At 43.2% G+C, this 144,179-nt stretch overlaps 1 protein-coding gene and 1 long non-coding RNA gene across 2 annotated transcripts; one reads left to right on the plus strand and one right to left on the minus strand.

The window, feature by feature from the left end:
- Nucleotides 1-7,921: 7,921 nt before the first annotated feature.
- Nucleotides 7,922-90,693, minus strand: FAM78B (family with sequence similarity 78 member B). The gene is made up of 2 exons (XM_077156826.1): nt 90,431-90,693; nt 7,922-10,639 (listed from the first exon to the last, which is right to left on the minus strand). The coding sequence occupies exons 1-2, from the start codon at nt 90,691-90,693 to the stop codon at nt 10,117-10,119; spliced, it is 786 nt and encodes a 261-aa protein (XP_077012941.1). The 3' UTR covers nt 7,922-10,116.
- Nucleotides 22,647-29,219, plus strand: LOC143680328 (uncharacterized). Its single transcript, XR_013174055.1, has 4 exons — nt 22,647-22,700; nt 26,394-26,630; nt 27,781-27,824; nt 28,401-29,219. It is a non-coding gene; the product is annotated as an uncharacterized LOC143680328 (long non-coding RNA).
- Nucleotides 90,694-144,179: the final 53,486 nt, after the last annotated feature.

Raw genomic sequence — 144,179 nt, forward strand, 5'->3', positions numbered from 1 at the left:
GAGGATTGGGAATGAACTTGAGATTGGATGAAGCCGATTTTCCACGTACGAAAAGATACAGCAGGCACAACTCCCACTTCAACAAACTCTCTATGAACCAACCGACAGGCCAGCCAGCCCATGGAGAGTGCCGCATGGCACACGGTAGGGTGAGTAGGAGGCACTGGTCATGGGATGGAAGGATGGTGAGGAGACAGTCAGGATGGCACTACTTTTAATGGGAAATCAGCTGTCCAGGGCTTCAGCTTCTGGAGCCACCAGCCATTGCTCATTTCCTCCTCCTTAGTCTCTGCCATGTGGTTCTGCTTGCGGGGCTTGCCTTGTCCTACTAGGAGACCTGGACACGGACACGGAAATGGAAATAAAATGGGCATTAAAACAGTGATCAAAGCCATGACATTCCTTAAAATCAGATATTCATGATCTGGGCTCCATAAATAGATTTCAGCAGGACAATGACCCTGAAATCTTATATAAAGTTGTGGTATTTATTTACCTATGCAGTTCTCTGTAAATAGATCCTACAGCTTTTATATGTTTCTTCATAAAGGATTAAAAACTAAAATAATATTAAGGGATTCCAGGTCATTTATGTATGTAAACCATTAGCAAGTCATTCCAGATCCCCTGTGGCACTGTTTCTCAGCATCTCCCAGCACAAATTTGTAAGAATTGCTGATTCTGCAGATCTTTATAGCCTACCTGGTATGCCTGTGTGTAAAAGTCATGGTGACTGCTTTACCACCATGGGCTGCTCATTACATAATAAGGGTGTCCGGGTTAGCATGATTTTTGTATAGAAAAGACTTGAGCTGTATGGTTGAGTTTTATATACAACTTTTCCCTCAGGCAAGGTATAAGAAACTATGCACTCATAAGTGTATAAACTGTGAGGAGGGGGTAGGTGGGAAATAGACATCAAGAATGAACCTTCTCCCTATTTCACAGATGGAAAAGTGGAGGCTCCAAAGGTGACCTCCATAAAGCCAATTCAAAATCAGATATATGTGGTCCCACATCTCCTGGTCACTTAGGCCAATAATGGACATCACATTTGCTACAGAGAGCTAGGTCGGGAAATGTCTACTTGACCACAGAGGGAAAGATCATTTTTGGCTGCACAAAATTTGGAATCAAAATGAGTTTAAAGCTGCTTATTCTTTCACAACAAATGCCCTATTTCCCTTGTGATGAATGTGTCCAAAGAAGACATTTCTCTTTGTTTGAATTTTGTGAGTGGCCGTTGGGAGCAGGTGTTTCATAAGACCGATGGAATTCCTTAAGTGAGACAGTAGATGAGTCTTTAATTTCCTGATGCGTGTGTGTGTGTGTGTGTTTGTGTGTGTGTGGTGTGCTGTGTGCCAAGGGAGGGAGGAGATAGGATAGCCTGTCTGTCCCTGTTCATCTGATATGCATATGCAGAGTCCTTCTTTCTTTCCTAATTAATTAGAAGTAATAGCTTTCCCATAGTTTCTGGTACGTGAGGGAGTGAAGTGGGAAATAATTTAATTGGCTGTCTTGCTTTTGAAGCCCAGTTTAATGAAATGGTTCTCAGCCTGAAGTGTATGTATTATCTTTCCTGTTACTTTTCCAATTAACATTTCATTGGATCACGTCTGTGTGGAATATTCTAATTGGTTTGAAGGGTGGGGGTGATGGGACAAGAGCAGATGGAGAGATAACCAGCTGTTCCTTCCATCACCAGTGCCCGTGCATGTACTGATGTGGCTGTAGGTTTGCCTGGTGCCTTTCCTTGGACGAGCTCAAGGTGCCTGGCATGAGCCCTGCCTTTTATCACCTTATCCATCCTCATCGAGCCAAAGGCAACGTCCTCTCCCAGGCAGAGTCTGGCGCGCTGTACAGGAAGAGGACCAAGTGAGCACTTTCTCAGGTTCTGGGGTTCCTTGCAATATGTGACCCTGACGGGGAAGATACAAACTGGTTCCTGAACTTTCCTGTGAGCATCTTCTCCCTGAGGGCAGGGACTCTGTTGAACCTGGCAGGTAAAGAAGGACTCAATATAAATACTTGTTGAATGAATGAGGGATCAGAGGGATCCCGGCATCACTTCCTTTTAGTAGAAGGTGGGCATGAAAAGGGCTGGGACTAGGGTGAGGCAAGTGAGGCTTCCAGGCACAGCATTTAAGGAGACACGTTCTCTCGGTTATGTAAGTGCAGGGTTGGTACCTGCGCACACCTGAAAGTGAGTGCCTCCTTAGAAGTGGCATACTAGGCTTGTCTCACCCTAGTCCTGGCCATGGCATGAAGCAAAACATTCCACTGTCCTCCTTTCCGCTCCCTGTAATGCTGGGCCTCCAGCCAGCATGAGACTAGGCCCAGACTCAGCAGTCTCCTCATTCAAAAAATTGTGGGGCTGGGTCAGGGCTCTGTGGCTAGGCCCTCTCTAATAGTTGGTGTAACTCTGATCTCTATTTTCCCTTTTCCTGGGGGTGTTTCTGACCCAGAACTTAGCTGTTTTGAGGATCAACCTCTGTTTCTGGGTTAGCCAAGGACAAATGTGGGCCTGGAGGCAGAGGAGAGGCTCTCCTGCTTGGCACATGGCCTCCTGGCCAGAGGCCTGCTTCACACTTATCCTGGAGAGAAGAGCTGGTTAGGTTCTCTCAGCGACCATCCTGACGTTGGGCAAAATTGTTCCTCCTCTCAGGAAACCTGAAGTGGGGAGGGGTGGGGACCCAGCTTGGAGCGAGGCATGGCTTGGGGTGCAGGGTGAGGATGGGGAGGGACAGCCCTGAGTCAAGCTTTGTGTCTGGGCCAGGTGGGACCACGTGGCAGGGCCTAGAGAGGGACCATGTAACCAAACACACCTCCTGTGTGGTGAGGCGGCCCTGAAAGGGGTAGGAGTGGGTAGAAAGGAATATTTTCTCATTTCATTGACATCCACAGGACCAAATCTCTAATGTTACCACCAAATTGTGGGGTCCCAGCCAAGACGGACAGCCCAGTGGAGAGCCATAGCAAATTCTGCATGTGTATTTTTTCCCTCTGAATTTGTTGCCTGAGCCCCTGACAAAAAAAAAAAAAAAAAAAAAAAGCAGCTGCTGCTCCTGTTTAGTTTTCCCTGGTCAGCTTAAATTGGGCAACTTGTGTTGAAATTTCAAGTCTGGCCTAGATCTGATGCTCAACCTCCTCTTCTTTCCAAAAGGGTTTTTGGAAGTTCCAGCTAAAATTTCTGCCCAGAGTTGCTTCCTGCAGGGCTATACAGCAGTCTCCTCTCCTTCCTTGACCTCCAGAGTCCAGGCGCCTAAGCATGTGGACTTCTGTGCCCTGTTATGGATTGAACTGTATCCCTCAAAAAGACATACTCAAGTCCTAACCCTTGGCCCTGTAAATTGTGAACTAATTTGTAAATAGGATCTTTGAAGATATTATTAAAGTGAGGCCAAACTGGGTTAGAGTGGACCCTAGTCCAACGTGACTGGTGTTCTTATAAGGAGAGAAAGTTTGGATACAATCAGCAGGGTGACAGGGAGAAGACCATGTGACAGAGGCGAGACTGAGTTATGCCACATGCCAAGGACCATCACAGATTGCTGGCCACCACCAGAACCCAGAAAACTGGAGAGGAAGCATGGCCCTGCAGATACCTTGATTCGGACTCTCTCCTCCAAAAATGTCATTTAAGCCAAGCAGTCTATGGGATTCTAGTGACATGACAATACCTTCCTTATACTGTCTGGTTGAGACATTATATCTTCATGACTGTGATGTTAGCAGGGTTGTGCTAGTATCACAGATAACAGAGGAGGAAACCAAGGCCTATGGCAGTGAAGTGATTTGCTAAGGCCTGCTTGCCTGCTGGACCAAGCTGGGCTCTGGCCCCTACCTCCAGAGCACCCCATGGGGCCTGCCTTCTGCTGTGACACAGGAGAGAAACCACCTGAAGGTACAGAAGTCGGGCTGCCTGGACCCAGACCCCTTAGGAGAGCATCCTCTGTCTTGTCAAAATGCATCTAGGAACCCATTAGGGCAGCCTTGCAAAAACTTCCTTCCTCACCTGCCCTGCCCAAGGCACAGCAGTGGCTGGATGACAAGAGAAGGCTCCTGGCATTTAGCTGGGGAGAGAATGCTCCATGAGAATGGAGTGAAGGTGTGGCATCAGAAGAGTGAAGCTCAAGTCCCTGGGGCCCCCTGAGCGGGACCCTGGCCCCACCCATCGCCTGTCTCCCTTTTCCCTGTCGAATAGGGATATAAAGCTAACCTCGTACGATTGTTGAGGATGAAATGACAAAATACTTATGACTGTGCTGTGTAGACTACAACATACTAATCAAATGGGAATTTTCATTATCAATAATAATAAGGGTTTTCTGTTTGGACAGAAGGATCAGGCCAGTAGTAAAATTTCCATTCTCATTGAGAGATGGTTTTACTCTCTGCAAAGGAAAGTGAAAACCCTTTGTAAACCGTAAAGAACCGTCCACCTCACCGGAATTGCTAGGAAGACTGGGGTTAGTGATAGGATCCCTAGCGGGGGTTGCATGGCTGCCATGGGGACTTTCAGGAGCTCTCAGGGACAACTGCCCTCCATCTGCCCACCTGCGTCTCTGCAAAAGCATTTGGAAATGCCCAAATAACCTTGGCTGTCCTCTGGTCCCTGAGCAGGCAGCATCTCTGTATGCCTTCCATAGGTAGGTGTCCTGCCAGGGAAACTGGAACCAGCTGTACTCAAGATCTCAAAAGAAATTAATGGCAAGAAGACTCGGGGGTAAAAATATCTGCGTGCACTGAGCTTGCTCACTGAGCTCCTTTCTATCTAACGATCATTTGGGCTTAAATATAGAGTTCAGGTGTTCACTGGGTTTTTGATTAATTTTCTTTTCAGCCCGAAGAGCGTGCAAGAGTAGTGAGCCTGTGTGTGAGTGTGTGTGTGTTTACATCTTTCTTTGCAACTCAGGTGGGAGCTGGCTCTGGCAATGTTTAATTGCGCCCTCAGTTCTAACAAGAATGTTCAACGCGCCAAGTGGAGCTCGGAAAGCCATTGTTTCCACTGCCTCCGCCCCATGGGCTGATGGCGGGTGGTGGGGTCTCCCTCAGCCGGGGCCTCAGCTGCGGGACGCATGCTTTCCTCCCACTTTTGTGCTCATGGTGTTTAAAGGGATTCCGAGACCAGGAGAGCAGATTTCCGACTCCACTAATTACAAGCGCTGTGTTAAAGAGCTGCCCAGTGACAGCCAGCTCACCCACACGGCTGCTCCTGACAGGCATTTTTCTGGGCCAGCCTCCCTGGGGATTACAAGGTTCTCTGCGTAAGGAAAGTGTTCATTCTCTCATTTTTAATGCGTCTCCTTAGTCGATTGATAAGAACTACATGACTGTGTAGGTGAAAGTGACTTGCTTTTTCCTTTCCTTCCTTCTCTTTTGTGCCCTCTAAGCAGGGACCAACGGGGAGGCAGCACAATATAGCAGAATGGCCTGGTATTTGGAAATGAAAGCCGCAGAGTCCTGGTTCCTGACATTTTCTGTTTATGTGCCTGTTTGCAAGTCACTTAACCTCTTTGGGTCTCAATCTGTTATCTGTGAAATGGGAATAACAGTATTACACCCTTCAGAAGTGGGATAAATGGAGAAAATGCATATGGAAACCTTTCGTAAAATACTCTATAAATCATAGTTTTTATTCAACTGCTCAGAACTGCTGCTTAGAACATGATTTTGACTATGAGCTATCATTCCTTGCATGAGGACAGAGGGAGCCGTAAAAAGGTGGGTGGAATAGGTGGGGACTAGCCTCCAACCTTCCCAAGTGTAGAGGACCAGATCAATGAGTTGGGAATGCAAAATGGATACAATAAAGAGTCGAGATGAAGGGTTCAATCTCAAAAGAGCTATCGTAGATAAAAGGGAATCTGGGGGTAGGGGTGGGGTGCGAAGGTAGTTCAGTGGTAGAATTCTTGCCTGCCATGCGGGAGACCTGGGTTTGATTCCTGGTCCATGCACTTCCCAAAAAACAAACAAAAATTCAACAAATGGTGCTGCAATAATGGTATACTCACATGGAAAAATAATGAAATGTAAACCGCCATACAGCATACAAAAAACAAAACAGAGAATATGGAACATTTACTTTTTGACATAATAGTAATAAGGATTTTCCCCTATTCTTTAAGGATGGATTTATTTATCTTTAATTTTTAGACTAATTGGTTTGTAGGTGAATGGTTTTGGGGAGGATGACAATGTTTGGGCTAGAAACATGGAGAGGTTTATGACCCCCAGGTAAGTGTGACTGTGCAGTGATATAAGATTTGCGGGACCTGGGGTCTTCTCTTGGCTCTGCTGCTGATTAGGTATGTGGTCCTGAGTAGAAGACCTAATTTATCTGGGCCTCAATTCCTTTGCGATCATGGACTAAAATATCTCAAAGGTGACAATTTAAAAATCTATGACCTTTTAATGTTGCTTGTATGTTACCCCAATTAAAAAAAGAGAGAGACTAAAGATCATGACAATTAAATGTAATACATGTCCCTGGACTATTTCTAATAAGGGGGAAGAAAATGGCCAAAAGGACGTTTTGGGACAATAGAAAATATTGGAATATGGACTGTATAAATATTGGAATATGGACTGTATACTTTATATCAAGGTTAAATTTCTTGAACTTGGTTAAATTTCTTAAGGTGGTTACATAAGTGAGTACCCTTGCTTGGAGAAAATGTACATAGATATTTTAAATGTTAGCGAAGCATGATGTATGCAACCTACTCTCAAATATTTAGAAAACAGATAGATATACAGACAGACAGATACACATATAGAAAGAAAGATAGATGGATATAACAATTGTGGCAAAATGCTAATAGTTGGTAAATCTAGATATCTATGTGGAGGGTACATTACAGTTCCATGTATTGTTTCTATATTTTTTGGCAAGTGACCTGCAAATTTAAAATTATTTCAAAATAAAAAGTAAAGGAAAAAAAGAATCTATGACCTTAGGAAATGCTTTGGAATTCAAAACTCTTGCGATGCCAAGAAACTGTGTGTTTGTATGTGCATGAGTATTTAGAATACAAATATAGTTCTGAGACCACCTAACTAAAGCTTAAGTCAAGGCACTGAATGGCCCCTTTAAAGAGATGGCATCTGCTGTCAAATTCAGGCACTATGAGAGAAGGAAGGCCTCATGGCAGGATAGAGGTGAACCCAACACTGATTTCAAGGTGAATTCTCTCTTGTTAAAGAGCCTTTCATTTGGTTATATCCTGACTAAGCTGAAAGGTAGTGATCCAAGAATCACAGAAACATGTCGTTTCCTTGTAAAACAACTATAACTTTAAAATAATCAGCTGCAGGGCAACTGTGTTCTGCCTGGCTGATTTCAGAATTGAGAGACCCAGCCGTAGAGTTCACAATAGTATCACTGACGATAATCCTCATGTACATTTGCGTGGTGCTTTTAACTTTCATAAGCTTTTCCATCTATTTTTCTCATTTTGTCATTACATAATTTTCCAGACACTGCCTTGGGGTCATTTCTTTTAAAGCTCTGAAAAGCATGAGGGTTTGGGATGGGGTGGGGTGGGGTGGGGTGGGAAGGAGCCCAGCTAAGGATGCTGCAAATTACTTTGTAAAAATACACATATGCCCTTAAAGAAATTATGTTATGTATACATATAATTGTATGGATCGTATCTTATTTTAATAGGCTAGGGGAATTTGAAACCAGAAATCTTATATAGGATTTTTTTGGTGTGTGTGTGTGTGTGTGTGTGTGTGTGTGTGTGTGTGTGTGTGTGTGTGTGTGTGTGTGGTGGTGGTGGTGGTGGTGGTGCATGGTGTGGGAATTGAACCCGGGTCTCCTACATGGATGGTGAGCATTCTATGTTTTTGTAATGTAAACAATCCTTTCACATTAGCCAGTTTGTTAAAATTTTGGATTTTTAAATATCATGTTTTCTTAAAATGGGGCACATAGGATTAGGATTCTTTCATTCTTTAGTATCCCTAAGACATTCCTAAGGAAAGAACATCTCTGTCCCCTGTGAATTAAATTCCAGAATGAGAACCCACTCTCCAGAATCACCTAACTGTGACATCTAATTCAACCAGAAGGAGAGACTAATATTTCTGTTGTCAGTGTGGACGATAAGCCCCTTTATACTTCAGTCATGGAGCTCTTTGGGGCTACCCCTCCAATAAAAAAAACAAGGACGCATGGGACAGGATAGAAGAATCCAAATGTAGCAGCTGAATTATTTCTAAATGGAACGTCTCCAGGTCTTCCGTGAGTCACTGACATGTCATTAGTGTGCTGTTATAAATAGCTCAGCTTGCCACCAATAACTAATCTATTAAGAGAGTAGCTGGTGGTTGGGGGTTGAGGTTAACACTGCATAATTTGGAGAGGAGCTGTTAACCCTCTCATGTAAATAAGAGCCATCTCTTGGGACTAGAATCTGAAAAAAGCTTGGCTAAATTGCAATTTTAATACAAATAATATACATCCTTCTGCTTTTACTTCTCTACCTCCAAATTTTGGTGTCAAGACAGATCTTTGGAGCAAACCATGGGCTGTAATAATTATTACTCTGAATCTGAACTCACTCACCTCAGAAAGTAGGCTCAAAGTATATACTAATAAAATCCACAATAATATTATGAGAGCTTTATGATTAGTATGCATGGAGCGTTTTTGAACAGACAACCCTATATATACTATAACTTGCAATAGTAAGAATAAAGGGAAAACTCTGTTTTTGGGGAGGTCACTTAAGCAAGAAAAGCTAGAAAAGCCTTTTTATAAACACTGGAAACTCTTGAAAAAGTTTTAGTCTGACTTAAGGAAATGTGGTCTCTCCTCTTTATAGGTTAGATTTCAGAAATACAGGCTTGCTTAACATAGGAAGCTCAAGTTTTCATCAAAGAGCTGCGAACTAAAGTTTTGTGAAGCAATTTCTCACAAATGCTCAAACAGTTAAAGTTGAGCTTCTCTGAAGCATAGCCAAGATAAACACATATGGATATACAGTGTGTGTACTGTGTATGCACAAAGGCTACATGTATATATGCAGGCACTGCTGGCAAATCTGCTAGTAATTATGCTATATGCATGCCCGTGTGTGTGTGTGTGTGTGTGTGTGTGTGTGTGTGTATGCATGCGTGCTATGTGTTCAAATCATTCAGAGGCTAGAGAAACAGAGTGAAAATACTTTTCATATCTGTTGAAATGTTCTTGAAACCCTGTGTGGAGTCATGGCTTAAATGCAATTATCTTTTTGCAAACTTAGGGCTGGCAATGGGAACAGAATAAGCAGCTATAAACAAAATCACAATTTGGGTTTCACTTAACAACATGGTAGGGCCAAAATTATCATAGCTGCTGTAGAACACAGGAACTATGCATCCAAATATATAGCTAGTTTTAGTGATTAAAAATACTTTGAATAAATAATTTTTGGAAAGGGATGGGTAGATGGCACCATTGTTTAGTTCACATCAGCACCTCGGACAGTTCCCAAGAGCTCCGCCTCAAGAGCAGAGCAAATACATTTCCCCAGTTTCCTAAGTGTTCCTTTCATTCCAATGAATGTGTTGATGATCTGATGATCAACTAGAAAATTCACAGGTATTAATTTGTATTATCAACTTATTCCTTCCTCTCCCCATCACCCATTCTCTTTACCACCCAACTTTCATTGAAACCCTTTCTAAAGAAAGAAAGTGGGACTGTCTTTCTTACGGACACCTGGTTGTGGATGTTTTCACTTCCACTTGTAATTGGTTGGGAAGCAGCATTTGCCACAGGCACTGTTTAATTTCGTTTCCATCCCCTGCATTTCACAGGAAAGAAATGGTCAATAGTTCTGATAAAAGAATCATCCGGGTCAGCTCCAAAATATGGCTACTTGCATGGTAATCACAGCAAGTCTGTCAAATCAGTGATTTCTTTACTCCTAAAAGGAAGGGATTTTTCCTAAGGATTATGGTTCTACCACCCAAGGAGCAGCCTTACTCTTCACAAGTGGCTGCAAAGGCTGGCAAACCAAGAGGTCTGCTTTGGCTCAGAAACTCAGTTTGGCTCCTGCCACCCCTGGCAACCTTGCTGTGTGTCTCAGTGACATGTGCTCCATACATAGTCAGGCCAGTCTGCTTCTACTTAGGAGGAATCACAACCAGCGGTGGCCCCCGCTTGGGCCTCCACATGAGGACCTGGGCATCATTGGCGTTGGGTTTCACTAGTGCATTGGGGGGGATGGGTTCCATCCGGCTCAGGATACGGGGCTGCTCCTGCTGAGTCCTGCCCACCAGCCGGGCCCGTTGCCCCAAAAGCTGAAGAGGGTCCACCTCAATGTCCACCCTCATCCTCCACTTGATGGTCTGCAGAATGATCTTCTCCTTGGTGGTGGTGTTCATGGCCACCAGCCAGGTAGTGAAACTTTGGTCCCTCTTGATCCTTGTGAGCAGTGGCACATTGCTGTCACTCACTGGCACTGCCCATGTCACACTGGGGTAGAAGTTGTCATTCATGCTGACGGAGAACCTGGAGATCTTGTTGGTGGGGCCAACCAGGGTCACAGTTTCTGTGGTGTTCCCGTACCAAGGGTAGCTCACCCCATCTGAGTCACTGATGGCTTTTACTCTCCCTTCCCTCAAGTCAGGCAGTTCCCAGCTTGACCTGGCAAATCAGAGAGATGCACAAGAAAAGAAGAGGCTGAATGAATTTTTCAAAAGCTGGAGAGGTGCCCACCACTTACTAGCATGCCAACTTGAGCAAAATGGAAAGTTCAGAGCACAATTCATTTAAAAAAGTTCTGTGCTGTTTCAGGATTAAATAAAAACAAAGCAAAAATAAAAAACAATACCAAAGAAAGCTAAATAAAACCATCACTCTCCCAGTTGGAAATAGGAAGGTCAAAGAGGCAGCTATAAGACCCACAAAGAGGTGCCAACTAGCTGGGATAGTGGAATTTTAATAAACCATTAAGAGGTATTCCGTTGCAAGGACCACTTTTGCAAGAATCACTTTTATGAGCTCCATCAGTGTGTGTGTGTAAAATTTGTTTGTTGGGAAAAGATAGTGGCTGAAATTTGTGATACTTGGAAGGAAGTATCAGGTAGAAATAAAAGAAGGCCATGTTAAGGGTTACACCAATTTCCTAGGAAATCACAGTACTAGAATTTCTGCTCAACAAAGAGGGTTTAAATTCCAGGCATCAGCCAATTTATAATATAGAAAACTTTGGCCTAGAAAGATGACAAAATAATGAGATAATGATCACCTTCTGGACCCCACCTCAATGTGAATGTTGTGTTGAAGCAGCTGGCATATATGGGCTCTAATATGCTTTTCTTCCACTGGCTTCAAGACCAGCCTGGAAGCCCACTTGCCTAGTTTGGGAAACTAGACATTCTGGGAAGCAGCCTACTCCTCCTGCCCATTCCTGTCCTCGTACAAAAGGAGGACAGAAGGGGCCGTGTGCTCCATTTAGCCCATGTCTCCTTCCCAGCCCCTCCCCCCGGACTGCTACTTCTGCTAACTGATATTTATTAAGTACTTGTTCTGTTCCAGGCACTAAGTATTTTACCTATGTTATCTCACTTAATCTTCAAAATATCCCACAAGATAAATGAATTTTTGTTTCCATTTTACACATGAGGGGATAGAGGCTTAAAGATGTTAAGGTACGTGCTGAGGGTTTTATGGATTATAACAGGTGGAAATGGGAATTTTCTGACTCCAGTGTCCATGCTTTTGAACACTATACAATATGTCCTTCTGCAGTGGCTTTACATGATGCTGCAGGAAGCCAGAATGGAGGGGACTTAGGCTATTCCAGGAGTTAGCAGCCATGGATGGGGTGGGGTGGACAAGACCCTCAGGGGGCAGACGTTTAGTCAGCAGAGCTTGGACATGCATTTTCTCTACAGTCACTCCTGGGACTAGAAATGATACTCAGTAATAATGCATAAGAATTCAATAATTAAAGAAAGAAATGAGATTGCTTCATTCATCAGTTAAGAGGTGGTGGCCTTGTTTGACATACAGTTCTTCCTCTTACAAAATGACAGAGGGATTCTGCATGACTTTATACAAATGGCCTAAAAAGGATTGCATTGGCAAGTTGGTGCTGATGACATTCCAGCATCCCTTATTTCATGTGGGGCAGGGGGACACGAGCCAGTGCTTCCTGTTGGCCCCCCACAGTGCTTCCTATCAATCAGCCCCAAAATGAAGTGAAGGAGGGCTTGACTGCCTGTGGAGGAGGTGAACCCACAGCTGCAAGATCCTTTTCTCTTGTCTCCATGCCTTTGGTAACTGCTGGAAATAACTGTAGTGTTTCATGGTTGGCAGAAAGTAGTAGGAATTGACCTGACTCAGAAAGTCAGAAAGAACCCATTTCACTACCCATGCTAGTTGTAGTTGTGTCACGGAAGCAGCTCCTAGATAATACTAGAGTTTCTCACTGGATAAAAGGAAGAAAGTGTTCGAGTAGGATGTCATCACACAAGGGTCAGAGGTCAGCAGGAGACCCGATCTGCTTGTTGAGTTTATAAGATGGCTACAGTGGACTGAGCTTGGTGCCTCCAGCCAAAGAGCAGGGACGATTATTCATTCACTAGACATTTATTTTCCATGTTACCTAAACTCTTCTTTATTTTGGTCACAATGACCAGACTCTACTGGCCTTTGGGTTTCTCTGTGGGATTGTTGGGTAAGTATTTCCAGCAGTGCCAGATTATATTTGCCCTGTCCTAAATACTGTGCCCACTGTGGCAGATTGCCTGGGGAATCTGGCTTTGAGTAGCTGTACATTTTATTCTCTTACGACACTATCCTTTTCAGTACTGGCTATCTTGCTGTCCAGTTCAGTTATTCTGTCTATAGATACTTTATTCTTCATATTTTCACCCTCATCTTTCTGCCTGAAATTATGTGAACTGAGAGTTGGGCTCAGAGGGTAGAGAAAATCACAAAACTTAGTTTGGTTGCTGATTTTTCTGAAAGTAGAAATAATACTGTAAAGTTGCATTCTTGTGCCTGTCTTGAAGGATCCTCTGGAATAAAGGAAAAAAACAGGACATTGGGCTGCATGTAGCCACATGTAGGTATGTCTTAATTCCTTCCATACCACTCTTACATCTGAGTGTTCCTTTGAAAATATCTTCTGAGCTTGATGCGCGTTCTCTTCCACAGTCTCAGTGATCCCAAGACTACGTCATTAAGAGAAGGTTTGATTTTGGAAATAGGCAAAAATTCATTATGACATAAGTTCAGTGAATAAGGGAAATTTTCTTTTTAAAAAGTACTGTATCATTTTTATTTCCTTTATGGAAAATGGGTACTAATGTGCATTCCAAGGTAGTGTATTTTTTTTGTCAAAAGGAGTTATGTCTATAAGATGTATGACTGATTTATGTAGATGATAAATTGGCTCTGATCAATGATTTTCAGAGAAGTCCCTGAAAAGTTCTGAGAATGACAGTGTCACTGGAGACATTGTTTGATCTTTTAAGGGGACTACTTTGAATGGGATGCTGGAGGCACTTATAGTTCACATAACCTAAACTGAATTCATTATATTCATCATAAACCAGGTCCTCTTCCCCTATCTCTACTGCAGGGAGCAGTCCACTGATCATCCACTCTCCCAGGTCAGGATCCTGAGAGTCATCTTTGGCTCTTCCCATCCTCTCACTTAGACTGTCACTGCTACTGTATCACCATAGCCTGTGGATCTTGCCCCTTAAGTGATTTTTGAATTCATATCCTTTTCTCCATCCCAAATTTCACTGCTTTCATTTAATCTGAGCCCTCAGCATCTTTTCCCTGGTCTACTCTAATGGTCCATAACTGGTACCTCTGTATCCCACCTTGATCCCTCTTCAAATCCATCTTTTAGGCTGTGCTATTGTCCATATATCTGATAATGCTTTTGCTAGATCTAACACCTTTCAAAGGCTCCTCTACTTGACAGTTAGCACCCACACGGTAACACTGAAGTTCCCTAATAGGACATCCTTAACAGGGCTCTCTATGAGCCATTCCCAGCACACCATGCTGACTCTCTGCCTCTTTGCCCTTGCTGGGCAGAGACGTTCCCAGCACACCATGCTGACTCTCTGCCTCTTTGCCCTTGCTGGGCTCTCTGCCCACATTGCTCTTTTTCCTACTAAAGTTTCGCTGTACCTAACGACTCATCTTTTGAGAATTATTGTACGTATCACTTCCTGCGGGAGGCCTTTTCCTCTGTGTGCCCGTGGCTATATCCAGATATTTACAGGTGCCAGATTATACTATAATAATGTGTTTGTCTTCCCCATTAGATTATGATTTCCTCTAGGCTCAGGATTTATATATTATTAAAATAATTTATTGTAGTAAAATTTATATAACATAAAATTTGGCATTTTAATCATTTTTCAAGTATATGATTCAGTGGTATTAATTACTTTCACAGTGCTGGGCAAACATCACCACTATCTATTTCCAAAACTCCATTGCCCCCAACAGAAATTCTGGACCTATTATGTGACATTTTAGAATCATAGTGTCTAGCAAATTGTTGGCACAAAGTAGATCCTAATACATCTTTGTTGAAAGAATAAATGAATATTTTATCCAAGTAATTTTCATGCCTTTGTAGGTGGAGTTAGTGGAACTTCTATACAACAAAGTGTTTTATTGTAGTTTTAGACTTTATATTTTCATTCCCTTTTAAACAACATCTACTATTCATTTTGAATCTATTATTAGAGTAGCACCATGCCTTATATTGAAATTTATTTGCCCTTTGGTGGTGGTGGGCAAACCACACATAAATAAAACGGAATGAATAAGTGAATATAAGTGTATTTAATGGCTTTTCATGTCATCATTCACCACATACAAATATTAGTAGCACAGTCTCCCAAGTAATTTTAGGAATTCAAAATTGTGGTCATCCATGCAGGCTATAGTTGTAGGGAAAGAATGAGCTGTTTGGATTAAAGAGAGGCACTATAATAAAAAATAAAGAAAGAAAAGCTATTGGGGATAAAGAAGGGAACTTCCATCATGGTCAAAAGCTTGACATCAAGCATGAACATGGAGTGTCTAGGAAATAGTGAAGGGACCCTGAGAGGGAGAGTTTTGGAGGAATGGAAACAAAGCTGGGGGACAGGGTAGAGTCATTTTGTGGAGAGCCTTTAATAATGGGTTTAGGAGTCTGGGCTTCATCTTAGAGATGGGGGGACTTTTGAGCAGGAGAGTGATGTACCCATGAAGAAGAGTAAGAAGGAGGATGTAAGAAGGAGAATTAGAAGGATAAGGGGAGAAAATGAGGACATTTAGGAGCTTTTGAGCATATTGCAACATTCTATGTGAGATCTAATGAGGCCTTCATTTAGTTGGTGGCAGAGAAAATGGAGAGGAGGGACCATATATGAGATAATACAAAGGCAGATTGTCTGAGTAACTGATTGCCTAGCAAAGACAAGTGAGGAGAGAAAATAAAAATCACTCCGAGGAACCAAGTCCAGGTGACTGGGGAGGAGGTAGGGGATCATTCACAGAAATATCAATTTGTGCTCTCCCTGTCGCTGACATTCGCACCCACTGTTGGACAACCTTCCCTCCCCCTGTGGTATTTCAGCATGCAAAGCCCTGACTCCTCTGTCAGAAAGTGAGATTCAGGACAGTGAGGATGGAGTCATGTTTGTCTTTGTCTTCTTTGAACAAAACACAGTGTCTGGTACATGCTACATGCTTACTATTTTTGTTTCTCCCTCTACCTCTTTTGCAGTGTCCTATTCTGGTTCTGCCTCATCTTTCAACTTCACAACTTTGAAGGGCCCCAGGGCTCAGTCTTTGGTCATCTCTTTTCTATCTACTCATACTTCTGTGGTGAGTTCATCCAGTCTCGTGGCTCTAGGTACCATCTGCATTCTGATGACTTCCACATTTAGCTCTCTATATGTAATACTTCCCCGAGCTCCAGATCCATAAACCCAATTGTCCACTTGACATTACCACTTGTATGCTCCAACTTTATCCAAAATTGAACTCTTAATATCTACTTCTTCCCTGTCAAATCTGTTCCTCCTGCACTTTCCCTGTCTTAGCGAATGGGAGTTCCTTCCTTTCTGTTCCAGGCCAAAAACTTTAGAGGCACTCTTGACTACTCTGCATGCTCCACATACTACCAATAGCAAACCTGCTGACATCAACAAATATATTCAGAATTTAACTTCTTCCCACCACCTCCATCACCATCAACCTGGTCCAAACTACAGTTGCTAATGTCTCTTCTCTGCTCCTCCAGTCTATTCCTAACACAGCAGCCACAGTGATCTTGTTAAACATACGTGAGATAATGTCACTTCTATGTTCAAAATGCTTCCATAGCTCCTATCCCACAGAAAAAGCCCAAATCCTTAAAAGGGCTTATGTAGCATTACGTGATCTAGCTGCCCGTTTGCTCTCTGACCTCATCACTTCTTTTTCCCCTCTTGCACACTCTGTCCTATGTGCTATTTCTTGAACATGCCAGATACACTTCCACCTCAGAGCCTTTGCACTTTACCTGGAACATTCTTCCATTGGAATCCAATAGCTTACTTCCTTGCATTCATTATTCAGGGCTCAAATGTCATGTTCTCAGCCTTTCCTGATAGTCATATTCAAAATTGCAATGTCCTGCCCCATCCCCTGTCTCTGCTTTATTTCATTCCATAGCAACATTTAATATGCTATATAATTTATATAAAATTTTATATAATTTATTTACTTTGTTTATGGTCTATCTCCCCCATACTCCCAAAATGTAACCTCCAAGAAAGAAGGGCATTCATATTTTATTCACTGCCATATTGTACCTAGAAGAGTGCCTGGTGCATAAATGGAATTTAAACATATTTGTTGAACAAATGAGTATTGAACTAATCTCAAATTAAAGATGGGAGGAGACCATGAATTTCAATTTTGATACTGCTACTTTTATGGAGTTGACTAGATTTATGGACATTGTGTCTATGTGGTAGTTGCAAAGTTAGGGCTAGATTAGGAGATAGGGACAGAGATATTAATTTGGCAATTGTCTACATGGAGAGGATCAGTTGGGGTGGTTTAGATTTTTGGGGATGAAGAGAGAGAGATCTTAGGACACCTGTTTAGATGGTGAGAAGATAATGAGAAATCTGAAAAGCAGAAGAGCCAGTGAAAGGGGAGAACTAGTTTCCGAAGTTAACAACAGAAGACAAATTCAGGGAGTCAGCAGTCACATAAGCTATATTAAGCAAGGAGAGTAGGGTTAAGAAAAAAAATCAGATTTCGTAATTAGGATGCTGGTGATACATAAACAAGACAACACTTGTAGTTAAGATATTTGAGTGAAGGTTGTTCTGTAAGGGGTTATGGGAGGAATAAAACAGCACAAGAAAACTTTAAGAATTCAGGTAATTCCTTCACAAAGTTGGGCAATGAAGGGGAGAAGGAAGTTGAAGCAGAGAGCTGGCTAACGATAGTGGTAGACATCCATTTCCAGAGCCAGATTGCCTGGGTTTGTAAACCTAGAACTACCACTAACTAGCAGTGTGAGCTTGGGCAAGTCACTTGCCCTTTCTGTACCACTTCCCCATTTACGAAATAGGGACAATAACAGTACCTGCTTGATGCAGTTGGTGTGACAATGAAATGAGATAATGAATGGAAAGTACATGGCACGGTGGGTGGCACAAAGTAAATGACATTTAAGTTTAGGCATTAGTAAGTGACAGAGATGGGTTACCGAAAGAGGGAAACTAACATCTTTTGAACCCTTCCATGTGCACGCTCTTGACAGTAGCCATACGAGGAAGGAATATCTATACTTTGATCATACAAAAGGAAAAGGCTCAGAGTAAACTGTCCAAAGTCATACAGATGGGAAGAGGCAAAGCCAAGATTGGGGGCTGGATCTCTCTGACCAAAGTCCTACCTTCTCCTGCACCACGCTGGCAGGAAGACCCCTTGTGTTCTTCATCTCATCGTTTCTTCTTTGAAGTCTTAGGTGTAGTAAATGGAGGAAGCACCAAAACTGCCCTCAGGAGATTGTGTCACAGATTGACCTTGGGCAAATCACAACTGTTGGCCTCAGGCTCCTCATGTGTAAAATGGGAAGAAAAAGAACTGCAGGCCTCCCTGCATCTCAGAGCGATTACAGGGGTCCAGTGCAGTGCTGATATGTGAGCAAACGCTTTGTAAACCATAACACACTACGTTAGTGTGCTGGTTTGAAAGGATCTATGCCCCCTAGAAAAGCCATGTTTTAAACAAAGTCTCATTTCATAAAGGTAGAATAATCCCTATTCAATACCGTGTGTTTGAAACTATAATCAAATCATCTCCTTGGATGATGTGATTTAGTCAAGAGTGGTTGTTAAACTGGATTAGGTGATGACACGTCTCCACCCATTTGAGTGGGTCTTGATTGGTTTACCAGAGTCCTATAAAAGAGGAAACATTTTGGAGAATGGGAGATTCAGAGAGAGCAGAGAATGCTGTAGCACCATGAGGCAGAGTCCACGAGCTAGTGACCTTTGAGGATGAAGAAGGAAAACACCTCCCGGGGAGCTTCATGAAACAGGAAGCCAGGAGAAGAAACTAGCAAATGACACTGTGTTTGCCATGTGCCCTTCCAGATGAGAGAGGAACCCTGACCATGTTCGCCACATGCCTTTCCAGATGAGAGAATAACCTTGAACTTCATTGGACTTCTTGAACCAAGGTCTCTTTCACTGGATGCCTTTGACTGGACATTTCTATAGACTTGTTTTAATTGCTCATTTTCTCGGCCTTAGAATTGTAAACTAACTACTCATTAAATTCCTCCTTTTAAAAGCCATTCCATTTCTGGTATATTGCATTCTGGCAGCTAGCAAACTAGAACAGTAGGTATTAGTTATTATCTCATCCCCCTCCTCCTATAGCCCTTCTTACCATGATGAACATGATATTTGATATCCCAATCAAATAAGCTCATGGGAAATGGTTTATTAAAGTAAGTGGTCCCCAGGTTCAGGTCCAGGCTCCATCCTGACCTAGCAGTTCCATATGGAGCACAGCATCCACTCTGGGCCCTACTTTTCTCCTCCTGAGTCCCTGCTGTCACTGGGGGTAAGGAAGGCTGGTGGTAGCATTCTTGAAGGCAGGGAGTGGGCAGGTATGCAGAGAAACTACTAATGTTAAAGCCACCAGTGGAGCGTGGGGTGGGAATCAGAGGAAACTGTATCTAGATGTCTGGCAATTTCAAACCTGGAGAGCTCCCAGGTAAGACCTTGAGGCCTGGATGGTTCTATCCCTAGACACCGGTGGGAGAAGTCCCTATCTGGGCCCCCCCCCCCCCCCAATCTTAGAAGCACCCACTCTAGTATCTTCTGGTCATGACTCCACATTGAGCAAGGAGTTGGTGGAGCTAAGAGGATGTGCCTAACTGGAGCCTGTGCCCCTCCTTCCAGACTGCTCTGAGTACCTGGAATCTCAGTATTCCCAGCCCAAATGACCCCAAACATGCCTCCAAGTCTATGCAAGCCTTTTCCCTGGTCTGTCTTTCTAAGGACAGTGCATCCACCTGCATGGAGGGTGTGCATGGAATGCGCACATGCATGTTGGGTGGTCATATACATGTGTGTGATGCCTCTCTCGTTGTGGTACAGTTAGGAGTGGGAAGAGAAGTGGTTGGGGTCAGAGGCTGAGGGCTGCCTGTTCTTAGGCTGTCACATTTTGGGCACAGAACATTGAGGAGTTCAAGAATTTTAAAATCAAATCTGGCCTCCCAAGTTGTTAAAATGTATTTTTGCCAAGGTAGGAGGGTAGAACTTATTTGATTCAGCACTTTGTTGGTCTGACTTATAACTTTTAAATATTTAGAAGTATGGTCTGTGGGCCTTTGTTTGTACCCTCAGCCTGAATGCACCGTGTAAATATTTGGGACAGGTTGAGTGGGAGAGCCAGTCCACAGCTCTAGGATACCGGACAGTTCCAATATGGAGTTATTTTTTGGTGTGCATGTTTCTATTCACATCTGCTTAGTCTTAACATTTACAAAGCACATCCACTAACAGCATTGCATCCACTTCTTATTAGTCCCACACGGTGGGTATATACTTTCTGTTATATAAGAAGGAACTTGCAGTGATGGGCAGAACTGAGTTGAAAACCTGACATTTGATTCTGCATTACATGCTTTTCTCATGGTGCCTTCCTGGTAGGAAACTGATGGTCCCAAGGCTTTCAAAAATAATAACCATGGATGATATTAGCTGACACCCACTGCTATGAACATACCCACTGCTGAAATACTGAAACAGCTTTTTTTTCCATAGGCAGGCACCAGGAATCAAACCCAGGTCCTCTGGCATGGCAGGCAAGCATTCTTGCCTGCTGAGCCACCGTGGCCTGCCCAAATACTGAAACAGTTTTAGAACAATTGGTAGACAGGCCCCCAGGTGACTCCTCCCATCTCTCTGACGTTTAGATTCCTCCCCAGAATCCCCAACCTCTCTCCAGTCTATCAACTAAAGGGTAATGCCAGGTAGAGAAGTGGCCCTACAAGACCCTGCTTCAGTTCTAGGGCTGGGTATCTCTTCTAAGAACATCATCCCTGCTCAGGGTTAACTCAGAACTTCCTGACTCCAGGCACTGCTCTGAGAGCCTGTCATCTAACAACTACATTGAGCCTCCTCTTCAAAGGAACACTGCTTTGCTAACTTTACTGCACTTACAGAGGGGGAAAATGGGTTCCTAACTTCTCTCTTTACCTCCATAGCTCAAACCTCAGGTGCTTCTAGGCATGTGGAAAGCTTAAAGAAAACGCCACATTCTCTGAGAATTCCATTTTCTCCCCAGCACAAAGGAGGGCAAAGCTTCTGCATTCCCATGAGGCTCATGCTCAGCATCATTTCTAACTTTGCAGAGGAAGCACCCTAGCACTTTCCCCATCTCCAAGTCCCTCCCCAAGAGAAGTTGGAAGTAAATAGCCAATGGCAGTGAGGTCAAGAGAGAGATGCATGGAGATAAGGCACGTTTCAAGGAGCAGGTGTGTGCAGAGTCCAAGGCTGGGGAAAGGGAGGTGTGGAAGGCTGCACTGGGAGGCAGGGGGAAGCCAGAGGGGTGCTAAAGCCATGCCCTTTGTCAACTTGGTGAGTCACTAAGCCCAGTGCCTCCAGGCAGCCACTCAGCCTACTCAGACACCAATTCCCAGCTCTGGTGCTGGCATGTATCCCGAGCCTCAGACGGTTTGCTCCATGATTACAGAGTAAGTTTTAAATTTAGGTTTTTCCTCATTCTGCACTGTTTATGTCAGACTCTGGGAAGCCTGTAAATACTACCCTCCCACCTCCCCCGCCATCCCCCTTCCTTTCTGACCACATCCTTTTCTTTTTGGCACATAGGGAGAAATTTTTGTTCCATAGCAGAAGAGATAATTTCCAGTGTTTTTAAAAAGTCATCAGCATTGGGAGAGGCTCCACGTTTAAAGTGACAGGGCTTCTTTCATAACCCACCTTCAATCCTGTTTTACCTGAGTATCTCTAGGCTCTAACCTGCAGGTACTGGAGATTCCTTGTCCTTATGTTTTTTTCCCATGACTACTTGGAGACAGTTGAGATCATGCCCCCTAAATGGCCCTGGCTGGGTTCTCAGAGGCCTCTGCTAGTTGGTTTCTATTTGACAGCCCTGAGGTCTTGCGTTGGTGGCCAGCTTTCTGAGTCATGTCTGAGGATGGTTTACCTCCAACTCCAGTTTTGAGCTTTGGGGAGCAAAGTTCCTTTCCCCACCCAGACAGCCTGTGGTAGCTTTAAACTTGGTGGCACCCTCATGCATCTGTCCAGGGCAGGCTTGCAGAGACTATGTCTGTTCTGCAGTACTGTGTCCCCTGGCCAGACAGCAAGCCCTTTAGATTCACCACCTCACTCTAATGCCAGGCACAGGGAAAAGAAATGCTGCTCGGATCCAGGCTTTGCATGTAACAAGAGGAAACAGAGGTGACTGGGTGCTGAGAGCTTTTACAGGGGAGGCAGAGACTGAGTTCGACCCCAAAGGACGAGTGGGATTCAATGTGGGCCACATTCCAGGTGAAATGCAAGCAAGAGTGTGCAGACCCCTGACTTTCCCTCGCCACTCCACCCATCCTTACCTCGCCTTTCTCTTAGCAGGTTTCCTCACTCTCCCTGTGGATGGAATTTGCCCCTTCCCTCTATCTCCATGGCCACCCTGTCCAAGCTATTTCTTCTCTCTTCAGCATGATGCCACAACCTCCTTCCTTCAACTTGCTTCCTAGCTTGTCCTGGCCGCCCACCACAGGCAATTAATGTTTTTTAGGAAAACATAAATCAGATCATCCCTCATTTCTCTGAGAAATCCTACAGTGGCTTTCCATTGCACTTGTAACACCCATGACTGTACTCTTAGGTCCCCACCTGCTCTCCAGCCTCATCCTCACCCTCTCTCTCCTGGCTCTTTAAACTCCAGCTTGTCTCTGCCTTGAACAACAAGCCCAACTCCTTGTGCCTTTGGACTTGCTGTTCGTGTTGCCCAGAACCCTCTTCCCTTAAATGTCTGGCTCCTATTCATCCTCAGTTTTGCAGCTCAAAGCCACCTCCTCAAGAAGGCCCACCCAACTAATTTTTTTTTTTTTTTTAGGTTCATGATCTGGAAATCAGACCCAGGTCTCCTGCACCGAAGGCGAGCATTCTACCACTGACCACCCATGCACACTACTGTATGTATTTAAATGCGCTGCATTTATGTACTTTGTTTCTACATTTGTCTTCCCCAGCAGACTATGTGCATCTTGAGGATCAGCCTAGAGCAGGGGTTTCCTTTAAGCTGCTGCAATGAAAAGAGTGAGTTTCTAGCAGAGTAGGCTGGTGAGGTTAGTTCTTGAAGGCAGCAGAGGTAATAAGTCTGCGAGAGAGCTGAAGGGATCTGAGGGGATCAGGTGCAGACATAGTGGGCTGAGTGTCCTCAGGGATCCTGGCTTGGTGCTGGGAGCCTCTGTCCGGCACTCAGCATTGCCCACGAGCCCTGCCCTGTGCAGAGCTGGAAGAAGCTGGGCTGGGGGGTGGAGGGGGGCAGGAGGTGGGGGTGCCGCACACATGCAACCCAGTCCATGAAAGTCAGCTGGCCCTCCACTTCTATCTCTTGAAGCCAGACAAATGGTGGGTAAGAGGAGAGAGGAATGGACATACATTTTTTCCACCTTATTTTGGGATCCCGTTGTTTCTAAGGGTAAACCTTGACATTGAGAAAAGGCATTATTGGATGAGTACACCAAAATGTTAAAAATGATTGTCTGTGGTTATGGGATTATGGGCAATATTCCCTTTATTTTATATTTGACCTATTAAAATGAACAAATTTAATTTATTTTGTAATAAAAAGTAATGTCTTACCTCACAGGATTGCATAGCATGATTGGGAAGAATTCGAGGGAAAAATAAAGAGAAACAGGAGTGGAGACATATTCTAATCTGGGCAGAGCAGGCAGTGTGCTGGGAGAGGAGGGTGAGGTGGGCAGCCAAGCTCACTGCCTGCAAATTGGAGACGGCCACCTGCTGACCAGGGGCCTTGGGCAAATGACTAGGCCTCTTTAGGTTCAGCTTCCCATATGAATGGGGATAATAATAAAACCTACTTCATAAATTGTTTTTGGGAATAAATGAGAAAACCTATAAAAGCCATCTGTATAGTGCCTGGCACATGGCAGGTGCTTCATAAATGGGGGCTCTCATGGCTTGTGCTCATCGAAAAGAAGGATGGCTGGCTGGGACCCACGTTTCTTCAAGAGTAGGAACCTCCTGGTGACACAGGACTAGAGAGCTTCGTATTCCGCTCTGTTCTGACAATTTAACAGAGGGGTAGCTGGCTACACTTCAGTGAGATAATGGGGATGTTAAAGGAGAGAGCAAAGGTTCACTCATGACATGTACCAAGCAAGGGGCACATCACATACTCATTTCACAAGGATTTTTGAGAGTCTAATTTGTTCCGAACATTGTGTTAGACTGTGGATAATACAGAGGAGACAGAACACACACAAATATATAAAAGTTTGCATAAAATTTGGTGGGGGCCATTTTCCCAGTTTAAAAACACCTGCTCTGGAAGCTACCATTCTAGCCCGAGAACAAGTTCACCCTAAATTTCTTCATCTGTAGAACGAAGAGGGTGGAATAAACAATAGGATAGGCTACGTCTAGTTCCTACATTCTCTGACCAAAGACCTCCGGCCTTGTGCTGATAGTGAGTGAGATTTTCTGCATCACAAAATTATGGTTTCAGAAGAGAAAGACACAGTGGTTATTCCCCAGGGATGTTTCTGCTCCCCAAATCCAGGACCCCACACAACCCGTCCACCCCGGGCAGCTTCCTTGGGTCTCTGCTGGGCCTGGGTCTCCATTCACTCTGCTCTCCAGGGTTCTGACATCTACCTTATTGAGTCTCTTAAACTACCTGCAGCTGGGGAACCACTGCAGCTCTTCAGCTTTGATGGATGCCTGTGATTTTCTGGTCAGCAGGCTTGTGCCTGAGCGTAATGTGGGGGAAGGAGAAACTGCTCCCTAATTTGACACTGCCAACATCCCAGCCCCAAAGCCAGGACTCCCATGAGCTCCCACCGGAGACCAGCATCTGGCAGCTCCTGTTACTATGGAAAGTCTTCTGACACTGTGAACTCACAAACCCTTTCATTCTTTGCATCTTTTCCCTTTTGTTCTTTCTCGCTGACTGGGAGGAGGGTAGTTCACTTATTTTTTTGTGTATTATTCAAGTGGAATTCCTAGTATGGAATATTCTGGTGGGTTCCTGGAGGAGGAAATCTTGGAGGGCCCCATTTACCCTGTCCTGGTTAGCTTACAATGTCTGCTGCTGAAGGTTCTGCAGCCTCACTGACTGTTTCAGCACAGAACATCTGCAGTTTAAGCCATTATTTATAAAGACACAACTAATTTTCTGATGCTAAAGCTAATGGTCAGGCCCAGCATAGACCCAAGGAAGCTGCCCTGAGTCTTCCATGGCTTTAGAGCCCGGGGTGGACAGGTTGTGTGGGGTCCTGGATTTGGGGAGCAGAAACATCCCTGGGGAATAACCACTGTGTCTTTCTCTTCTGTAACCATGTGCATCTGATGGAGACAGTGAGCCCTGGGGATGGTTGGCCAGAAGCCCTTGAAGCCTAGAGATGTAGGATGGCCATGCTGCCATCCCTTGACTCCTAGACCAAGGGCATTTCTCCCCACCTGATTTTGGGAATCACTAAAGGGAAATATTCTTCAAGGTCAAGGGGATACTGGTAATGACGTAAAGTGCCAAATCTTTCCAAAGAGCTGAATAGGAAATTGGAATATTTCCTATTTGGATGAATCCATATTTCCATTATGGATGAATGAATGAATGAATAAATGCAAGTAGGACTCCAGGTGCAAGTAGCCCAGCAGGAGGGAAGGGTACCACCTGCTCATTGATATCAGCATTCTTGTCTTTTCCTGCCTTACTGGTTCCAGGGGCCTCAGCAACCCAGTGAGAAGTGACCATGGGATTAGCACATGCCTACATAATCCTTGTTTAAACCCTGTATTTTTTTAAGGACAGTTTTATTCATATATTTTTGTTGTTGTACAGTTCTCTTATTCTGAGACTAAAGAAAGTGGTTTAGTTTGCTAATGCCGCCAGAATTCAATATACTAGAAATGGAATGGCTTTTATAAAGGGGATTTGTTAATTTATAATTTTATAGTTCTAAACCCTTAAAAATGTCCAAACTAAGGTATCCAGAGAAAGATACCTTGACTCCAAAGAAAGGTTAATGTCTGTTACATGGGAAGGCACGTGGCTGGTGTCTGCTGGTGCTTGTTCCCGGTTCTGTTTGCTTTCAGTTGCTAATTCCAGTGGCTTCCTCCCTAAGCATCTGTGGGGCCACACTTAGCTTCTCTGGGTTTCATCGCTTAGCTTAGCATCTCCCAGGGCTGGAATTTTCTTCTCTTTGGGTTCTGGCTATTTCTGTGAGTCCTTGCTTAGCACTTGGGCTATTTCTATCTTCAAACATTTCTATCAGCACTCCAAGCATCTCCAAATGTCTGTGGCTATGTTGGCTCTGAAGCAACCGTGCTTTTCCAAAATGTCTCCCTTTTGAAAGGACTCCAATAACTAATCAAGACCCACCTTAAATGTGTGCAGTTACATCTCCATTTAATAAAAAAGATACACCCACAAATGAATGTGTCAGATCACCATGGAAACGATCTAATCAAGGTTTTCACCCTAAACAATAAGTCTGGTCCCACAAGATTGGATTAGGAAAAGAACATGGCTTTTCTGGGGTACATAACAGTTTCAAACTAGCAAATAAAGAATCAATAATTTGGAATGAAATGTTTCAGGTATTATTGAACCTTAAAAATGATCTGTTTTTCTGAAGGTAATGACAAGAACAGACATTTGCACACTGATGTTCATTGTGGTGTTATTCACAATTGGGAAAAGACGGAAACAATCCAAGTGCCCATCAACAGATGAGTGGATAAACAAAATGTGGTACAAATATACTATGGAATGTATGCAGTAGTAAGAAGGAATGACATCCTTACGCATGTGACAGCATGGATAAACCTTGAGGACATAATGCTGAGTGAAATAAGACAGACACAAAGGACAGGTATCATATGATTTCACTAATATGAATCACCTAGAAAATATAAACTCAGAGTCTTAAAATGTAGATTATAGGGGACCTAGAGATGGACAGAAGTTAGAGAAGGAGAGTGGTTACCTAGTATGTTCAGAATTATTAATGAGGTTGAACTTAAATGTTTGGGAATGGAGAGAGGGGATGGTATTTCCTTGCTGGGATTATAAGTAATAGTGCCATATTGAAGTTGAATTTGATTGAAAGAGGTTGTTTAAAGTCATGTATCTCACTGATTAACACTACAAATACAAATAAATTCATGCATGAGCTACTGAAAATGTATGGCACTTGTGCAAAGAGTTACTAATAGAGTGGCATGTGGGGGAAAAATTACCTATCGCATGCTATGAACTATAATGGTAAAGACTTATTAGTACCACAGCAATACTAGGGGTAAATAATTGAAGGGGATAAGGGATACGGGGTGTTTGGGGTTTTATTTTATGTGTGTGTGTCTATATGTCATTGTCTCTTCGGAACAATGAAAATTCTCTAAAATTGAGAATGAAGATGATTGCACAACTGAGTGAGGATACTGTGAGACACTGATTGTATACTTTAGACAAGAATATATGGCATGCTCTTTGCTTGTCTTGATGGTACTGCTGGTACCAGGGGTCTTGATCCTAGTCCGTCAGCCTTTCTACCCGCTCCCCAAATCCAGACTCCAAAGCAAATGCCCTTTGGTGCCGCCTGAGCCCTGCAGACTCTTCCATAGGGCCAGCTGGTGGGTGGGCGGGAGTGGAACAGGGTACGCTTCTTCCACCCCCATCCTGTCAATGCACAGACGAGGCTGGGGACTCCTCGGCCTCAGAGAGCTGGAGGGGATCAACATTTGGAAACCAGGAAATGGAGTCAAAGTCAAAGACCTATTTACTGGAGCAAGAGCAAGGCCAGGGGAACCAAAAAGCAAACAGTTTGACGAGGTTGATATGATCAAGGCAGGCAAAGGGCAGGAATCTTGAGAGAAGAGTTTTATTAACTTTGCTACTACTGATAATAGCAGCTAATATTAAGTGGGGCTTTACCAGGTGGCAAGTGTTCTGCTAAATGCTTTATACAGCAGCCTCAAAGTTAAGTGCTATGTTTCTCTCTTTCTCTCTCTCTTTTGCATAAGGGAACTGAAGTCCAGCCCAAGTCATTTGCCAAAGTCCAAAGCAAGTAAGTGGCAGCCGGGCTGACCCCAACTCCGACTCCTTAGGCTTCACTGTCTAACACCTGTGCCCACTCCTTGTTCGGTACCAAAGGCTGTTGGTAGCCAGTGCGGACTGAAGCCCCTAACTTGATCCGTCCCCCTGCACCACTTTTCCCAAAGCACTGCTTCTCCCCACAGGTGACACTAGAGCTAAGTTGGGACCTCAGCAGAGGCGTGGTGGCAGAGGCGCAGGGCTCTGGCGGGTGCCGCAGTCCAGCTGCTGAGGGTGGTGACCTCTCTCCCTGCTGTGGGCAGGACGAGTGTGGAAGATGGAAACAGCATTGACACACTACGGACGGGCCTCCTTCCCCTCCCCCCCAGTTGCCAAGCACCCCCTTCTTCAGGGAGCTTCCCAGTTCCCACCAAATAATGACCAGGAGGGGGGGAAGGGTAGCAAATATAGCAGGTTCCTGAAAGCCTGAGCAGAGGAAGGAAGCAGATGCAGGGAAAGAGGCTTAGTAAGGGAGTGGAGCCGTCTAGCGCTAGATCTTAAAATCAGAGTTTATTGCTCTCATTAACTTCCCATTTTGTGTTCTCCACAGGCCACATTTCACCGCAGGCTGAGCAGGGCAGCAGAGGTGGGGAGTCGCCGGCAGCAGCTAAGCTGGGGACAGGAGATAGGAGGATGCCAGCAGCTCGGCGTGTGCCTCAGGACAGGCCTGTGAAAGTGTTTTACTGGACGGATTCCTGCCGAGCATACAGAAGGGATGTCTGTCTGCAGTGTCTGGAGATAGGTGTGGACTGGGGGGATTCTCAAGAGCATGCACCAGACCGAAGGTGCAGAGAGGTTCCCAGAAAATTAGTTGTGTCTTTATAAATAATGGCTGAAACTGCAGATGTTCTGGGCTGAAACAGTTAATGAGGCTGCAGAACCTTCAGCAGCAGACATTGTAAGTTAACCAGCACAGGGTAAATGGGGCCCTCCAAGATTTCCTTCTCCAGGAATCCACCAGAATATTCCATACTAGGAATCCCACTTGAATAACACAAAAAGCACAGGCCATGTGCTTCAGCTGGGATGCCCGCTGGCTGGCAAGGATGTAAGTGCTTTACACACCTGCTCTAATTTAGTCCTCACAACAATACAGCCAGGTGGCTACTATTATCACCATCCCCATTTTGCAAATGAGGAAACAGAGACCTCCAGCTATGGCCAAGCCATTTCCACTCTGTGAGTCTCTGTGATGGGCTTCCTGACAGTTCCAGGCCACCTGATTTCTGGAGGGCGGTGTGATTTTCTGGCACAGCACTTGGCTGTCCAAGGGTAGGGACAAAGGAAGTAGAGGTTGGGTTAGTATGGTGTTTGGGCTGGGCTGTGTGGTCCCTCACGCCCGGTTTACAACACTTCAAAACCTTCCCATTATGGGGGATTAAATCCAACCCCCTCACTTCCTCTTACACAGCCCTGCATAATCTGGCTTCTGACTCTTTCCCTGCTCCAGCTCATACCATGCTTCCCCTGGCTCTCAGCACTCTATCCCCATCAGCTTCCCTTATAGTCCACAAAGATACCAGGCTCTTCCCTGCCTCAGGACCTTGACATATGCTGTTTCAAAAGTCCTTCTTTCTACTTCTCACCTGGGTAAACTGCACATAGGTCTAAGGGCAAGTGTCATTTCCTCAGAGAGGTCTTCCCTGATCTGCAACCCACTCCCTTCTTTTCCTTCATAGAACTTACCACCATTTTTAATCATATATGTGTGAGTGTGCTTCTGGTTAAAGATCTGTCTTTTCATGAGGGCAGGGACCATGTTAACTCTGATTGCCACAGACGGAGCAACCACCACTGTGGCTGGCACGTAGTGATATTTCACAAATGCTCTTGGAATGAGTGACAGCCTGCATGAAGGAGGCAATGAGGAGAGGCAAGAGGATGGAGGATATCGGGGAAAGAGTAGGAGCAGTGATGTGCCTGGGAGCTAAGGAGGAGGACCAAGGAGGCAACAAGCATGGAGAAAGCAACTCTAAGAGATGAAAGAATTGGTCTGGTAGAAAGACTTGAGAGACGGCTGTTCAAATTCAAGATTTCAGAGGAGCAGCAGTGAAGATGGTCTGTTCTGATGCTGGTGGTGGGGTCAGGAAGCCTTTCAGAAAGGGGCGGATGTGGCCTTCTGATGGAATCTTGTGCTCAGGGCGTGCAGAGTGCCAGGATGTAGGAGAAGGCTCTGCGGAGGGGCCCAATTTTGCCACATGTCCTCATGTTTTGGGGTGGCCCTCCCTTCCAGGTGTCTGCATGAACTGGAATTCACCAGTATCCCAAGGACCTGGCAGGAGGGAGCAGACTCGGCTCTGTGTAGGGTGGCGGAGCTGTTAACATAACCACCATGGGGGTTAAACAAGCTTCTTTTCCTTGGCTGTCTGGAGCCCAGGGGTCTGCAATGCTGCGGTGACGCTCTGAGGCTCTGCTCACCCAGCCCCTGAGCCGCACTGGGGTGCTGCGCCCTCCTGGTAGCACTGGGGCCCTCTGCTCTCCTGGCAGCGATCACAGCATTGAGCGGCAGAGACAGGGAAGGATCCGAAGCCAGACAGGAAGCTAATAATAGCCTTTTGCAGAAGTAGCTCTTTTAAAATAAAATTGAGATTCCTACCTAGGCCAATTATACAACCACCTCCTGTCCCTCCCAGGTCCCTACAACTCTGCTTTCCAGAGTCCACTTTCTGATGCTGCATGCTTCAAAATGTCAGGAGTAGGTCGAAAGACATTGATGTGAAAAACTAGGAAACAAAAAAGTCCAATCCCATACACACCACATTCAGAGCTCATGTACCGACAACTACGGGTGACAACTCTACTGTTTTCAGCCCTGGACCATCCTAATGGTTTGCTTTCTCACTGATTCTGGACCTGTCCGGTCCCTGAACAGGCAGATGAATGCCCTCCCTGATGAAATAGACATCTTTTCAACAGGAAGGCTGGGCCGAGAGTGCAAAAGTCAGCAGGGGAAACGGGGGCCAGGGGTCAAGGGAGGGGGGCAAAGGAGTAGGAGCCACCTAAGGTCACAGGTCAAGTCCATTCTTCCAGCACTATGACAAGCCCCACTGGAAGGATGGTTGTCCCAATCAAGATCAATAAAGAGTCCACTACAGAGATATGACTCATTTCAAACAAGTTCAGTGAAGACTGAACATATACCACGCGCTCTCCACTGTTTTGGGTATGGGAGACACCAAGCCTAATACTACACGATACACGTCCTCAGGGAGCACTTATATTACTTGGAGGAGCAGAGTTATAGGCAGTTCACTTCAACACAATGTGGGATGTATGTAGTTATGCTGGTTTGAAACTGTTATGTACCCCAGTTCTTTTAATCCTAATCCAGTTTTGTGGGGGCAGCCATGTTCTTTAAATTCTGTTCCAATATTGTAGGGTGGGACCTCTTGATTTGGTTGTTTTCATGGAGATGTTACACACCCAATTGTGGGTATGACCTATTGCTTAGATGGAGCTATAGGTCTTCATTAGTTTTCTGGAGCCCTGTAAAAGGGGAAACATTTGGACGCTGACATTTGGAAATGCTTGGGGAAATGACTTAGACACAGATGTTTGGAGATGCAGAGGAAAATGCCAGAAGGACCCATGGGATCTGTGAGAGTTGTTTGAAACCAGAAGCCAGGAGAGGAGCCCAGCAGACATTGCCATGTGCCTTCCCATGAGATGCTAAACAAGGACCACGGTACTGAAAAGACAGAACCTACAGAGAGCCAAGGGAAGGTAAGAGAAGAAATTCAGCACTTTCCCCAGAGAAGCTAAGAAAGGACCAGCAGACACTGGCCATGTGCCTTCCCAATGGACAGAGGAAACCCAGATGCCATTCGGTCCTTTCTTTGGAGTCAAGGTATCTTTCTCTTAATGTCTTAAGTATGGACATTTTTAAGGCCACAGGACTGTAAACTTGTAACTTAATAATCCCCTCTTATAAAAATGGATCCATTTCTGGTATATTGCATTCCAGCACCATTAACAAACTAAAACATGTAGACAGACATATATCCCACATCACGGGGGAACAGCAGAAGGACCCAGGCCAGCTGGGGAGAGGAGGACAGTGGTGATGGCAGTAACAGCTAACACCTACTGAGGCCATATTCTGTCCAGGCGTTGCTCATGGCCCTTTACACGCATTAACGGGTTGGTGTTCATAACCATCCAATGCCGTGGGCTCTGTTCTCGCAATGACCCAGTGTTGAGTGGTCAGTCCTCACAACAGCCCAATGCCATGTGGTAGGTCCTCAAATAGCCCAATGCTGAGTGGTCAGTCCTCACAATGACCCAATGCAGTTGGTACTAGATTTATCCTGCATTTAGACTGGAGAAAATTGAGGTCTGGAGGAGTGAAGAATGGGCAGCCAAGGGTTACATATTATTTGAACACAGGGTGACTGGTTCCTGAAGAGAAACTTGGATAAAGAATAAGCAGCAAAAGAGCAACCAGCTTGAGCTGTGGCCCCAAGGTATGGCCTGGGCAGAAAAATTCAGAAGAAATAGTTTTTGTATTACTTGAACATAAAGTTGGGCCAAGAGTTAGGGAAGATGAGGCTGAAGGGGAGGCAATGGCCTTGATAACTCCCTCAGAGCTGTCAGGCTGGGGGGCACAAGGAGACGGTGTCTCAGCAGAATTCTCTGTGTGTCCCATATCTCCTACTTGCATGGAGATGCTTGTGCTGGTTTGCATCTGTCCTGTACCCCAGAAAAGGGAATGCTCTTTAAATCCATTCTTGTGGGTGCAGACCTATTGTGGGTGGGACCTTTTTGTTAGGCTATTTCAACTGAGATGTGACCCAGCCCATTCAAGGTGGGTCTCAGTCCTTTACTGGCATGCTTTGTGAAGAGAATAAAAGCCCAGAGATGCTGAGAGAGAAACACCCAGGGACATTTAGTGACAGCCACAGAACCAGGTGAGAAGGACCAGTAGACTTTGCCATGCCCCTTCTCATTGACAGAGGGACCTCAGATGACATCGGCCTTTCTTCAGAGAAGGTGTCATCCTGTTGATACCTTAATTCGGACATTTTTAGGGCCTTAGAACTGTAAATTTTTAGCCTAATAGGTCCCCATTGAAAAAGTCAACCCATTTCTGGTATATTGCATTCTGGCAGCTTTAGCAAACCAAAACAATGCTCCACAAATATTTGGTGACTGAATGAATGGAAAAATAACCATAACTAAGGATTGGATGAGCACTTTACATTTCACAAAATGCTCTTCATATGAAATTATCTCAATTAATCCTCACAGAAATTCTATAGGGCAGATATTATTTCCTTTACTTTATAGATGAGGAAACCAAGGCTCAGAAAGGTTGAATGATTTTCTCAAGGTCCAACAGTTAATAAGTGATGGAGGCAGGCTGGAACCTTCACCCACATCCTGTACGTTTTTTACCACACTCCCCCAGCTTCTCACTGAGGCAGGATAACAGGAGAGACTGGAAACTCTGGTTAACATGGCTAAGCTGTCATTTTTCTGAACAACAAAAAGGTTGGTGGGGCGGGGGGGGGGGGGGAGGGGGCTTATGAAAAGTGCCAATTTTTCTGAAGAATTTCCAGAATTTAGCTCTCAGGGAGATCTGTCCAAACTCCCTGTAATACACTTGGTAAACACGAGCCAGAAATAATTAGCTAATGAACTACCATCAATGCTAATTAGCTATACCAATGGAGGCAAGCACTGATGGGGAGAATAAAAAGCCATGGAAGATTGTCCCTTGCAGCAAGGGATCCAGGCTGGCCTGCCCTAGTGCTCTTAACTGACCCCTGTCCACCAGGGTCTTTTTCAAAGGTGGTCAGTATCTTCAGCCCCCCTTTTCCCCTCTTCCCTGTTAGTCTTCTCCTGCCTCTTTGCTCCTGCAGACATTCACTTTGGAATTAGAGTTGGTTCTCAGTTCATCCACTCTCTGCCTGGTGATCTCCAAGCTTCCTTAAGCCTGTTCGTGCCCAGGATGCAGACCTTGGTTTCCTTTTGTCCCTGCCCCTTAGGTGCAAGCCAGCCTTGCCCACCCAGAACTCCAGTCTTGACCCTAGCGGCAGGAGCCCCCTGAAGTGAAGCTTATGTATGCAGCACAGCTTCTACTTTAGGTCAAACCACCCTAAGTCTAGTCTCTTGCATTTATCTAGTCATTTTTGTGTAATAAGGTGAGAGTGAAAAAGGACCTCAGAAATTTCACTCTAATACAGTTTTTTTGATGAATGAAGGAATAAGTAATTTGCTTAATTCTCTCAATAACACTGTTTAGGTAGATATGATCACCTTCCCCGTTGCACCAACAAATACACTGGATCTCAGAGACTTTCCAACTTGCTACTAAGTGTTTGAGCTGGAATTAAATCTGTGTCTCTGTGAGTTCAAACCTAGACTCTTTCAAAATCACCTGTAGGGTGGGCCACGGTGGCTCAGCAGGCAAGAATGCTCACCTGCCATGCCAGAGGACCAGGGTTTGATTCCAGGTGCCTGCCCTTGTAAAAAAAAAAAATCACTTGTAACTTCAGAACTAGTAAAGGATTGGTAAAGAAACAATGAAATATACTAGGACGGCTACTCCTTTAAGGGGCCATGCAGAGAAAAATACTGGAACAGGAAAAAATCTTTCTATAACACATAAACAAGACCTTCTTAATTTTTTGTTTTATAAGTTTTTAAAAATATATACAGTTTTTAAAAGTGGGCCATGGCAGTTCGTGAGAAATGATCCAGAATGGGTATATGGCAGACAAGTGGTAGGAAAAATACAGCAAAGTCATGTTTCAATTCTAGGTGCAAAAATGGTCAGAGAAAAAATAAGGAAAAATAAGGAGATGAGCTTAATTTCTAATTTTCAAGCAGCTGTTGCAAGTTCCTGTCCTTCCCACAGCTTCCACCAAAGAAACGAAGGGGCCTGATGGGGCATTTGCATCCTTTTATTTCCTTTCCTCGAGGGCCAAAGGCAGAAGTGGAAGGAAAAGAAACATAATCTTTATGGCCCTGCCAAGTCCAGCAGGACAGGACCTAGAACTCAGAGACCCCATTTAAAGCCGGGGGGTTACCTCCTTTTACACAGACTATCCTTCTGACCCTTTGCAGATGTAGAGGCTCTAAGAGATTGAACTTGTGCCGAATTAATGGAGAACTAACTCACAAAAGTGTGTCAGAGTGATTCCGTGCAGAATAAAAGAATCTTGATCAGTAGAAGCCTCCAGGGCCTGTCAATGGCAGGCAAGTGGGTTGATGGAAAGAACCCTTCATTACGTTTTTAAAGAAAGCAACAGAATGTAGCTTAGGCACTGAAAGTTAAGGGAGGAGTTGAGTTTTAGGAAAGATCTGAATTGTTACTCAGTGTGTCCTGATTGGCTGGGATGATACGAGCGCAGGGGGGAGAAATCCCCGGGAACAGCCACCGTACAAGGGATGACTTGCTGTGTTGGGGGGAACGGGGATGGGGGCTCGGAGTGTGCAGGGGAGCAGGCACATGTGTGTGTGTGCACTACTCCCATGTGCATGTGTGCACATGAACGCGTGTCATCAGGAGTCCATGCTGCCTAAAGTCAGGCTTGGTGGTAAGGAAGCAGGAGGAAGGGATGCAGAGCTGATCTCAGACATGAGCAGCTGACTGCAGCCCGGCAGTAGAAGCCACCTGAGTAGGACCAGGTCCAGGAAAAGTGCCCGTTTCCGCTGCTGAGACAGAAATGGTGGCAAACGAGCAGCGGGAACTTGGGTGGCAACGATGATGAGAGGTCAGTGGACCCGATGGAACAAACGTTGTGTGAGGAGGTGAGGGACAGCAGCAGGAGGCCTCTGCCCTGGCATGGGGGCAGAGACGAAGAGAAGGCTGTTCTATGCCCTTGTCAGAATCGATTTCTACACCTCCCCATCGGCCACTGTGCTGACCTCTGCCCTCCCATGGAACACACGGAACCCCGCAGGGACACTGTCTTGTCAAGGTGGACTCAAACCTGCCCTTGGCCCTGCTGAATTGGGACGGAATCGAGTCAGGCTCTGTCAGCACAGAGTTCCCTCTGCTTCACCCTTGACTGCACTTTCCTTAGAAGACATACATGGAGGACTAAATGTGCCTTAGTTTACCCTGTCCCATCAATCAAGATGGTCACATGTTCTGGAGGGAGCCCTGAGAGGGACAAGAGGACAGTCGGTGGCCAACCGAGGCCAAGAGTGTACCGGGGCAGGATGGAACCTCCTCAGCAGCAGCTGCCACAGTTCAAGTCACCGCTGTTTCCACGTCTATGACATACCAGAAGGTGGGGAGCATTTCACTTACATTTCTTCATTTAATTGTCAGAACCACCCTTCTGTACAGTGCATATTAGTAGACCTATTTTACGTAAGAGGAAACAATTTCAGGGAGCTTATGCAAATTGTCCAAAGCAGCCAAGCCAGCCAGCAGGTCTCTCAGACCTGTGGGATGCCCCTGGCCATCCCCATTAGGTGCAGTGAACTCCATCTCCACCTACCCTCACGGGGCCCTGCAGCCCCCTGATACACACCCTGCATTCCCACCTGTACTCCAAGGGCTCTCCCAGGGCCTGTGAGGGGCTTCCCTGGGAGGGCACCTTCCCTTCCATAGAGCACGGCAAACTCAACACACCATCAAACTGGACCTTCCTGTTGTCCCAGCCCCTCTGGTGCAGCAGAGCAGTCTGCCATTCCAGGAGGATGTGGGCAGAGGAAGGCGGCCAGCTGTCTTAGGTCAGACCAGGGGTATAGTGAGGAGACTGGACTGGCAGAAAAAGATGGAAGGACAGGTAGAGGCAGAGGTCATGGCGGCCACTGGTAAGAAACAAAGACAGCCTGGCAGGAGAGCTGATGGAGATTGAGCTATCAACCTCAGCACAAATCCTGAGGCAGGCTTGGGACTGTGCTGATGTTTGGGCTCATCTGAGGCATGTACACTCTTCATAGCTTCCCAGTTCTGTGACATGGGCTGTCCTAAGTCTCCAGGGGAGGGTGGATTAGGGGCTGCATGGAGAGGAGAGACACCACATCCATTTCCATGGAAACACGACTGGCACCTCCTTGGAGATTGTCAAGGGCTGCCTAGTAAAGAATGCTTGTTGGAACACCCAGACCTCCTCAGTTTCTGCTCCTCCCCTTACTAAGAAGAGGGCAGAGGAAAATAGGTGGAAAACAGCTCAGCCCAGGTGGTAGATATAGCAAGTGATGCACAGATCCTGCCTAGGAGATTTCTCTGGGGCCAGAGTCGATAGAACAGATCAGGAATTATTTTGAGGGTTGACACTCTGTTGGTAGAGATAAGGTGCTGACTCCTGAGGACCAGTGACAGTTAGATAATCAGATATTAAATGCAGGGATCTGCAGAGAAAAACATAATTCCCTAGCTGGAAAGTACAACACCTAAAAATACTGAGCTGTGGTTCTCACAGGAATGCTCAGTGGCCCACATTCAATATAGAATGGCTTCTGGATTATGGGTTAGAGTAAATAAAGAAGATAATCTAAGCAACATAACTATAGGTTTTTAGCTTAAAATGACATCTGGTACCAACATATTGTCTGTCTCTAAGATACTCAAATTGCCAGTCGTCCCAGGAGCCTCTGCTGTTCTCAGCAAGTTTTTATCCTAAGTTATTCTAACTGGTGGAAAGAACACAAGTTTGGGTTTCCAGCTTTGTTTTGTACCTTCGAGTCTCTCTCATTACCCCTGGCTAACTGCTGGGGATGGGCTGGCCAGCATGTGGGCTAGGAGACTCCGACATGGGGCAGTGAGCTCAGTCTCAAACAGCCTCACTCATAGATCATTGTACATACATCTCCACTCCAAGAAACACAACTTTAATGGCACAACTTCCTGATGGTTGGACAGTGGCAGCATTTTCTTTGGAAAAAAGGAAAACTAATTCCTGGTTCTATGTTGTACCAGTTACATGACAAGTTATGTAGCTGCTTTATGCTTTAGGTTCTCTTAGTGTCAAGCCAGAGAGGCCTGCTTCAATGTTTTCATCTTCCTCTTTGAGTCTCTTCCACCTCCTCTCCTCACACAGTTGGCCTTCCTCCCATTAACATCCTTTATGGAGATATGCCTGCAACTGTCCTCCCCACCCCACCCCAACCCACCCCTTGAAGGTTTTTAGCTTAGTTACTCAGGAAGTCAGCCTAGTTACCAGGGAAACCAGCCTGGAGTTCTAGGATCAAGAGAAGATGAGGAGCTGTCTTCAAAAGAGAAAGAGCAGGAATGTATCATTGGCCTTGACCCTGCCGTTCCCTGGGTACCATGAAATCCCAACTTCACATCCTCCCTCTGCCCAGCTGGGTATCTTTGAAGACTTAGGCAATAGGGACTGTAACTGCTGTCTTACTTCTGCCATTTTGGATATTATGCATTGTCCACCCCCCCACCCCCCCCCTCCACTGTGGCTGAGGCCCATGCAAGAGGTGAGCAATCACTGGTTTTTTCTCCCATGTGATGCTGCCCCCAAACCAGCTAATAGCTAATGTCACTTCTTTCTTACTTGACAGTTGTTGAAGCAGTGACTATATCACCTGTGCAACCTGATGAGTGAGCAGGGATCACTTCTAATGTCACAAAGCTTTGAACTGAGTCACAAAGAGAGACCTGAAGACCTTAGTTCTTAAGAGTAGAGCTTGTGTCCACTCATAATATCTGTAATTACAAATTGTAAGTGGGAGCATACTGGCACTGTATAGTAAAGTATTGGAAGATCCTGTGCCCTATAAATGTATATAAGAAATGGCAGCAAAACATGAAAGCTTCCTGCTGGGTCAATATGAAGAAAGATCTGGGAGTTTTGATAAACAAAGTGACTAATTATCTGCCAAATATGAGGCCTAACTTGGAGAGTAGAAAGTATATAACCTCTGTAGATAGGAGTCTCTTGACCATTCTAGAAACTTTGGTCCTTCTTTTGTATATCTCACCTGGGTCAAGCAACTGTGGAATCTAGGTGTCCAGGACCTATCCAAGGAGTGCACTCTTCAGTGCATGTTTTCTGCATCAAGGAGACCTCGCATGTGTGGCATTTGTTAGAAACGGGAAGTGTCTCCAGCATTGATGGTCAGGGATTGGAAGGGTAGGGTCACAGTGGGTTTCATATTTGCTCTCTACACTCCAATAAATGGGCCTCTGATTTCAGAACTTGGTTGTCAAGTCAAGAAGTTTGACATGTCTGAACTCCCCAAGTGTAGAGAGCAGGTTGGAAGTCTCAGACATGTACAGGGCTCCCTGTTGCAAAGGCTGGACCAATTGCTATGCAGCAAGAACTAATTGATGGTGGTTAATGGGCAGTGTCCCTATCGTACTTGGAGTTTGTTGTGGAAAAGCAGTAAATCTCTTGCTTGAGCTATAAGTAACTGGGAATATCACTTCTTTTGGCCAACTGAAGAGGGGAAAAATTTAGCCCACATGGTCCAAGAATATGTCTTCAGAATAGAAAACTGTTAAGTGGTTATTGGACCAATATGCTTTCTGCTTAAGGCTTTTGAGAGGGTTAAATGAATTATGGTCTTTTGGTTTCTTTGTACCTAAGACTTCAGTTCTCAGCTTATCCCTTTCCTCTAGCATTTTACCATAAGCTGCAAGGAGTAAACAGGCTTCATTTTCCACATTTAGTTTGAAAATTTCCTCGCTAAGTATCCCAGGTCATTGCCTTCAAATCCTGCCTTCCATCTGACACAAGGACACTATTTTGCAAAATTCTCTCCCATTTTAAAACAAGGGTTGCCTTTCTTCCACTTTTCAATGACACATTCATCAGTTCTGTCTAAAACCTCATCGGAATCACCTTTAGCGTTGTACCAGCAGTCTCTTCAAGGTATTCTAGGCCTTCTCTATCAAGCTAATCACAATTCTTCCAGAACCTTCCCCTTATCCATTTAAAAAGCTGTTTCAACATGTTTAGTATTTGTAAACTGCAGCACCTCCCTTTGGTAAGAAAATCTATTTTAGTTTGCTAATGCTGCTAGAATTCAACATACCAGAAATGGATCAGCTTTTATAAAGGGGATTTATGCATTTATAAGTTTATAGTGCTAAGGCCGTAGAAAAGTCTAAACTAAGGAATCAAGAGAAAGATACTTCGACTCCAAAGAAAGGCTGATGTCTGTCACATGGAAAGGCACGTGGTTGGTGTCTGCTGGTCCTTATTCCTGGTTCCATTGCTTCTAGCTTCTGATTCCAGTGGCTTCTTCTCTAAGCATCTGTGGGGCCACTCTTAGCTGCTCTGGGTTTCATCTCTTAGCTGAGCATCTCCCAGGGCTGGAGGTTTCTTCTCTTTAGGTTCTGGCTATTTCTGTGAGTCCTTGCTTAGCACCTGGGCCATTTCTGTTTTGATTTCCAAACATCTCTGTCAGCACTCCAAACATCTCCAAAAATGTCACTTCTGAGCTTTTCTCCAAAATGTTCACCCTTTTAAAGGACTCCAGTAAACTAATCAAGACCTACCTTGAATGGGTGGGGTCACATCACCATCTAGTCAAGAGGTCACACCCACAATTGGGTGTGTCACATCCCCATGGGAGCAATCTAATCAAGAGGTCACACCCACAATTGGGTGTGCCACATCTCCATGGAAACAACCTAATTAAAAGGTTTCACCTTACAATATTGAATCAGGATTATAGAAAATGGCTGCCCTCACAAGTTTGAATCATGACTGATAGGACATGGCTTTTCTGGGGTACACAATAGTTTCAAATTACAACATACAGTCATCAAAGTTCCCAACACAATTCCTCAAACACAGTCAACACTCGGTAAATGTTCACTATTTTCTAATTTTCCATTATATTTAAAATATAACCAGCCATGGAGCAGAGCTCCTGACTTTCAAGAGGCTAGTTTGTCCCCTGCTGCTTTCTATTTCTTTCTCGCTCTCTGATTAAATTTCTACCTGGGTCAGAGGGATTTTGCCTAAGGAAATATAAACTGAATTCAGCAAGTTGCATGATCTAGGCTCTCAAAGACTTTATTAACATCAGGAGACACTACTCAGAACTGTGGCCTTCCCCAGCTGGAATTTTGTCTCCAGAAGCAGCTGAACTTCGCTAGCATCACCACCCCATTTAAATTCTTGGGGTCTCTCACTCTGCTGGCTCTGCAAGTCTCTCCCACCTTCGTGAGTCCCATTTTCCAAGTAGATTTATCAGGGATTACCTCTCTTATTCATTTATCCCTTTCTATTATATTTGTACTCACAAGCAGGTCCATGGATAGATGGACACAGAACAGAACAAAGGACGAGGGAAAATAAAGGTGTGAGCCCAAAGCAGGGCTCCATGAAGCCCAACCTACTTCTCTTCTAATCTTTACCTCACTTCACCCCATTGACAAAAAAAAAAAAAAAAGAAAAAGAAAAAAGAAAAAATCAGGGTTTTTTTAGGTCAACTGTCTGAATTAGCCTAGGGAGAAACCTCTGGGGTCTGAAAGGGCCCTTTGCTTTAGAATCCACCTCTACATTCTTGTCAGACAAATCTGTATTGCTTCAGATAAGACACCTAAGAAATGATCTTGAGGGAAGAGTGTAATCTGGATTTCACTGATGAAGAACAGCAAGGACACACTATCTCCTAACTCCTGCACTTTTTTCTGCCAATGCCCCACTCTTCAGGGAATGGCTAGGCTACTCGAGTGTTCCATCATCCTGGGGACAGGTGCTGTCCACACTCAAGTCCTCAGGCAGGGCCGGGGCTGGGACCCCCAGAACAGGTGGGGCTCAGGTAGCAGGCCCTGGACCACCTATGATTCTGTGAGCACTTCCTATGTGCCAGGTCCTGTGCTAAGCACTTTATATAGACACTTTATGTCCTCTTCACAAGCATCCTCTGAGGTATACAGTAAGGCAACCTGCATTTTATAGATGTGCAAATTGAGGCCCAGAGAGGTTATGTAATTTACCCAAAAGGCGTATCACTAATAAGTGCAGAGCTAAGATCTGAACCCATGCCATTAGACTTTAGAGCCTGTGTTCTTGGGAAATCCAATTAAAGTGCATTTAAGAAATGGCTAAGGTAGTGCAGAGCTGAGATATGAACCCATGCCATTGGACTGTAGAATCTGCATTATTGAAAAGATCACTTAAAGTGCGTTTTTAAAATGGCTAAAAGAAGGATGAGAGATTTTAAAACAATTCTGTTTTCTAATTAAAAAAATAAAAATAGGGAAACATTGTCAAGAAGCCAAAGTGAACCAAGCTCAGTTGTATCCCTCACTGGGTCCTTCAGCCCAAGAGATTGTCAACCCGACTCTGCACCCCCAGTTCTAACCAAGGTGGGTGGATGGCTATGGGGAGGTGGGCAGCAGGTGAACAAACTGGCTCTCACAATGGGCATTTCTGGACCAGTTTTGCAGTCTTCAGCTATGAGTTCCCTTTGCTAGGCTCTGGGTTCCTAGCCCTTCTTGAATCGGGATCCTGCTCCCTCTAAACCACCTGGGAGACAACATAGCTTAGTGAAAAGGGACAAACTTTGCAGGGTGCCGAAGCTGGGTGTGAAATCTCATCTCTCTTACTTGCAGCTCTATATTCAGATTACTTCACTGCTCCAGCTTCAGTTTCCTCATCTGTAAAACAGAGTTAATAGCTACATCTCAGAGCTGTGAAGGTTAAATTAAATGCATGGCAACAGAACACATGTAGATTTGTAAACATTAGCAATTAGTATGTAACTGAATTAAACTTCATCAGCGTGTGCATGACCATCAGGATTACTCCTCTAAGACTGCACTGCATTTTAAAAGAGGAATTTGATAAAACAAATGAAGATCAGATTAGTGGAATGAAGATGTCCTGCCCCTTCTTCCAATTGGCCAGAAGGACTGGAGCAGCTGTTCAGCATCCCTTCTGAGAGTCTCTTGCCCTGCTGTGCTGTTCTAGCTGGCCTTCCTTCACTTGCACTTGAACACCAAATGAACTTGTGTTTCCTGGCACAGAATGGCTGCTGAACGGGGGATAAAGAGATGGATGGTTGGGGAAGAGCAAGGCTGGGTGGGGAGGGGGGGATGACACCTCCAGGAGCAGCAGGATCTAAGCTGGTATAAATCAATGAAGGTCAAACACAGGCTGAAAGTAGGCAGCCTGTCAGAACCTGCCAACCACACTGGGATCCACTAACCTCTTGGCACCTGTGGGCATGCAAATTTTGTAATAAGACCCAGGAGAGTAAAGAAATCAAATAGACATCATGTATCATTTCAGTATTTGGCCAGAGGTTTCCTTTGTACACATTCTATGCTATGCACTATTGGGGGATATGAAAAAAGATAATAAAAATATTTATCTTCTGTGCTTTACAGTTTTTCCAGGTAGTTACACATGCATGACCTAAATGAGTTCTTGAAACTAACCTGTGCAGAACATAGTCTAATGCCCACTTAGAGGTTGGGAAACTGAGGCTTGGGGACATAGGGTACCCTAGGTCATAGTTAATGGCAGAGCTTGAATTAAAGATCATTGGTTAATTCATTCATTCATTCCTTTAATCATAAATTGGACTTTTTAAGAATTGATTTTGATACAGTTTGATGATGTACATCTTTTTTTGGAAAAGATTGGCTGTTGAGGCCAGAGGATCCAGGGGCCTGGAAGAGGCCTTTCTTGGAGATAGTCTCCATAGGATAGTGGTTGCTCTTTTGGACACAGAGGGAGATGCAGAAGATAGAAAAATGAACTTTTGCCTCCTTCAAACCATGCCTCTCCTTTTGGCTCTGCTCCTAGTTTTCTAGAAACTGACCACACTGGGGAAGTGGAAGCAGCCCCGCGATCATCACACTGGCAATGAGCTGCCACCTTGCCCTCTCATTTAATCTCCCCAACATCTCCATAAAGCAGGGATTCCCACCCCACCTTATACGTGAGGAAGATTGGGAAAGGTATAGGACGCTGCAGCTTGCTGAGTCCTCCCCACTGGTCTGCCCATTGCTGGGAGCACTGACCTACTGCAGGGACTGCCCACAGCCTTGCCTTTGCACTACCGCAACAGTTTCATTAAACACACACACACACACACACACACACACACACACATATATATATATACAGTGAGTTTGCTACCATGTTCCAGGCGCTGTTGCTGGCTGTTGGGATATAATGGGAAGAAGACATAGTTTCTGCCATCCTCGTGAGGAACACCAGTGAGAGAGCAGGCAACCGCAGCATGCAGGCTGAGCCCAGGTGCTGTACGAGCACACTACAGAAGGAGCTGCCCAGCGGGGCGAGGTGCAGGACGTGATGTTCATGAGGCCTGGGACTTGAGCCAACTTAACCAACTTCCTAACAACCCCTTCTTGCGGGCACTTTTGAAAATGAAAACCCAGTCAAGCTACTCCTCTGCTTGAAAACCCTCCACTGGCTCCCTGACACCAAGAGAACAGAAGGGCAGGCTTCTTGGTGTGGCCCACTGTGGCCCCCACGCTGTGATCTCATCTCCTACTATCTCCTAATATACACGTCAGTCTCTTCTGGACTGTAGGCACCTTGAGGGCAGGGCCTAAGTCCAGTTTAGTGTCCATCTCCAGGGCCCAGCCCAGGGCCTGCTATATAATAGGTGCATGATATATTTCTTAAAAGAATGAATACATCCTGAAGTTTGAGTCATCATCCCTGGGGAGAAGGTCAATTCTGCTTTCCCTTGAGTTTCACGGTTGGAATGGCCCAGCCTCTGTAATTTTGGGCGTTGAAGTGAGAAGAGTGACTGTTGGGGGATGTGGGGACAGGACAGCTCTGGCAAGCCCTAATTCCAGAGCCCAGCCCTGCAGAGAGCTCTTCCTACGTCCTGACAGAGAGGACGCTGGGTTAGTTCATAGGTTCTGTGAGTGCCGGGTCTAAGGGCATTTCCTTTGCAAGCCTGTTCCTTCCCTATTCTTTGTACTCTTGCTAAGAGTTCAAGCCCTCAGCCACACATATCAGGCATCTAGAAAGTTCGGTGTGAATGCTGAACACTCTAAGCTACCCTCTAGGATGGAATTTACAAAGGAGACAAATTCCCCCAGATCAATTTTCAAGGAGAAAAGAAAAAGTGCACTTGAAACAAGAAAATTGGGTGTCTAGGAACTTTCCAGCCAGACTTCCAGCAGAACTTGAAAGAACTTAAGCCCATCCTGCATTACAACTAGGAAGTTTGTGGGGGATGGGGGAGGGTGGCCTTTACTCAGCCCTTCCCCAGGGCTGTGCTCGTTACCTTGGAGGACACAGAAGAAGAAGAAATGGAGGCTGCCTAGCAGAGTATAACAAGGTGGACTCTCTAACTTATTTTGAAACGGACAACAGTACATTTTAATTCTGTTTTTTTTTTCCCACCCAAACTTGGAAACTAAGGCTACCATGGCCAAAATCTCCACGGAATTCGACTGAACATATCTGTACAAAGAGCCCCGAATCCCAGAGAAGAATCTGGTCTTGCATAAATAGTAGCCCCTATCCTTCCCCAACTGATAGCACAGCAATGGCCAATTCTCACATTTCTTGGGGAAAAGAATGAGAAGTGAGGCTTCAGCAGGGGCAGGTAAAACTACTGTCCTCTCAAGATGTAACAGAAAGTAGCTCTCCACTGACATGAGAAATAGTAAGGCTTATTCATTCATTTGACAAATATTTATGGCATGGCAGAGACTATTCCAGGTACCGGGGGCACTGCAGTGAACAAAACAAAGCTCCTGCTCTCAAGAAGCTTACATTCTGGTGGGGGAAACAGACAATGAACAAATATAAAGGAGACAAGTAATAAGGAGGGATGGGGCTGAGTTGCAGAGAAGGCCTCTTTGCGAATGTGACAATTAAGCAAACTTGAATGAACTGAAGGAGAGAACCACGTGGCTATCCGGAGGCAGAGTGTTCCAAGCAGAGGAGACAGAAAGGGCAAAGGCTCTGAGATAGGAAAGCACTTTGTGTGGGGGTCAGCTCTGGGGAAAGTGGGGAGTGATGAGGTCAAAGCATAGTGGGGTGGCAGTGGTGCAGAGCCTATGGGACCTTGAAAGCCATATTTAAAGGGACTCTGGGTAGTTTTTGTGCATCTTTTATGTGCGAGGTATTTCCTAGGAGCTGGGGACACAAAGGTGAATGAGTCACGGCTCCGGCCTCCATGGAACTTATGATCTAATTAGGAATGGCAGACAGACAGACATGAGTCCAGGATCTGTGCAAAGTCCTGAGTGGGCATTTTGGATGGGCAGAGGGCTTCAGGAAGGCCTTCCAGAGGGAATGAACTTAGAGCCGGCAAGCACGCTTGTGCAATGATCCAGAAGTTGGTTGTGTTCTGGACTCAGTTTTGTCTGCATGCTGTCTTTGTAAAACATGCAGTAAGTCCCTTGATCTCTTTGGGCCTCAATTTTATACATAAAATAGGAACAGTCATACCCATTCTCTAAACAGAAAACATGGTTATATGTGTGAAGGTGCTTTGGAAACTGTAAAGCCCCAGACAGATGTAAAATAATACTACTAGCTCCTCACATGGTTTTCTCAGGCTACTCTATATGAGTGCACACAGGTGGGCGCACAGTATCCCAGCATCTCTTCACTGACCCCTGAAGCCCACCACTGTTACCTCAGTCTGTAAAGATCTAGAGCCAAACTTTTTGGTCCAAAGGCCTGGTTGCCTCCTATGACACATACTATGGCTGTCAACGAGGCTGCTGGAGCAATCTTTGTTATGACATTGGCTCCAGTGGTGAACAGAAATTGCTCAAACATGCATTCAAACTCCCATTTGCTTCTGGGCTTCTCGTCCTCTCCAACCAGAGCCAGAAATGGGGCCCTACCTCTGCTCGCCAGGCCCCAGAAAAGGGGGAACCACCGAGCTCCAAATGCTTGGTTACACTGCACTGCCATTTGGCTGCATCTGGGAGGGAAATGGTATTCCCACATGAATCAGCTTCTCCGCATTTCTCCATAGCAAGAGGCATTCAGCCAGAGGAAGAGAAGACTCTGCCCTCTTTATAAAGAAGGAACATTTGCAGAATAAATTTCATTAACAGATTGGCAAGGTCATAATTTAAAAACCAAAGAATCCCCCACAATGAAGTTGGAATGAAGTGCATCCTGGGGCTGAAAAGCTCTTTTTCTCTAGGTCCCTTCAGGAAGAAGACAGTAGTCTCCTTTTATTAACCACAGTGCTTTATGAATTTTATCTTCTAGTGTTTGCTCTGATCAGAGCTGTACTCCGATCAGAGCAAGGTCACCCTCAGCTAAGAAGGCCACTCTCAACTCCTGTGATAACATGAATGGAACTGAAGCACTGGCTTTGAGGCACCCACAGGCCTCAAGGATTCCTCATTTCTAGTGGCAGCACCTGTCTCCTGTCCTGGCTGAATGGTCACCAAGTTTCTTCATTCCTACCTTGGCATTTGCCCTTCTATGGTCTCCAGTTTAAGGGAAGAGTCCTGGGGTAGGATACTTGTTTCATTTTACATTTGATGGCACATGTAGTTTGCTACTGGTGCTCAATAAATACAACAGCAAAATAACAGACCCCAAATAGCACATTCTCCTTTCTTATTGATGATCAGCCATTACAGTCTTGGCACCCCAGATATATTTCCAGTTCAGCATAAACTGCTGATTTCCAATAGGCTAATAACAGTAAGTATCCATTTATTCCCATCTGAGAAGTGCTGCTCCTAGGGCCTCCATTTCATTCCTGCCATAATGGCACTTATTTTTCTAGGGATGAATGTTCTCATTAGCATAGATTTGAGAAGGCAGTTAGTTGGATTCAAAGCAGGGATGGCTGAACTGCGGACGACGGATCTAAACTCCAGGCCATATAGGTAAGCTGAAGGCATGTGAGGGCTGATGGGTCTGAAAAAGGCACTTTGCATAGGTACGTACCTAAAGAATTATCAGGTACTCTAAATCTTCCTGGATGAATGGGTACTCTGGACATACGCAGAGTGCCTGGAGGTCTAGGAAAAATGCGAGGGTTGACCTAAGGAGTCAGGAAGGCAGAGTCAGGAATGAAGCTGGAATGGAAAGGCAGGCACATAACCTGCAGTAGTGCTTACCCTAAAAGGCTGGGCAAAGGTGAGCAAACCTGATATGAAGTAATTTCAGGGCGGGGTGGGCAGTTTGGTCCCTGAGATAGCAGACCAGAGCAAACAGGCTTGGATTTGAGAGGGAAGGAGGCAGAGCAGGCAGGAGTGGTCCCTGGAGGGGATTATATAGGGGAAATGCAGCTCCATCTGGGGCAGGGAGTTGCGGGGAGGGGGGAAGGAGGGTAGGAAGAAAAGGCAGAAAGAAGGAGCAGGCAAAAGTAGGATCGTGGTGGGATGGGGTGGGGTGGGGTGGGGGGGGAGGTGACAAGGAAGCAGTTTCTTCCTCCACATAAGAAAGAACTTGCTGCCAGCTGGAGGAGTTGGATGGCGCGGGCTCTATCCTGAGAGGATGAGCTCTTTGCAGAATATGGATAACCAGGAATTAGGAAATTATAGAGAGGCTTCCATCATGGAGATGGGAAGGCATGGGTCTGTATGGTCCCTAAGATCCCTTGGACCTCTTAAGAGTCTGAGATGTGATGAGACTTTTTGAAAGTAGATAACTAGATAGCTGTTTAATGTGCAACTTCAATTAATCACATAGCAAATAAAAGAACCCATAATTTCACATTCTAATAGGTTACCTCCGAAGAGAAAACATAAATTTGTCATTAGAAAGAACTTGATCTAGGGATTGGCAAACTAGGGCCCACTGCCTGTTTTTGGTACATAAAGTTTTATTGGAACACAGCCATATTCATTCATTTACATATTGCCTGTGGCTATTTTTGTTCTACAGTGGCCGAGTTGAGTCTCAGCAACAGAGACCAGATGGCCCACAAAGTCTAAAGTATTTACTATCTGGCTCTTTAGAGGAAAAAGTTTGCCAATTCTTGATCTAATTCAATGCCCCATTTTATAGGTAAGAAAATTGAGGCCAACAAAGTAAAGTGACTTCCTTTAGGTGAGCTGGTTGGTGACCCACTCAGAATCAGGACCATGACATCTGACGCCCAGGCCCATGTTTCTCTGTTTTAGCTCCAAGCCCCCATCCCTCACTGCTCTGTTTCGAGACCTCTTTCTATCATTTGTGTTCTCATTTTATTGGCACATGGTCTGATGAGCAGAGGTGAGCAGACTGGCCCTGGGTCACTCCACCTGCTGGTCACAGCACGGCCTCCCACTTTCCAGTTCTGACCCTGCAGAGCAAGTGCCCAGCTGCCACTTCAAGGAGGCCGAGGCCTTGGAAGGCAGAGACTGCTTCCAAGAGCTGCAAAGACAAGAACTCTTCTCGCTCCCAGGATCCCTCTCAACATTAGCATTCACCTTCTGTTATCTAACAAAAGGACACATTTACAACTGTCTTGAGTTCAACTTGAAAACCCTTTTCACAGGTTTCCGGGGAAATTACTTCAAGCAGCCCTGATCGGTTAAAATGATTTTAACACACCCAGTTGCCTTCAATTCCTTCAGTGGCATCTGCTACAAACAGTAAAATATATGAGTACCTGATATTTACCTTCCTTTGAAATCAGGGATTCCAAAGGAGACAATGCAAAGAGGAGAAAAAACAACAAGCAAAAAAATCCAACCCAATCCCATCTACCCACAATCATATTTAAAGGAACAAAGAGCAGATCTGAAGCCCAGGTCAGGCCTCTGCTTTCTGTGTGGCTGATTTTCCAGAGCAACGAGAATCAGTCAAATGATTAGAATGATACACATTTGTCCAGGAGAGTATAAATTGAAAGCCGACCCCCTCACCTTAACCGGTCTCACAGCTGCCTCCCTAAGAGGGCTGTTTTTCTCCTCCTTACCATTTAGAAGCCTTTAAATTTTCAGCATTTATATTTCTATTACACATCTCTCTTGGACAGATAGGAATGAATATTCACGCAAGAGATTAAAGTGCCTCAGCAATCCTAACACAAGTGGTCAAGAGAATAAAGGAACGTGTTGTAAGTGGCCGCATGAGATTCCTCAAGCCTGGCTGGTGCCATCCATTTAAGACCTATGCACAGCTCCCTTGGCCCCTGGAGCTTCTGCCCAGCTCAGACACAAGCTTGAATGGCAAGGGTGACATTTTCCAGTCAAGGGAGGAAAGCTAAGGGTGAAAGAGAAGATAAGTCAACAAACGTAGCTGTGCTTGGGGTTCAGCCAGCGGATCTACTGTTACTTGAGCCTCTGAATCCAGCCCACCCCTCCCAACAGCTTAAAGAAGACAAGAACCAACATGTGTTGTGTCAGGCACTGGGTGAAGTGCCTGGAATCAAAGACAAATGAGGTCCTTGTCCACATTTATTAAGAATCTAACTCCACTAGATGTTGTGCTAGGGACCCTCACATAGCCATAGGTCAGTATTATTACCCTCATTTTTATACATGTAACACCTATAGCTCAGAGAAGTTATGTAACTTGCCCAAAGAAACACAGCTAGTAAGTGGTGGAGCAGGGTTTTGAGCTCATATGGGTATGTGTGCACTTTACATCACACCACACCACCTCTAAAGCCTGGGGACTTTCTTTCACCATGAGTACTGGCCAACTGTGCCTTGCCCACTTGTGGGGTACCTGGAAGCTGCAGGGACATGGGTGCAGGCAACAGATTCTGCACATTGTGTTAAAATGAGAGCATAATGAAACACTCAAGGTCACTCAGAAAGGGAGGCAGAGGAGAGAGATGACAGAACAAACTCAATTTGCATGGAAATACAATTGTTTATGTTGGCATGAATTTTTTGGATTGATTTTGGCTGGTGAGAATGTCAGATAGACAGACAACTGTACTCACTTAGATGCTAGATGTTCCCTAAAAAGGGCTCACTGAGGGCCAACGCAAGGAATGCCTAACAAAACAAAAACTCCGAGGAAAAACATAGGATTTACGCTGAATTGGATGTGAGGTGGGTGAATGAAAACAGGAGTAGCTAAGGGCTGTTTCCTAGAAAAGGAGTGGGTGGTGGGCAGCGGATGTCCACCATGGCCTCTCAGGTAGCCAGGGAGAATGGATGGCCACTCTCAGCAGGAGGGGTCAGCCCGACTCCAGAGTCCTTGACCTTATCTGCATTCACCATCCATCTTGTTCTTTACACCTACGTTTCCCACAGCTCTATCCTATATCTACCTGGCCAAAGTCAGCAGAGGGAGGAAATGAGAATACACGTCGATAAGGTTACTTCCATGAGCTGGTCCCCAGAGCCTGCTTCACCTCAAAGCAGCTTTTCTTGATCTCATTCTCCACCACAAGGCTTATCATCACTAGTTCCACCCTTAAAATGTGCAGGGTCTGGGGCAAGGATAAAAAAAGCCCGCATACCCTATGACTAAACATTTAAAGGCTATAAATCAAGCCTACAGATTGCTACAAAGAAAATATGTTCTATTCTCCTACCTCGATAATTATACCTTTATATCTGGGAGACCAGATACAAATTTAGAATTCTCCGACTTCACAGAGTTCCTTGCTGGGCCATGGCGGTGATGGGTGGCACACAGCAGGGGCTGGACAGCATCGTGGTCCACCAGCTCGGACACTCAGGGCACAGACACCGGGGCCCACGATGGGCTGCACACTCGCGATGTGGACACTGCGGCCCCCGAGGGGCTGCACATCATGGTCCGTCCACACTCCACCTCCAGTCACCCTCTGGACCTCAGAGGTGGCCCAGGGCAGTAGAATTCACCCGGGGGGTCAGACCTGGGGAAAGGCTCACGTGGACCCTGGAGGTGGGCTTGAGGCTCGAGGCTGTTTAGGCAGGGAATCCCAGTATCCCTGGGACTGCCAGGCACAGGGTCACTAAAGGATTCCACATGAGACAGCAAGTTAAAGCTTCATAGTTTATTGAGACAGAGAGAAACAGATTGAGAGCAGAGGGAGACCATACTTAAGCGGAATAAAATTGCATTTGCTTAATGGAAATATTTATTATTTAATTTCTTCTATGGTTTTTGTAATATTTTTAAATTATGAGGAACTTTAAAACGTACATTGACTATTAAGTTTTGGGAAATAATACTGAGCTCACTGAAAATTTGTCCCAAGTTTAAATTTAGGAAAACTTTTTAGTTGGTTGTACAGACAGAAAGATACTAGGCTTAGAGCGTGTGAAGAACTTTCTCATTAATTTGCTGTGACTATCCAGAGGTAGGAGGCTATACATTGAAAATGCGTACAGACATAAATAGGAAATTTATTATTTGAAAAGAAAAACAGAAACACAGAAATATTTTTGAGAGGGATAAATAAAGGCTTGAATATGCCGTCTTATCCCATCTTCGTTTTTTGTAAAAATGGTATGAAATAACACACTTAAGTTTTCACTTGTAGTAGTATTTTCATTTAAATTATAGTAAGATTAGACTATGTTATAGAAACAAAACTTTTTATAGACTCATAACCAAAATATTTTTAAGTTTTAATACAGCCTGAATTAAAAATTTCGTAAAAAATTACTAAAAAAAATTTTTGTAATTAGTAACCAGTTTTAGTGACCCCGTGCCTAACAGGAACCTGCAGCGTGGTCTAGAATGAAGGGTATGGGCTGCGGGTGGGTATGTCCTCTAGGCCGTGTGGAAGTCCCTACCTTGTGGAGAGGCCACAGCAGGGCCCTGAAATGCAAGGGTCCCAGGATGTGTCTAACAGTGGGATCAAACTTTGTTGACAACTCACTGAACACCATGCACTATGAATTATCCTACGGATTTTACATGCATCAACTCACTTAATTTTCACCAGTCTGTGCAGTAGGTACTATAATTATTTGAGAGACCCGAGACACAGAGAGGCTAAGCAACCTGCCCAAGGTTACACAGCTAAAAAGTGATAAAGCCAGGTAGCTTCAAATCCTTTGCTCCTAATGAATATCCCATACCCCCTTCCACACCTTCTGGGTACATATGGCTCATATGGCAGCCTCCTTGAGGGACACACTGACTGTATACATCCAATTCTGAAGGCAACCTCTAATGAGGCACTATGGAGCACTTACTGCATACCGCGGGCCTACATTCATAAATATTTGGAACAACTCCCTGCCACATCCCTGTGTCGCTGATTCTGCTTTGCTGAATCATGGGCTCGTTCCCAGGTCTGTGCATGGGATTTGCTGAAGCATCATTTTGAAAGGTTAGAAGTGATTCAGGTGATGGATATTTTGCTCCTTACCTTCCACATCTCTGCCACAGTCAGGATAAGGAATGGAATCACCCCAGGGGAGGGAATGAACATATTTTGAGGGCATTTGTGTTTAGTGCCTGTGGTAGTTAGATTCAGTTGTCAACTTGGCCAGGTGAAGGCACCTAGTTCTGTTGCTGCGGCCATGAGCCAATGGTACGTGAACCTCATCTGTTGCTGATTACATCTGCAGTCGGCTAGGAGGCGTGCCTGCTGCAATGAATGACATTTGACTTAACAGGCTGGTGCTTAAATGAAAGTGCAACACAGTACAGCCAAAGCAGCTCTGCATACCTCATCTCAGCACTCACAGATCAGCCCAGGCCTTTGGAGATGCAGAAAGGAATCACCCTGGGGAAAGTTGTTGGAACCCAGAGGCCTGGAGAGAAAGCCAGCAGAGATTACCCTGAGCCTTCCGACGTAAGAAAGAAACTCAGATGAAAGTTAGCTGCCTTTCCTCTGAAGAACTAACAAAATAAATCCTCTTTTATTAAAAGCCAATCCGTCTCTGGTGTGTTGCATTTTGGCAGCTAGCAAACTAGAACAGTGCCACAGCTGACCATCCAGAGAAGGCTGCTCTGCCCAGGTCTCAGATCTGCCCGAAGCATGAGAGATGGAAAACACCCCGGCTAGCCTCCAAATGGGGAAGGTACAAGCCAGAGGATAAAGAACCACTGCGTCTCATCTTCATTTTCTTAAAAGCCCAACCCACTACTATCTAAACCACATAACAAATGCTAAGGAAAACACCATCAGCTGGATATTTGCACAGATTTGTAAAGTTTATCATTCAGCCATCCAGCATTATATAAGAAAACTCACATCTTACACAGTAATAGACCTTGGAATAAAGATTTGCTGCAACCTACTCATTTATGGTTAATCTGTCTGAAGAGGGGAGGGACGACATTGTGAGAATCACAGGGATCTGGGTTCAAATCCCGGGTCTCCCAGGCAGCCGATGGTGGCAGTGACAGGGTTCTCGCCCGCCATGCGGGAGACCCGCCCATGCAAACAAACAAAAATCCCTGCTCTCTCTTTTAGGACCTGTGCAATGTTGTGCATTTCATTTTCTTTCTCTGAATTTTGGCCTTCTCATCTGTAAAATGGGCAAGAAAAGACTCTATCTTATAGGATTATTGTGAAAATGAAATGAAATACTAAGTGAATTTTTAAAATGTTATTATGCCCTCCCAGACCCACGAGCCCTCTCCTACCTTTCGGCTGTTTCTGCCTTTACCACCTCCCTCCCCAGGAGCCTCATTTATCTTTAGGATCTTGTACAGTTTGAAGCCATTGGAGAGCCTCTTTGGAGTGGAGGAAATGTGGGCAGGCTGTCATGCTCTCCACACATGAGAGCCTGGGAGGGAGCCGAAGGCAGGCCTGCTTGCAAACAGGGGCCTCCCTAAGGAAGGCAAGAAACTGACAAATACTTTTATAAGAAATTCCTCAGCAGCAGGAACAGCACAGTGGCGGCAGCCAGACCCCGACACAGCCAGGTGGCACTGTGGCATGCAGAGAGGCTCTGGCTGAGAGGCAGGGAACAGACGTCTCTCACTGCCCCTACCGGCTGTCCCCTTTAAGGCCTTGACCTTCAGAGCCAGGCCAGGTTCCCCACACATCCGGCTCCCTGCAACTGGCCGGGGGCCCGTTCCCATTAGCAGAAGGCCTCTGCCTTGTTGAGTCTGTCCTATGTCCCATGGGAACAAAGCTGACGGGGAGTCCCGGCTCCACCTGCCCTTGGCCGTCTCAGGTAAGGGCTTCGGTGCTTCTGAGCGCAGCCTCTCATTTCTATCCCTGCTTCAGTTACCTGGGGCCAGGCCCTCGCCACTTCTCTCCTAGACAGCGACGTCAGCCCTTACGGGTGTCCCCTTCTCCAGCCCTTCTTTAATTCATCCTCCACGGCGCTGTCAGGGTGATGCCTCAAAAATGCACAATTGGCCCTGGCGCTCCCCGATTTAGCACCCTTCAATAGCTCCTCGCTGCCGAGAGGATGAGATGCAAGCTCCTTAGCATGGCCTATTAGTCAGGCCTTTTTCATCTGCAAATGTCAGGAACCAACTTGAAGTTTAGATTATTTTTAAAAAAGGTCTGCTGGAAAGACACTGGGAAAGTTTGCAAAACAGAAGGAAGAACTGCAGGAACCTGGACAGTTCTTGGGATCTCATGGGCCAGGACTGGGGACCCCTCTAAGGGATGGAGAAGAGGCTATCCAACACCCCGGCCCACACATCCCAGCGGTGCATCAGGGACCAGCCCGGGCCACAGGCCCATCCTCGAGAATTCTTGTGCTCAGCCAAATGGGGCTGAGGACGTGCTTGGTACAGCCTGGGTCCCAAGCCCAGGCCTAACTCAAAGTGGGGTGAGGAGTGGGATCTGTGTTAAACAGAGTCAGGGAAGGGTGCCGAGCTGACATAGACAAAAGTACCCATGATCTGACCCTGCTATAGTCTCTCTCCACTGGGCCCTGCCAGGAACCTTCTATAATAGCAACATAAGCCTCCTTGCAATTTCTAGCAAATGCTGTTTTTGTTTTAAACCCCATGTCTTGCTCATGGTTTTCAACACCCTTTTCCTGGAATATCATCTGCACCTTCCTTTCTTGGCTAATGTCTAGTCATCCTTTGAAATTCAGTTCACTGGCACCTCTTCCAGGAATCCTTCCCAGAACTCTTAGACTAGATTAAGTGTCTCTTTTTTTTGGGGGGGGGGGGGCTCCTAGCACACCCACATGTCTTCATTGTATTTACTACAGAATTACACTAGACAATAACGATTATAATGATATTAACAGCAAGCACATATAGAGACTTACTATTTGCCAGGCACCCTTCCAGGCTCTCGATATACTTGAATTCATTTAATCCTCACAACAACCTTTTAAAGTAGATAACTATGATTAGCCTCCATTTTATAAAGCAAGGAAACTGAGGCACAGATGGTTTATATAACTCACCACACCAAAGAATTATCCAGAATTATCCAAATGTCAATAGTGCTGCTGTGGAGAAACACTGTGCTATTAAAAAATAGGCATTATACTATACGTCGAAAACCCGGAAAAATCCACAACAAAACTACTAGAGCTAATAAATGAGTACAGCAAAGTAGCAGGTTACAAGATCAACATTCAAAAATCTGTAGCATTTCTATACACTAGTAATGAACAAGCTGAGGGGGAAATCAAGAAACGAATCCCATTTACAATCGCAACTAAAAGAATAAAATACCTAGGAATAAATTTAACTAAAGAGACAAAAAACCTATATAAAGAAAACTACAAAGAACTGCTAAAAGAAATCACAGAAGACCTAAATAGATGGAAGGGCATACCGTGTTCATGGATTGGAAGACTAAATATAGTTAAGATGTCAATCCTACCTAAACTGATCTACAGATTCAATGCAATACCAATCAAAATCCCAACAACTTATTTTTCAGAATTAGAAAAACCAATAAGCAAATTTATCTGGAAGGGCAGGGTGCCCCGAATTGCTAAAAACATCTTGAGGAAAAAAACCGAAGCTGGAGGTCTCGCGCTGCCGGACTTTAAGGCCTATTATGAAGCCACAGTGGTCAAAACAGCATGGTATTGGTATAAAAGATAGATATATCGACCAATGGAATCGAATAGAGTACTCAGAAATAGACCCTCTCATCTATGGACATTTGATTTTTGATAAGGCAGTCAAGCCAACTCACCTGGGACGGAACAGTCTCTTCAATAAATGGTGCCTAGAGAACTGGATATCCATATGCAAAAGAATGAAAGAAGACCCGTATCTCACACCTTATACAAAAGTTAACTCAAAATGGATCAAAGATCTAAACATTAGGTCTAAGACCATAAAACAGTTAGAGGAAAATGTAGGGAGATATCTTATGAAACTTACAATTGGAGGCGGTTTTATGGACCTTAAACCTAAAGCAAGAGCACTGAAGAAGGAAATAAATAAATGGGAACTCCTCAAAATTAAACACTTTTGTGCATCAAAGAACTTCATCAAGAAAGTAGAAAGACAGCCTACACAATGGGAGATAATATTTGGAAATGACATATCAGATAAAGGTCTAGTATCCAGAATTTATAAAGAGATTGTTCAACTCAACAACAAAAGGACAGCCAACCCAATTACAAAATGGGAAAAAGACTTGAACAGACACCTACCAGAAGAGGAAATACGGATGACCAAGAGGCACATGAAGAGATGCTCAATGTCCCTGGCCATTAGAGAAATGCAAATCAAAACCACAATGAGATATCATCTCACACCCACCAGAATGGCCATTATCAACAAAACAGAAAATGACAAGTGCTGGAGAGGATGCGGAGAAAGAGGCACACTTATCCACTGTTGGTGGGAATGTCAAAGGGTGCAACCACTGTGGAAGGCAGTTTGGCGGTTCCTCAAAAAGCTGAATATAGAATTGCCATACGACCCAGCAATACCATTGCTGGGAATCTACTCAAAGGACTTAAGGGCAAAGACACAAACAGACATTTGCACACCAATGTTTATAGCAGCGTTATTTACAATTGCAAAGAGATGGAAACAGCCAAAATGTCCATCAACAGAAGAATGGCTAAACAAACTGTGGTATATACATACGATGGAATATTATGCAGCTTTAAGACAAGATAAACTTATGAAGCATGTAATAACATGGATGGACCTAGAGAACATTATGCTGAGTGAGTCCAGCCAAAAACTAAAGGACAAATACTGTATGGTCCCACTGATGTGAACCGACATTTGAGAATAAACTTGGAATATGTCATTGGTAACAGAGTCCAGCAGGAGTTAGAAACAGGGTAAGATAATGGGTAATTGGAACTGAAGGGATACAGACTGTGCAACAGGATTAGATACAAAAACTCAAAAATGGACAGCACAATAATACCTAAGTGTAAAGTAATCATGTTAAAACACTGAATGAAGCTGCATCTGAGCTAAAAAAAAAAAAAAAAAGGCATTATTATTCCCGTGATCAAGTTGAAGAAACTAAGGTTTTAACAAGTTAAGTGGCTTTCCCAAGACAACACAACTATTTAAGCAGCTGAAATAAGCCCAAACCCAGGCTCCCTGTCTCCCAGCCCTGTGTTCTTTCTCCTAGACCAGGTGTCCATTTGCGTAGTCAGACACCACAGCAGGTGCTCAGAAGCACCAGACCCAACAGAGGATGTTGATATTACTAAGCCTGGGAGAAGGCGAAGCAGTGACAAGACTGTGGATCAGGTAGGCTAACCTGGTCTATTACCCCTGCCCTGATCCAGGGTGCTTTTTCATTGCCCCTTGTGGTAGTTAGATTCAGTTGTCAACTTGGCCAGGTGAAGGCACCTAGTTCTGTTGCTGTGGACATGAGCCAATGGTACGTGAACCTCATCTGTTGCTGATGACATCTGCAGTTGGCTAGGAGGCGTGCCTGCTGCAATGAATGACGCTTGACTTAATTGGCTGGCGCTTAAATGAGAGAGCGCAACGTAGCACAGCCCAAGCAGGTCAGCATATCTCATCTCGGCACTCACAGCTCGGCCCAGGCCTTTGGAGATGTAGAAAGGAATCACCCCAGGGAAAGATGTTGGAACCCAGAGGCCTGGAGAGAAGGCCAGTAGAGATCGCTTTGTGCCTTCCCATGTAAAAAAGAACCTCAGTCGAAAGTTAGTTGCCTTTCCTCTGAAGAACTATACGTTAACTAAATAAATCCCCTTTTATTGAAAGCCAATCCATCCCTGGTGTGTTGCATTCCAGCAGCTAGCAAATTAGAACACCCCTCCAAATTAAACAACACACTGGGAGGCGATGCCAGAAGCAAAGTGCCATCACAGTGGGAGTGGTCAGAGTGTCCCAGGTTTGCAGCAACTCCACAAGCCCATTTGGGAAGGAGGTCAGGGACAAGAGATTACATTCTAACAATGGATAAATGCACCCTCCACAGACTGTGACTTTCCAGTAACAACACAGCATCATGGGTGCTCTTCCTCGCCCTTGGGAAGTGTCCCAAAGAGGACCGATGTCCTTGTGATAGAAATGCCATCCTGGGAAATCCTGCACTAAGTCTTGGTCACTGAACTCCTTGGCTCAGGAGAACAGAGGGGAGGCATACAGGCATTGAGGAAGAGGGGCCTAACAGATAAGAGATGACACTTTTTTCTGAGCATCTGGGCCCATGTGCTGAAACCCACCCTCTGCAGGAGAGTGGTGGGATGGGGAAGGGCTGAGGAAGACTGATGGGGAGAGGAGGAGCTTGGGGGACAAAAATAAATCCTCACGTATCTGCAGAGCAGACATTTGGATCTGTGAGACTTAGCGCAAGTGGCTCTAGTGGGCAGAACTGGGAATCATGGAGAGAATTAGGTTTGGGCCCAACCTGAGGAGGAATGGCACGAACTATCTTAAACAGCGTGAGGTTCCGTGCCATGGGGGTTCCGGTTAAGCTGCATGACCACTAAGAGAAGTTGAAGTTGTTCCTGATGGGATATCTCCAAGGTTCTGATAAGTTTTATGAAAGAAAAGGCCAGGCTATGCTCTGAAGACCCCAGCAGGGGATGCTCTAGCATGGTCTATGTGGCCTGAAAACACCCTGCCCTCACGTGGCAGAAGTCATTCAGCGCAATGCAGTAGACGTACGACTTAAACTGCAATGACAGTTACATACGTGCATTGCTCTCACTCTGATGAAAGCTGTGGGATTCAACTGAGAGAGACTTTTGCTTCAATCTGAGGCCAAACCTTAGGAAGGCCATAAAAGCTCATCTAAGCACATTTTTTCTCTAATTTTTAAAAGTTGTTAGCAGATGTCTCTTCCTACTACATCATTCACTTCCTTTGCCAGGTTCAAGGGAAAGGAAGCTGCGGGGAGTTTCCCTATGATGACAGGGGTTTCTTTACAGTGTTATATTTATCCCTACAATGTTATTTCTCTCCCATCAGGAGGGGGTAATAGTCTACTTTTTTCCTTTTGGAAAATAAGACAAAAGTTCCCTACTCCCCACCCCCAGCCCATTATTCTTTTTTTATGCAGGGATTCTAGCATATAATATTTGTTTTTAGATCCATAGAAACTTATACCCTCTAAGTATTTAATCCAATTCCCCCTCTGTGTAATAAGGAAAATGAGGCAGGCGAGGGGCAGTGAGGCCACTGGGTTACGCAGTTAGATAGTGGCAGAGGCGGGAGGGAAGCCCAGTTTTCCCAGCTCACAGTTAGGCTGTTTGTACAGGCTAGCTTTTCCAAATCACTTCAGAGTTTTGAAGAAGTGGCTATTTGAGAAAATATTAAATATTAAAAAATGAAGTATTTAATTTTTGTTTTTTCAAAAAAAAGAAAAGTGGTTAAACTAGCTTTAAAGGAGTGAAGCATGAGAACTGAAAACCCCACAATCACTTCCTTTAAGCTCTGGTCCTGATCGTAGCACCAAGAGTCATGGGTGACTCGGGGGAACTGTCCAGATGTTAACTTTGAAAATTTAGGAAATGTCCCCTAACGTCCCTTTAATAAACCAATTTATATCTGTCATCCCTGACTTTCTCTAAAAGTTCGCTCCTGGAATCTATTTAACATTTCAGCCCATACTGTTTCTTAGAGTAATGACTGTCACACATTTACTACCTACAGAGTAAAGGAGTGCTTCCTTTTATTTGGCCTAAAACTATCAAGCTCTCTGGCTCCGCTCAGCATGGCAGGATGATAAGCCATTAACATCTTTCACCTGAAGAATTATTTTTAAAGCAGCTAATTAAGTCTACAATGAAAACAGGTATATTACTATGCAAAAACATTAATTAGGCCAATCTTGAGGCACCTATGAGTTCCCTGAAAGAGTTCAGTCCACCCACAGGGGAATACCTTCCCCAAATGACTTCCACAGAACATACTTCAGTAGGCATTTTCTTTAGACACGTCTGTGGACATGATTTATATCTACCCCAGAAGAAAGCTGGAAAAAAGTGAGAGCAAGGGGCAGTGATATATAACTATAACCAGATTATAAATGCAACGACATCTTGAAAACACAGTCTTCTGTTTTCAAGGTCCCAGATTCTGCAAGCAATTCCTCTCTGAACAAAAGGTATGTTGGAAATGGCTGCCCAATGCCAGTACCTAAAGCTGGGTGATGGGAGATCATCTTAATGAAGATTCACGATGCATTACCTGAATCCTTCAGGATCAGGATTTATAATGAAAGCATATACTGCCTGTTGTCTGTTTTACCAGCCATAAGTACTGAGCTACCACTACTTTGCTACTGAGTCTACTGGAATGGCGTTTGTTGGGTGAAGACCTTCTCCTTGAAGCGCATAGAAAGGGAGGATAGATGGCACTTTCTGAGTCTTCTTTTGAGGCCTGGGGAGGAGAGGGACAGAGAAGGAACCAAGCTAGAGAAGAATTCCCAATGGAACAGTGTCCATATTGGTCCCAGGGTTCTGGGCCACCCACACACCCAGCTCAGGCCCCTAACTCAGCACCAGGGCATTGTCACGTGGGCTGGGGAGGTCAGGTCAGTGCCCAAATGTGTTTCTCTCTCCCTTGAACAGTCCCATTCTGTGCGAGTTCTGCAGAGATAGTGCAAAGGTTAAGAATCTGAAGTATTTTAGAATCAGTACACACCGAACCTGGTTTTCAGTTGGCTTTTGATAAGTTAAGAGATCTAGCCTCCTAAGACCCAGGAAGTCCTCAGGGGTTCCTGCATTTACAAGCTGGAGCAGATAAGTAGAAACATGGAAAGCCTCAATGCTAAATTTATTAAATAGACCCTTTCAAGAGGACTTGTCACTCACCAGTATTTCTAGGCTGTCTGACTAAGCACAGTGTTTTAACCAAGCCCTGCCAGTAATTTGCTTGTCTATGCAACCAGCTGGGAACTAGCAAAGGTCAGTGAGGATGTAACAGAACAAGGCTGTAAGATCTCTGATGCATGGAGTGGGGTCAGAGATTTAGAAAGAGTTCAGCATTGTACCAACGCCTGAGTTCACAGCATGACTTTGCCCAAAAAGTGCCAAGTGCTTTAAAGATGATACGTTAATCTTCACAAAGCCTGGGTAATGGAAAGCCTGAGCCTGTAAGGACAGGGTATAAGGGTTGGGGAAGCAGACTCCTAGCTGTGTGCTGGGTCCTCGTGAGCAGATCAATGACGTGGGTAACAGGACCAGCCGTCTCCAGACACTTCATCCTTCTGCCCTCACTGCCACTGCCGTTCCAGCCAAATCTCACTGCCAGCGTCACTACAAACCGGAACACCTTGTATCTCTCTCTTTCAGCAGCATAAATAATGATAAGTAATACCAAAAAGTAGTGAGGCAAAGAGCAGATAAGCAAAGGGGTAACAGAAAGATCTGCACCCCTCTTACCAAGAAAAGCAGTGAGTTGATGGGAAATTAACAGAATGGGAAGACAAATGTGCTTTTGGTCTGAGGCCCTGACCCACCTCATCCCTAGTTGGGTGGTGTGTCTGGTCCAAGCTGATAACAGCTGCAGCGACACAGCCTGCTTTGGATTGTCGGCAGTCTGGGCTGCTACTTGGTCCCCGAAAGAGGTTTGAGATGCCAGGTGGGCTGCTCAGGTGCCTGGCTGGACCAAGAAAGAACAAGGCTCCATCCTTGCATGTTAGCAGTGCCAGGTGCAGACCAGGAGCTCACTGGCTGTCTGCTATGTGCACCTGTACCCCACTGTACAGTTTACAAAACTGCTTGCTCACCTTATCTTCTTCCATTGTAATTACCATGTGAGCCAGGTACTATTAGGCTCTATACAAACACGAGGAAACTAAGCTTGTGAGAGAGAGGGAAGAGGCCTGAACCCAGATGTCCTATCTTCAACCCATTTCTTTTTCTAATCATTTACAGAAAAACGAATGTTCCAGTATGGAATGGAAAGAGCATGATGCTGGAAGTGAAGAGATCAGGTTTACACTCTCAGAATGTTAGACTGGAAAAGAACTTCGAAATCTAGTGTAGGGAAGACAGGCAATTTCATCTCACGTGCTAACTTTCATTTTCCTGGTTCCCAGAAGTGTTGTGCTGAGGACCCTGGGGTTGCATCTGGATCACTGTGACAGTGGGGTCGATTAGCTATGTTTGCTACAGGCATGGAAAGGACTAATGGGACCAAAAATGTCCTGAATTTGCAATTTTTTTTTAGTCCGAACTTTTTATTTTGTAGATGATAAAATTATGAGCCAGAAAAACACTCTGGCATTTCCTAAGGTCACCCAAGCTGGACAGTAGCAGAGCTGAAATTTGAGCCCAGGTGTCCTGACTAGACGTCCAGTGCTCTTCTCACTACTTTAAACTATCCTGGCCTTAATACTATTTATAACCCCATAACAATGGATGAATGAGCTTCCTGTGACACAGTTTGCTCAGTTGCAAATTAGAGGGAATAATTCCTATCTTATCTATTTCATAGAATTGCTGACAATCAAATGAAATGTTGGGATCCTAGAACTTCGAGTTCTCTGGTCCATGGGCTTGCTACTGCACCGTGATGCCCAAGAGATATGAAAACATTGAAGCATAAGCAGCCCTACAAAATGCACGGAGCAGTATGGGAAATGAGGAGTTTGGAGCCCTACGGTCTGCTTTGGTGGCATCTGCTCCACACCTGCAGGCTTTCTTTCCATTGTTCCATGTGCAAGAACTCAGGGGGAACTAGAATGGCAGGGAATCAAGGCTAAAGGCCGAAGGAAACCTCAGACACCCTGGAAGCAGTTGTCGCAGGTGTGTTTTGGACAGAGTGTGTGGCTGGGGGCAGACTCTCCTGACAGGATAGTGCTTCTGTCCTCTCATCTCCCTTTCATGCTCTACTTCCTGGCTCCAGAGTAGAAACTCCAAACCTACTCACTGAGTATGAACTGTGTGATCAAAACTTGCAGTATTGCAACGAGACTCCCGCTCTTCTCAGAAAAGAGCATGTTGGCAGTAGGAGTTTAGAGGGAAGCAAGGCTGGGTTTCCTGGGTCACAAGCTGGTGGTCTCCTCCTCGTCTGCCTCATGCTTCTCGGCTCCCTCCTCACACTCCTCACCAAAGACTCCACCTCCCCCTCTCCTGCTCTCCATCTCTTCCTGCTTTTCCTCCTGTGGTCTCTTTTTCCAGCTTTACTACATTGGTGATTTCAAGGAAAGGCAACCCACCCATGCACATTGTTAAATACTGTTTTTTGGAGGGTACCTTTTCATAAAATCAAGTCCCTCCAACCCCAACTTCTACCTTGTCTGTCCTTTTACAATCAGAGTTGCCGTACAGTAGAGGTCATGTAGTGGTGTTAGGATAAAGCAATAGTGCTCATCTTGATTGTCCTTAGATTCACAAGAGACTGCAGGGCTAGAAAGAACTAACATGGTCATCTAGTCTAACCAGCCATTGGAGACAGACTCCAAGTACTAAAAGTGTTCAAGAACTTTGAACTCAATAGCTCCCAAGTAACCCATTTTGGGGGCCCCAAGAAGCTCCCAGCTATTGGACTGATTTTATGTTAGGATCATCTCTGCTCACTAGAACATAAACTCCACTGGGGCAGAGATTTTTGCTTGTTTGTTTTACTCACTACTGCATCTCTAGTACCTAGAATAGTACCTGACATATGGCAGGTGCTTAATAAATATATTTTGAATGAATTAATAATTAGCCTTGTTTTTAGCCCTTGGGACCTTTCAAAGGAATCTAATCCTTTTCCTCTTCTACATGACAGCCCCTCAAATAATTCAAGACAGCTGTTTTTGTCCCTTGAGTCTTCTCCCTCCCTGACTTAGCATTTATAGCTCTCTGAACACTGTATGAAGAATATTCTGACCCTTTCCCACCTTGGGCTGTTTTGTGAATGAGCTCCAGAATCTCAAAGCAGCAGGGATCCCAGGGAATTTTCTAGTAGGCTCACATTCTCATTTTACAGACAAGAAAATGGAGACCTATAAAGCTATGGCAACTGTGTTAGAAGATGCCTGGGCTCTGGGTTTTATTTAGGAAGATAAGGGGCAACACTAGAAACAGCTAAAATAAGCTCCATGATGAAGAAACTTTGTAGGTAAAGCAAATTTCAGATGCTCAATATATTTCCCACCTTCTTGATACTGTCACTATGAGTAGAATTTCAAAACAGGCATCTGCAAAACCAAACCACTATTAGCTTTACATGCAATCAGACTCCTTATTCATTTAGCAAGCATCAACGAGGGCTACGAAGTTGAAAAAAAATTTTTTTATGCCATAAAACCATAAAGGTTTTATGGAGACACCAAAGCAAATAGTTAAAATTCTACAAAATGGCCATAGTGATACAGGGGTAAAGTCCAGAGGGACCAGAGAAGTAGAAGCAGCTCCTAAGTCACCCTCAGGGAGACAGGGACGGCTTCCTGGAGGGGGAGGAAAACGTCTGAGCACAAACAAGACACTAGCCTGGGTTGAGCTTGCTGCTGGCTTTTGCCTGAACCCTGGGATACATCTGGAGTGCGGGTGGCGTAAGGAGCTGCAGGGTTGGTCTTAACCAGACTGCTGAGTCCCAGGGGCTGCTGTTCTGGTGGCCATCACCAGTCAGCCTAGGGTTGCCCCAAACAAAGTACAATCTTTCAACCAGGGAGTCGAACCTCTTTACGAGGCTCCCACTGTTGGGGCTGCTTCCTCATGGAAGTCTGAGTTGGGCTGCCCTGTTCTGGGGGTGGAGGTAAGAGGCTGGATGCTCCCAGATGTCCAGGAAGGCAGGATTCCTACCAGCACTGCCAGGGTGCCTCTGGGGTGGGATGTGGTGAAGGCAATGGAAATCGAGTCCCGTCAGGCGACGGCTCTAAATGAGCTAGAAAGAGTTGTAGGGACACACGTGTTCCTGACACCCGACATCAACCAGAAGACTGTAGGGTATAAGATAAAGTTTCTGATAATGACTAGAACATTCCAGGAGCGCTGGCACTGCTATCTGTCCCCCAACTGTCAAAGGTGCAGGTCACACATCCACTCCTTCCTCCCAGCACGCCCCGCCGCCCTCCTGCGGCGCCTGAGTGTCACCGCAGTTCTGCAGAAAGAAGGCGGACTTGCTGGGAAACAGAGGAGGCTGCAATCAGATGAGAGACATGGCCCCAGCTTGGCTCCCTCCCGGGAGGACCTGGATCCGGCAGCCAAGGTGCATATGCAAACCAGACTGCGCAGGATTATAAATCTGGGAAACCTTCGGGCCTTCAGGAAATGACAGGGAGACTAAAAAATCTGAAGCTTGACTTTTTAAAAGAACCAGAGGGAAAGGAAAGGCGCTATCATCCCCACCTGAGGCGTCTTTTTCTAGGTTGCTGACTCTCAATAAGTCATCACGGCGTGCCTCAGTTTCCTTTATTGCAAACAGTGGGATAAATGGCTGATGCCTAGGAAATAGTGTGGCTTGCCGAGATTCTATAAGAAATGCTTGATGATAAAACACAAGAAAGATCACTGGTCTCTCACTGGTCTGTGGCACAGAGAGGCAGTCCTTTGAAATTTACTAAATGGTTTCACACAAGTCTGTTCACTCTCAACGCAGCCCTGTGAGGCAGGTATTAGTAACACTTGCTTTGATCAGATGTAGAAACTTCAGCTTAGAGTTTAGCATGCTCAGAGGCAAAATTTCTCAGTTCACAGTCAACCAATAGCAGAGCTGTGGCTGCAATTTGGTCTTCAGACACCAAAGCCTGGGCTACCCTGATGTCTCTGTAAGCTAAAGTTGCAGAAGTAGATGGGCATTAAGACTTTACAAAATCTACCCCCTCTTAACGTGTCAGCAATGCTCCTTTCATTAAAGGCCAGGTCAGGGAGCAGGAAGAACACACATGAGGGGCTTGCCTGCTGTGGTCCGATGAATGCTTGTGAAATGACTAGGGGTGCTCTGTGCTGGTCTAGTCTTGGGATGGACCTGTTAGGACCTGTAGGGTACACAGATGTGGTCTCTAGTGGGAGGTACAGACAGGTCAATGTTCAGTTGCAGTCTAGTGAGATAAACAGTTGACAGGGCAAGCAAGGATGCTGAGCACACTGGCGGTCTGAGGACATGGAAATCAGGATTTATTAGGATTTATTCCAGTGAGTGAGCAAGGTACTCCTCTCCCAGAACATCCTAGCCATGGAGATCTTTCAACATTTGAAGGGAGTGAGTGGAATATCTCTCCCTTTGAATTTTTTATGGTTTTGAAATTTCTCTGTCTAAGGCAGATTTTTTTAAAAGCTGTTGTTATTGAGTATTTACCATGGGCTAGGAGCGGAGTCCATAATAGGTATTGGATGAATATCTGCTAAACAAGTAAATATAAGATCTTCGCAAAAACTCCGCAAGGTAGGTATGTTTATCCCCATTTTACAGAAGAGGAAATTGTGTACCTGCTTGGAGGTGCACATCTAGGTGGGGTCTGGCAAAGGGTGACCGAGTAGGTGAGTGGCAGCCACCACTGGTTGTCCTGGCTCCTACCAGATGCACAGTCCATGACATCTTGCACTGTCTTTTGTGTGCACATAGATGCTAAGTTGTACCGTGGCTGGCACAGACTGCAAATGCCTCAGGATGCTGAAGGAGGGCAGCTGCTGTGAGCTGGATGGTGTGGAGCAGGGAAGGAGGCAGGCTGGGAGGTACTGGTCTAGTCATTCAAAATGGGAGGTGCGTGCACTCTGCATGTCCTGGCAGGGCTTGCCAACAGTAATGGGTCCTGGGTTTCCTTGCCCCAAGCACAGTTCTTCAGTGATCACACTGGCTGGGAGGTAAGGTTGCATAGTGGTGGCCAGGCCTGCTCTGACTCGGAGCATATCTGCATGAAAGGGTTCAGCTACCTTGTAGAGGTGTATAACTAGGTAGGTCACTAGGGGATATATAGTGCAGTGGAAAAATTGTACTTTAAAGGAGGTTTTAGTGTCCCTGAACAATGTGGGTCTATTGCGGCTTGGAACTTTGCTCCAAGAAGTACACGGGAAATTTACATCCAAACTGGAACCCCCCCTGATGTCCGGGTCTTTTAGTGTCTTCTACCACTCAGGCCTGGGAAGACGCTTCACTGAGGCTGGGACATGGGGCAGCAGCAGAAGCCTTAAGTCTGTGCAGAGGCTCAATCGTGCATCAGCACAAGTATTTACTAGTGCTGAACACCGGGATATGGCATTTGGTTCCTCCCTTCAAGGAGTTTGGGGTCTAGCTTGGAAAAGAGGGGGATGAATTTTGCATGAAAAGAGATCATAGAACAAAGAAGCTGGTTTTGTATGTGATATGAAGAATTCTTATTATTGCTCTAGGTTTGGGTATAATCTGTTTTACCTCCTCAAGTAAATAATAAGCTTCCAGAGGGTGGAGGCTTGTTTTCTATGTCTGGCACATAGAAGGCGCTGTGGGCCTATTTCTCATGGAGCGATGTGCAGGAAACTGGTTGCTGTAAGTTGGGTAAGTCTTAAAATCTACTGAGTACCACAGACCAAGGCTGACAGGTTGACAGAAGGACTACTCGAAAAGGAACTGGGCTCCTATACAGGGCTAAACCAGGTGACAGGTTCCAGGATTCAAACTTGACTCATGGTTTCTCAGTTCAAGGAGCTCAGTCTGGAGTGGGCCATGGTTCAGTCAACAGCACTCACAACAGCCTAACAGACCACACAGCCCAGTGGTGATGACTGTGGACTCTGTGGTCACACCATGTGGGTCCTAATCCCAGTTCTTCAGAACTGAGAGACCTTGGATAAGTCACTTAATTTCTCTATGTCTCAATTTCTTCATCTATAGATGGCCATAATACTAACAGTACTTAGCTGACAGGGTTGTTGTGGGGATTAAATGAGCTAAGATGTGAAATATTTGGGAATACAGAAGTATTACCTATTAATATATGGTAGAGGGTGGGATGGTGGAAGGTGAGGGGCACCTTGTCCAGACTGGGGGGAAGGTGCCAGGGAAGGTGCCAGGGAAGGCTCTTTGGGGAGATGCACAAGTGTCTTCTAGGAGAAGGGTGGGTGGTCTGAGCTGAAGAAGAGCACGTGCAAAGGCCTCATGGTATCTTGGCTGGGGAACTACATACGGTTTGGTATAGCACGGGCAGAGGTACAAGGGGGTACCAGCAGATGAGATTGGTAGAGATGTCCCCAGACGGGATGAAAGAGGGTCAGGTCACCAGAGGTTGGGCATGCCTTGCTAAAGAGTTTTAATTTTATCTTAAAGGTGATGAGGGACCTTTGGAGGCTTTTAGGCAGAAGGGGATACCATGATTAGATTTATATTCTGGGGCAATTCCTCTGACTGTGATGCAGAAGATAGGTGATGGAAAGCAGGAACGTGGAGATGGGAGGCAGGGAGGCTAATTAGGAGGCCATGGCGGCAATGCGTTGGAGCAATGGTGAACTTTGCACCAAGGGAGTGGGGATGGAGAGAGAGAACAGATCTGAGAAAGATTAAGAGGAAAATGATGGGACTAACATATACTAAAACACCACCAGCATCAGTAATAATAGTCCGTATTGAGTCCCTAACCAGACGTCAGGCCCTGCACTAACCACTTTGCATGGATCATCTCATTGTCCAAACACTTAGCCCTTACCTAAGCCCTTTGACCTTCATAGGGGTGAGGGGCAGGATTTAGAGGGGATGAATGCCTTTAGGGAGCTTTAGGACAGATGAGACACAATTTGCTACTATATACTTGATGACAATAAGAAAGCAAAGTGATTTTATCATGGAGTGAGTAATGACGAGACAGTCAAAATAGCAGACATAAGGGACCCAAAGAAATCCTGGATCCAAATCAGTGGGCCTAGTAACCAGGGTTCCCAAGGGATAGAGGGATTAGAAGGTGCCCACTTTTTATTAGCTTACTTATTAGCTTAGCTAAACACCTGAACTCCAAAACTGCCTGACAGCCTGCTGTGTGTGTATGCGTGTGTGTGTGTGTGTGTGTGTGTGTGTGTGTGTGTGTAGCGGGTAGAAGGAGGGTGTGCGCGTGTGAGAGCATTTTCGCAGATCCATGCTCAGGCATTTGGACAGGAGGAAAGAGCTGTGAGTACGGGAGGGGTCTGGAATGGGTCTGATCTTCCTTATGAATGATTTTGATGTGGGTGTCAGAGAAATGAAATCAACAGATGGCCATAAATTTGTGGGAAGTAAAAGAGACAGATTTAAACCCAGGATCACAGGAACCCTTAAACTGCTTCTACACATGGGAGGCATATGAGCATTAAATATTTTCTAAAGGATTAGCTCAATTCTGAACTGTCCCATTCCAAAGGAGGGAGGCAGGGGTGGGGAGGAGGAGGCTGGCTATCCTTACGGTGGAGAAGGAAGCTTCAGTGGAGAATGGGGTGGGGGAAGGGGGAGCAGAAGGGTCCACTATTCATCTTCAACCGCACTGGCTCTAGACAGACAGGGAGTGGGTGGCTGTTTTTCTCTCAAAACTAAGCTATTTTCTTCAGTAATAAGGTGTAAACTAACTTTCCTTAGGGCAAAATCTTCAGCAGCAAGGGGAGAAAAGTCAGTCAATGGTATTCAGCCCACAAGGGAGGCAAAGCCTGCCATTTCTTAATGGGAGAACCCCCTTTGCTGGCTCTTCACCATTGCACCTCACCGAGAAGCTTCTCTTGGAACTTATTCATTTTTCCAAATAAAAGGTAACCCTCTTCTCCCAGCCCCTGCCCATGGAAGGGAAACACTTGGTGTGCATCTTTGAAAGGCTTGAGGGCAACACCACATGTTAGGGTTGACTATAATTTTAAAGGTACAAACCAGTCCCCAGTACCTTGAATCTCAAACTATGCCAAAGAAGACAGGTGGGAAGATGGGGTAAACTGCCCTCAAGTTGGGCAGAATCCATTCTAGTCATGGTAAAGGCTGTGACAGCCAGATGTCCCTGGGTCCAAAACGCTGACCCCTGCATCTGAGACAGATGCAGGAAGCCATGGACTACAGAACCACTTCCCTTGCCCCAGAATGCCATTTTGTCAGCCCAGAAGAATATTCTGTACTGAGTATGGTTGCTTCTATGAGGTTCATCTTTGCAGGTCAGAGGTGTGTCCTCAACATGGAAGCAAGGCAAGATTTTACATTCGGGTGTATTTCCACCTGTCTCTCTTCCCTGCTCAACCTGTCTGAACAGCAAAAATTTTCCCAGAGCACACCTGGCATCCTGCCTTCCAGGGCACCCCACAGGTTGGTACCAGATGCTGTCATGGCATCAGCACTTTGCTCGAGCTTTCAAAGGGAAAGAAGGCCTCTCAATGGGCAAAGGGGAGAGTGGAAGGGCCTGCATGGTACAGGACCTTCATCTGCCTCTGGATTGCCTGGAGGAGGCAGAAGAATGAGTCAGATGTTTTCCCAAATTCCCTTCCAGCTGCTTTATGACTCTGAGAGAGGCCACAACACATTATCTTAGCAAAAGTCAGCAAAAAGCCCAGTTTTGGATCTGCACATCATCAAAGACAAGCTCACGTCAGACACATTTTTGGCACCAGATGGGGCCCACCCATCCAAGCTTTCCAAATGAGAGATGACTAATCCTTTTTCTCGGTTGGCTGGACATTAGGTGATGCTTAAATTTAGAACCCAGGAGGCCCAACAGGGTGGCAAAGAGGACAAACAGTGGCTTCCGAGTCAGAAGATAATGTGTTAGTCTTATGTACACTCCTTGGCCTTGGAGAAGTCACACAAACTGAGTTTTTTCATTTGCAAAAGCAGGATGATGCCTTCCCTGCTTTCCTCTAATGCCCATTGTGAAGAGCAAGAGAAATGTTCTCAGCAAGAACACTTTGTAAGGGTCTATTATCAAGATGAAGGATAGTTATTATTAACATGGCTTGGAAGGTTCAGAATCTTCCCTGAGGACAGTTCAGGGGTATGCCTTAGGCCTTTAGTTCAATTGATTTGACGCCTCAGAATTACACCCACCGCCATTTTGCTAAAAAGGCTTTCTACCCTGAGGGCCAATTTCTACCTCTTTCACTTAGGTTTTATGACATATGGGACTACACCACATGATATTTCTTTAGGATGCTGTCTGGGTCAACTTTTATTCTTCTGGATTAAATGTACTGATTTTCACAGATGCCCAGTGCTTAGCACAGTGCTTGATACAATGCCAGCACTTAAAATGTTTGTTAAAATAATGACTGATAAGCTGCGGACTAGCTGGCTGAGGATGGACATCTTGTTTATGTTTACCTGCTTTATGAGAAGATTTCTGTAGCCTTAAACTGAACCGCCAGCATCCCAAGATCAGACCTTGAGTAGGTCAAGAGCACCGATGAAAATTAACTGAGGGGTCTGAGACTGTATATAAAGGGGACCCCTATGATTCTGAAACATGAAGTTGAGAGGGCCCAGTGGCTCAAGAGCAGGTCTTAGGGGACATCTTGGTGAAGCTCACAGCCAGGGTAGAGACAGCTTCCCGAGCATCAGCATCCATTTCATTTGGGCTGGGGCCTCAGAGTTCTCCTGAGTGTACTCTTTCAGAAGCTTTAAAAGGTTCTTTGCCTTCCTCAGAATGCGATGCTCAGGCTCAGTTTACAATTTTGTGGTAATGACCTTCAGGCTCTCTTTGCTGGTCTGATCCCCATGCCATCAGGACCTGCACACACCTCTTATTGTTCCTATAATTTCTGGGCTAACACTCTAAGCCCAAGGCTTTGAGTTCTGGGTCTGGCTCTCACTTGGGCAGGAGGTCAGGAGTGCCCAAATCTAGCAGGTGATGATCAGAAAGAACCCCACCCTGCGAGAGGTGTTCAGGAAAGAACAAAGTGCAGCTCAGGAAGATCAGTAGTGGATCCAGGGAAGGGAAACTTGCCCAAAAGCAGGACAGGAAAGCCCTAAAGTCATTGAGTAACCACAGCTGACTTCTCTTAATGGAATGCTGGGGTTTACGAGATAAAACGCAGGCGCCATTCTGAGATAACAATGCCTAGATGGGAATCAGTGAGCAAGGGCCACCAGGCATTCCTCACGGTTTCTGTCCGGGTTAGACTGGATCTTCTCTGGGAACAGAGCCTCAAGGATTAAGTTAGAACCAAGAAGGACATTTTAGGGAACTAGGACGATCCTGCCTAGAAGAGGCCAGAAGAAAAGGCAAGTTATGGTGGTCTTCAAGCATTCTTTACTGGTCTATCAAATTCCCCCACTTCTGCAAGATGCCAAGCATATGCTCGATAAACACCGCTGGGCAGGCTCAGCTGTACAAAGGGCTTTTATACAACCACGACAAGTTTTTCTTCATTATATGAAAAATTTTCTAGCATAATTCCTAGCACATTAACAGGTATTCAAGATACGTTGGTCCATTTTGTTGTTTGTTCACCCATTTACAAAAGAATTTGATGAAAACATATGGTGTCTACAACATATCAGGCACTGTTTTAAGCACTTAACAAATGTGAACATTCCCAGCAACCTTATGAAGTAGGTACTATTAATAAGCCTGTTTTACAGATGGGGAAGAATAGGTGCAAAGAAGTTAGTTAATCTGCTTAAAGTCACTCAGCTAGTAAGCGATGGAGGCAGGTTTTCAACCTACCAACTAAGGCTCTGGGGCCCATGCTTTTTTAACACTATGCTGCCTTCAAACAGCAGTTAGAAGCAATGAACCTTTGGTGATGGCTGCTTCTGAACTCCATGGATTTTTTTCACCATATACTATTTTTGATCATCTAATCAGCAACTTTAACAACAACAAGGAATCTCCAGCTCTGTGTTCTGTCTACGTAGAAACCATGAACACAAGGTAAGATGTGAGGGGTTTGGAGAGCTGGAAACTACAAAGAACTCAAGTATTTTGATAGTATTTTTAAAAGAGTGCTCTCTTGGCTTACAGATAAATCCGAAAATACCTTTCCACAGACTTGTAGATTGGTTAGCGTGCTTGCAATAGTTTCGTTATCAGATATTCAAATTAGCTGCTATTTCCAGCTTTATCAAGCGCTGTTTGGAATCCGAGGTTCATTTTTTCTCTTTTAGGTAAAGCATGATGGTGGTCTCAAGTGTAGATTAGAAGTTGTTTGAACCCGGTGTTGAATTCTGGTTCTAGCTCTGTGGGTTTGGGCGAGCTGCCTGATCTTTCAGAGACAGAGGTAGTGTGAATTAAATGAGATATAATTTGTATCTCCTGCTCATCTTGTGCCTATTAGGTGAAGAATCAATAGTGTTTACTTGGGTTAGGAAAGAGGCTGCCCAACAGGCGGGTGGGTGGGAAGCAGCTCAGATTTCTGATGGGAACTAAGTGGACAAGAGGGAAGGGACAATCTATCCTACCACTGAAAGCTGGCTGGCATGCCCTTCTCAGGACCCCAGGTAACCGCAGTAAAGGGTCTCAGATCCTTTCCTCCTAAGCACTTGTCTTTTAGGCTGGGTCATTCCTGTGGACGGTCATTTCATTACAGTGTGTGCTTCCCAGAGAAAAGGTAAGCTTGCAAAAAAATTTAAATTCACTGAATTGTTATAAAAATAAACACAGGTATGTTTTACAATAAAGTCTATTCTTTGAGGATCTCAGCTTGTCTGTCACTTAGCTTTCTGTATGACCTTGGGAAATTCCCTTTACCTCTTTCTAGATCTGTTTTCTCTCCTGTAAAATAAGGGAATCAGACTGGGGCTCTCGAAGGACATTTTTGCAGCTTTGAAAGTTCTATAATTTTCCTTTTTCCAGGATCACATACATAAAGGGGGCCATCAATTTCGAATCAGAGAATGAGTTTAGCCACTTCTAAACTGTGTAAATCTGCCAAATCACTTAAGCTCCCTAAGCCTTGGTTTTCTCCCTTGTTACAAAGGGAATAATAAAATCATCTCTAAGAGCATGTGAGGCTCAGCAGAAGTAATATACATGAAAGTGCTTTTGTAAACATCGATGTTTTAGCCTAACCTTTTTTTCAGTGGCTTCTAGTTTTATATGGCTCGAACCACCTTGAAATCTCCATACCCATGCTCAACACAGGGAATCCCCATCCTTAACCCCCACCTCTGGAGAGGGTCAGCCGATGAGTGCCAGGGGATAACGAGGAATGTATGTCTATTGGGGATGGGGGTGGGTGGGAAGGAAAGTCTCTGATTATGCCTTCCAAACGGCAGACAGCTTTGCCCCACATCCCACTCCTGTCCCCTACACACCACCTCTCCCCTCCTTCTCTGAGGCATGTGGAACAGAAGAGTGCAGACAAGTGCATCACCTGCCAGAAGCCAAATACAAAATGAGACTCAGGGGCAAGACCAACGGACCAGGTGCTGGGAAACCTGGAGCCAACTACTGAGTCTGATGCTACAGAGAGACATCGAGGATGGCTGTGCTGGAGATGGGCCCTGAAGCTTCTTGGGAGCTACATCTTCAGCAAGCATTCTGATTTGTCTAGAGCAGGACTCAGGGCACTGGAGTGTTTATGGGTGGGTGACAAGTGCCATAGTCATTCAGCAGAGTAGCTTACAATGCCTCAGAGAAACCTGGCTCTGCCCAGACAGCAGTACGTCTCAGCTGGTGGTGCCCCAGGACACATGGAAATGCTTGCAGGACCTGTTCACCCTTGGCCTTAGACACAAAGTCCTCACAGTACCTTGGTTTCCCTTTCCACACTAACAGCAGAGTGCTAAGAAACCTCAGCCTTTTTTTTTTTTTTTAAATCAAAAGGACCTGTCTAGGAAGGCACCTCACTTTGAAAAACATTCATTCAAACCAGAAAAGGTCTCCACTAAAAGCTTACTTTTGTCTGTGATTGAGGAATAGAATAATCTAGCAAGAAAATCATAATGTGGCAGACTCAATATCTTGAAAAATCTTCCATTACAGATTTCTTCTTGAATGCATGGTTGAGCTTGCAAAATAAATCCCTAAGGGTCAAAAATGAAAACCAAAGAGGTAAAAAGGCTCAGCTTCAAAATACATAAAGCAAAAATTGAAAGAACTGCAAGAAGAGTTATGAACACACGATCATAGTGAGAAATTGTGACAGATCTCAATAGTTGATAGATCAAGCAGATAAAAATTAATAATAGAGAATATTTGCAGAACAAAATTAACAAGTTTGATCTTACAGACATAATAAATAGTGGATACAATTCTTTTAAAGCATACACAGAAGGAAATGAGAAATGTTTAGAAGTTGGATAATATGACTGAGAACTAGAATTTTGAGCTAGTATGGAAGGTGATTTTTGCCAAGGAGTTGTGGGTTGTAGGGGTCCACTCAGTTCTCTCCTGGATCATATATACATATATCAAAATATTTATAAATACACATGGCATCCCAGAAGTTGAACCCTTGAAGCTGGAAACAATTTCATGTAGACTTAGTTGTAGTAGCTGGGGAATGAATTCAATGCTTCCTTGAAAATCTATGCTCTTAAACTCTGGATAAACTCTGGATATACTGATCCAGTTAAGACAACCTGACTATCCCACCCACTTCTTTCTCTCTTGGTTTCTCTGCTTCAGTTTAATCAAGGATATCTCTAAAAGAATATTTTTCAACTGTCTTCACGTTGTTGGGAAGGCATGAAAACATTCCAAGATGCTTCTCCTTTTCTCGCAAAATCAGACATACTAGGGCGTAATTCTAGAGCCCAATTCTAACCAGAAGGTTCAAGAAGCACCAGACACTGAAGGCTGTATTCAAGGAACCTCTCAGCATCAAAATTATGGCTTCCCTGTTAGGATGAATAACTAAGCATTCCTGTGTTCTGATCTAGAACTATCCCTGCTCTTCTTGGCTAAAAAAATGCAGGGGTTCCTGGCCCAGGACTCTTCAACGCTGGGTCTGAAGTGGTTGATATACATTGCAGAAACCATGGCCCTATCTTAGGGGGGAAGAAATCATCTTAAACTCTAGGTGTTTGCAAACAATCTGAAGTAGGTGCTTCAATCCCTACTTGGGATTGTCTGTGAACACTGTTCAATCATTTACATGGCTAAAGAGAACTAGTCGCTTAATGAAAAAATAATAATGCATAGATCCTAAGGTTGAAGGTCAACAGATAGGGTTTCCAGGAAAACTATAATGTAGACAAATACTACTTCCCCCATCCCCAGTCAACTTTGAGGGCCAGGTAGTTCTTCTAGGAGAAAGGGGACCCTTAGGATTAAATCCACACAATGACCCCATTCAGTCAGCCATCCTCCAGGTCTAACTCTCGGCCTGATTAGGTGACAGTTTCATCTCTAAATGTCTTTTCAACTGTGGTTAAGCAACCCCACAGGTACCTGGATAGTCTAGATACTCTCTGGGATTCATGTACTGAAACACCACCTCTCTCGGAGACATTTTTTGAAGACTCCTAGAACCTGGCAATGCCCACTTCAGCCCTAGAGTAGCCAACTTGGTGTTCCCAGCTCCTACTCTCCTTTCCATCTCAGGAACCTCTTAGCTAAGCCTATAACCCAGTCACTGGACTGGAGACTGTTATTACTTCAGGGAGCTTTTCAGCAGAAAAGACTCTGGTGGGTGGTAGTTCCTCAGCTCTGGGATGAGGACAGCAGCTACCACCCATACTTGGTTTTCCAGTTTTCATTCTCGGCAGGATGGGGTTGGACCACAGGTCAAGGGTTTTGCTGGGCCTTGCTGGGCAGGAATGAAGCTGACTGCAGCTTCCCCTTGGCACTGCCCCCACACTGTCAATTGTCTTCTTTCTCACATTCTAGGATCTGCTCTTGATATCCCGGCCTTTCTGATGGTTACCAAGAGATCAAGGGCAGCATATAATATCTCTAAATTTTTTTCATACTCCCTTCTCTTTGTCAGGGACCTACTGTGAGTTGAGCTGCCCTGAATGAATGCTTGTTGAATTAATTCCCCTTATTCCTGCCCTCATCCTGGATTTCAAGCCCTACCTATTCTGGGAAATAGAATTTTTTTTTTATCTTATCTGTGTTTTAGCTTCCTCACAAGCCATTCACAACTAGTTTAGTTGTCTTTTTAAGTTATGAGTAATGGCCCTTATAAAGATCACCCATGATTTTTGAAAACCCATTTGTGAGACTGTAGAGGAAGCCCAGACTAGGCTTGGAATAGATGCCAAGGACAGAGTGGCTCATGGGCTCTCTGGAGAAGGGTGGGTACTTCTGCCCCTAGGGTGAAGGACAGGGTACTCCTTCAGCGATGTCTTCCTCTGCCATTGCCTCCCCAGCCCCAGAGGGAGATGATGAGCCCAAGACAGGGATTCAGTTGAAAGTCCAGAGAATTCAGGAGTAGGAATGCAGGCAGGGCCCTGGGAGTAGGGATCTGGTTAAGACCCAGCAACTTGAAAGAGTCAGAAACCAGGCAGGTAGATGTTTAATGGACAGAAAGATGGATCGGGACAAGGCAGGCAGCAGCCTGGCAAAAAACACCAAAGAATCAGGCAACACAGCCAATCAGATAGATATCAAGAGCTAGGAGGGACACAGGACTTGAAAGGCCATGCTAGGAAGGTGGACAATGATGGGGACAAAGTAGGCTGGGAGACCTAGGGGTGCAGTTTTCTCCAGGGAGGGCAGGAGCTAGGTCCTTCAATGGCCTGGCTCATCAGCTGCCCAGGGAAATTTTTTTGAGAAGAGGACAGGACTATTTAAGGGGAAGGCAGACCACCTGACATTGCCCTGGAATTCCAGATCCTCTTCAAGAGAGGCATTTTGGAGAAGTACAAAGACTATAGTTTGGAGCCAGTCAGATGGGCAGGTGGTAATAGACTGCTTGGGGGCACACGCTTACCCCCCCTTTCCAGTCCTTCCTCAACAACTCCCTTAGAGCCCAACAAGGGCAAAGCAAACTGTGGTGGCCCTGACCTGCTCTCTCCTGCTCCTCCCCACGTACCTCCTTTACGGTAAGCAAACACAGCAAAAGGAGATCATGGCCCTCTGCTAAAATGCCCACATTCATAAAAATAAACGTAAAAAAGGAAGAAATTTGAAAGATACCTAGCTAAAAGCCACAAGAGAAACAGAGTCTCCAGGCTGCTAGGATATCCCTATCAGACTTCCCCCATCTGTTCTGCTCCACAGGGGCCTCTTAGCTGAGCCCTGCTGTCAGGGGAGAGCCCCTGGCCCCCTCACAATCTGTCATCTTTGACACCATTTGGATCTTGTTTCTTCTGGAGCTGCCAGGAGCCATGGAACTAACTGCCTGTTTGTGGGCAGGGGGCCAGGTATGCCATCAGCACCTGGGTGCTGGTGAGGGGTAGAGGAAAGGCTTTCAGGGTTGCTGGGCATCGGGCTGAGTCTCGATTTCTCTATACAACCTTCCTCCTTTGGGCTGCCAAGCCATCCCATTTCCTACCATCTGAGATGGGCATGCGTCTCTGGAGAAGCCCTCTTCTTTTTTGCTTGTAAACCACTGTGTGTGGACACTGGTGTAGGCAGGTCTCTGTTTCTGGTAACTGGGTAGACATCCCTTGGGCTAATTTGAGTTCCTCTTTGTGCTTCCAAGGGAGGGTGTTCTTCCTGCACCCAACTGCATGCGGCCATCTCTGCCCAGAGACCTGGAAGGTCAGCAAACAGTGGGGAGTGGGGGTTGATGAAAAACAGAAGGTGGTAACTGCAGGTTCCTGGTTTGCGTGCCCCTAGTCTTGACCCATGGAGTAAGCCACTTGTTCCCCCTCAGGGCCAGGGTGGGCCAGGGGTGAAGAAATCCATCGGTTATGGAGTTGGACAGATCTAGGTCTGAGTCCTGGTTCTATCACTCACTAGCTGTGTCACTGACCCTCTCTGGGCTTCAGTGACTCCATTTGGAAAATGAGCCATTCGGGCTAGATGATTTCTCACATTGCCTTAACACTTCAGGAGTCAGGGATGATTCTGTTGACTACCATTTGCATTTTTCTGGCTGTTTCTCTGTTCTCTAACCTAGATTCTGCAGTAACTGATAGCGGGTAGAAGCAACTTGTGAAGTACCTGGAGGGTAAAGTGACTTGGACACTGGGATAGTCCCTTGGGTCTGACCCAAAGACCCTGGTATCATTAGCATCATGTCCTGACCAGCTGAGCAAACCAGACAGCAGGAGGTGAGGAGGCTAGCCATTTACAATTCAATTTAAATGCTTCATTTCCAAGGTTTCCTCAAGCAGGACTAAAGCAAGCACTCAGGCAATATGGTAACACTCCATCATTCATTCATTCACTCATTCATTTGTTCACTCTCATTCATTCATTCAACCCTTAATAAGGCAGTATAACATAATAAAGAGTTATTGGAATTAGCTCTATCTGGTTTCTAATCCTGACTCTGTCCCTTATTAGCTAGGTAATGCAGAGCATGTTACACACCTTCTTTAGGTCTAGGTTTCATCATCTCTAATATGGAGAAAATATGGCACATTTTTCACAGTGCATATAAAGCATTCAATAAATGGTTGTCGCTGTTAATAAACCGCTCACAGATTCATGGGAAAACAAAACAATATGCAGATATTTGCCCACCATTCAAAGTGTACATGCATTCTAGCAAAAGATGTGCTCCATGGCTCCTAAGGACGAGAAGATATCTTCAACAGGAGTCTGGGATATAGCTATTTGGTACAGTCTCATCCTCCCTAAAAAAACTTGAAGGTTGTTCATGGAAATTTGAAATGGATTCTCAATTATATGCATCACTTAAAAGAAAATCTGGTCCTTAAAATAGCTAGCATTATCAAACTCCTAAAAGAAATGTAGGGAAGCATGTTCAGAACCTTGTGTTAGGGAATGGTTTCTTAGATTTTATACCCAAAGCACGAGTGAAAAAATAGATAAATGGGACCTCATCAAAATAAAAAACTTTTATTCCTTAAAGATTAGTTCATGAATGTAAAACAACGACCTACACAATGGGAGAAAATATTTGGAAACCACATATCTGATAAAGAATACCTGGTATTCACAAAGAAATTCGACTTAACAACAAAAAGACAAACAACCCAATTAAAATATGGGCAAAACACTTGGAAAAACCATTTCTCCAAAGAAGATATACAAATGGCCAAAAAGCACATGAAAGGTGCTCAACATCATTAGCCATCAGGGAAATGCAAATCAAAACCACAATGACATACCACTTCACACCCATTAGAATGGCCGCTATTAAAAAAACTGCAGAAAATAAGTGTTGAAGAGGATGCAGAGAAATAGGAACATTCATTCCTTGGTGGTAGCAGTGTAAAATAGTGCAACTGCTGTCGGCGGTTCCTCGGAAAGCTAAGTACAGAACAACCATATGATCCAGCAATCCCATTACTCGGTATATACCCCAAAGAATTGGAAGTCACAGCTTGAACAAATATTTGCACACTGAGGTTCATAGTGGCATTATTCACAATTGACAAAGATGGAAGCAACCCAAGTATCCAATGTATGGATAAATAAAATGTATATTTGTACAATGGAATATCATTCAGCGACGAAAAGAAGTCCTGACACGTGACAACACGTACAAACCTTGAAGACATGTTGAGTAGAATAAGGCAGGCACAAAACGACAAATACGTATGATCTCACTGATTTGAAACAATTAGAATAAGCAAACTCATAGCATCAGAATCCAGAATATAGGTTACTAGGGGATAGGGGTGAGAATAGGGAATGGGAAGTTAAGGCTTAAAATGTACAGGGTTCCTATTTGGAATTATGGAAATGTTTTGGTAATTGATGGTGGTGATGGAAGCACAATGCTGTGAATGCAATTAATAGCACCGAAATATATATATTTGAATATGATTAAAAGGGGAGATGTTAGATTGTATATCTGGTAACAGAATAAAAGCTTTTTAGAAACAATTATGGAACTACACTACAAAAACAGTGAACCCTAAGTTAAACCATGAAGTTGAATTAATAGTACAATTTCCAAAATGTGTTATCATCAATTGTAACAAATGTTCCACACCAAAGCAAGGTGTTGGTGATGGGGTGGTATATAGGAATCCTGTATTTTATGCATAATTGTTCTGTAAATCCACAATTTCTCTACTAAAGGGGAAGACATCTGACCTTGAATTGAGTTTCCTAGGCTAAGGTGTGGGAGTAGCCATTTTGGAAGATGGTGGCTCAGCTGCTTGGCTCTCGGGAAGAGGCTAGATCCCTGCTCTCTCAGAATGATTCCGTGAACCCCTTTGAAGCCTCTCCCTCTCCACATATCCCAGCCCCTGACCCCCACAGGCCTAGGGTAAAGCAATGTCAACTCTGCCTGTTCCTGGCAGTTCCCAGCCTTGTCCAAGCTTGTCCTTGCCAGCATTCACACCCCAGAAGCCCTGACCTCCCTGGGCTGCCTGCGCTGCCTGCCCCTTCCAGATGCTGCAGAGCCCGCTGACTGCAGATGCCGATTTACTGCTTCTCATTAGCCAGACCTCTGATAGCCTCGAGCACCCAGCCCACACAGGCCCTTGCACTGGCTCTGAAATGTCAGGCCTCAAGAGAGGGAGCCAGCCTGAGACTTCCCAGGCCAGGCCCGCCACAGTAACCCCACTCATATACCATCAGACAGCACAGGTCTCATTCATTTATTTATTTATTTATTTTTTAATTTTTTTTTTTTTTAATAAGTATGTTTTTTTTTTTTTTACATGGGCAGGCACCAGGAATGGAACCCAGGGTCCTCTGGCATGGTAGGCGAGCACTCTGCCTGCTGAGCCACTGTGGCCCGCCCAGGTCTCATTTATTTTGTTTTAATTTGACAGCCTAAAAATTTTGCCTTGCTTTTAATGAACACAGTTAGATGTCCCTGCATTCCCTTTCTTCCTTCCACCATAAATGATACCCCCAAAGTGTTCGCAGATGACCTTTCCCTTCCCCACCTCCTGTCCCTCGTTGGCTGAATGTGCACTTGGCATGAAGGGACACCGGGGTAGGAGTCAGAGGCCTGGGCAATAGGCCTGATTCTACCAGCGCTTGCCACGGTGACCTTGAGCAAATTACTTAATCTCTTTGGACCTCAGCTTGCTTATCTTAGATGTGAATAACGGCTGCCCTAAATAGGTTTCATGATAACTGTGAAGTTAAATGAGATGAAACTTTGAAAGGGATTTTTTTTAAAGTATATTAAAAACAATTTGAACACAAATTATTACATGAGTAATATGATTCTCTTGAGGATGAACGACACGTCTTATAGACTCCAGCATCTGCCCTCCCTCCAGTCCTGGGCTTGGGCAAACTGGAGGTCCTCATCACAGCATGACTGATACTGTCACCGAAGGAGGGCTCAGGGGTGGGGCAGGCAGTAAAGTGGAGAATGTGGCTGAGTGGCAGGCACTGCGCCCAAGGACAAGAGGCTGCCAGGATCCTGGATGCTGACCAGAGCCCACAGTTCAGAGCACATCTGGGAGGGTAACTTCTGGGTGGGGCAAGGGGTCTCTATGGCCCTCCTCTGAGTACAAGTGGAAAACAATGCTGTCTCCAGACCTACCAGGCGAGTCTTTCCCTTCCCTCTGGCTTCGAGTACAAGGGTGGGGGGTTGTGGCGGGGAGGTTGCTAGTGCACCAGGGACTGGGCTCCAGAGTCTGAACACATCTCTGCCAGGGAAGCCTCCGGACCACACCCACAACCTCCTGTTCCTCGAGGCTGACTCAGAGTCACCCTCCCCCTAATAACAGTCACACTGTTTGGCGAGCACTTTCACATTCTTCATTTTCCTTTATTGTTGACCTCCTATGAAGGAGACAGGACAGATCTGATTTGTGCATTTGCATACAGGCAAACCAGGCCCTCACTGGATAGTTAAGGGGCCTGCCTAAGGTCACAAAGAGGTATCTGAACCCAGGTCCTCTGCCTCGAACCATTATGATGGTGAGCAAATAGCTTTATCTTCTTCTGGTGCAGACAACAGTTCCAACTGGCTCATATATCAGAACCTAATGAGGGCACAGGGTCCATGCAGCTAACGTGGTAGCCTGAAGTCCAAGTATGACCAACCAGTTAGTAGTAAGGCCAGGGATCCTTTCCACTGCAGGACGGAATCTTCTTTATCCTTCTAGTCATCTACTCAAATAATAATTGTCTGGGAAGTGTGAGGGATGAAGAGACCCCATATCCAGCACTTGATTGATCTGGATGACTATCTACTGGGGCCCAGGATTGCCCATTATGGCCAACAGGACGCCAGCAGGGAAGCTCCTGGAGGCATCAGCACAGGGCTGATCCCTGCAGCTCTGATGGTCCAGCTTGGGGTCCCTTAGAGCTGGGGAGGGCATCCCCCAGCTCCCAGGGAGTAACCTCCGTACTGCCAAGGGCTCACTCCCTGCCTTCCTTGTTCCCACCTCCTTGCAGACATTTCCCACTAACATCTAATGCCATTTTCAGGGGGAATTCTAAGAGTTTCCCATACATGATCCAGGGAAAATTTCTCAATTTACAAAGGAGCAAGGAAATATACCGACTGGGGAAAACCAATAAAGCGAGGTCCCTTTTGGAGAGGAACGGAAAACTCTAGAGGAAGAAAGATACTGCAGTGCAGGTTCAGGAAGCCTCCTCGGGAGGTCAGGCAGTTGGTCTACTAGGAAGAGAGTGGCTGGAGGACGTGGGCTTGACTGCTGGCTCCCTCCGCTATTTGCTGGCTGTGACACCCTCCTGAAGCTCACAGCAGGAGCACTTCTCTTCCCGCGGGAGTGGGTTTCAAGGAGGTCATGCGTGGCACACAGGCCATCAATGTGTGTTACTTTATTTCCCTCCATCCTTTTCCTTCCCTCGGCAGATCTCTCGGATGTACAAGGCACCCCGATGCAGGCGGCGCCCCCGACACATGCACGCTCACACGCTTCTTTACGAACATCCACAACAGCAAAGACTCCAAAACCATCCTCAAAGAACAAGATGATCTGGGTCGGCAAGGATGAGTGGCAACTCACCCATGACTCTGGCCATGGGGGGAATGGCCCACACACCATGGGCTTCCCTGCTGCCACGTGTGGCCACCACCCTTTCCGCAGGACCACGCAGGCCCTGCCTCCTTGTGAGTATTCCCCAGAACATCCTGTAACTGCTAATTTCTTGTTATTGCTTTTCTCAAGCGGGTCGGCAATGGTCAACTTATAAATTGCAGCCACATCCTCTTGCTTGGCCAGTGTTAACACAAGTTAAAATAGTGAACTCTCTTATCTGTGACAACTTTTCTTATCCATGGACCAATGCAGCTGAGGGAAGGAGGCTGGTAAAAAGGGAGCTACACAATCACCCAGGAGAAGCTTCGAAGAAGAGAGACAGGCTCATGCCTGCTGCAGCCACAACCACTGGCTTTCTGGTGCTGATATGAATGGAGTGCTGACTTGCCCCCATGACTTTTCCCCAAGTTAGGCTGGGATGAGCTATGGCAGCATACAGGTGTCCAGGACTCAGGATCAGAAGATATGGCAAATAGTCCCAGCTTGGCCACTTGCTGCCCGTTAGATGTATGAACCCTGGGGAAGTCCCCTTACCTCCCTGCACCTCAGTCTTCTTATCAGTAAGATAGACAAATAATAGTACTTAGCTCACAGGGTCCTTGTGAGGGCCAGATGGCCAGATGATATCAAACTGGTATAGAAATGACAAGGAATAGGGATAATTAATTCTGCATTTCCTTAATCAATTGCCAGTATTTTTTCTAGACCTGGAACATGAAACTTCTGTAGACCTGACCCAGAGGCATCATTTGCTTCTGTTGGCATGTGGAAGGTCACTGAAATCCTGGAACCCAACACCGCCCACCCCTCCCCTACCCCAGCTCATCTCCTGCCCCTGCTTTCCCTGTTTCAACCAGAGCCTGTGGAGTGTATTTTAGCATTTGCACTATACAAGCTACATTTGGTTGTTGACTCTTCATTTATTTCTCCCCATCTACCTCTTCCTAATCACGTCTGTCTCCTCCCTGAAACTTCCTCCCCTTCGCAACTCCGGGAGTTGTACTTTATCTCCATTGTGCTTAATGCTGCACTGATAAGACCAACTAATCCTCTGCTGCACCTCCTTCACTGAGACGGAGAAGATTAGAGGCAGATTAGGCCACCTCCCCTTCAAGGGCACTCAGGACTTGAATAAGGGAACTGGATCCTGCTTTCCCATCTGAAGCTCTAGACTGGGGGATCCCTAATGTTTCTCATGAGGATCAGCTCTAGCTACTTTCAGATTATGAGCCCCCTGAGTAGAGGTATGATGGGAATGGGGCATGAGAGAGGTGGGCTGAAGTACTCATTAGGCCCCCCTGGACAGTTAGAAGGCATCTGTGGAGCACGTGGTAGTTGATGGTGACATGTCCTAAGATGGTCAGCAGTGGATGTGGAGAATGGTGGCTCAATGGGAAATATATCCTGGAGACGGAATCAGTAGGATTAGATGATGGTTTGGATTTGTGGTGAATTATCAAGAATGACACATAGACATTTCAGCTTGAACAACTCAGGGATAGGAGGAGAAGGATGGCAAAGGTACAGATTTCAAGGTGGTGGCTGTACTGGATATCGAGAGCTCAGGTTTGGATATACTAAGCTTGAGATATCTTTAAGACAGCCGGATGGAAACTGTATGTAGACCACACACGGCTGGAGGTGTCATAGACTGCACATCACAGAGAGCATCTACTGCCATAGGGATGGATGAAATTGCCCAGGAAGAATACAGAATGTGAAGAACGAATGAACTACATTTTGAGGTAAGGCAGAGATAGAAGAACAACTGTGGAAATATAAGAAAGGACAAAGATGGAAGTGATTCAAGACAAAGGAAGCTGTCAACTATGTGGAATGTTGAAAAGATGAGAATCTCTCAAAAGCGTGGTGCATTTGGCAACACAGAAATCACAGACAAATCTAGCAAGAGCAGTTCTGGAATGGAGAGAAACCAGCTTGAATGGAACTGAACAGTCAACAGAGGTGAGTGAGTAGAGCCAACTCCTTAATAACCTTGGTTCTAAAAAAGTGAAGAGATGGCTAAGAGCTGTCTCCTGAAGAAAAGGATTCCACTACAATTTTACTAAAGTTTCGCCCAGGCCCAAGCTTCTCCGAATTGGCAGTTGAAGTGGCTTCCATACTCTCAGTCCTTTACACATTCCCTAACAGCTCTAGAAGACAATCTGCATGGAGTCAGAGAGTGGGAAGGCACTTTTAGCCATAGCCAGTGTTCCCCCTGATCTCGGCTTTACCTCATTCATCCCTGGCACATGAATACCATTCTTTATTTACGCCTCACTCAGGACACTTCTTGGGTGCTACGCTCCAGTATATATCACGACTTCATCCTAAAGGCCTCATGCCTCCATTGAAAAGTTTCTGCATATCCAAGAGGTAAGAATAAGGTTCGAAGAATCTTCTGACACCCTCTGTCTGGCTACGAAGATTTGATTGCAACCTTCCCTTTTCCACACTGAATCACCTTAAATGCTCCCCATCAGACTCCAACCAACCTTTCAGACCTCATCTCCCACTGTTTTCCTATTTGAGTGCTCCACTCCAGCCTACTTATGCCCCCTTAACACACCTTAGATTTTCCTACTTTCATATACTTGCTGTTTTTTCCCCCTCAAGATTTGGTCCTTCCTCCCTGCCTGGCTGAATCTTATTCCTCCCTCAGAGTTCAGCTTGAGTCCCTCTGCTTCTGCAAACCTGCCTGGTCCTGCACCCATTCTCACTTTCCCCTATACTTCTTGGAAGCACTGTTTTTCTCTACATGCACCCACATCTCCTACACTGTGGAGCAGTGAGGTTGCCTACATATTTTTGTTTTCCTTCCTGGAAGAAGGCACTGGTAAATATTGGTTTATTGACTGGTTGATTGAGAAAAGCCAGTGGCCCTTCCTCCCTGAAGGATGAAGACCTGCAGCAGTCTATTCAGGGCTGCATGAGCAGGACTTGCTGGAGCCTAATGAAAAATAAATAGGCACTGCAAGTGTTTACCAGCCTTGTTTCTCCACAATCATTTGAGGAAGTTCCAAGTCACTTGAGTTCAAGTTCGAATTAAGCTCTGACCATCATGGCAATCAATTATTTGAAATTCACTTTGAGAAACCTAACCCTTTAAAAAATGTTGAAAGCTTGAACCAAAAAAAGTTCCTGTTTCCTTATAACACTGCAAAGGGAAGTTTCTTGCCATTTTAAGTGGTGGGTTTCCTTGGGTTTAATCCCTTTTTAAATGTTGAAAAGGCAGCTTTCTATCGTAAACCCTCACCATATCATGCTTCATCTCCCAGGAACATTGCACAGGAGTAAAAATTCAGCCCGTGGTGTTTTTTCCACTAAAGCAGACATAATAACTAATAGACTGCAGCAACTTTAATGCAATATGAGTTTCTATTAAAAAGTTTACACTGGTAAAGTTTTCAGGGCATGGGCATTTTGTGGAAATCGGTTCAGTCAAATCTGGGCTCCAAAAGTGGCCTTAAACACATAGCAATTATAGCATGCAAGAAGAGACAGGTAGACTGGACACAGCTTTATAATAATATGATATCTTGGAAACTATTTTCGCTCCCCTGCATCAACAACATGAAAGTCAAGAATCTAAAAATACTGAAAGTAGCAATTTAAGAACAAAAGTGCTTTCTAAATTCCAAAGGCAAGAATTCAGTGGGGAAGGGTCAGAGAACATGTGTCCCCCAGAGCCATCACTGATTCACATCCTTTAAAGTTGGTTCCGAAATACCCTCTCATTAACTCAAGGAAGTTCAACCAGCCTGTCTGTTTATATCTCAATTTGGCTTCTCCTGAGGTAGAATATATTTTATCTTTTATGGAAAAGGTTATTTATTTATTTCTGATTTACTGATTAACAGGCGATTTGAGGCAACAGAGAGCCTGGGCTGTATATCTCAGGAAAAGTTACACTGCTTTTGCTCACTCTCTCCTGGCCTCCTCTACAGAGGTCCCAGGCTGCTGGGTAGAGTGGTTTCTTTCCCCAAGCCCCCAGCAAGGCTGCACAGTAACAAGAAAGGGGGTCCTTGCCCTATGGATTTTTCTGATTTAACTGGAAATAACAGGTTTCTAAAAAAACACAGTTTGAAGAGACTGCATGTGTAAAGGTATAATCATTCTCTTGAGGGTGTGTCTGTTTTTAAATGGCATCATCACCAAAATAATACTTCCCCAATTTCTCACATCCGGCTGCCTTCCAGAAAGATGATAATACAGTGCACAGAAGAAACTGGGCTCTCACACTTCACTAGGAATACACTTTCTCCAGCAGTGAGCCTTTATGCTTAGAGAGAAAAGTGCAAATTCTTTTTTTGTGGTGGGGTGGGGGGACAACCTGTCAAAATTCCTTTTAGCACCTATGACTAGTGTTAATTACATGCTCTCAGACAGCACTTAAGAAGCCTGCAAACTGTTGCTAAAAAGGTGGCAAAACCTTTGAAAATGGCAACTCCTCCACCCATATCCATATTAAATAGGTAAACTTTGGGAGCGCCATTGTTTTAGATCGATAAATAAAATGAGGTTGAATTTCCAGAAAAGGGTTTCCCCTATAGAATAAGGTGTTCTAGATCTACATTGCAGCAGCCAGCAGGATGCGGGCTCCAAACCTTTTCACCATTGTACCTGCCAACTATACAGAGCCGAGTTCTGAAAGGAGGCAGGTGGAGAGGAATGAACATTTAATAAATAAAAGAAGTCCTGGATGCGGCTGCCCGCACCCTGAGGTCCCGAGCAGGCTGTCGGCCCCTGGCGGTGGAGGAGCCGCGGCAATCCTGGGTCTCAAGCACAGCCGCCAAGTCCGGCGCGCACCGAACTGAGCTGCTGAAAGAAGTTGGAGAGCTCCCAGCTTGCCGACAGAATTCCGCGGTGGGCGCGGGGCAATCCCTTCCAGCGCCACAATTAGGAAAGTTTTGTAGAGTAAGTAAAGACCCTGGACAGCCATCAGACCCATCTTTTTCTAGAGCATAAGAAACAATCCGAGGTTTGTCAGCTGGAGGCTGAACGCAGGAGGCAATCAGCTCTGCTGTGCCTGGACGCGCCCAGCGCCTTCCGGCTCCCCACCGCCTCAGAACTTGTCCGGAGGGCGCGGAACCACAAGAGGCAGCCCGGCCCTGTGTGTGGTCCCGGAAGGAAAAGCCACTAGGCTCCTTGGTCCCGGGAAGGGGCTCGAATTCAGTAGCGAAGGGGCAAGGACAGAAACACCAGCACCCACTCGGACGCCCCGGACCTCCTCTTCCAAGCCCGCTCCGGTTTCTCCAAAGGACGCGCGGCGCAGCCCACGCTCCCCCAGCACTCCTCTCCACTCTTCTCTCTACGCGTCTCCCCAAACTCTTCCTGAGAGGCCCCCACGAAGCACAGACGGCGCCCTGAAACTCCTGGGGCACTCGCCAAACCACCCCCCTCCCCCTCAGCCTCTCTAACCCTCCTTCTCGCGTTCTTACCGCCCGGCACTGTTTTGCTCGCGTGTATGGGGAATCGGAAGCAAACCACAAGAAAATGCCTTAGCGAGGAGCCTCCCTACACCCGCCCTGTCACTGAAACAAAAGCGCAGAGAGGAGGGAGGGAGGAGAAGAGGTGGGAGGAAGGTTTAGAAAGGGGATGGGGACAGTGACACGAAGGAGCGGGGAGAGGGGGGTTGGGGAAGGGGTAAGGGAGCAGAGACTGAGGCTGGGAACCCGGTTTCGGCTCCTCGCGGCCGCTCGCTTACATGCCCAGGTCGCTGTAGGTGTTGAAGAACTCCATCTGGTTGCACGCCTGGATCCAGCCCACCACCCAGGTCTCGTGGCGGGGGATGGGGGGCATGACCACGCGGGCCGAGGCTTTGAAGTAGGGGGTCTTATAGCGCAGGACGATGGGCGAGGTCTCCTCGATGCGCGTGGGGCACTGGTCGATGGTGGCGCACACATCGTACACCACGATGTTTTCGCGCCGGATCCGCGCCTTGCAGGTGATGCTTTGGATACAGCCCATCCTGCCGCCCGGCGCCGGCGCCGGCGCGGCGCGGGGCAGCGCGGGGGCCCGCGCGGGCAGCCGGGGGCGCCCGTCACGCCGGCATGGCGACGCACCGCTCGCTCCCGGTCCGGCTCAGCTCGGGTCTAGAAGAGGGGAGCGGCCGCCGGGCATCCTCCGGGGAAGCCCCCTCCTCTAGCAGCCGCTCTGGGTTCTCGCTGCCCCGACGCCCTCCCGCCCACGCCCACGCCCGCCCCCTCTCTCCCGCAGGGCGCGCGGAGCGTGCGCTCCTAGGAGGCGGCGGGCGCCCCCGCCAGCTCTAGCGCCCGCGCGGAAGGGCAGGGAGGGGAGCCGCGCTGAGAGGAATGGTGCCCACCCCCGGCCGGAGCCCCCCGCCCCTCTCCGGAGAAGAGGAGGAGGCGGCGGAGGCATGAAGCCGGGGGAGGGCGGCGGCGGCAGCGCCGGGTCTGTCTGCCTCCGCGGCGGCAGCAGTAGCAGCAGCAGCAGCCGCCGCCGCCACCGCCGCCGCCGCCTTCGCTGCATGAACCTCTGCACCACGGCTGCCCCCCGCGTGCAGCGCACCCAGCGGCAGGCGAGCGGGCCGCCCGAGCGCCAGGCGGAGGCGGCGGCGGCGGGGACCCGCGCTCTCGCCGGCCCCGCCCAGTAACCCGGCCAGCTGTCGCTCCACGGCCCTGTAGTCCGAACTGGCGGGCCCCAGAGGGCTGTGGCCCAGGATCGAGTGGTCCACGGGCTGGGGCAGCCTGGGATGTACTCCGCGGAGGAAACTGGCTGTACGCCATGAGTTTTGTCCCTCTCCGGCTGCCGTCCGGGCGTGTGTAGGGGGGAGGGAGTAATAAGTAAGTGTGGGGGTGTTTAAAAGGCCGCTAGCGCCGGGGTGGGGCTCGGCACGTGGGGCGAAGGCTGGGCCGCGGTAGGTGGCGCCCCAAGGAGGGCTGGAACCGGGTGCGGGTGGGGCCGGGGAGGGTACAGCGCTGTCCAGAGTCTGGCTCGGTAAGGGCTGGTGCTGTGAGTGGGGCAGCGGAAGGGATAGAGGAGGCAGTTTATTGAGATTGTTGCATTGTTTATAATGTAGCTTGTTAGGTTTGAGCTCCTCTTGTATCCCTTAGTCTCTGTCTAGGTTTCCAACCCCTTGAAGAAGGCAGAAGTCAGGGCTTCAGCAGTTATACTAAGTGCAGTGTATTTCTTTCTACCACCACACACGCATACACAACCCTCTACATCAAAGAATCCCTCCGTGCCCTACACCAGGTCCCCCAAATGCCAGTTGAAACAGGAGCTCAATTGTTACGCATTTCCCTCCATCCAAATCTCTTCTTAGAAAACGCTCTTTGAACAGAGCACCACACATGGAGAATTAGAGCAGTGGTGGACTTAACCCTGGTTTGAAATTACCGCATTTTGAATGTCGCTGCATCTTGAGACTCGTTGTGCCTAGCATGGCCCTCTATCTGGGTTAGAATGCTCAGCATCCTTCTTGAGGTTAACTAAGGTAGCTGTGGCCTGCTGAGTATATGGGAGCTTCATAATAGTTTTGGAACCGCGTAGGATTTAGATGGGAAATGCTTAGGAAAAGTTGAAGATGCCCATTTGTAATAATCTATTTACCCTCTGTTGCAGGGACCTGCTCTTATCACTGCTTCTCCAGAGCTCTGCCAGTTACTGGCACATAGTGGCTGCCCAGAAGTTGTCTGTGAATGAATGAACAAAAAATAGTCTCACTGAAATTGTCCTGTGGAAACTGCCATCACAGATATTGGATGTTTTGTATACAGTATGACCAATGCTGTGTGTCTGATAGCATGGTCTAATGCACCAAACAAAAGAAAAAATTAGCAAATGATCTTATTAGGCATCTTTTTGCATCTATATTTTCAAAGCCAATGGCTTCTTCTAAAGTATTTCATCCATGATCACTGAACATTTGCTGGAGCTGGTGCCCAACTGTGAAATACTCTCACTTCAACAGGCTGTAGGTTTCTGGCTGAAATTAGTCCAGTTAGGACAGAGGTGATGAGCAATTTAAAAATCAGTTGAGATATAAAAGCACTCCTCATCCTTGTTTTAACTTTTCTGACATCATGATTTTTTTTTCTTTTTTTTGATGCACGGTCTGGGACTTGAACCCTGGTCTCCCACATGAAAGGTGAGCATTCTACCACTGAACCACCCTGCACCCCTGAGTCATTTTATACTTAACAAAAAAAGCAGTTTTTGCCCTTTGATGACAACCCTTTCTCATTTTACCTGTAGCCACAGACCTCAATTGTAGGTCCTTTCATTCAGCAAACATTTACTGACCGACTGCCGGGTGCCCGGCATTGTGCAACATACTAGAGAGTCAAAGATCTTTGGAAAAGATAATCCTTTGACAAGTTGTTGCAGTAAGCTGTGATGCTTTAATAGGAAAGTGTATCCAATATTGTGGAGCTGAGATAGGACAAGCAGTGAGAGATTTGCACATGACCCTTTACACAATCAGTGACATTTTAATTAGATTCTGAATGACTGATAGAAATTTGCCAAGAAGAGATAAGTGAAAGGACAGCATAGGATGGAAGTTTGGCAAATGTGAAACACATCGCGGTATGAAAGAACACAGAAATGTTCAAGAGCATAAACAAGTCACAGTCAGGGTGTTTCTTAAAGTGACACTGTAGAAAATGGACTTCAGAATCACTGACCAGGAACCAGTCATTGTTATGACTCTATCATGATCTTCAGTGGAAGCCAGAGAAGAAAAGATTTGCCTTTTGAGAAAAATTACTCTGTATCAATGTGGAGGATGTAGGAAGGACATTTGGGAGTTAGGGTGTCAGGATGTTGTGATGGCAGACAGAGGTAGGGCAGTGGGCAGTTCCATGCGGCTGGAGAGGCCTGGCAGTGTTTGAGAGTCATTTAGGAGGTAAAATTGATTGTAGTTGATAACTGATTAGATGTGAGGGGGAGAGTCTAGTCTAGACCAACTGTGTGTTTCCTGGCTTCGGTGATTAAGTACTTAGAGCCTTAATAGCCACAGCAAGAAAAGAGAAATGGACACAGGTCATGGTAAGTTCAGGATACTTGGAGGGTATTTTGGAGAGGGGCCAGAATTGGAGTTTTAGTGGCTATTAGGTACTAGGAAATGGAGGAACGATTCAGTTGGGTAATTTAGTTATATTTTGTAGTTTGAGTTATTTTTTAGATTTCAGTTTTATGGATAAACATCTTCCTCTGGCTTCTGGTGGTACATATGAAACTTTCATAAACAGGGAAGGGCGATAATAACCTTCCCCAAATTATAGGGAAAGCATGTGAAGGAGGATGCACCTTAATTTTCAAACTTAGAGTGAGAACTTGTTATATTTAGTACAGTGCCAATAAAATAGAGCTGATTATGCACAGAACTGGACCCTTGACATTCTCAAAGGGTTTATCCCGTGACCTTTCTGAGTCTCTGAACTCATGAATGTCACCATGGCATATAATTTCTACCATAAAATGCAGTAAAGTGTAACTGAAAAATGTAAGGGATCCTTTCAGACCCCTAATGGTTCTATAAATATGGGGCCAAGGCAATGTCTAAAACTATCTAAATAAATTTTGCTATTAAATTCATCTCCTTTCTTCATTATATCCCTACCTTACTGACTTTATATTTCTGTGACTTTACAAAGAAATTTTTTTTTTAATTACTGTATGAGAATTGTGATGAGAAGAGAAAAGCTAAGCTGTGCTGAGTTCTGAATGCCAGGTGTTGAGTGTGGTCCATTCATTAGTGGCGTGGCTGACAAGCACACTCTTGCCTCCTAGTAGGCCATTCACATTTGTGCCTCGGCAGATTACCTCATGACAGGGACCTTTCCGGTTGCTTGCTGGAGGCTCTTTTCATTCATGGAATATTCATTTTGCAAATGCCAATAGATCACTACTACTGTCCAAATGAAGTGCCCCGAAGTAAAACGGTTTCTCTCTGTTGCTCTTCAATGCTTCTTTCCCTCGTGGCAGAGATACCTCCCTTGCCTCTATTAGCATCATGCACCTGCCTCCGTTAGCACCTTTCATGCTGTTTCACAGTTGTTTGCTCACACTTGTCTCCCTCAATAGGCTGTTCCGCTCCTCATGGGAATATGTCATCATATCCTTGTTGCTGAGCCTAGAGCCTGGCACCCAGGAGTCACTTAATAAATGCTAGAATTATTCTGAAAAATCTGATAAAACATTATTTCCCATAAGTATGAGCTCTGTCCCATTAACTACTGCGAGTATTTATTTTTATCTTAATTCTTCCTGCGCTGGACCTCTTTGTCCTCCCACTCTTTTTTTTTTTTTTCTTTCTCCAGTGTGCCTCCTTGATGTGAAGGGATGCCCTTTGTATCTGAGCACTGTGTAAGATCTCAAGCCTCTCACTTTTAGACACCAAGAAATGAAAAAATTGTAGCGATAAGACCTTGAGGACAATCATTCCTTGTGAATAACTGCATTCGAGTTTATTCTCAGGGCACAGCACAAATGCGATTTTGTATTCCATGCTTTTGATGTTCTTGTGCCTGACAGAGCTCCTCAGTTCCTCGAGCTAAGACCCTTCAGCACACTCTCCAGGATCCTGGCCTCTGCTGCCTCCTTTACAATCCACCATCTCTGCTGCAGATGACCCAGCATGCCATTCTTACAGAAGCAGACTGATCTCTGACTTTATTTTTCCTATTAGTTGACTCATGACTTAATTTGTCAAGTGATCTTTTTAGAAACTCTGGGTGACAAGGGCCTATTTTCTGCTTGACCTTGGCAAGGGTTTTTAGAAAATGTAGAACAGACTATCAAAAGTTGTTCAGGAGTTGCTGCTGGGACTGTTGAAAATGTCTAACTTAGGTAGAGGCAGGCAATGGGGTTAAATGAATCCTCAGGGTCCAAGGGCATAGGATTAAATCATCAACCCCATTTTGCTTGCACACCCGCCCTTCCCTGCTTCATATTCAGAGTAACCAATTTCTCTTCCAGACCAGGCTATAAAGCTCAACAGGGAGTGGCTATGGCATTGGGTTCAGGCTGCTTTGTAGAAGTCCTTCAGCCTAAGATATGCTTCAAGTAGCCAATATTTATCAAGCTTTTACCATCAGCCTCACATTACGTCAAAATGTGGAGACTGTGAAGGATAGCCTCGATCTTCAGCTGTCCTGTAGAAAGTCACCTATGCCTGTCTTATTGCCACATTCAAAGTCTTTTTCTCAGTCCTTATCTGTAGGTGTCGACCCTCTGTTCTTCCTTTAATCCCATAATTCTGCAAATCTTGATCCTCCTCTTAGATTCTCTGATCCCTTTTGCCTTCCTCTTCCCCACACAGTAGTATTTCCTAAGGGTCTTTCCTTCCTATTTCTCTCTCTGAATTCCCTGAAGGACTTTTCCCATGTCAATGACTTCAACTGTTATCTTTTGTGGGTACCTCCCAGGTTTGTCACTCCAGCCTCAATATCCCTCCTAAAACCTGCCTGCTAGGTGACCCTCTTTGAATGTACTTCTAGCTCCTCCATGCCAATGAGCTAAATCCTAGTTTACTCTCTACCTGAAAGTCACTGTCTTCTCCCAACTGCTCAATTTCTGGCTGAAGACATGACTGCCATTCCAGTCTGAAACTCTGAAGCATCTTCAGCTACTCCCGGTCCATCACTGCCACACTCCACCAACACAGCAAGTCAGAAGAAACTTTGATCATGTTTCTTCCTTTTGTAGAAACCTTCAGTTGTTGTTGCTGTTGCGCTCAGATGCACCACAGATCCCTCAGGCTGGTATTGAAGAACTCCATCACGTCAACTCAACTTGTCTTTCTAGCCTTGTTTCCCTCTCCTTCCTACAAACCCTGGGCCCCAGGCCAAGCAGATGACTCACTGTCCTCTCAACAGGCTGCCATCCTTTCCACTTCTCAGTCTTGGCTTAAGTCATGTCCTCCAATTGCATGTTCAAATGTCACCCTGCTCCATGGAAATTACAGTAATAACCACTGTGTGGGTCTCACTTGCTCCTCACATAAGTCTATGAAGTAATAGCATCATCTTCTTTTCCAGATAACGGTGCAGTAGCAAAGAGAGTTAGGAATTTCCCACAAGGTCACAGCTAGTATCTACGCTAGGCCAAGATTTAGACTTCTGTCTGACCAGACACTTCTGTGTTCTCAACCGCTATGACTCTAACTCCTGTAAGAACTTCTTTGAGCACTTCAGCTACGAAATGATATTTTCCAGCTCTAAAGACACGCAGTAACTGTCTGACACATGAATGAATAAAAGAACTGGATTTTACAATAGGTTTATAAAAAGAACAAAAGAAAAGGAAGACTCAAGGATAAGTCCAAGATTTCTAGACTAGTAGCCTAAAGATTGTAACTATCATTACCAAAGTGAGTCTCATGAGAAGCATTTGGTGGTTTGGGAACCATAAAGATCTTGATCTTGGGGTATCCAAGTGTTAAGTGAAGATGCACTATGGAGAGGTCACTGATGGACAGACCTCGTTTGAATCGTCATTTTAGAGATTATGCTTAGTTGTAATTCCTTCTCTCCTCCCCTCCCTTCCTTATATATAGTTCACTTTCTTTCAGAAATATTGAGTCCATTCTTGGTGCCTGGCATCATCATTAGTGCTTGAAGATACTGAGGCATATAAGATTATACATTCTGTGCTTAAAACCCAAACTTTTTTTTTTTAAATAGAGCAATTGTAGGTTTATAGAAAAGTCATTCAGGAATTAGGGTTCCAGTTTGCCTTATGCCTTCCTCTCACAAACACGGCTTTCCCTATAATTAACATTTTGCGTTAGTGTAGTATCTTTATTACAATGGATGATATAATAATATTATAATTATGTTATTAACTTTAGCCACTGTTTACATTAGGGTTCAATTCTTTGTGTTTTATAGTTCTATCATTTTGGTGTGGTTGCTTTTTTTTCAAAAAGCAGTTTTATTGAGATATATTCAGATACCATACAGTCCATTCAGCTAAAGTGTACCATCAGTGACTTTTAGTATAATCACACAGTTGTATCTTCATCATTACAATCAATTTTAGAATATTTTCATTACTCCAAAAAGAAAAATCCCATACCCCTTAGCAGTCACTTCTCAATCCCTCTATCCTTCTCCAGCTCTACATAACCATTAATCTAATTCTGTCTCTATAGATTCATTTATATTTGTATTTTATACAAATGAAATCATACCATATGTATTACTTTGTGTATAGTTTTTTTCACTTTATATGTTTTTAAATTATTGCTTTTTTTTTACTTAGAGAAGTTGTAGGGTTACAGAAAAGTCATGTACAGAAATACAGCGTTCCCATATATGCCCCTATTGTTGATACTTTGCATTAGTGTGGTATCTTTGTTTACAATTGATGAAAGAGTATTAAAATATTACTGTTACCTATAGTCCATAGTTTACATTGGTTGTATTTTCCCATATACCACCATAATATTAATACTTTGTAATAGTATTGTGTGTGTTAATATTTGTGAAAGAGCATTCTTATATTTGTACTATTAACCATAGTGATCATTGACACAGTCCATCACTCACTGTGTTATACAGTCCCAGGTTTTATCTGCTAACTTTCCTTCTAGTAACAAACACGACCCAAAATTTCCCTTTTCAATTATTCACACACATAATTCAGCACTGTTAATCACACTCACAGTACTGTGCCACCATCACATCTATTTCTAAACATTTACAATCAACCTAAATAGAAATTCTGCACAAATTAAGCATCAACTCCTCATTCTCTGCCCCCATTCTATCTCCTAGTAACCTATATTCTAGATTCTAATGATATGAGGTTGCTTATTATAAGTGGTTCAATCAGTGAGATCATACAATAATGTCCTTTTGCATGTGGCTTATGTCACTTAGCATAATGTCCTCAGGGTTCATTCATGTTGTTGCATGTATCAGAACTTCATTTCTTCTTACTGCTGAATAATATTCCATTGTATTTATATACCACATTTTGTTTATCCAATCATTGGTTGATGAACACTTAGGTTGCTTCCATCTTTCGGCCAGTGTGAATTATGCTTCTATGAACATCAGTGTATAAATGGCTGTTCGAGCCCCTACTTTCAGTTCTTTTGGGTATACACCTAGTAGCAGGACTGCCAGATCATATGACAATTCTATACTTAGGTTCCTGAGGAACTGCAAAAATGTCTTTCACAGTGGCTGTACCTTTATACATTCCACCAGCAGTGAATGAGTATTTACCCCAACACTTGCAGTTTTCTATTTTTTTAATAGTAGCCGTTCTAGTAGGTGTGAAGAAATATCTTGTGGTTTTGATTTGCAGTTCCATAATAACTAGTGAAGAAAGACTTCATGAGCATTTTAGCCATTTTGTATTTCTTATTTGGAATAATGTCTACTTAATTCTTTTGCCTATTTTTAAATTGGGTGGTTTGCCTTCTTATTGTTGAGTTGTAGGATTTCTTTATATATTCTGGACATTAAACCTTTATCTGATATGTGGTTTCCAATATTTTCTCCAATTAAGTTGGTTGCCTTTACACATTTTTGACAAGGTCCTTTTAAGGACAAAAGTTTTTAATTTTGTGGAGGTCCCATTTATCTTTTTTTCTTTGTTGCTTGTGCTTTGTATGTAAAGTCTAAGAAACCACTGCCTAACACAAGATCCTGAAATATTTTCTTCTAGGAGCTTTATGGTCCTGGCTCTTATATTTAGACTTTTGATCCATTTTGGGTTAATTTTTATATAAGGTATGATATAGGGGTCCTCTTTCTCTCTTTTGAATATGAATATCAGATCTCCCAACACCATTTGGTGAAAAGACTGTTCTGTTCCAATTAAGTGGACTTGGCACTCTCGTCAAATATCCATTGGCCATAGATTTGAGGGTCTCCTTCTGAATTCTCAATTTGATTCCATTGGTCAATATATCTATCTTTAAGCCAGTACCATGTTGTTTGTACCACTGTAGCTTTGTAATATGCTTAAAGTCTAGGAAGTGTGAATCCTCCAACTTCATTCTTCTCTTTCAAGATGTTTTTCGTTGTTTGGAGCCCTTATCCTTCTAAATGAATTTGATGATTGGCTTTTCCATTTTTGTACAGTAGACTGTTGGGATTTTGATTGAGATTGCATTGAATCTGTAAATCAATTTGGGTAGAATTGACATATCAATGATACTTAGTCTTCCAGTCCATGAACATAGAATGCCCTTCTGTATATTTATGTCTTCTTTTATTTCTTTTAGCAATGTTTTGTAGTTTTCCTTGTACAAATCCTTTATATCCTTGGTTAAATTTATTCCTAGTTATTTGATTTTTTTAGTGGCTATCATAAGTAGATTTTTTTCTTGATCTCTTCCTCATACTACTCATTACTAGTATACAGAAACTCTACCGATTTTGTGTGTTGATTTTGTATCCAACACTTGGCTGAACTTATTTCTTATCTCTAGTTTCTTTGTTGTAGATTTTCTGGGACTTCCTATATATAGGATCTTGTCACCTAAAAAGTGAATGTTTTACTTCTTACTTTCTGATTTGGATGCCTTTTATTTCTTTTTCTTGCCTAACTGCTTTAGATAGAACTTCTACCCCAATGTTGAATAACAGTGGTGACAGTGGCCATCCTTATCTTGTTCCAGATCTTAGAAGGAAAACTTTCAGTCTTTAACCATTGAGATGATGTTACCTGAGTATTTTTCATATATGCCCTTTATTATGTTGAGGAAGTTTCCTTCTATTCCTATCTTTCAAAGTCTTTTTATCAAGAAAAGATGTTAGATTTTGTCAAATGCCTTTTCTGCATCAATTTTGATAATCATGTGGTTATATCCCTTTGATTTGTTAATGTGGTGTATTACATTAATTGATTTTGTTGTGTTGAACTACCTTTGCATTAGTTCATGTCAGTGAAGTCACACAGTATGTTTCCTTTTGTTTCTGGTTTATTTTACTCCATATGTCTTCAAGGATCATCCACATTGTCATCTGTATCAGAACTTCATTCCTTTTCATGGCTAAATAATACTGCATTGTATATATATATATACCATATTTTGTTTATCCATTCATTGGTTGATGGACACTTGGGTTGCTTCCATATTTTGGCCATTGTGAATAATGCTGCTGTGAACATCTATGCATTTTGAGTCCCTGCTTTCAATTCTTTTGGGTATATAACTAGAAGTGGGATTGCCAGGTCATATGGTAATTCTACACCTATATTTTTGAAGGATCACCAAACCATCTTCCAAAGTGACTGTACCATTTTACATTCTTACCAACAATGGAAGAGTTTTCCTATTTTTCAACATCTTCTCCAACACTTGTTATTTTCCATTTGTTCAGTAATAACCATTCTAGTGGATATGAGGTGGTATTTTATTGCAGCTTTGATTTTCATTTTTCTAATAGTTAGTAATGTTGAACATCTTTTCATTTGCTTATTGGCCATTTGTTTATCTTCTTCAGAGAAATGTCTTTTCAGGTCTTTTGAAAATTAAAAAAATATTTCTATTTACAAATCTTCATACACATATAGTCCATACATGGTGTCAATCAGTAGCTCACAATATCATCACATAGTTGTATATCCATCACCATGATCATTTTTAGAACATCTGCATCACTCTAGAGAAAGAAATAAGAAAAAAGAAAAAACTCATACATCCCATACCCCTTACCCCTCCCTCTCATTGATCTCTTGTATTTCAATCTACCCAATTTATTTTCCCCTTATCCCCTCTATTATTTATTTATTTATTATCCAAATCTATTTACTCATCTATCTATACCCTGGATAAAAGGAACATCAGATATGAAGTTTTCACAATCACATAGTCACATTGTAAAAGCTATATTGTTATAAAATTGTCTTCAAGGATCAAGTCTACTGGAACACAGCTCAGCAGTTTCAGGTACTTCCCTTCAGCCACTCCAATACACCTTAAACTAAAAAGGGGTATCTATATCCTACATAAGAACAACCTCCAGGATAACCTCTTGACTCAGTTTGAAATCTCTTGGCCACTGAAACTTTTTTTTGTCTCATTTAATTCTCCCCTCTTTTGGTCAAGAAGGCTTTCTCAATCCCATGATGCCAGGTCCTCACTCATTCCAGGAGTTCTGTCCCACATTGCCAGGGAGAATTACACTTCTGGGAGTCATGTCCCATGTAGGGAGTAGGGCAGAGAGTTCACCTGCCAAGTTGACTTGGAGAGAGAGGCCACATCTAAGTAACAAAAGAGGTTCTCAAAGGTGAGTCTCAGGCATAATTATAAGTAGGCTTATCTTCTCCTTTGAAGGAACAAGTTTCATAGGGGTGAACTGCAAGACTGAAAGCTCAGCCTATTGAATTGGTTGTCCCCACTGCTTGTGAGACTATCAGGAATTCCCCAGATGGGGAAGTTGAGTATTTCCTCCCTTCTCCCCACTTCCCCAAGGGAACTTTGCAAATACTTTTTATTCACTACCTGTTCTACTTTGCTAGCTGCTGAAATGCGATATACCAGAAACAGAATGGCTTTTATAAAGGGGAACTTATTAATTTGCAAGTTTACAGTTCTAAGACCATGAAAATGTCCAAATTTAGGCACCAACAGGAGGTTATGTTCACTCAAGAAAGGCCGATGAATTTCAGGGTTTCTCTCTCTACTGAAAAGGCACATGGCAAAGTTTGCTAGCTTTCTTTTCTGACTTCTTGTTTCATGAAGCTCCCCTGGGGGCATTTTCCTTCTTCATCTCCAAAGATCTCTGGCTGCATGAGCACTCATGACTCTAAAGCTTTTTCCAAAATGGTTCCTTCCTAAAGGGCTCCAATAAGCAACTTCACCCTGAATGGGTAGAGACACATCTCCATGGAAGCCATCTAATCAAAAGTTACCACCCACAATTGGGTGGGTCACATCTCCATGGGAACAATGAAAAAGCTCCTGCCCAGCAATATTGAATAAGGGTTAAAAGACATGGCTTTTTTTGGGGTCCACAAAAGATTCAAACTGGCACACTGCCCAAGTTACTTTGGGATATATCGGGGCATCACACTAACCTGTACAAACCACAGGATCTCATGCCCTATTCAAGACATACAAGTTAAATTAGGTAACGGACTACCCAAAATATAAATTTTGCACCAAATAAACATCTCTCCCTTTGGTCTCACACAGAAGTTGAAGTTTTCAAATATGGACCATATCATCCTTTACCCTGTACTCTGATTTACCTTAGTCCTATCCAGATCAGCTCTGTTCATAACTCTAGTCGAAGTCTGATCCCCTTTTCAATTTTTTAAACAGTTCCTGCATGGGATAGGGCTGACTTTCATAGCTTCAGAGCTATGAAACTCTGAGTCTCAGGTGTTACATAAATACCAGAAATTTCTGGGTATTTATAAATTTAGAAATAACAGTTACAACTCCTGAATATATGTGACTGCTATAAGTGCTTACAAACTAAGACCCTTTATAATAGGCCCCAACCTGATAACCCATGCTCTCGAATTCAGCTCACCAAGTTTTTATACTATAGTTCATCCATATGAGTGAGGCATAATAATGTTTGTTTTTACCATTTTTAATTGGATATTTGTCTCATGTTGTTGAGTTGTAGGTGTTCTTTATATATTCTAAATATTAAGCTCTTATTGGATCTGTGGTTCCAAATATTTTTTTCCCATTCTGTTATGTTGTCTTTTTACTTTCATGATAAAGTCCTTTGGTGTTCAAATGTTTTTAATTTTAATGAGGCCCCATTTATCTATTTTTACCTTTGTTGGCTGTGCTTTGAGTGTAAAGTCTAAGAATCCATTGCCAAACATAAGTTCCTGAATATGTTTTCTTTTAAGAGTTTTATAGTTCTGGTTCTTACATTTAGGTCTTTGATCCATTTTGAGTTTATTTTTGTGTATTGTGTGAGGTATGGGTCCTTCTTCTTTTTTTTTTTTTTTTACAAATGGAGATCCATTTTTCCTAGTAACATTTGCTGAGAAGACTATTCTTTTCCAATTGAGTCGAGTTGGATCCTTATAAAAAGTCAAGTGACCGTAGATGTGATGTTTAATTTCTGAACTCTTAATTTGATTCTTTTGATCTTTATGTCTGACCTTGTGCCAGTACAATGCTGTTTTGATTACTGTGGCTTTATAGTTAGTCTTAAGATCAGGAAGTGTGAGTCCTTCAATTTCATTCTGCTTTTCAAGATAATTTTTGTTATTTACAGTCCCTGACTCCTCCATGTGTATTTGATTATTGGCTTCTCCACTTCTGCAAAAAAGACTGTTGGAATTTTTATTGGGATTGCATGGAATCTGTAAATCGCTTTGGGTAGAATTGACATCGTAACAATATTTAGTCTTCCAGTCCATGAACATGGAACATCCATTTATTTAGGTTTTCTTTAATTTTTTTAAACATCATTTTACAGTTTTCCATGTACAGCACCTTTATATTCTTGGTTAAATTCATTCCTAAATATTTGATTCTTTTAGATGCTATTGTAAATGGAATATTTTTCTTGATTTCAAATTGTTCATTACTCATATATAGAAACACTACTTGTTTTTGCATGTTGTGCTTGTACTCTGCCACTTTGGTGAATACATTTATATTTGAGGAAGTGATGGCTCTGCCTTCTGTACAGCACAAGAACTAGGCAGCTGACAGCCCTGCTGATGTGGCCTGCCTATGGATCTACATTGGCCCTCAACTGCTGTCCCAACATAGAGCTGGACAAATTCCACTATCTAACCCACATAGAGGAAACCTGGTAAATGCACCTCATCCATGATTAGTTAACACTTGGCAGGATAAATGAAGGATGAGGCTAATTCTCTACATATGCATAGGATTCTCTATGTATAGGATCGTGTAATCTGAAAATAAGGGGGTTACTTCTAGCCCTCACACTAACTCACACTTTTTAAAATACTACTTATTTACATGTATTTCATGAATATATTGTCATCATCTTGAGTTTACACATTGTGGTTTATTTGACTTTGTGTCCTTAGTTCTAAACTCAGTGCTTAGCATGTTATGAATGCTCAGATAATATTAAGCATAAAGTGTCCAAGTGAGAATTAGGAAAAGAGTATTGCAGGTTAAGACCAGAACTTCTCAAGCTATAATGCACATACAAATCACCTGGGTGTCCTGTTAAAATACAGATTCTGATTCAGTAGGTCTGAGGTGGGGCTTAAGATCTATATTTCTAATGAGTTACTGGGTCCTTCTTACCCAAACCAAGATCTGTAGACCAGCACCATTGGCATTCAAATTTGGGATGCATGAGAGAGAGAGGATGGTGTATTGTGAAACAGCAGGAAGTTTAATATAACTTAGCACAGCACATGGGGGTGGGGGGGGGCAGGTATTGGGAGAGATGAGGCCATGAAGGAGGCTGGGACAAAAGTCTGGGGATCCCCATATCTACATGAGGCTGAGTGATTCTAGTACAATCCTAATGTATTTGGAGTCAGATATACCTGAATTCTCAGCTCAGTTTTTACACAATCATTTGATATGTATCTTTGATGTCCTTAAGCCTCATTTTTCTTGTTTATAAAATGAGAGTAGGGAATACGCAAAGCCTACTTCATGCTGTGAGTATGAATTGAGGTATTATATGTAAGACTCTTGGTGTAATGTTTGGCATGTGGTAGGTATTCAGTAAAGGGTAGTGGTATAGTTACCATTATGTCTGATGGGTGGTATGAAGTCCGGACAGACAGATAAGACCCAGTCCCTGCCATTGGAATTTCCTGGGTGAATCATCAGTTTGAATGAGCGTCCTGGATACCACCCCTTCATCTTCTCTCTGTTACTGGAGGGGATAATAAACTGTACATTTGTTGCACAGCTTGAGCACCAGGTGGGATTACCACGGGCAGGTAGACCCAGGTCAGTAGACACCTTCAGTAAAAGGCAGTTAGCCTCTTGAGATTTGCCTTGACCTAGATTACATTTCTTCCAGATACCTACCCCCATCTTTTCCCATCTAGTCTCACCCTTGATTTATCCTGCCAAGTGCCAAGTGTTCTTGGATGAGGTGTATTTACCAGGTTTCCTCTATGTGGGTCAGAGAGTGGAATGTGTCCAGCTCTGTGTTGGGGCAGCAGTTGAGGGCCAGTGTAAATCCGTAGGCAGGCCTCATCAGCAGGGCGCGCTGCTATCTAGCTCTTGTGTTGTATGGAAAGCAGAGCCATCACTTCCTCACATATGCTGCTCCTCTCCATCTCCTTTGTTACTGCTATGGTTCAGTCATCATCTATGGTTCAGTCGACATCGTCTGAAGCACTCATTTCCATAATGGGCTCTACTGAATCAGAGGAAGAAAACGAAATTTCTATTTTAATTATTTTTCCTATAAAAATCTCTATTTTTATGTGTGTTTTATTAATGAGTAGATCAGTGTTTTTGATACTGATGTATATCATTTATAAACAAACAAGCTAACCTACATGGACAGCCACAGATCTAGACAACTTATTTTGGCTGGACTTTTTGTCTCAATCCTTTCTTTCACATTACACTTAAAATGATCTTTCTAGGACACAATTCTCTTTGTTCACTGACCTGTACAAAGCCCCAAAGCAATTAGTTCATTCATTCACTTCCTGAGCATCTGCCATCTGTCAGGTATTGTATCAGGTGCTGGGAATATGAAGATTCAGTCCTGTTAAGGATAGAATTATGCACCCCACAAATGACATGTTCAAACCTTAATCCACATTTCTGTGGGTGTGAACCCACTTGTAAATAGGATCCTTTGAAGATGTTATTATTAATCAAGGCATGGCCAAACTGAGATAGAGGTGATCTTAATCTGCATGACCAGAGACCTTATAAAGAAAGGAAATTTGGATGCAGTCAATTGGAGAACAGCACAGGAAGCAGTTAGAGAGGAGAGATTGCTGTGTGATGGAGGACTGCCATTGCCAGATTGCTATCAACTCTGGGAGAAAGCATGGCCTTGCCAACATCTTAATTTTGGACGTCCAGCCTTCAAAACCATGAGACAGTAAATGCTTGTTGTTTAAGCCAATGCATTGGATGGCATTTTCCATAGCAGCCTTGGCAAACTAAAGCAGTTTTCGGTACCAGAAAGTGGGGTGCTGCTATGACAAGTACCTAAAACTGTGGAAGTGGCTTTGGAATTGGGTAATGGATAGAGGCTGGAAGAATTTTGAGGTGCTGTAGAGAAAAAGCTTAGATTGCTTTGAGTAAATGTTGGTAGGATATGGATATTAAAGGTGCTCCTGGTGAGGGCTCAAAAGTACCAGAGCTATAGGGAAAGTTTCTGTTTTAGAGAATACGTTGTGAACAGAAGGTTGGTAGAAATGTGGAAGTTAAAGGTACTTCCAGGGAGAATGTAGATGGAAATGATGAATGTATTATAGAAACTAGAGGAAAGGTGATCCTTACTCTAATGTCATAGGGAACTTGGTGAAATTGTGTTCAGACGTCGGAGGGAAAGCAGAACTTGTAAGTGATGAGCTGGGATATTTAGCTGGGGAGATTTCAAAGCTGAGAACGGAAGGCCTGGCCTGGTTTCTCCATGCCACTTATAGTAAAATAAGAGAGGAAAGGGATAAACTGAGGGCTGGACTGTTCATCACAAAGGTACTGGTAATTGGTGATTCAGAAAATTCTCAGCTTATCCATATAGTGTGTTCTGAGACTAAGGCCAGATGCAGCTCTGTCAAGACCCTCCCTGAGCTTCCAGGAGGTGAGCCCCTCCAAAAGGGAGCACTGGTAGGGAAATTAGGCATATAACTCATGGATCTAGCTGGCCATCTCAGAAGAAGTCAGGATTTAACTTTATCTAATAAGGATCTATAGAAGATCCTTTTATCTGATGTCTTGGAGACCTGAAACTGCATGCAAAACTAACATGATTTTTTGGAATTTGTATGAGGAGATGTACCACAAACCTGAGCTGAAAGGGACAGAGATGGGACAAAGCAAAGGAAAACTGATTTAAATCATTTTTGAGTGTGTGTACACCATGTTTAAAGAAGGTGGGACCTATATATGTCCTAGCATTTAGGAAGAGCCTGGCCACCACTCTGCTGTTTGGAGAGGGTGGGGCCTCGTATATGGAGAGGAGGTGGCTCCGAGAGAGTGGGGCCTACTCCTCTGTGTTCAGGGAGAGCATGGCCTGGACATCACTCCAGCAGGCCTGGAGGGCAAGTCATCAATCCACAGATGACTCTCAGACCTTGGAATCTAACGGAGTTGGCTCATTGGGGTTTGGACTTGTTTGTGACCCCTGACCCCTTTTTTTCCTTCCATTTTTCCTCTTCTGCAATGGGGATGCCTACCTATGCCAGTCCCACATTTTGTATTTTGAAATCATATAACTTGTTTTCTAGGTTACACAGGTCCACAATTGGAAAGGAATTTTGTCCCAGTGTGGAACACACTCAAGTAATTTGGATGAGACTTTGTACTTAGACTTGTTACTAAAATGGCTTAAGGTTTTTGGGATATTGGAGTGGGCTGAGCATATCTTATATATGGGAAGAACATGTCCTTTGGGCGTCCAGAAGTTCGACTATTGGGGATTGAACCATGTACCCCACAAATGACATATTCAAATCTTAATCTGCATTCCTACGGGTGTGAGCCCATTTGTATAGCGGATCCATCATAGATGTTATTGTTAGTTAAAGTGTGGCCAAATTGTATCAGGGTACATCTCAACCCATATAACTGGAGGCCTGATAAAGAGGAAATTTGGATGCAGTCAGTCAGAGAGCACCACAGGAAGAAGCCAGAAAGGAGAGAGAGAAGGATCACCATGTGATGGAGGACAGCCATCACCAGCCCTAGGAGAAAGCATCTTAATGAACTTCTCCCCTTCAAAACCACTAGACAATGAATGCTGGTGTTTAAGCCAACCCATTGTGTGATATCTGTCATGGCAGCTCTGGTAAACCAAGTTACTGCCCTTGCCCTTACAGAATCTAGTGAAGTGGGCTTGTGATCCTGTGTTCCTCAGTGTGATAAAAAGAATTTGCAGCCTGGCCCCTCCCTTCCCTGCAGTCTTATCTCTTTCTCTCCCACTCACATTTAGCTACACTGAGGTTCTTAGCATTGCCCAAACATTTTCGACCATGTGTACTTTTCATTTTCACATCCTGCAATCATGTAAGCTCCATGAGGGCAGGGATCTTTGCCTTTTTTTCATTAATGCATCCCAAATGCTTAGTACAGTACCTGGCAAATGCTAGGCACTCAAATGTTGTTTGACTGCAGGAGTGCCCTGCGCATGCTTTTTCCTCTTCTTTAGTGTTTTTCCTTTCTGGGAAATGTCCATCTGCCCTTTAAGAGCCACCTCCTCTGTAAAGCCTTACGGCATTCCTGATCTCTGCATCCCCTGTAAGCACAATGAATTCTTTTCTTCACTGCTTTTTTATATTTCTCCACATTGTCAATTGTCAAGATGGCTTTAACTATTCATGTGTTGCCACTAACATGTGCGCTTCTTTGGGGTCATCACCACACCTTTTTCATTTCTGTATCCCAGTGCCTGGCCTATACTAAATGCTTAATAATTGGTTCGGAAAGGAAAGTGGGGTCTGGAGGAGGCTAAAATCCCACTAAGGCCACTATCCTTATAGATCTTGCTGGACAGAGAGACACTGATCTATGAGGAGAGGGGTCAGACCCTGGAAGCCCCATCCTCCTAACCCTCCTTTACCTCAGCCAAGACCACTGGTCTCAGCCCTAGGTCCAGCATTGCCCCTGCGTGTATGAGCAAGCTTAATCTTGCCAGGGGCCGTCAAGGAGTCCCTGACCCACCTCCTGAACCTAGTGTCAGGGCACCCTGGTTGTGGACTTTGTGCCCTGAAGACCCAGTACTCTCGTTCTGGTCATAGAAGCTCTATTTTTCCCCCCAGGACACTCCTTACCCACTCCTTACCCCACTCCTTATCACATCTCAGAATTGGCTTCTATCTGATTCTCCTGAGACTTGCAACTAGATTTCTCCATATTTACCCTTTTCCCCTGCCCAAACCTGGTTTTACACAACACTTAATGTGATCTTTTAAAAATTCAAATGGGATCGTGTCACTTACTCTCTAAAAACATTTTAATGGCTTCCACTGCTGTTAAGATCCCATTCTTAATCTTACTGCAGCCAGAAGTATGACAAGGAATTCCATGCTCTGTCTCACCTGTGCCATCCGCACACTTTCCTTCTTTCTGTTCAGCGAATGTATCAATCTACTTCCCACCCCAAGGCCTTCACAGGAACTTTTCTCTCTGATGGGATCACTTTTCTTCCTTTATCCCTGTCTGTCTCCAGCTTCTGCCTGCCAGCTTCTACCCTTTCACAACACCAATGCTTCCTTTACAACTCAACTTAAATGCCAGTCTCTCCAGCAATGCTTTAGATTCCCCAGATTCTGCTAGCACTCATTAGTGTGATTCTCAAAGGCCCTGGACCTCTTCCTCACAGCTCTTATCACATTTGTAATTAATTAATCATTTCTGTGATTATTTAATTATGATCTGTTTTTCTTGCTCGATTATAAACTTCATGAAGGTAGGAACTATGCTTGTCTTTTTAATTGCTATTTCTTAACACCCCAAAACAATGACCAATACTTAGTGTTTACAAAATATTTGTTGGATGATCAAATGAGTTTGGGACCTTATAACCTGTCCAGTATCTCAGTCTCTCTAGAGTTATTGCCCTGTCTCACTCTTGACACTTACTTCCCTGGGTGGGAGAAAGAGCCTCAAGCTCTACCTTGGTAACTGGGCCCTCTTTGGCTCCCAGACTTTACTAATGCTGCCAATGTTCTCACTGCCCCAGGATTCATCCACATCCATCACTCCATCTCGGAGACCCTGGCTCTGAGGCCAGGCCTTCTTAACACTGTGTTGTACCTATAGAACTGGACATGTTTCTCTCACTACCTGCTTTTGGATCTCCCTGTTTAGTACCTGCTCCTCTTCATTCCAGGTCCCCTCTCCTGGAATGCCCCATCCGAATTGGATTGGGTACATGTGTCTGGAGATACACCAGGAGGTTTTGAAGAGCTGGTGATGGAATCTTCACCGACTGGTTGAATGGGTCACACTAATGCATGCTGTATTTCTCAGAAAAATCAGCATGGGCCTTGCTCCAGGCTAAATAATCACAACATAAGGGCAGAAATTTCTGTGACCGTTTACCATAGGAAGAAGTAATTATTTTCATTACTGTTGGAAACTATCGATTTATGAATAGAAGGTGAGTGCAAATCACATTATAATAAAGAGAGTGAACAGTATGGGAATAAAACATACAAATGGAAAGGAAAAAAAATCAAGACTCTTAAAATTGGGTATTGTGTTTACTGGACCAGAAACTAATTTTATCTGTATCACTCAATAAGTATCATACACAGTGGAAGCAAAATAACACTAGTGTTTACACTTCTGAGGCAATTGGAGACAACACCCACAATCCTATACAACATGAGACAAGCATGGAGCACGTCACAATATCAATTCACAGAACCCCCAAGGAGCTGAATAGAGAAGGCCGTGATGTTTCTCTAAAACGTTTGAAGTACAATTGATTGTATCTTAAAATAGGCCCAAAATCTGGCCCTGGAATTTTATTGGAAAGTTATATCTCTGAGGCTCTGTGTCTTTCAGTTAACAAAATAACTGGCAGTGATATTGTCCCCTCTGACTTCAGGAGGGTCACGTAAACTCTTAGGAGCCTCAGGTTCCTTGCCTTATTTGTAAAACAAAAAGACTTTCTTCATGATTGTCACTAGATTTCCTTGACAAAGTGCTTGGAGAAGAAGGAGAGAATCTTAGAGCATGGAAAACTTGAGGCCTGATAAAAAGATGCTAGATTGTTTCCACATAGAAATGAGTAAGAGTTTGGGGAATGGGAGAGAATAGAGCAAAGGGGGGAGGGGGGAATGAAAGGAGAGAGTGGATAGTCTTCTAAAATAGGTTGAGAGAGCTACCCTTTAGGATAGGGAGATCTAATATCCAGTTTTAAATTTTTTTGTGCTCCCAAAACTTTATTGCAGTCTTCTTTACACAAAAAAGACCTTATGTGCTTTGGGAGTGTGTGTGTGTGTAAATTAAATAAGACTGAGTTCCATGTGTGGGTCAGCACCAGGGCAAAGACATAGGAGTAGAGAACAAGAGTCGAGAAGAGATATGGAATTGACAGAAATATTGGAAAAGGAAATGGATTTTCTCAAGACATGGAATAAGCATATGAGCCTATCCGACTTTTCCTTCTGAAGAAGGAAGACCCAGATACATCCATATCATATGAAAAATGGAAAAATAATTCCTTCCCTTCGCTATTTACCTCATGTAGTTACTATGGGTTGAAAAGGCCCATCAGATGAATAATGCATTTGAAAAGCTTTACCAATGTCACATGTTATTACTACTCTGACTTAAGGAGGCTTAAAGCCCTCTCTGCTTGTGTCTCCAGACTTTGTGACTTAAATTCCAATCTGGAAAGCATAAAACAAAGATTATTGTTTGTTCTTCTTCATTGCTGGAGATCAAAGGCCTCCCACAGGGAAAACTTCTATCTGACCATGTTACACTAATAGCTCAAATAAATGCAAAGCTGAGAAATTTGACAGAGATATAAAGAGAACGGGCAATTTCCTGTTAGAAGAGGAAGAAATTATGTTATGACATTAAGCAAGTGAAAAAATGAATAATCAGTGGGAGAGAATCCATGCTCCTTTTCTAGATGACAGAGAGTGATAGGACCTGAGAAAGTGGAATCTAATAGAAGTTCTCAAGATAACAAGTGGAGGCAAAGCCTAAAGATATCTTTTCCACATTACCCAAGTTGCACAACTTTCCCAGGGGATGATGAAGGATGGGGAGAATTGTGCAGAATGTGTAAAAGTGAAGATATCTGAGCAGAAATGGTAATGACCAAAGGATAGACCAGGGAAAATATGTGATAAGAAACGTAAGAATAGAGGCACCACTCCTAGGCATATTAGATTGGGTAACAACCCCCAACACCTTCCAAGGTGGAAGACACCATGTCCATGGAACTGTCTGGTTGCCTCTGGGAGGCAGTTTAGATGATTTCTTTGAAATAAATTGGAAAAGATTCATTAGGCCATTTGTCTCTCTGATTGTAGCTAATGAACTTTTATTTAGTTCTAAAATCCCTTATTTTCCATTTTTTTATTAGCATTTTTGGTAGAGTGGAAAAGAGGCAGAATGCTTTGCTGAATAGGAAAACCATGTTAAGGAGGTCTGGGGGTCAGAAGGACAACTAAGGCTACTATACGGCGGGTGGGAGACTTCCAGCACCTTTACCTATTGTGAAAGTCATGCTGAGGGCGGGCAAGTCTGAAATATAGATGGGATATGTACAGTACAACACAGAAGTACTATTAATTTTCACCTCCTTCATGTAAGGATGGGCAATTGTGGTATATACTCAAAGGAGCAGATAGTGGGGTGCCTGAGAGTGTGCCAAGCTGGGACCAATGAGCTTGGATCCCATGTTCTGCCACTATCTCACACCATAATCTTGGGCAAATAATGAATCCTTCCTGACCTTCAGTTTCCTCATCAGAAAATTAGGATTAATCACATATATTTTATTTCCCTCCAACACAATGTTGCATTTACAACTGCATTGACATATAGAGGCTCTGAACATATGTAAGTTATATGATATGATTTTGAGTGAGCAGATCATGTGCTTGTTTTTGGAACACTCCCAGTCCCCTCTGAAGATAATTTCTTCCTTTTGGATTAGATCGCCCAGAACACTCAACTCTATCTCAAGTGACTGTCAATTACTCACTGCTAAAGTGCTCCTTGATTGTTTCTGGTAGGTCTACCACATGCTAGGCACTGTATTAGGTATTGATGATTCAAAAATGAAATTGAACACCATCCTTGCCCTGGTGGAACCCGTAGCATAGGAAGAAAGCAATGATTACAAAACACGGTGCAGTCCTATCATGAAATCCTAATAAGGTGCTGAGGGAGAGATGGGAGAGATAGGGAGGAGCAGCCTGCAGGACAGAGTGATGGTTCCTTAAAGCATGAGGTGACATCTTTCCTAGGATGTAAAGGATGAGTAAAAGCTCCCCACTGAGAGGGCAAGACAAGACAGTACTTGCAGGGGGAAGAGATGAGCAAAGTTTTCAAAATCTGAAGGTACTTCATCTATTTGTAAATGTAGAGAAGGCTGATGCAGGTAAGTCCTGAGCTAAGAGTCAGATGGGGAAAGATGGATGATACAGAATGGGTTGCTGGAAGTAAGATCCATTAAAGGAATTTGGAACATACTGGAAAGTAGTGGAACATGGACATAAAGTAAATTTCCTGGAGTAAACCTGATTTGGTTTTGATTTATTTTCCTCTTTATATATTTTTGGATTGGATTTGCTAACATTTGGTAATGAATTTTTTTTCACTTACGTTGCAATGTCATATCTGACTTTGGTATCAGGATAATGCTGGCTTCATACAATAAGTTGAGAAGTGTTCTCTTTTTATATTAGTTTCTTATTGCTGTTGTAACAAATGATCACAAACTTAGTGGCTGAAAACAACAAAATATATTATCTTGCAGTTATGGAAGTCAGAAATCCAAAATGTGTCTTACTGGGCTAAATTAAGTTGTTGGCAAGGCTGTCCTTCCTCTGGAGGCTCTAAGGGAGAACCTATTTCCTTTATTTTCCTAGCTTCTAGAGGCCTCCTGAATTCCTTGGTTCATGGTCCCTTCTTCCATCTTCAAAGCCGGCAGCATAGTATGTTCAAATCTGACTCTCATCCTGACTTTTCTGCCTCCCTCTCACGTATTAAGGACTCTTGTGGTTACACTGAGTGCATCTGGATAAACCAGGATAATCTCTCTATCCCAAAACCATTAGCTTAATTGCATCTACAACATCTCCTTGGCCATATAAGGTAACAAATTTACAAGTTCCAGGAGTTAGGACTTGGATAGCTATCTTTGGGGGGTTGTTATTCTGTCTCTCACACTCTTCTTTTATTTTCTGGAATGTTTGTGTAGAACTGATGTTATTTCTCCTTTAAATGTTTGGTAGAATGCATCATTGAAGCCATATGGATCTAGAGATTTTTGTGGAGTGCCTTTTAGTAAAAAATACAGTATCTTTAATAGATTTAAGGTAATTCAGGCTACATTTTTTGAGACAACATTGGTAGTTTATGCCTTTAAGAAATTTAAGATACTATTTCATCTAAGTTTTTGAATTTATTGGCATAAAATTGTTCCTAATATTCCCTTATTAGCTTTTAAACTTTATAGGATGTGTAATGATATCCTTTCTCATTTCTGATATTGGTCATTAGTGTTTTCTCTTTCTTCCTTGATCAATTTTTCTGGAGGTTTATGGATTTTATTGATATTCTCAAAGAACCAGCTTTTGGTTTCATTGACTTTTCTATTTCCCTGATTTATACTCATCATTATTTCTTTTCTTCTCCTTACACTAGGTTTCATCTACTCTTTTGTTCTAGTTTCTTAAGTGGAAGCTTAAGTCATTGATTTGAGACAATTCTGCCTTTTAATATAAGTGTTTTAATACTATAAATTTCCCTCTGGGTACTGATTTCACTGCATTTCACAACTTCGATAGGTTGTGTTTTTATTTTATTTCAATTCAAAATACTTTCTAATGTCCCTTGTGATTTCTTCTTTGACACATGCATTATATAGAAGTATGTTTAATTTATAAATATTTAGGAATTTTTCAGATATCATTATGTTATTAATTTTCAATTAGATTCCATTGTGGAATAAAAAATAAAACTCTATATGATTTCAATACTTTAAAATTTTTTAAGACTGGGGTTATGGCCAAGAGTACTGTCTATCTTAGTAAATGTTTCATGAGCAACACTCTTAAAATAATGTGTTTTTACTGTCTTTGGGTAGAGTGTTCTATAAATGTCAATTATGTAAAGTTGGTTGATAATGTTGTTCAAGTCTTGCATAAACTTCCTGATTTTCTCTCCATGTGTTCTATCTGGAATCTACTTTCTCTGATATTAATATTGCTTACTTTTGATTATATTTAACATGGAATATATTTTTCCATCCTTTATTCTTAATGTATTTGTGTCTTTATATTGAAAGTGTGTTTCTTAAGGACAGTACATAGTTGGGTCTTAATTTTTTTGTTTATTTGTTTTTTGTTTTGCACGGGAAGGCACTGGGAATTGAACCCGGGTCCCTGGGATGGCAGATGAGAACTCTGCCACTGAGCCACCATGGACTGGACAGTACATAGTTGAATCTTAATTTTTAATCCAACCTGACACTTTCTGCTTTTCAATTGGAATGTTTAGATCATTTACATTTTTTTTTGTTTTTAACATGGGCAGGCACCGGGAATCGAACCTGGGTCCTCTGGCATCACAGGCAAGCATTCTTGCCACTAAGCCACTGTGGCCTGCTCAGATCATTTACATTTAATGTGATTTTTGAAACAGTTTGGTATAAATTTGCCACTTGCTCTTTGTCTATTTTTCCCACCTTTCTTTGTTCACTGTTTCTTTTTTTGCCTTGTTTTGGATTAATTGAATATTTTTTATGATTCAGTTTTACATCCATATTGACTTATAGTTGCATCTCCTTGTTTTTTTCTCAAAATTGTTGCAGTGAGATTATACTATATATCCTATCTTCCATCACATAATATTGTACCATTTCAAGTATATTGTAAGAACCTTATACACATATCTTTCCATTTCCCCTTTCTCAGTCTTTGTGTTACTTTTTTTCTCTTATCACAGTCTTCTTTTAAGTAATACTTCAGGTAAAGTGCAAGAATCTTATGACTGTATGCTTTCTTTGTGCTACGTTTGCTCTACATTTTACCCTTGAAATACATTGTTATAATTTTTGCTTTAAGTGGTAAATTGCCTTTTAAAGATATTTTAAAAATAAAAAAGCAATTCATTTATATTTACCCACCATTTCTGGTGCTCTTCATTTCTTTGTATAAATTCAGATTTCTTTCTCGTACAATGTTCCTTCTATCTGAACTTTTAAACACTTTTGTTAATGCTGATCTGTTGATGAATTCTTTCAGCTTTTATATGTCTCACCCTTGTTCTTGAAAGATATATTAACTGAATCTAGAGTTCTAAGTTGATGTTTTTTTTTTCTTTCAGTACTTTAAAGATGTTGCTCCACTGTCTTCTGGCTTGCATCATTTCTGACAAGAAGAATTCTGCCATTTTTATGTTTGTTCCTCTGTATGCAATGTTTTATTTATTTGGCTGATTTTAAGATTTTCTCCTCTTTATCAGGGGTTTTAAAAAGCTCAATTATGATATGCTTGGTATGCCTGTTTTTTTTTTTTTTTGAACTTCTTATGTTTAAGTTTGTGGTTTTCATCAATTTTGGAAAAAAATTTGGCCAGTATTTTGTTAAATATTTTTTCTGTAGCCCTTCGCCCTCCTTCTCCTATGTCTTAGGACCTCCGATTACACATAAATTGTCCCACAGCTCATGCATGCTGTTTATTTAAAAAATCTTTTTTTTCTCTGTTTCGTTTTGAATAGTTTTTATTGTTATTTCTCAAGGTTCACTTATTTTTTCTTCTGTAGTGTCTAAACTGCTCTTAATACCTTCCAGTTCATTTTTTTGTCTGAGATGCATTTTTAATCTCTAAAAGTTCAATTTCAGTTTTTTAAATATCTTTAATGTCTCTATTTGCCATACCTAAGATTTCCTGTATCTTCTTGGACATATGAAGTATATCCATAGTAATCATTTTAATGTCCTTGTCTAATAATTCTAACATCTGTGTCATTTCTGAGTCTGCTGCTGTTGATTGATTTTTCTCCTCATGGACCATATTTTCCTGTTTTTTTGTTTATATGCCTGATGATTTTTCACTGGATGCATCAAATGCATTTTATGTTTCTGACTGCTGAACTTTTTGAATTCCTTTAAATGTTTTTGTGCTTTTATTCTGAATGTAGTTAAGAATCAAACAGTTTGATTCTTTTGAGGCTTGCTTTTAAGCATTGTTCGGTAGGATCAGGAGACCTTTTTACATAGGACTAATTTGGCAATATCCTTCTGAATACACTTCCTGATGTCCCACATACTACAAGTTTCTCTGCTCTAATTGTTGGGAACGTGAACTATTCCCGGCCCTGTCTGAACTTTGGAATTGTTTAACCTGCTCTTTCCTGGAGGCTGTTTCTACTGCCTTAGTTAGTTCCTTCATACACATGCACTGATCAATATTCAGCTGAAGACTCCAGAATAATCATCTGCAGATCTCTGTTGCTTTCTTGCAGATCTGTCTTTTTGTATACCTTGCCCTGTGAACTCTAGATGCCTTGGGCTCCCCAAACTCCCAGTTCCATCTCCTTGACTCAGGTAGACCCTTTTACTTCAGATCCCCCTTTCTGTCTTGTGAACAGGAAACTCTTTCTGCATAATAATCTGGGGCAATTTTAGGACAACCTTGTTTGTTTCTCCCATCTCAGGGAGCCCTTTCCTTGACTGTCTGCTGTCCAATGTCTGAAACATTTTGTTTCTTATACTTTGCCCAAATTATTAATGTTGTAAGGAGGGAGGGTAAATTTGGTCATTTTTATTCCATCATGGTTGGAAGCAGAGTGGACACGTAATAGCTTAAGATGAGTTCTCTTAAAGATCTGAATTTTTAAAAGGTGCCTCAGATCCAAAAGAATAATATCATGGTCATGAAACCTAGTGCATGGAAACCTAGAGGGTGTTCGGGAGAAAGAGACTAATCTCAGTAGGCTTAAAATATATATGATTAATTCTACCTTGCCTCATACCAGATGTTCATACCGGGTCCTGCTGAAAGCTTTACTAAAGCAGACATAGAAGCTCCCAATCTTCACGGATTGCCAGGGCATTGATCTTAACCTTAATTCTAGGGAACCCACATACCGCAGTCAGCAGGAAGTTGCTGAAACTGGAGGCAGTATTGGGCCTGGACCCTTGGCCACAGTGGATTTGTATGACTTCTTGTTTCTGTGTTTCCAGGGAAACGGGCCTGAGCCCCACAGGGCTTCCTAACACCTCAACACTAAAATTCAAGGCTGAGAAGTCAAACCAACCTCCCAGGGCTTCACTTCTGACCCTTGGGATCATGGTTAATTCTTATGATAAATGACTTTCTTTCCTTACAGTAATTCAGATTTCCTGGATAGGGAAACTCTGCTGAGATAAGGGAAAAGGGAGTTAGGCAGCATCCTGTGCTGCAGGAGAGCTGGCAGCTTGGATGGTTGAGCAACCCTGATGACCACATTTTGGGAAAAGACAAAATTGAAATAGAGAAATTGAAAAGCTCTTTCCAGGCCTTGAATTTTCATTTTAAAAAGTCTGGCCAAATGGTTTAGAAGAATCTTTTTATCTCCTGAAACTCACTAGCATTTCCCATCTGCTTTATTTTTATTTTTTAAACTTTTTTTATTGTATAGTATGACATATATACAAAGCAAAGAAATAAAAAAGCAATAGTTTTCAAAGCACTCTTCAAAAGGTGGTTACAGGATAGATCCCAGAGTTTGTCATGGGCTACCATACGATCCTCTCATAATTTTCCTTCTAGTGCTCCAGAATATAGGCGGCTAGAGGGCTTAAATCCTTTTTTATCATCACGATCGACATTTTTTTCCTTCTTTTTTTAGTGAACAATAACATATGTACAAAAAAGCTATTTAAATTTCCAAGCACAGCACCATAATTAGTTGTAGAACATATTTCAGATTTTGACATGGGTTACAATTTCACAATTTTAGGTTTTTACTTCTAGCTACTCTAAAATACTGGAGACCAAAAGAGATATCAATTTAATAATTCAGCGTTCATATTCATTTGTTAAGTCTTATCTTCTATGTGTAATTCCACCATCACTTTTGATCTTTCCATATCTCTCTTTGGGGTTGTTTGGGCTATGGCAATTCTAAATTTTTTTGATATTGGAAGGGTCTGTCACTGATATGGGGTAGGGAGATGGAACTATCTGATATTCTGGAGAGGCTGGGTTAGGTTTCAGGAATTATCTGGACTAGGGACCAATCTGGAGGTTGTAGGTTTCTGGCAAGTTATTCTAGTGCCTGGAACCCTTGTGGAATCTTATAAATTGCCCCAGGTGTTCTTTAGGATTGGCTAGAATGGTCCTGGGTAGAGGTTGGCAGGTTATGATAGGTAGCAAGGTCTAACTGAAGCTTGCATAAGAGCAACCTCCAGAGTAACCTCTCGACTCTATTTGAACTCTCTCTACCACTGATACTTTTACACTTCTTTTCCCCCATTTGGTCAGGATGTAATTGTTGATCCCACAGTGCCAGGTCTGAATTCATCCCTGGGAGTCCTCTCACATGTCGCCAGGAAGACTTTCACCCCTGGATGTCATGTCCCATGTAGTGGGGAGGGCAATGATTTCACTTGCAGAGTTGGGCTTAGGGAGACTGAGACCACATCTGAGCAACAGCAGAAGTCCTCCAGAAGTAACTCTTAGGCATGCCTATAGGGAATCTAAGCTTCTGTGCTACCTACATAAGCTTCACAAGAGTAAGCCTCATGATCGAGGGCATGGCCTATTGATTTGGGTGTCCCTCAAGTTTGACACGGTATCAGGGGATTCCCTGATGGTAAGGTTTAATAGTTCCATAGTCTTTCTCAACTCCCTCAGGGGACTTTGCCAATACTTCTTGATTATCTGGTTAATGTACTCTAGAATGTTTCCAGTCATTAGAATAATCTGTACAGGATTAAAGGACCTCTTTCTCATTCTTTGCTCTCTATGCTTCAGTTGTTCAAATGAGCTATACAGATAGGTTGAATTGGATTATGCACTACAGAAAATTTCAGTTCCAGATCAAATAGACATTCCTTCGATTGGTTTCAAAGATATGTGTGGTTTAAAATATAGACAGTCTTCTTTACCCTTATGGTCTAAATTACTTTAACCCCAACCTGTTTGGCTTCATTCTTATCTCTAAGTATCAGGTTATATATATAAAACAGCCTCTCAGAATCCAGAAATAATAATCACTACTCTGGACTTAATATGTCTGCTCTAAAAGCTTACAATTTAGGCCCCTGTTTTCTTATAAGCATTTTCCAAAGGTGGCCATACTATTGTTTTTTTTTTTTCTTGCTTATTTTGTCTCATCAAATGTCCACCATGTTCATTCACATTGTTGCATCCCTCATGACATTGTTCCTTTTTGTAGCTGCACAGCCTTCATTTGTAAGTATACACCATCATTTGCCATTCTACTTCTCCATCAGTGCATCCTTCAGCCACCTGCATTCATGTAGGAATCATATAGAGGGCCCAAAGTCCACAGTCCATCAGCATTCTCAAGTTTAGATAACTTCATTGTTCCCAAGAGACAGAAAACCAATAAACACACCCTCACCAAATAGGAAATCTAAACCTTAATTCTTAACTCTTGTCCCTCACACCATTATTTACCTCTACTATTTCTGCGGTAGTCCTGATGTTTTCCTTTTGACCATAGCTCATAGCATGCAATAGTTTTCCCCCTGTACCCTGGACTTAAACACTTTTTATAGAAGAATCTTATCCTTGAAGTAATTCTTACAAGAACTCATTCATATTTCTACTGTGAGTCAGTGGGACACATAGGTCTACACAACCCCTTTCAATTTTGTTCATCTTCAATACGGTAATATTACTTCTAGACTCCCTAGAGAATCACCTTTACTCCTATGTATTCTCTCGCATTGGAGTTCAACCTCATTAGCTAACAGTTCACCCGTCTCTAGCTTCTCTGTATCTCTAAGTCCCCTGTATTCTGCATTATAAGTCTCTGATTAAACCTTTATGCTGGTCATAAAAATGGAATCATCCAGTATCTGTCCTTTTGAGTCTAGTTAATTTCACTCAGCATTATCTCCTCAAGGCTCATCCATCTTGTTATGTGCTTCTGGATGTCATTTTGTCTTACTGCTGCATAATATTCCATCATATGTATATGAGCATCGGTGTGCAAATGTCTGTTTGTGTCATTGCTTTCAGCTTTTCTGGGTATATACCAAATAGTGCTATTGCTGGGTCATAGGGCAGCTCAATATTTAGTTTCCTAAGGAACTGCCAGTCTTCCATAGTGGCTGCACCATTGTACATTCCCACCAGCAGTGCATAAGTGTCCCAGTTTCTCCATATCCTTTCCAACATTTATGGTTTCCTGTTTGTTTAATAGCAGCCATTCTTATAGGTGTGTGGTGGTAGTTCATTGTAGTCTTGATCTGCATTTCCAGTGAAAATGAGCATCTCTTCATGTGCTTTTGAGCCATCTGTATTTGCTCTTCAGAAAAATGCCTATTCATATCTTTAGCCCATTTTATAGTTAGATTGTTTGTTCTTTTGTTGTTGAGTTGTATGATTTCTTTGTATGTGCAGGAAATCAAATCTTTGTCTGATATGTGATTTCCAAATGTTTTCTTCCATTGAGTTGGCTGGCCCTTCACCTTTTTAACAAAGTTTTTTGAGGTGCAAAAGCATTTGATTTTGAGGAGTTCCTCTTCACATATATATTTTTTTGTTTCTTGTGCTTTGGGTGTAAAGTTTAGGAAGCTACCTCCTATTACTAGGTCTTAAAGATATTTCCCTATATTTTCTTCTAGAAACCTTCTGGTGCTAGTTCTTATATTTAGCTGTTTGATCAACTTTGAGTTAATGTGTATGTAGGGTGTAATGCTTTATTTTTATTGAGGCAGCGTCCACAGGTTATAGAAACCAATACCAAAGAGGTGGAACTGGGGTGGCCCTGCCAAGGCAAGCTCTTACCAACCTGGGTGACCATGAAGCCATCTTTGTCAGGCTAAGGTGTCATTGCTCTTATGATGGTGATGGATTATTGTGCCATCAAACACCAGGTGTCATCTCTGCACATCTCTGAGGAGGTTACATAACAAGGCCTATTGACTACAGGGTATGAACACAGGTGACTCTTATGCTTCGGCTGAGTCAGCTGTAATGGCCAACAGAGGTCATGACATACAGTAGGTGTTCAGTAAATGCTCACTGAATGAACCAAGGGAATTCTATAGTTGGCATGGATTTGAGAAGGGATGCATTTACTGAGCTCCTTCTGGGTCATGGCACCAACAATGTGGCCCACAAAACTGAAAAAGACACCTTCCCTGCCATAGGGGTTTCTTAGTCTGGGGGAAAGAATCATAGTACAAAGTTAAGAAGCTATAATGTCTATAAAAGTAGTGATTCACAAAACCTGAAGGAAGAGACCACTTAGTTCTAGCTTCTTCCTTTAACAGTCTTCTGAAGTATATATTTGTCATGGTTTTTTGTTTTGTTTTTTTTGAATGGGCAGGCACCCAGGAATCGAACCTGGGTCTCCAGCATGCCAGGTGAGAACTCTGCCTGCTAAGTCACTGTGGCCTGCCTTGTCATGTTTTTTAATCAGCATATTCTGAAACCCTTCCTATGGGGGCATTTTCTGCATTGTGATTCTCAGGTCACCAAGGGTAATCCAGACTCTTGGTTTCACAGCCTTTCTTGCAGCTGGGGTATATTTACAGCTTCAAGCTCTGCTCATCAGACACATCTATGGAGACTCTGATTTGGAAAAGAGCAGAGTGTAGAAGGAGGGACCCATTTTCTGATGAGGATGACTTTGGGCATTTGGCTATATCTCACCTCTTAGTGGCTGCCATGGCGAGGTCTCCATTAGAGAAATCCACAGAGTCCACGTGTTGTCCCTGGTCATGTAATCTCCAAGCCTGGCCTTCTGGCCTTCCTGGAGATGTTTTGAGTTACCAACATCCTTTAATGAATTTATTTGTTTGCTTAAGCTGGATAGAGGAGGTTTCTGTTAAGTATAACCGAGACCCTCACTGGTACACTTCTCCATTGTTGGTTGCTAAAGGCCAGTTCTTCCTGTTTATGTGAATATGAATCAATCTCATTTGTTCTGTGAATCAAGGTACCACTCCCTAAGAGGAGATGGATGAGAACGAACCACCAGGTCTCTTATCACTCTTCAAGGACTGAGCACACATCTCACTCCTGGAAGCTTCCTGACTGTTTCCGCACTCTAACTAGACAGAGAATAAATCAAGCTAGTCTGCTCCTATGCCTGCATCACCCATTTTTTGCTTAATAGATCTGAATACCCAAGCCATAGATGTGCAGTCATCTCAATCTCTTCCTCTCTCTCACCTTACAGTCACAAACTCTTAGAATTTGACCTCATTACTGTTGCTGAAATGACCGTCATTCTCTCCATCCCCGTGACTGCTATCCTAGCTTAGACCTTCATCTATTGTGTTTGCCTTACAATTGAGCTCCCTACCTCCAACCTCTTCACATTTCAAGCCATCTTTCATGCTGCCAAATTTAATCAGGTCTCCCTCCCTTCCGGCATAAAACCCTTCAGTGTCTTCCTATTACTTATAGTCTAATGTCCAAATTCCTTTGTAATCTTGCCTCAGACAACCTTTTTTAAATTCACTTCCTCATCCAGCCACCCACCCATCTCCAAACACCAGGTTCTCATTGCTGCATGTTGGTATGGATTATTCTTTCTTCTTGAAATATCCTTTATCATCATCCATTTGGTATACTCCTACTCAACCTTCATGATTTAGTGAGAATACCACCAACTCTGGGAAACAGTTTTTGCCCTTTCCAGCAATGTGTGGCACTTCTTTTTCTATGCTTCCCAGTGCCCTTTTCCATCCTACTAATATAGCACTTACCACATTGGTGTGATTATTGATCTACATATGTGTCTTCTCACCAGATGCTAGGACATGAGGGTAAGGCCAGAGTCCAGGGTCTAGGAAATGCCCAGCACTTAGTAGGTGTTCAGATGATTGTTTGTGGAATCAATTCATTAATAATAAAAGCAGTTGCAGGGAGGACCCTTCAAAGGAATCTAAAAGATTGGCAACTTGCTTCCCTAAACTGAGGCTGTTATTAAACTAGTAAGATTTTAGCCACTCCAGCCACAACTGCCCCCATTTCAGCAGACCACATGCAACCCTAAGGGAATCTCTTTCACCACCTGCTACTTGACAAACACCTAGGTTTTTGGAACAGTAATTAACATGGAGCTCACTAATAGTTAGGGGGTAATTAATAGTTAAATGTGGGTATTTAACCAAATGATGTTTTCCCCTTTCTTTACCCAAGCAATGATTTTAAGGTGCAGATTCTCAACATAGCTTGAAATGGGAAGGAAGTCATTCCAGACACCACGTGTGTTTAAATGGCAGCATTACTTGTGGGCGTCTTTCATTGTGTCATTACCCACAATGGTTACAGCAAGCGTTTACTGAACCCCCACCAGCCAAGGCAGAGGTGCAGAATGGAAGACAGGCCCACTTTCACAAAATCACAAAATTTCTCCTAAGAAAATAAATTACACTGTAAAGCAAAGCAAATGAATTTAGGGGGGAAGCCAGTGATCAGTCAGAATTCATAAAGGTCCTTTCCTATGCAAAAGGGTCTCCCATTGGGCTCCTTTGAATAGGAAACTTACAGGGAACACTTAAAATATTATTAGGTTTTTAAGGAATTAAGAGCTTATTCTTTCAGAAAACAATCTATGGCACATTGGGGGGGGGGGGCTAGCTACCTTTAGAATCACTGCTCCAACCTTTACCTGGCCTTCCTGGGTACCTGGATTTGACTCTACCTTTGGCAAGCTTCAGCCTCAGTCTTGTTATCTCAAACTGGGGCCAACAGTCTTGTAACAAGAAGTGAAAAGGAGAATGAGTGTGAAACAGCCTGAGACATAAGTGGCTGTTCACTGGCCTTAAGTTACTGAAATGGCAGAGAAGCTATTTTGTTTTCTTTTCTTATTAGACATTTTTCTTTCTTTGGTTAAGCTGTTGCCGAGTGAAAGACATTTTTGTATCAACAACAGCAAGCCCCAAAGAGATGCTCTTGGACATAAAAATCAAGGCAAAGGGAACTTGAGCAGAAAGGAGATTACGTTAAAATTTGGGCAGCAGCTCCTGTAGTGGTTTCCTTCTTCCTGTTAGCCTCTTTTAACCCTCCCCTCTTGGAAAAGAGGGTGTATTCATCAGGCATTTGGTCACATCTTCCTTGCCACAGTGAGGAGTATGAGGGAGGCCTGGCACCCTGTTCTCATCATGACTCACTTTTTGCAGGAAGATTTCTCACATCCTGCAGAACCATGCTTCTGTCAGATAGAGACAGCTCTGCCTCCAGGGCTCCGAGACAAACCAGCCATAGGAACAATGAATTGGTCATTTCCTCCCAATGTGGTTTCCAATGAACTTTAAGAAATGCCAACTGAGGCAATTGTCCTCTAGATTCTATTACCATTGTATTGCTGGAGATGACACTGGGAGCTTTCAAGTATGTGAAATGCTTGTATTCTGCTCTGAAAAAAGTTGCTCTTGGATATTGCAGTAGATTGATTATAGTAATGGATTCAATTTTTTCCTGCCTCCCTGACTCTATGCCATTTGTTAGTACCCTCCCATGTTGACCCTGAGCATGGCCACATCTTGCTTTGGCCAATGGGAGTAGCTTGAAAAGTGCTTGTATATTGGGGTTTGTCCTCTTTCTGTTCTTTAACCATAGAGATCCAGCTCAAGCTGGCCTGTTGAAGGAAGAGATACACCATGTAGCAGAGATAAGCCATCCTAGCCGAGCCATCTTACGCTAGCCAGCCCAGCCAACTCTGCAGATCAACGCAGATGTATCAGTAAGGCCAGCTGATATTAGTAGAGTCTGGCCCAGGCCAGTAGAATTGCCCAGCTGAGCCAAGTCCAAATTTCAGACTCTCAAAATTGTGAATTGAGATACTGCTTTTTCTGTAAGCCATTTGGGTTTTTATTTTTATTTTTATTTTTTTACATAACAGAAGCTGATAGATATTTTCCCAAAAGCTTTTTAAGAGACGTGGTAAGAAGATGTGTGTTGGGATTTTAGGGGTGGCTTTCTATACCACTAGGTATAATTTGGGTGATTTGGGCTAGGAGGTGGTATCTGGTAGCAATCAAGCTCTCTACCACTTGGGATCACAAGCTTTGGAGTCAAAGTGAGCTTGATGTAGATTATGACACTATGTCATGGTGGGGTAACCACCGGGTAGCAGGAATGAACAATATCAAAATCTTGGTGGCTTAACACAATAAAGGCATATTCTCTCATGTCAGTCCATCTGTATATTTGGTATTAACCTTCCATATAGAAATTCAGGGATCCAGGGTCCTTTCATCTAGTATCTCCTTCGAGTCTTCCCCTGGGTTCTCTGTATCCAGTCATGAAACATGGAAAGAAAAAGAGCATAGAGAATCTGGTAGGACTTGTTCTGGGAGCCAGAGCTGGAAGGGGTAGATATCACTTCCTCCCTCATTCCATTTGTAGAACTAGTCACAGAGCCCCACCTAGATGCAATGGGTCTGGAAACCTGATCCAGCAGTGTACCAAGGAAAGAGAGAAGACGGATAATGGTGAGTACCAGCAGTTTGTCCCACTCAGCTACTCATAAACTACAGATTTGGGCAAGTTATTTGACATTTCTGAGTTCAGTCCCCTCATCTGTAAAATGGGAAAATAAAATCACCACATAGGATTGTTGTGAGAATTGGATTAGAATTGCATTGGCTCTTTGATCTTAAAGGTATATGAAAGAGTCCTGTATAGATGGGTATCTATGCAGAAGGGGGCTTGCTCCAACCTTTGTCTCTTCATTTTGATTTGTAAGCATTCACACTGGGGAAAGTGAAGCAGTCTAGAACTGCACCATTACTAAACTGTTTTTGAGACTCAGACCCTACCTGTGGTACTGAAGGCAGGGCAGGGGGAATGATCTACCCTGGGTGTAGGCAATAAATGGGTACATTTTCTGTGAAAAATTAAAACATAAATAAAATCAACTAAACGGTCTTTTTTAAATTTTCTTATGAGCCAGCAATAGAGATAAAATACTCCTTCCTGAAAAAAAATCTTTTGTTATCTAAGTGCTAAATAATTGCTACATTAGCATTGAAATTTAATGGTATATACGTAAACTACAGTTGTCCTGTAATGCATGAGGTCTCAGCTACACACTTTGGTTTCAAGAGTTCACTAGAGAGGTGTCTGGATTGCAGATACATTGGAGCATGGTTTTCAAATGAACACTCTGGCTGCTCTGTTTCAGTGTTTTAAAATTTTAAGTGCAAATAAAAATTATAAGTGGTTACAAAGAATGACAGAATTCAAGTAATTCAAATTCTGTTTCTTCATCTGCACAATTGCAGTGCCATCATTATTTATTTTGTATTTATAGCTTACAGATAAATGGAATATTTATTGCCACAGGTGTTGGAGGCAGAAACTGCTTGCCAGGAGAGTTTGAGTGACGGTGAACCACTATGAACATAAGGTAGTTCACCAAATTAACTTCCATGTAGAATACGGGTTTTATTTAAAGTATAAGCAGTAACATTGACCTGCTTTGAAGATCATTTTGTCACAAGAGGTTAAAAATGAGATCCTTTTTGAGTTAAATTCACTGGCTTAGTTACTGGCCCCTAAGCAGGGATTATTCTTTACTGTCCTCTCCTTGCGGTGCTCCGTTCTCCACAGTGGTTCCTGGGCCCCCTAGCAGTAACGTGATCTTCTTGGGAGCAGGGTGACTGCACAGGCCTCTGGGATTCCAGGTCTCAGATCCAGGCATTCATTGTGACCTGGTTCATACTGTTCACTAACTAGTAAGGCAAAGCCTTGTCCCATGGCAGCAGGTCATTGGATCTAGAATGCCTACTGCCTTAGTTTGCCAGAGTTGCTATGAAAGATACCACATGATGAACTGGCTTCAACAAGTATTTACTGTCTCACTGTTTTGAAGGCTGGAAGTCCAAAATGAAGATGTCAGCCAGGCTGTGCCTTCTCCTGAACTCAGTAGCATTCTGGTGATGGCAGTCTGCTGTCCCGTGGTGATCTCTCTCTCTCCTCTCCCCCCTCCTCTGACTTCTGACTTTTACAGACTGTGATTGAGGTTCCTCTCTTTATAAATCCAACCATGTGGAGTAAAGCCCACCCTGATTCACTGTGTCCACATCTAAGTAGGAACTTATTCACAAATGAATCCGCACCCTGACTCATCTTAACATATTCAAAGATACTATTTATAATTAGGTTCATATCCACGGGAATGTGGATTAAGCTTTGAACACACCTTTTAAGGGGGACACTACCATAAGATAGAAAAGCCTAAGACCAAGGATTGTCAGCAGCCAGCCCAGAATCCCACAGTATTCAGGGAGAAAGTATCATCGGGCTGACACCTTGATTGTGGACTTCTAGCCTCAGAACCATGAGTCAATAAATTCCTATTGTGTAAGCCAACCCATTGTCTGATATTTGTTTTAGCAGCTAGGAAACTAAAATGCCATGTAAATGCAGGAATTCCTAAGGTCAAACACCTATGGCCAGTATAAGAAACATGTGTAGAAATGATAAATGCCTACACTTTGCCCTGGAGATATTCTCTAAGCTCATTATATGGATCAGCTCTGCAAAGGTCAATTTGCAAAGACTGGGAAAGGGATTTTCTTTTTTGTTTTTATTAGCTCCTGGCATTAAGGGAAAGCTCTGTCAATAGATGAGCTGGATGCAACCTCAGAGTCCAGATTCCAGCAATAATATAGCAAAATTTCAAAATGTCCAAATTTCAACAGAAGACTACGAAACATACAAAGAAATAGGAAATGATGGCTCAGTCAAAAAAAGATTAAAGCATTAGAAACCATTGACAAGGAGAACTAGACAGGGTATTCCAGATAAACTTTTAACAAATAGTCCTAAATATGCTCAGAGAACTAAAGAAAACATAGGCAAAGAACTTAAGCAAATTAGGAAAATGATAGATGAACCCAAAGAGAATATTGGCAGAGAGATGCAAGTTATGAAAAGTAACCAAATCTGAAATCCACAGTAAAAGAAATAAAAAATTCCCTACAGAGGATTGGAGCTGGCAGAAGAAGGAATTAGTGAAATTGAATATAAGACAAATGAAATCATCTAATCTGAGAAGCAGAAAGATGAAAGAATGAAAGAAAGTGAACAGAGCTTGAGGAAACTGGGGGACACCATCAAGCATAACAATATACACATTTTGGGAGTCTTAGAAGGAGAAGAAAGAGAGAAAGGGGCAGAGAGATTATTCAAAGAAATAATGGCTTAAAAGTTCCCAAATTTAATGAAAGACATAAATCAATACATCCAAGATGCTCAAACATCAAAGACTTTGCAGGTCTATTAGTAAGATTAAGTGCTGATTTCTCATCAGAAACCATGGAGACACAAAGGGAGTGAGAAGACATATTTAAAGTTCTGAAAACAAAACATTTCAAACCAAGAATTCTATATCCTGAAAAACAGTATTTCAAAAAATTAGGGAGGATTAAGACATTCCCATATAAACAAAAACTGAGAGAATTCATCACCATTGATTCAGCCCTAAGAGAAATGCTAAAGAGAATTCTGTAGGTTGAAAGGAAAGACAACTGTCAATTCCAACAATTGATGGAAGCTACATGAAGGAATAAAGATCTCTAGTAAGTGTAATGACATGGGTAAATATAAAAGCCAGTAGTTTTGGTTTGTAACTCCACATTTTACTTTAAGCAAGATATTAAAAGCAAATACATAAAATGTAATGCTAAAGTAATGGTTTTGGACTCTGTGGTAGTTAGATTCAGTTGTCAACTTGGCCAGGTGAATGTGCCTAGTTCTATTGCTGTGGACATAAGCCAATGGTACATGAACCTCATCTGTTGCTCATTATATCTGCAGTCGGCTAAGAGGCGTGCCTGCTGTAATGAATGATGTTTGATTTACTTGGCTGGTGCTTAGATGAGAGAGCTCAACGTAACACAGCCCAAGCAGGTCAGCATACTTCATGTTGGCACTTGCAGCTCAGCCCAGGCCTTTGCAGATGCAGAAAGAAATCACCCTGGGGAAAGTTGTTGGAGCCCAGAGGCCTGGAGAGAAGGCCAGCAGACACCATCCTGTGCCTTCCCACGTAAGAAGGAACCTCAGTGGAAAGTTAGCTGCCTTCCCTCTGAAGAACTAACAAAATAAATCCCCTTTTATTAAAAGCCAATCCGTCTCTGGTGTGTTGCATTCTGGCAGCTAGCAAACCAGAACAGACTCCTAATGTATAAATACATAATTTGGCACAAGAACCACATAAAGGTGGAGGGATGGAGGAATAAAAGAACATAGTTTTTGTATGCTGTTTAAGTTAAATTGGTATCAAAGCAAATAGATTGTTATATATTTAGGGTGTTAAACTTGACCCTTGGTAATTACAAAGCAAATATCAGAAGATATGCAGATAGACAGAAAGGAGAGTGCAGATTACCAGAGGTGGGGGAAGGGGCAATAGGGAATTAATGCAAAATGAGTGTTAGGGTTGCTATTTGGAGTGAAAGGAAAGTCTACGAATGGATGGTGAGGGTACTGCAACCTTATGATTGTGATGAATTCTTCTGAATAGTGTGCTTGGGGGTGGATTGGAACGGGAAGATTTATGTTGTATACCTACTGCCACAATTAAAGATGAGAGAGAAAAAGGTGAAATTAAAGAGATGATAATTAAATGTGATACCTGATATTGGATGGCATCTGAGAATGGAGGAGATAAAGCTCAAAAGCACAAAATTTGGACATAAGAGACACTTGGAATGTAGAATGTAAGCTTTATATCAATGCTGAATTTCTTGAACATGACAACTGCACTTAAGGTGATTATATAAGTGAATATCCTTGCTTGTAGGAACTGTATATGAAAGTATAGTGTGCCTAAGGTATATGATGTGTGTAACCTGTGCTCAAATGTTCAGAAAATGATGACGGATAGAGATAGATGAGAGGGAGGGAGAGAGAGGGAGAGGGAGAGGGAGAGGGAGAGGGAGAGGGAGAGGGAGAGGGAGAGGGAGAGGGAGAGGGAGAGGGAGAGGGAGAGGGAGAGGGAGAGGGAGAGGGAGAGGGAGAGGGAGAGGGAGAGGGAGAGGGAGAGGGAGAGGGAGAGGGAGAGGGAGAGGGAGAGGGAGAGGGAGAGGGAGAGGGAGAGGGAGAGGGAGAGGGAGAGGGAGAGGGAGAGGGAGAGGGAGAGGAGAGGGAGAGGGAGAGATAGAAAGAAGGAAAGAAAGCAAAAGAAGGAAAGAAAGCAAAAGAAGGAAAGAAAGAAAGCAAAAGTGGCAAAATGTTAAAATTGGTATATCTGGGTATCTGGGAGCATGGGGGGTATGTTGGAGTTCTCTATATGGGGTTTGTATTCTTTTCGTAGCTCTATTATGTTTGAAATTATTTCAAAATAAAAAAGTTAAACATAATTAAACACATTCGTTGAGCACTTACTATGTTCTTCCTTTAATATTTTAAAATCTGTGTACTAATGGAATGCAGGTGTGGTTTTCCACCTGTGTATTAGCTCACAGGAGCATACTGCTCTAACTTACACAGGAATTCTGATCCTTTTTTTTGTCCATTAGCATATATTCTTGTAACTATTATGTATACGCTGGCTGTTTTTTTTTTTTCAGCAAGAATTACATTTGGTTGTCCAGTTTCTAAATAACCTAATTAGAGACACTTTTCCCATCCTTTATAATTTTTTCAGTCTCCAGTTGGATTCCCCCCCAACCCCCATCAACCACTATTTCTGAGTTTGCTCAACATCCTGCTACTGAGTTCACACACAACTCTCTGCCCTTCCTATATTGCTGGCCCAGTATTTGGAGGGCCCCTTGCCTTGATTAATGGGGAAATTCTTTTTCTTTGCTAGACTTAGCTGATTCTGAGTTTCTAGTTACTTATCTCTTATATGTGTTTGTTTTTCACAGAAACAGAGACCTTAAAGAACAGAGGAGCCCCAAAGATAATAATTTTAGAGCAAACTTTGGACCAGAGAGCCATGTGACTTTCTCAGAGACCCTCAGCCAGGCATGGCATAGCCAGACTCAACCTGCATCTGTAAGCTTGGAAGTCCTGTTTTCACTAGTTTTTTTTCCTGCTGTGATGTAATAAGTGTACTCTGAAGTCACATCAATGTAATGTAAACTGAGCCATTGATGATTGATGAATCAGCTCTAATTTATAATTGATTAATGGGTTTTTATTAAGTCTGTGCTCTATTTTCAGCCTTGGGCGGCCAAAACCTGAGAGGAAAATAAGCAAAAACAAGAGCAGGGTGGCACATTCAGAAGCTGTAAGATGTGTAGCAGTATTTCATAATATTTTAGGGGTTAGGATTTTGGTGAAAGCTCTTGAGCTTCTTATTATTTTTTTCAATAAATATTTATTAAGCACCCACTGTGTGCAGGCACGCATGCACACACACGTGCGCGCGCACACACACACACACACACATTTTCCCTAGATCCTCACTAGGGGACTCTGTGCAATATCCTCATCAATATCATCATAATATTTACAATTGCAAGTTTCATACCCATTACAATATACCTCAGATTTGGTGCTTCTCTTTTTTGAAAAATGACACTGTAATGCCTTACAAATTCTTTATCTTCCTAATCATTCCTGTGTCCTCAATTCTTAGAATTACCTGTACATTACATTTCATAGTGAGGGATTTCAAATGCTTTGAGTGGCCATGCAATTAACATAAATAAGCAAAGCATGCTGAGTGGATGCTGAGACAACCTCAAGACCATATATTCCATTTAAAGGGGGCAGCTGCTACTTTATGTCAGGTGATTGTTATCAGGTGGGAATTCCAAGGCCAATATTTCTAGAACTTCTGAATTTGCAAGAGATTCTGAAAATCTTTATTTTATGTGAAATATCTGATTTTTAAAATATTGGCAACTAATTAAAAAATTTTAAACCCAAGATAGGCCAAATAAAACACACTTACCAGTTTCAACACTGGGACTTACAATTGAACCCACAACCCTGGTGAGTATCCTCCCCCTTGTCAGAGAGGGACAGCATCAAAGCACTGCTGCCATGGGGCTCTTTTATTTCCTACAATTATGGTGAGGGCTTTAGAAGTGGTGGTTCTTACTTATTCACCCCTGTGGAGTGGTCATACAACCCACTGATTTGCTTGGCCAGTCTTTTCTTTGATATCATTTAGAAAATAAAAATCAAAGTCTCTTACTAGAATGAATGGGGAAACAGTAGTGGTTTTTGAGGTCATCTAAATCAAGGTTTGCCTTGTAATTTTTAAAAAGTAGACTTCAGCTTTTTAAAGCAGTTTTAGGTTTACATAAATATTGTGAAGAAAGTATAGAGAGTTCCCATATTCCCTCCTCTTCCCTAGTTCCCAGTTATTAACTTCTTGAATTTGGGTTGTACATTTAGTAAAATTAATGAACCAATATCAACATGTTATTATTAAATGAAGTCCATAGTTTACTGTAGGGCTCAATCTTTGTGTTGTACAGTTCAAGATGTCTTGACAAATGCTTAATATCATGTTTCCACCTTTATAGCATCATACAGAATAATTTTATTGTCCTAAATAAAATTATTCTAGAAATTAAAGTGCTCTGCCCAAATTATTCTGGGATGTATCAGGGCACCACACTAACCTGTACAAACTAATGAGATCTCACACCCTATTCAAGATTCCTTGTAATTGTGGTGTTTGAATAAACTGACCATACAAGTTAAATTAGATAATGCACTATCCAAAAATATACATTTTGCACTAAATAAACATCTCTCCCTTTGGTCTCACACAGAAGCTGAAGTTTTAAAATATGGACCATATTTTAAAATGGTCCCCCTTGTCATCCTCTCCCCCTACCCCTGAACTCCTGGCAACTAATTATCTATTTTACAGTTTCTATAGTTTTGCCTCTTCCAGAATGTCATGTAGTTGGAATTATATAGTATGTAGGCTTTTCAGACTGCCTTCTTTCCCTTAGCAGTATGCACTTAAGGTTCCTCCATGTCTTTTTTGTGGCTTGATAGCTCATTTCTCTTCATTGCTGATTAATACTCCAATGTTTGGATGTATCAAAGTTTGCTTATTTTTTCCCCATTGAAGTACATCTTGGTTGCTTCCAGCTTTGGGATATTATAAATAAAGCCCCTATTTGTTAGTTCAAAATGTATTAATTATTCTAGAATTAAAATATAGTATTGGTAATGCAATCTGAACAGTGTTAGATCATCTGTTCCTACATGGGGCATGTTAACACAAGCCATACATGGCATCCTGAATCATAGTTCTCTGAACCCAACAATAAGTGATTGGTATTAGTCAAATTGTTCATTCAAGGGCCTCAAAAGTTTCTTAAGCTTCAAATCTAATTGCCTGTTTTCATTGCTTGTTTTCTTTAATTTGCTCAAATACATAGAATGCTTTCTACATGTCAGATTTTTTTTTAATTGAGATATCTTCACACACATACAGTCTATCCAATGCATACAATCAGTGGCTCACAATATCATCACATAGCTGTGTATTTTTCTCCATGATCATTTTTAGAACATTTGCATCACTCTAGAAAAAGAAATAAAAAGAAAAAAGAAAAAACTCATACATCCCATACTCCTTACCGCTCCTTCTCATTGACCAGTATTTCAATCTATCCAATTTTTTTTACCCCGTATCCCCCCCCCCATTATTTATTTATTTATTTACTTACTTACTTAATCCTTATGTTTTTACTCATCTGTGCATACCCTGGATAAAAGGAGTATCAGACTCAAGGTTTTCACAATCATACAGTTGCATTGTAAGAGCTATATAGTTATATAATTACCCACAAGAATCAAGGCTACTGGAACACAGCTCAACAATTGCAGGTACTTTCCTCTAGCAACTCCAATGGATCATAAACTAAAAAAGGGGTATCTATATAACATAAGAATAACCTCCAGGATAGCCTCTCGAATCAGTTTGAAATCTCTCAGCCACTGAAACTTTATTTCATCTCATTTCTCTCTTCCCCCTTTTGGTCAAGAAGGCTTTCTCAATCCCAAGATGCCAGGTCCCAGCTCATCCTGGAAGTTCTGTCTCACATTGTCAGGGAGATTTGCACACCTGTGAATCATGTCCCATTTTAGGGGGGAGGGCAATGAATTCACCTGGCAAGTTGCTTAGAGAGAGAGAGAGGCCACATCTGAGCAACAAAAGAAGTTCTCTGGGGTGACTGTTAGTCATAATTATAAGGAGGCTTAGTTTATCCTTTGCAGGAACAAGTTTCATAGGGACGAACCCCAAGATTGAGGGCTAGCTTATTGACTTGGTTGTCCCCACTGCTTGCAAGAATATCAGGAATTTGCCACATGGGGAAGTTGAATATTTCCTCCTTTCTCCCCACCCCTGCCAAGGGGACTTTGCTAATATTTTTTATTCTCTGTCTAAATTACTCTGGGATGTATCAGGGCACCACACTAAGCTGTACAAGCTAATGAGATCTCACACCCTATTTAAGATTCCTTGTAATTATGGTGTTTGAATAAACTGACCATACAAGTTAAATTAGATAATGCACTATCCAAAATATACATTTTGCACTAAATAAACATCTCTCCCTTTGGTCTCACATAGAAGCTGAAGTTTTAAAATATGGACCATATCATCCTTTACCTTGTATTCTGATTTACCATAGTCCTATGCAGATTGAATTCATTCATATCTCTAGTCAAAGTCTGATCACTTTTTGACCTTTGTTAAACAGTTGCTCTAAGGGGTAACACTGACATTCAGAATTTCAGTGCTCTAACTCTGAGTCTCAGGTGATACATAAATACCCAAAGTTTCAGGGAACAACCAGGTTATACACTAATAGCTCAGTATCTCAATTTAAAAATAACAGTTACAATTCCTGGATATATGAGACTGCTATAAGAGCTTATAGTCCAAGACCCTTTACAATAGGCCACAACCTGATACCCAAGCTCTCAACTTCAATTCTCTGAGTTTGAACATTATAGTTAGTCCATATGAGAGAGATATGATAATATTTGTCTTTTTTAAAAAATTTTTTATTAATTAAAAAAATTACAAGAAACAAACATTCCCAACACATACACTCAGCAATTCACAATATCATCACATAGTTGCATATTCATCATCATGATCATTTCCCAGAACATTAGCATCAATTCAGAAAAAGAAATAAAAAGACAACAGAAAAATATAACAAACAGAAAAAAAAATTTTTTACAGGCCATACCCCTTACTGATCCCTTTCATTGATCACTAGCGTTTCAAACTAAATCTATTTTAACATTTGTTCCCCCTATTATTTATTTTTATTCCATATGTTCCTCTCATCTGTTGACAAGGTAGATAAAAGGAGCATCAGACAAAAGGTTTTCACAATCACGCAGTCACATTGTGAAACTATATCATTATACAATCATCATCAAGAAACATGGCTACTAGAACACAGCTCTACATCTTGGATAACAATGTGATATCTACTTAATGCATAAGAATAACCTCCAGGATAACCTCTAGACTCTGTTTGGAATCTCTCAGCTATTGACACTTTGTCTCATTTCACTCTTCCCCGTTTTGGTCAAGAAGGTTTTCTCAATCCCTTGATGCTGGGTCTCAGCTCATTCTGGGATTTCTGTCCCACGCTGCCAAGAAGATCCACACCCCTGGTAGTCATGTCTCACGTAGACAGGGGGAGGATGGTGAGTCTGCTTGCTGTGTTGGCTGGAGAGAGAGGCCACATCTGAGCAACAAAAGAGGTTCTCTTGGGGGTGACTCTTAGGTTTAATTTTAAGTAGACTTGACCTATCCCCTGTGGGGTTAAGTTTCATATGAACAAACCCCAAGACTGGGGGCTCAGCCTATAGCTTTGGTTGTCCACACTGCTTGTGAGAATATCAAGAATTCAACTTGGGGAAGTTGAGTTTTCCCCCATTCTCACCATTCCCTGAAGGGGACTTTGCAAATACGTTTCCACTCACTGGTCAAATCACTCTGGGATTCATCAGGGCATCACCTGGACAAACCAACAAAATCTCATATCCTATACAAAGTTCCATGTCCTTAAGGTGTTCCATCAACTACCTACATAAGTTATATTAGGAGATGCACTAGTCAAAGTATAGATTTGTACCAAATAAATATTTTTTGCTTTAGTCTCACACATTAGTTGAAATTTTAAAATATTAAGTACCATCTATTTTCAGCACACTGCAGTAATGACATTCTTTTGTTCTTCCTCATGCAAACACATTTTTTAAATTTGTACATTTAGTCACTATCATTATACACTCTAGGCATTCCTAGATTACACCATCTCAATCTTTATCATCTATCTTTCTTTGTGATTTCATATATGCCCCAGCCCTCCTCCCTCTATCATTCTCATATGCAGCTTCATTCAGTGTTTTAACATAATTACATTACAGTTAGGTAATATTGTGCTGTCCATTTCTGAGTTTTTATATTCAGCCCTGTTGTACAATCTGTATCCCTTCAGCTCCAATTACCCAATATCTTACCCTATTTCTATCTCTGTTACCAAGGAAATATTCCAAGTTTATTCACTAATGTCAGTTCATATCAGTGAGACCATACAGTATTTATCCTTTTGTTTCTGGCTAATCACACTCAGCATAATGTCCTTAAGGTCCATTCATGTTGTTACATACTTCATAAGTTTATTCTGTCTTACAGCTGCATAATATTCCATCTTATGTAAATGTCACAGTTTGTTTAGTCAACTGTTGATGGACATTTTGGCTGTTTCCATCTCTTGGTAATTGTTAATAATGCTGCTATAAACATTGGTTGTGTAAATGCCCATTTGTGTCCTTGGCCTCGTGTCCTTTGAGTAGAGACAGCATATAGATGGGTCCTGTTTTTTGATTCATTCTGCCAGACTATGTCTTTTGATTGGAGAGTTTAATCCATTAACATTCAGTGTTTATTACTGCATGGGTAGTACTTTCTTCTACTATTTTGCCTTCTGGATTTTATGTCATATCTAATTTTCCTTCTTTTTACCTTTACTCATAGTCTTTCTTTCTACAATTTTCTCCACACCTCTCTTTTCTGTCTTCGTATCTGTCTCTAGTGTTCCCTTTAGTATTTCTTGCAGAGCTGGTCTCTTGGTCACAAATTCTCTCAGTGATTTTTTGTCTGAAAATGTTTTAATTTCTCCCTCATTTTTGAAGGACAATTTTGCTGGATATAGAATTCTTTGTTGGCAGTTTTTCTCTTTTAATAATTTAAATATATTATCCCACTGTCTTCTTACCTCCATGGTTTCTGCTGAGAGATCTGCGCATAGTCTTATTGGGCTTCCCTTGTATGTGATGGATTGCTTTTCTCTTGCTGCTTTCAAGATCCTCTCTTTCTCTTTGACCTCTGTCATTCTAATTATTAAATGTCTTGGAGTATGTCTATTTGAATCTATTCTCTTTGGGGTATGCTGCACTTCTTGGATCTGTAATTTTATGTCTTTCATGAGAGTTGGGAAATTTTCAGTGATAATTTCTTCCATTAGTTTTTCTCCTCCTTTTCCCTTCTCTTCTCCTTCTGGGACACCCACAACACGTATATTCATGCACTTCATATTGTCTTTCAATTCCCTGAGTCCTTGCTCATATTTTTCCATTTTTTTCCCTATAGTTTCTGTTTCTTGTTGGATTTCAGATGTTCCATCCTCCAGTTTAGAGATCCCATGTTCTGTCTCTTGAAATCTACCATTGTAGGTTTCCATTGTTTTTTTCATCTCTTCTACTGTGTCTTTCATTCCCATAAGTTCTGTGATTTGTTTTTTCAGACTTTCAGTTTCTTCTTTTTGTTCTTTCCTTGCCTTCTTTATATCCTCTCTCAATTCATTGATTTGGTTTTTGATGAGGTTTTCCATGTCTGTTTGTACATTCTGAATCAATTGTTTCAGCTCCTGTATGTCATTTGAATTGTTGGTTTGTTCCTTTGACTGGGCCATATCTTCAATTTTCCTGGTGTGATTTGTTATTTTTTGCTGGTGTCTAGGCATTTAATTACCTTAATCACTTTATTCTGGAGATTGCTTTTACTTCTTTTATCTAGGGTTTTCTTGCTGGATGAATTTGTTGTCTATCTGTTCTTTGATATTCTGTTCAGCTTTATCTGAACCTTTAGCTTAAGTTTTGTTTAACAGAGGAGAATTTTTCAGTTCTTGTTTTCTTGTTTCTTGCCCTGCTTGTGTGGTGCCTTTCCCCCCACACACACTTAGGAGGGTCTACTTAGATATTATAGACCCCAGCCAGATTTTCCCAGACCAAACTGGCCTCCTATCCAGAGGAAAGAGTCACCTGCGTCGGTTTTCCCTGAGGGTGAGACCCAGCAGGTTGAAAGACTTTCCTGTGAAGTCTCTGGGCTCTGTTTTTCTTATCCTGCCCTGTGTGTGGCGCTTGTCTGACTGCAGGGCCCACCAGCATAAGGTGATGCGGTACCTTTAACTTTGGCAGACTCTTCCTGCTGGGGGTGTGGTGGAGACAGAGGAGAGGTTGTAGGCTGGTTTTCATGGCTTCAAATTACCAAGCCCTGGTGTCTGAATTCCTTGGTGGAGGGATTCCACCTAGGTGGGGCTTCACCCCTCCCCTGGGGAAAGCACAAGCTCCAGATAAGCCCCCAAAAGAGCTCACTTCTGCCTATGCCTGGGGCAGTTGCAGCCTGAAAATTCCTGCCGTTGTATCCAGAGGCAGTCAAGCCTTTGTAGATACACAGTCAGAAAAACCTCTGTTTCCTTCTTTTTTTTTTCCCCTTTTTCTGTCAGTCCTGCCCCCTTGGCACTGGGGCAAAAATGAGCAACCTCCGCTTTGATCAGGTTCACTTAAGCTGGGGGCCTATTTTTAGTAGTCAGAATTTGTTAATTAGTTCCACAATGGGGTTTGATTGTGCCCAGTCCCTGCTGCTGGTAAAGTCCTTTCCTTTCCCCTGGGGAAGCGGCCTGTGGGGGAGGGGCGCTGGCTGCCACAGCTTTGGGAACTCATGGTTCTGTGGGGGCTCGTAGCTGGTCCAGCTGGTCCAGACTGGAGTATGCTGTGTGTCCAGTCACTATTGTGGCTCCGGGAGCTGTTCTGTACTGTTTCTGGTTATTTAGTAGTTGTTCTGGAGGACGAGCTAAAATGCGCATGTTCTTAAGCCGCCATCTTGACCTGGAAGTCCAATATTTGTCTTTTTATTTCTGACATTTCATTCAACATATAGTCCGTAAGATTCATTCACCTAGTTGCATGTGTTACAACTTAATTCCTTCCTGCAGCTGCTCTGCAGTCCGTTGTATGTATACACCACCATTCTCCCTTCCTTCCCTCAATTGTCCTTAGGCCACCTCTATCCATTAAGAATTGTGACCACTGCCACCCTAAACATCATTATAGAAATGTCCATTTGTGTCTCCACTCTCAGTTTCTCCAGGTATATACTGAGCAATGGGGTTACAGGGTCATATGGCAAACCCACCCCTAGCCACTGTCGAACCGTCACACTGCCCTCCAAGGAGCTATACCTCTGTGTCCCTACCAACAGTGAACAGGTACAATTCTTCCTCCACATTTTCTCTAGCACTTGTATCTCGCTGTTCATTTTTAAACAGTTTTATGTGCACATTATACAATCCAGCCTAAGTCAATAACCATACCTTTGCCACCCTAATCTTTCTGAAGACATTCCCTTTACTTCTACAAAGAATCCATACCCCTCCCCCATGCCCCCACTTTTGACATTTACTTTTAGCATAATGCCTTTGTTACATTCAGTTAAATCATGTTACAATATTACTGTTGACCATAGACAACAGTATACAATATTACTGTTGACTATAGCTTGCATTGATTGTATTTTTTTCCTGTATACCATCCCATTTTTAAGAACTTTCAATGTTGATATTCATTTGTTTTCCCTCAGGCAAAAATGTTCTTATATTTGTACATCTAACCACCATCATTGTCCACTCTAGACACTCCTAATTTATACCATCTCCGACTTCATCCTCTAGCTTTCCTTCTGGTGTCATATGTGCCCCCAGCCCTTCTCCCTCTACCATACTCATATTCAGCTTCATTAATTTTACTTTTATTATTGTGCTACCATCTGACAGCATTGTTCTATCCATTTCTGAATTTTTACAGTCAGTCCTGTTACACATTCTCTATTCCTTCAGAACCAAACATGCAATCTCTACGTTCTTTCTATCTCCTGATAACCTGTGTTCTTAACTTTAAATTTAAAAGTTCACTCATTAATGTTAATTCATGTTATTGAGACCACACAGTATTTGTTCTTTTGTTTCTGGCTAAGCTCACTCAGCATAATGTCGTTAAGGTTCATCCATGCTGTTACATGTTTCATGGCTTTATTTTATCTAATGGCTGCATAATATTCCATCATATGTATATACCACAGCTTGTTTAGCACTCATCTGTTGATGGACATTTGGGGTTTTTCCATCTCTTGGCAATCATAAATAATGCTGCTATAAACATCGAAGTGAAAATGTCCATTTTTGTCCTTGCCTTCAGTTCCTCTAAATATATACCTAGTAACAGGATTGCTGAATTATGTGGCAATTCTATATTTAGCTTCCTGAGGAACTGCCGAACTGTCTTCCAGAGTGGTTACACCATTCTACATTTCCACCAGCAGTGGATAAGTGTGCTCTTTCTCCACATCCTCTCCAGCCCTTGTTATTTTCTGTTTTTTTTTTAATAATGACCATTCTAGTAGGTATGAGCTGATATCTCATTATGGTTTTGATTTGTATTTCTCTAATAGGCAATGAAGTTGAGCATCTTTTCGTGTGTGTTTTAGCTGTTTTATTTGCTCTTCTGAAAAGTGTATGTTCATGTCTTTTGCCCATTTTTAATTGGGTTGTTTGTCCTTTTATTGTCGAATTGTAGAATTTCTTTATATATTGTAGATATTAAGCCCATAGCTAATATGTAGTTTCCATATGCTTTCTCCCAGTATAGGTTGGCTTTTTAGTTTCCTGACAAAGTTCTTTGATGCACAAAAGTGTTTAATTTTGAGAAGATCCCATTTATCTATCTTTTTTCCATTGCTCACACTTTGGGTGTAAGGTCTCAGAAACCACCTCCAATTACAAGATTTATATCTTTCCCTTCATTTTCTTCTAAAAGTTTTATGCTCTTAGCTCTAATTTTTAGGTGTTTGATCATTTTGAGTTAATTTTTGTATAGGGTTTGAGATATGGATCCTCTTTCATTCTTTTGCATGTGAATATCCAGTTCTCCGAAGACCATTTGTTGAAGAGACTGCTCTGTTTCAGTTGGGTTGGCTTAACCTCCTTATCTATCAAAGATCAGTTGTATTTCTATGAGGGGGTCTATTTCTGAACACTCATTTCGAGTCCATTGGTCAATATATCTATCTTTATGCCAGTACCATGCTGTTTTAACCAATATAGCTTTGTAATATGCTTTAAAGTCAGATATTATAATACCTACCACTTCAATTTTCTTTCTCAAGATATTTTTAGCTATTTGGGGCACTCTACCCTCCAAATAAATTTGTATATTGATTTTTCTACTTCTCCATAGAAAGTTGTTGGGATTTTAATTGGTATTGCATTGAATCTATAGATAAACTTGGGTAGAATTGACATCTTAACTATATTTAGTCTTCTAATTCATAAACATGGTATGCCCTTCCATTTATTTAGGTGATCCATAATTTCTTTTAGCAATTTCTTATAGTTTCTGCATATAGGTCTTTTATGTCCTTGATTAAATTTATTCCTAAATATTGATTCTTTTGGTTGTTATTATATACGAAATTTTTTTTCTTGATTTCCTCCTCGGATTGCTCATCATTAGTGTATAGATACACTACTGATTTTTGGGTGTTGATTTTTTATCCTGTCTCTCTGCTGTACTCATTTATTAGCTCAAGTAGCTTTTCTGTAGATTTTTTGAGATTTTTGACATATAGTATCATGTCATCTCCCAACAGTGAGAGTTTTACTTCTTCTTTTCCAAATTTGAATGCCTTTTATTTCTTTTTCTAGTCTAATTACTCTGGGAAGAACTACCAGCATGATTTTGAATAACAGTGGTGACAGTGGGTATCCTTGTCTTTTTTCTCATCTAACAGGGAAAGATTTCTTTCTTTCCTCATTGAGGATGATGTTAGCTGTATGTTTTTCATATATGCCCTTTATCATGTTGAGGATTCTCCCTTCTATTTTTCTTTTGAAGTGTTTTCATCAAGAAAGGATGTTGAATTGAGGCCTTTTCTGCCTCAATTGAAATGCTCATGTGGGTTTTCTGCTTTGACTTACTGATATGGTATATTAAATTAATTGATTTCTTGTATTGAACCATCTTTGCATACCTGGAATAAATCCCATTTGGTCATGCTCTATAATTATTTTAATGTGCTGCTGGATTTGATTTGCAAGTATTTTGTTGAGGAGTTTTGCATCTATATTCATTGAAGAGATTGGTCTACAATTTTCTTTTCTGATAGTATCTTTGGCTGGCTTTGGTTTTGGGGTGATGTTGGCTTCATAGAATGACTTAGG

This window comes from Tamandua tetradactyla, chromosome 4, assembly GCF_023851605.1.
Source record: "Tamandua tetradactyla isolate mTamTet1 chromosome 4, mTamTet1.pri, whole genome shotgun sequence".
NCBI classification, from domain to species: Eukaryota; Metazoa; Chordata; class Mammalia; order Pilosa; family Myrmecophagidae; genus Tamandua; species Tamandua tetradactyla.

Bases quoted from the DNA above. Each gene is read 5' to 3' on its own strand.
- FAM78B (XM_077156826.1), bottom strand. From the start codon at position 90,693: ATGGGCTGTATCCAAAGCATCACCTGCAAGGCGCGGATCCGGCGCGAA. The intron at 10,640-90,430 runs GTAAGCGAGCGG...CTGATTTGCCAG, and splicing joins ACCTACAGCGACCTGGGCAT to GTCAAGCTGGGAACTGCCTG.